Here is a 107,253-nt window from a genome sequence, read left to right as displayed (position 1 = left end):
TGGTATTTGTTAAGCGCTTACTATGTGCAGAGCACCGTTCTAAGCGCTGGAGTAGATACAGGGGAATCAGGTTGTCCCACGTGAGGCTCACAGTTAATCCCCATTTTACAGATGGGGTAACTGAGGCACCGAGAAGTGAAGTGACTTGCCCAAAGTCACACAGCTGACAAGTGGCTCAGCCGGGATTCGAACCCATGACTTCTGACTCCCAAGTCCGGGCTCTTTTCACCAAGCCACGCTGCTTCTCTACCATGGCTTGATTGACTGAAGGATTCTCCTCACCACAAATGGCTTAACGTACAAAAAAGATACCCTTAAAAACCGCCTGCCCGCCTGCCCGCCTGCCCGCCTGCCCGCCTGCCCCTCTCGGCCCTGGCTCTCCGGGGAGCTTGGGCAGGTCTACTGCCCTCTCGTGGTGAAGAAATCCAACAGCAGTAAGGCGACAAACCCCCACGCCGACCACGACCTCCTAGGCCATCGGGCCACTCAGTCTGTGACGGTGACCAACAGCCACCGGCCTCTAAGAAGCACCGCTTTGATGGGGATGGCACTTGCCCGGTCGGGAGTCGCTATCATGCAGTCTGAGGCCCAGGCGGCGGAGCGATGGACGGAGCACAGAGATGGGCGCCGAGAGGCCTTATCCTGGAGAGGGCCGCTTCAGAATGTAAGATTTTCCATCTCACACCTGTCTGTTCCGCCACTTGTTTGCTGTGTGACCTTGGGCAAGTCACTACGTTTCTCTTTGCCTCCTTATCTCATCTGTAAAATGGGGATTAAAACTGAGCTCCATGTGAAACACGGATTGGGTCCAAGCTAATCAGGTAGCAGGTAGCAGCGTGGCCTAAAGGAAAGAGTGCGGGCCTGAGAGTCAGGGACCTTGGGTTCTAATCCTGGCCCTGCCACGTTTCCACTCGGTGACCTTGGGCAAGTCACTTCTCTGTGCCTCAGTTACCTCATCTGTAAAATGAGGATTAAATCCTACTTCTTCTTACATAATAATAATAATAATGTTGGTATTTGTTAAGTGCTTACTGTGTGCCAAGCACTGTTCTAAGTGCTGGGGGAGATGCAGGGTGAGATGTGAGGCTCACAGTCTTAATCCCCATTTTACAGATGAGGTAACTGAGGCACCGGGAAGTTAAGTGACTTGCCCTAAGTCCCACAGCTGACAGGTGGTGGAGCCAGGATTAGAACCCATGACCTCTGACTCCTACGCCCATGCTCTTTCCACTGAGCCATACTGCTTCTCAGTGTATTGCTTTAATGATGGTATTTGTTAAGCGCTTTCTATGTGCCAAGCACTGTTCTAAGCACTGGGGGGGATACAAAGTGATCAGGTTCTCCCACGTGGGGCTCACAGACTTAATCCCCATTTTACAGATGAGGTAACTGAGGCCCATAGAAATTAAGTGATTTGCCCAAGATTACACAGGTGACAAGCGGCGGAGTCGGGATTAGAACCCATGACCTCTGACTCCCAAGCCCCAGCTTTTCTTAGACTATGAGCCCCATGTGAGACCAGAAAATCATGGGTAATCAGGGGTAGATCTGCCCAGAGATCTAAGAGATCAACTGATGGTGCCATAGAGTTCTCTGACCGTCGCGGCCCCCACGCCCCCGCCCAGACCAACAGCGATGAAGGAAATGGACATTTCTCCCGGGATTTAAGGCAAACTCACAGCCGGTCTGCCGACATCAGGCAATTATAATGGGCGACTTGAAGGCTAGACTTGGTAGCAGGCAATCGGGCCCTTGTCCCAGCAAACCTAAGAGCAATGACCTACTCTTGCCGAGCCAATGTGCCAAACACCACCTCACGGTCACAAATACTGAGAAACGGCATGTTCTAGTAGATAGAGCACGGGCCTGAGACTCAGAAGGACCTGGGTTCTGTGTCCGGCTCAGCAGTGTGACCTTGGGCAAGTCACTTCAACTTCTCTGGGCTTCAGTTCTCTCATCTAAGACTGGGACCTCAGGTGGGACACGGACTGCGTCCATCCTGATTAGCTTATATCTACCCCAGTTCTCAGCCCAGTATGTAGTAAGCACTTAACAAATACCATAAAAAAAAATAAGAAAACAACACCATCTTCCGACTGCCAGCAGAAAGCAAGTCTTCTCAAACGTCCCCCAGTCCCGATAGCGGTATTTCATCAACTATGTCCTAGTGAGGCAGAGGGACCCAAGGATGGCAGATCTAGACTGTAAGCTCTCTGCTATAAAAGTTCATTATGGGCAGGAAACATGTCTGCTAATTCTGCTGGTGTTGTACTCTCTCAAGTGCTTAGTACAGTGCTCTGCACATAGGAAGTGCTCAATAAATGCCACTGACTGTCTGGGAGGATCCCAGCAGCCCTGTGTAGAACAGAGGGCTGGATGGGGTGTTGTCCGGCTACACCCCCGACCTCAGGTGCCAACACAACTGTTACATCAGCAGACTCCAAACCACCAAGAGGGCCCAGGAGAATGAAAGCTTGCACAGAGAGCACTCCGGAGCCATTTTACCACACCCCATCAGCCCAGGAAACCCCAGCCACCTTCTTCAACGTGAACGGCAATACCGATACTGCAAACCACACGCCATTAGACGTGAGCCATTGAGACATCAGGCCCGGCCTGGTCAAGTCCCCCAGATTGGTCCAGTGCAAGTGAGTCAGAGATTCAAAAGTCTATTTGGGGCAAAACCACTACCTCTTCTAATACCACCTTGCTGCACCTTATGACAGAGAAAAATGAGACCTGTAGACACCTGGGTCACAAATCACCTGACAGATGGATCCCAGCGTGGGAGAAATCCAAGGCCAACCAGATGGCCACCAAACCAGGAACTTGCATCTAGGGTGAAGGAGAGTACACGGTCCTGTCCTTGCCCTCACCGCCTCTCTGAAGCAGGAAGAGGACTCAGCTCCCACCCCAGACAAGGGAGGAGTCCCGGGGAGAAGGCGACAACATTTGAATATTCTCTCCAGCTCTTCCACTCATCTCCTGTGTGACCTTGGGCAAGTCACTTCTCTTCTCTGGGCCTCAGTTAACTCATCTGAAAAATGGGGATCAAGACTGGAGCTCCATGTGGGACAGGGACAGTGTTCAACCTGATAAACTTGTATCTGCCCCCGTGCTGAGAACAGTGAGCCCGTTGTTGGGTAGGGATTGTCTCTGTTGCCAGATTGTACTTTCCAAGTGCTTAGTACAGTGCTCTGCACACAGAAAGCGCTCAATAAATACGATTGAACGAATGAATAAACAGTCCTTGACATAGTAAGTGCTTAACAAATAACATAAAAAAAGCATCAAGAACAAGGGAATAACAAAATCAGATTTGGAGCAGAAAAATTATTATTCAGGGAAATTGTGGAAAAGTAGCGGATTCAGGGGGAGGGACCACTCAGAAGGGGAGATTACAGAAAACTTACACAGTCTGGTGAAGGAAGGTCTAAGAAGGGGCCTGGAAGATGGCATGTCACTGGAAATGAAAGGTAAGCAAAAATGGGGATCATCTTTCTCTTCTCAACATTAAGATGTAGATGAAGCCCCATTTTAAGGATGAAGAAACTGAGGCATGAAGAAGTGAAGTGACTTGCCCAAGGTTACAGAGCATGTAAGCAGCAGAGCTGGGATTAGAACACAGGTCCCCTGACTCCTGGGCCCCTGCTCGTTCTACTAGGCCAGGCTGCTTTCCATAAAGAAACAGAAATGTAGGAATACCTTTCTAATCAGTATTTTTGAGAAGGGGTCTTAGACCGCCACCCAGAGTTGGAGGTTTTAATGTGTGAAGAAAGGGTATTCAGTGTTTTTAAGACTAGGTTCTAGGCACTGATTGTGTGCAGAGCACACAGTGTGCCGTGCTTGGTGAGCACGGCAGAAGTAGAAGACTCGATCCCTGCCCCCAAGGACCTTAATTATACTTGACTCCTTCTGGGGATTAGCCGTTTATGGGAGAGTCGGGGTGAGGAGCTGTTTAGAGGCAGGCCAAAGGAGGGAATTGGAATGACTCGCCCAAGATCTCACAGAAGTCCAGGGGTACAGGTGGAATTAGAACCCAGGTCCTCTGGCCCTTAGGACAGCACTCTGCATATAGTGGATGCTCATTAAATACTGAGGACGATGATGATGATGACGATGAAGAGGCTTCTAATCCTTCAAATAAAATTTCAGGAAGATCTGAGCTGCTTAGAGTTTTTTCTGCCAAATGCTAACTGTCCTGCGTGCCAAAGGAAAACTGTGCTCTGCATTGAGTAAGCTGCTCAATAAATGCCACTGATTGAGCACTGACTAACCAGAGCAAGCTCGAGGGGTGGCAGGGGCAGAGCGCCTCAGGATGGATATGATCCGGGAAGATCGGCTGGGTCAAGAGTGTCAGTTGGGCACGGGATTCTGCTGGAGTGCCGGGGGTCTGAGTCGAAGCTCGGCTAGCCGCCCTTCGATTGGAGCGGGGAGGGGGTGGAGGTGGGAGGGCCGAGACGTCTTGGCTCCCCTCTGTGGTGGTTGCAGCCCGTGGCCTGCACTGACGGCCGGTGGAAAATCCGGGGCAGGGTGGAGGGGGAGACGTCCCTCCTCTGTGGTGGGCAATGACCCTGGCCAGAGTAGTAAATCTGACCACCTGCCCTAAGACTGGGCCTGCTTCCCGGTGGCCTGGCCGGCCCGGTCGGAACACGGGGTGCCCTGTCCGACCCGTCCTCTGGTGCCCACTGGCTGAAGCTGGGGTGTGGAGTGGCCCGGTCCCGTTCCATTTCACCCCTGCAGCTGGGCCGGAGGATGAGACAAAACACCCGGTAGTGGTGGGGGGATGGGGGCGGCAGCGGGTAGGATACACTCGGCCCCCTGCCTCTCTGGGAAACACATCCGACTCATCAGACCTCAAATAACATCTCAAGTCTACAACTGCTGTGCACAGGTGATTGACCTTAATGCTGCCCTACACGTCTGCCATCAGGGCAGGATGTCTTTTTTTTTTTTCTTGATGGCATTTGTTAGGTGCTTATTCTGCACAGGCAACTGTACTAACTGCTGGGGGAGATTCAAAATAAATCAGGTTGGACACAGTCCGTGTCCCTTGTGGGGCTCACAGTCTTAATTCACATTTTACAGGTGAGGACACTGAGGTACAGAAAAGCCAAGCAACTTGGCTAAGGTTTCTCAGCAGACGAGTGGCAGAGCCGGGATTAGAACCCAGGTCCCTGGCAATGATAGATCGCTGTCCCATGAAGATCAGCTCGATACCTGTCAGACACAGAGTCCACATAGACACCACAGTCGACTGCTTGAGCAGTTCCATCAGCATCGCTTACTGGCAGAAGTAGCGTGGTCTAGTGGAATAAGCATGGGTCTGGGAGTCACAAGGACCTGGGTTCTAGTCTGTTTCACCACTCTGTCCGGGTGTAACCTGAGGTGCTTCTTTGTGCTTCAGTTACCTCATCTGTAAAACTGGAATTGAGACTGTGAGCTCCATGTAGGACGTGGACTGTGTCCAACCTGATTAGCTTTTAGCTACCCCCGAGCTTAGTACAATGCCTGGCACATAGTAAGTACTTATTACCATAAACGGGCAGGAAACGTATCTGCTAACTGTTGTACTCTTCCAAGCGCTTAGTGCAGTGCTCTGCACACAGTAAGCGCTCAATAAATTCGATTGAATGAATAGTCTGCACATAGTAAGTGCTCAATAGATACTAATGATGGATTAAAAAAAAAAGCAAATGGATCACGGAGTTTTAGACTGAAGCCAGTCTCTTAGCAATCAATCCTATTTATTGAGTGCTTACTGTGTACAGAACACTGTACTAGTTCTGAAGCTGGGTTGGCTAGGTGGAATGTGCGAGAAGGATGGATATCCAAACATGTACTGCATGGCGAGCTGAAACGGGGAACCTGAAAGCCAGGAGAGCAGAGGAGACGTTTGAAGAATGAGGTTGAAGAACAGGTAAGACAAAGCCTCAGTCAATGCTGCCTTCCAGGGCGTGCTGTGTTCAAGAAAGGAGCGGTCTGTCGGGAGCACAGGTTTCACTAGGATGGCTATGAGGAAGCAAAAGTGAAAACAGCTCGAGGCACTACCAGCAACCATGACAGCACAACAAAAGACGGTCTGTGTAAATGCATGGTGCGGTCGGGCACTTTTATCTGCCTCTCTCCCCACCTCCACCCTCCACCTCCCCCACTCCCCAACCCTGCATGAAGTTAATTTCACCATCAGTGGTGATTTCTTGGCGCACAAAGGACAGTCAGATAAACATCAGGGCAGCTGATTTGATAAATGACGTTTTATTCTTCAATTAATTTAAAAGCAGGAATCTATTATGCCGGTAAGAATCTTTTCCAGTTTAATCCTTTTCAGGAGGATATCAGATCTAAGGAGGGAGGAATCAGTTTTAACCTTTGTATTCCGATTCTCAGACATCTTAATTAAAAATAATTCAGAACTGAGTCAAGGATAAGAAAAAGTCTGTACCTGGAACAGCAAACGGGTCTCCCAAATGGATTTCCTTTGCTACATTTCTTCTTGTTTATCTAGCTGCCCAAAACCTTACTAATCCATCCATGTTAAATGCCTCATTTCATTATGGTAATTGCTTTTTGTTTCTTAATCGCATTGTTAAGCACTTACTATGTGCCAGGCACTGTATTAAGAGCAGGGGTACAAACTAATCAGGTTGGACATATCCTTTCCCGCAAAGGACTCACACACAATCCCCATTTTACAGGAGAATAGAGGTACATAGAAGTGAAGCGACTTTCCCAGGGTCACAGAGCAGGCAAGTGGTAGAGCTGGGATCAGAACCCAGGTCCTTCTGACTCCCAGGCCCATGCATTATTCACTAGGCCATACTGCTCCTCAATCCCATTACCGATGGATTTTTTTATAATAATAATAATTATGGTATTTAAATGCTTACTATGTGCCAAGCACTAATAATAATAATGTTGGTATTTGTTAAGCGCTTACTATGTGCCGAGCACTGTTCTAAGCGCTGGGGTAGACATAAGGGAATCAGGTTGTCCCACGTGGGGCTCTCAGTCTTAATCCCCATTTTACAGATGAGGGAACTGAGGCACAGAGAAGTTAAGTGACTTGCCCACAGTCACACAGCCGACAAGTGGCAGAGCTGGGATTCGAACTCATGAGCCCTGACTCCAAAGCCCGTGCTCTTTCCACTGAGCCACGCTGCTTCTCTATTTAGAAGCACTATTTAGAAGCACTGTTCTAAACACTGGGGTAGATACTAGGTAATCAGGTTGTCCCACGTGGGACTCAGTCTTCACCCCCATTTTACAGATGAGGGCTTGCCCAAGGTCACACAGCAGACAAGTGGCGGAACCGGGATTCCGCCCATGCTCTTGCCACTAAGCCATGCTGCTTCTTTTATGGATTATTTTCTCCCTAAAAATAGGGAGGATTGCTGTGGTTGGAGCCTCGGGGATATTGGCTGCGCGCCCCCTTGCCCAACCCAACCTGGTCCTTTTCATTCAGGGAAATCAAGGGAAGGGCAAGCAGGAAGAAGACCCCCTCACCCCAAACCTTCTCCCCAACACCCTCCGCCCCAATTCCAAGCTCTCCATCTGCTTTTTTCATACCCAGAGATCCGTCAGCCTCGAGATTGCTCAAGTTGCGGAATGAGATCAGTAGAGATCAACATTTGGCTCTGCTAGCTCACTCTACTGGTTTCTGCGCCATCTAAATCATTAAAAACACTTTTCTAGTGCCTTTTATTGAACTGATGGCTCTGGAAACTTTCACCCACTCACTGGGAGATTGTAAAGAGCCCCCTGCTCCGGCAGGCAGCCAGCCAACTCTATTGGCCCATACATGTCGAGTCCCAGTGCTGTGCCCCGCCCCGCCCCGTTTCCACCGGATCCCTCCCTGAGCTGTTTCGGGGCTCCAGGCTAATGGGGGCAAGAATAGAGAGAGGGCTACCTCCTTGAGACCGGGCTGGCCCTGGGAGAGGCTCTAATTGTGGCAATTTCAGGGTACAATTCCTAGCCAGTTCCCTCCTATTCGCCTGCCCCAGAGACCAAGTCTGGGCCAGGGGAACTGTGTGGAGGCCATCCCAACCGGACCCCCCTCCTTAGAAACCCAAACCATTACTGCTCCCCCCCCCAAAAAAAACCTCAGTCTGTTAAATGTGCACACGCAATCATTTCTCCAAAACGGTCTTTGGCTTTGAAAGCCAAGTCAACTGTACTCACCACTCACAGCTTTCTTTCATGGGTTTCTTAGGGAAGTCACGCTTGGCAGGTTGAGATCCACTGGACTCCAATCTTGAGCTGACGGAACATGGGTTGGCATATTCTCCTATCAGCGAGCGTGGTCTTGAGCGGCATTATGGTTTGGGCCCTGAAGCCCCCCATCTTCAACTCCCACGGAGCCAGGGGAGACATAGGCAGACATAGGCAGCAAGGGAGTCACAGAACCTTTCGTCCCTCCCGGACTGCTCACCTCTCCAACTCTCTCTGCTGAGATTTCCTCCCAGGTTCTCCACCCCCACCGCTTCACTGCTGCTGGACAGTGCCCTCTCCCAGCCTGCCACCCCTACCCCACCCCCGTTTCTCAGCTGGCGAGGAATCACGTGGAGGGGCGGAGGATGAGGAACTCTTAAGCAGAGGTCTGCCTTCTCCTCCTCTCTCCTGCCCCCTCTCCCGCCCCCTCCCACCTGGGCACTGAAGGGAAGTTTGATTCCCCCAGTGTCTAAATCCCACAAAGGCCTTCCAGAGTCTGGCTGAGTGACGGTCACTCGTTCTCACCTCCAGAGAAAGATGAAACGTTGGAAGCTTCCCAAAAGAGAGAGACTCTACAGGCAACATTGTTACTGTAAACAACGTGTGATACTGAGTGGGCCAGCGGCAGGGAAGGCCACACCAGGGAAGAGGATGTGCCCAGGAGCCCAGAGCTATGAGCTTTTGTTACTAGTCTGGGCAGATTACCACCTCTCTGGTTTATTGCCTGCCTCTCCTTGCATCTGAGCAAAAATGATGATTGTCATATCTGCTAAGCAGTAGGGTGGGAACAGAGCATAACTATGACCACTTGGGGAAATGAAAATATCAATAATATATTATCGCCCTGCTCCTTGTGTTTGAACAATGGACTTGATTCCTTTTTCAGGTTTTTCAGTGGTCTGACCAAGTCATCATTATCAGTGATGTTTACTAAGCACTTAATGCAAGTGAAGCACTTAGTACATGGCAGTTTTGGACAATATCTGATTGGGATGGGGCACAGAGGCCCCCTCCTCCCCCCGCCACAGTAGGATGCAAGCCCTGGAAAGTAGGAAGGGGATGGGAGGAGGGGAGGGAGACTACACCTTAAAGATGGATCAACGTAATTTCTAAATCGTGCAAGAAAGTTCTAACGTTTAGATTTCTAAAACTGTTCTTGCTTCGCTGCCGCCTCACTCTCGCCAACCTGGAAACATCCTGGGAGATCTAAGTCACGAAAAACTATCCAAACACGGTTGTTCAATTTTTTAGAAAATATTTAATTTCTTCCAAAACACAAGCTAATCCAGTCACATACATATCTTCAGTTCCAGGTGAGCTGCTGAAGAGCAGCAGGAGACCCACTCTGGGGGCATGACTGAGAATAACCTAGATTCTGCAATGCCCAGGAAAGACTCATCTTATGTGACGGCAGAGCTGAATACTCGCAGCTGCTCTGTTTTAGAAGGTTCTTTCCGGTCCTGCAGTGTGGCTGGCACCCGTGCCCCAAGTTCCAACACCACCTTGATTTTTTTTTTCTTTCTCCCTTTCATCCCCCAAGAGAAGTCCCTGACAGCAACCCCCCTCCTTTTGGCCCAAGGATGGGTACCTTTCCACTTTCTAGGAAGGTGCTTCTTACATCCCGGCCACCACACCCTCCAGCTCCACCAGCAAGGCGTGTTTTCACCCCTCCTGTGAGGCAACAAGGCGCCAGGACAAGGGGCAATGGTGGGAGAAAACCTCCTTGCGCCTGAGCCGTGGGGTCAGTCCAGTTGCACGATTTCGACGCCATTCTTCTCGGATGAGACCCGCGGCCTCTGCCTTTCGGGAGGACCGAGCGTACCGATTTGCGGTCGTGTCCATTGCTGTATGGATGTTTCTTTAGCGGCCCGAGGGGAGAATATTCAAAAGAAGCCCCTCTCATACATGGCAGGCAGGCTGGCCAGGAGCTCAAGAGGGACACCCCGAAAAGCAAGAGTCCTGGAACCACCCACGGGTGCCAGAACTTTCAGCTTTGGGAACCATTCACAGTTCCAACTTGGATTCCCATTGAGCAATGAATGATCAGTGCATTCATTAATATAAGAATGATTAGTTGACACCACCCTACTAATAGCCAGGGTTTTGGAATTGCTCTATTTTTGGATGGAGTCCAAATGTAAATACTGGTTACGGGTTATTTGCTGTAGTGATTCTTTATGAGCAAATAGAAAATTAGTTTTTGTGTGTGGAAAATGGGCACTAGTACAGCTGAAATGAGGATTACTCCATCCATTCACAGGTCTATTTAAAAAAAAAAAAAAAAAGACAGCATTAGCAGGCAATGAGATTCCACAAAAGTCTGGCCGGAGACCCCAGACTTGGATGTGGAGGGGGTGAGGGGAGAACAGCGGGGAGAAGACCCTGTCCAGAGCACTTTCTCCACCGCCTCCCCTCGCTCCATCTCAGCAATGCTGCCGGCCAGCTGGGTGGAATGTGTCACCATTCTGAGGCTCTGGGCAGATACGTGTCTCAGAACTGCCATCCACACCCCTGCCTTCCGCCCATATCCTGTTGCCCCTCAACCGCCCCCGGAAGCCTGGGACCGTGAATGCGGACCCCCGCGAGCCACGGTAACTTCTGACCTTCCGCCTCTCGCCATTCTTCACCCAGCTGTGGAGCCATCTGGGGTCCGGCCCCTTAGCCCACCTCCTCCTCGCGCTTGGGTAGAAGTGCGGAGGTCAGGGAGATGGGGCAGAGAAAGGAGATAGGCGGGTGCGCCAGATGACCAAGTCCTAGAGCGGGCTCCACTTCATCTGTGGTCGCCGGCCCTGGCCAAGACCCCCTTCCGAGAGCAGAGCAGAGGCAGAGGGCCACGTTGGATCGGACCTAAGCTTACCTGTTAAGGCACTTACTTTCCCACCCCACGGTAGTTCTCACGTAAAACCCTCTGTTTCGTTCGAATGGTGTGTCCCTCTACTATCTGATGGGGAAGGAAAAGAAGATAACAGTGACCGTTACTGTGTGTTTTTTTTTTTTTTTTTTTTTTTATAAAACTGTTGCATCAAGAGAAAGGTTGTGTTTATTTTCTGAAATGAGCACAAAGTACACCTCCACAATAACACTGAAAGCAGGTGCAAGGACTGACAGTGACCTTTGCTGCGTAAAAAGAAAAATACCAAATAAATCAGTGCCCTTTCTGATTGGTGTAAAACTTTTTTTTCTTTACATAAAAGTTGGTCCAAACTTACAAAAAAAAGCACAAATGTGCATAGTTCAGAAGATCTCTGCTAGAGGGGCATAAAAAGCTCCCGTCCCTCCGTTTAGCATCCACTTAAATCTGCCAAATACAAAATTAAATTGATAAGTAGGATTTGTGAAGATGTACGGTCGGTAGGTCTGATTGCTCGGAACAGCATGGATTTTAAGCAAAGGTGGTGGTTGGTTGGGTTGAAACTATTGTATGCGAGACCCTTTTCCACATAAAAATAAAGCTGTTGTCAAATTAATATTATTCAAGTCTGTCGGACGGCTGCTTTAAACTGCAGCTAGAAAACATCTTTCCAGATAAAAACAATGTGCCTGAGGAAAAACCGAGACTCAGTACGGCAGTCCTCTGCCTCGTCCCCGGCCGGCCGACGCGCCGACGTGTCCCCGGTAGCCCTGGGGGTAGGCGGCGCCCTGGGTGCCTGCCGTCCAAGACTGGCCGTGGAGGAGGCCGGGCCGCCCGGGGCTCTCCTGGACGCTCCCGCTGTAGCTGTAACTGTGCATCTTTGCTGGCAAAGAGTGGGTGCCCTCGGGCCCGGGCGGGGGGTCGTTGCTGTTGGCCAGCACGGCGATGGGGCCGTGGCTGTACTCGAATCGGTGGTCCTTATCGCCGCTGAACAGCATGGGGCCGCTGCTGAGGTAAACGTCTCCATACCCGGCTGCCGTGCCGGGGAACGACTCGGAGAAGGTGGGGGGCGGGGGCGGGGGTGGGGGCGGGCCGCCCGAATGAGATGAAGCGGAACTGTAGCTTTCCAAGGGCTGGATGTCGGTGTTCCCGAGGAAGCTTCGCCTCTCTAGCGAGGCGGCGCACCCCCCTCCGAGCCCATCGTTCCGCACGTAAGGTGCCGAGGAGAAGGAAGAGGGTCCGAAACGATCTTTGTAGTCTGTGGCGCTGGGGCCGTAGGGGTCGCCCGCCGGGTAATCCGCCCCCGGCTCCGCCTTGGCGTCCTCCTGGCCCTGGTGATGGGCCAACAGCTGCAACAGGGCCGCTTTCACCCCCGCGTGTGGGTCTGGCGGCGGAGGGCCTGCGCTGGCTCCGTGGGGGTTCTCCGTCCGATAATCCAGGTCTTCTTCGGAGGACGGGGGCGGCTCGGGCGGCTCAGGGGGCCGCTGATCTGGAGGCAGGATGCGAGGGCGCTCCGGCTCCGGGCTCTGCTCCAAAACCCTCCTCTCCCGCATGTGGTCCTCTTGCCCTGCCGGGACCAAAGACATACAAGTCACAGCGACACACGACCGAGGAGCATCGGGACAGCCGCTGAGGGCCTGCTGCAGACAAGACCCCAAAGTCCCCCGAGGCTGGGATCAGAGAAGGCAGAGCATCCCATGTTTCTCAAACACACTGTGACAGCCCATGTGCAAAACCTCAAAATCTCCTCCACCCAGAGACAGGGAGACTGGTTATGGGCCAGAAGAGGGCAAGACCCAAATGTGGGGACAGAAGGGGAAGAGAAAATTAACGTGCAAGGAATGAAGGTGGAGGAAAAATAGAAAGAGAAAGGGAGAGAAAATGAATAGCCCATGGAAGTCCACAGAAAATATATTGCTAACATACCAAAAGATGAGATAAAAATCTAATTACGGGTTCAACAAAGACAAATTCACCTGGCATAAAGACTACTAAGTAGAGTAATTGGACACCTGTTGATTCTTCCATTTGTTATCTTCCAAAGCTTTCTTGAAGAAAACAAAAGTTTTCAAAGCAGATGAAATGAAAATTCAATAGGGTGAGAATGGCGAATGGCATTCAAAACTCCCAGAATGAACTAGAAGCAGGGGCTCGCTCTCAGTGTCCTGTGGTCACCGATTCCAGGTACAGCGACCCACCAGTGGTCCTCCGACTTACAGTGTGAGCCCCAAGTGGCACAGGGACTGCGCCTGACCTGATTAGCTTATCTCTACCCCTGCACTGGCAAAGTGTAAGTGCTGAACAAATATCCACAATCGACGTTATTACTATCACTGTTAGCAGGAGAAAGGGAGGTTTGTTCAGTGGGGCCCCACTCCTCTTAGTCCAGTTACTGCTCCCTGCCTCCGCCCTCAACCTGGCAGCAGTTGTCCAGAGGAGCAGCGTGACCTCGTGGAAAGAGCCCAGGCCTGGGAATCGGAGGACCTGAGTTCTAATCCCAATCCCACCATGCACCTGTTTTGTGACTCTGGGCAAGCACATAACTTCTCTGGGTCTCAGTTACCTCCTCTGGGGAATCGATATCTGTTCTCCCTCCTACTTAAAACTGTGAGCTCTGGGTGAGCCAGGGGCTGTGTCTGACCTGATTATCTTGTATCTTCCTCAGTGTCTGACACAAAGGAAGTGTTCAGCAAATACCATTACTGCTATTACTCCCAGACCCAAGCCCCAGAGCCTGGGAGAGAAGCTTGGAGGGTGGGGAGGAGGCGAGGGGTATCTGGATGAAGGCTGTGTGGGAAAGGCTGGAGGTAAAGGAAGGAATAAGATAGAGGGATATGAAGTGGGGGTGAAGGGTGTGGATCCTTCCACTGGGTCTGTGTCTCTAAATTGTCTTCTTCCCTTACTTACCTTCCCCTCTTCCCAGCTTCCCAGCCCCACATTCATCCAATACTCAGCCCACTGCCAGGGAGCGAGTTAAGGTACAGGGCCGGAGGAGATGGGGCAAAGGCAGAGAAGGTCTCTGAGAGATCAATCAATGGTATTTATTGAGCACCTACTGTGTGCTTGGCACTGTACTAAGCACTTGCGAGAGTCCAACAGAAAAGAATTGGTAGACGTGTTCCCTGCCCATAGCAAGCCTACAGAGAAGCAGCATGGCTCAATGGAAAGAGCACGGGCTTTGGAGTCAGAGGTCATGGGTTTGAATCCCAGCTCTGCCACTTGTCAGCTGTGTGACTGTGGGCAAGTCACTTCACTTCTCTGTGCCTCAGTTACCTCATCTGTAAAATGGGGATTAAGACTGTGAGCCCCACGTGGGACAACCTGATTCCCGTGTGTCTACCCCAGCGCTTAGAACAGTGCTCTGCACATAGTAAGCGCTTAACAAATACCAACATTATTATTATTATTGTTACTAGAGGACTGTCTAGGGATAAAGGGGAAAAAATGTCGAGGCCCCTAAGATTTGGGAATCCGAAAGTGAAGCTAGGATTAGTTGCTGCTAGCTGTTTTCAGGTTAAGACAGAATTAACAGACGCATCAGTGACCCGGGAAAGACTCCCATTGTTTAGCCTGGACTCCTTCAGAAACAGGATTCTTTTCTTACATAAAATGGGACACTGTCAAGGTTGGGCCATTCATCACATTTGCTTCCTAAAGAACATTCTGGTATTTCAACTCCTCAAAATTACAACAGATCCCATCTCTGGAAACAATGTAGCACGACTCCCCATCACAGTTACCAGCTGGTACCCTTGAACCGTCAAAGCTCACTTTTCCAGGTCTTAAAAAATGATAGGTGCTTTTCAGTTGCAGTGGAGACTGATTCTGAAAATCTCATCTCTCAAAAATCTGAAGCTAAAAAGACAAAAAATTAAGCCCAGAACCTCATAAGAAGCCTACTGAATGGAGCTAGATATCAACTATGTCCTTTCACGAATTCCTGGGCATCCTTTGGATGCTACAGACACAGTGCTTAATGGAGAATGGAAGAATCAAAGTTGAATCAAAAATCCATTAACTACGCCCTGAAATTAGTGCCTTTCTTTCGGTCCTTCGTCCTAACCCTCAAGACGAAAGCCAATCTCCATGGGCCAGTCCCGGTGTCCACCAGGCTTCCGTCCACGACGGTGGCAGTGGAGGCACCAACTCCAATGACTCCTCTCCCTTTCTCCTGCTGCTGCAGTTCTGCAGGGCTCCCCGGAGTCACTTTGTTGGCTGGGAGTTTGGCAGGGTCAGCATCAGGAAACCCAGCCAATGCCGTATCTGTGAGGACTGCCGGGGCCTGGGTTTTGGGTTCTAACTCTCACGCTGACTCCGGGGAGCAGGTGGGCCTCCTATTACCTCTGCCTATTTCTTCCTAAACCCCAGGGCCACCCCATCTAGGGAAAAAGGGAGTCAGGGCACTGCCCCTGTCTCTAGAAAGCCCTCAGAGCAGATGGATGCTCAAGCCCTGGTCACCCGGCCCCCTGCCCGGCAGTGTGGCCTAGTGGAAAGAGCCCCGGCTTGGGAGTCAGAGGACGTGGGTTCTAATCCCAGCTCTGCCACTTGTCTGCTGTGTGACCTTGAGCGAGCATCAACTTCTCTGGGCCTCAGTTCCCTCACCTGGAAAATGGGGATGAAGACTGTGAGCCCCATATGGGAGAACCTCATTATCTGGTATCTACCCCAGCGCTTAGAACAGTGCTTGGCCCATAGTAAGCGTTTGACAAATACCAGCATTATTATTACCTGCCCTGGGCCCAGTCTGTCCGTCTGCCCCGTCCCTCACCTGGAGTCAGAGCGCAAGGTTCCGGGGGCTGCTTGGGCAGCCCCGTTCCATCGAGTCCTCCTCCGTTCTCCTTCTCCTCCAGGGCCACGTCCTTCTGCTTCGACTGTTGGGCCTTGATCAGCTGCGACAGCAACACGGCAAACGCGCTCTGCACGGCGGCCTGGGCAGCATCCGTGTCCGCTTTGGGTGGTGGGGGCTGGCTGGGGGGCTGCACGCCCCCCAGCTGTCTGGAAGCCTCCTGTTGAGGGGTTGGTGGATCCAGCTGCTTTTCACCTGGTGTCAAAATTCCAGCAGGAAGGTTTCGTTTATTCGGCGGCCGCCTGGACTCGGCGTTCACCGCAACGTTTGGCTCAGGAGTGGAGTAGGCCACCTGAGCCCGCATGGGGGACTGGAGGAGTGTGAGCATAATTTTTTCTATTTTTTAATGGTATCCGTTACACGCTTACTCTGTGCTAGGCATTGCACTAAGTGCCGAGATAGATACAAGGTTGGACACAATCTATGTCCCATGTGAGGCTCACAGTCTTAATCCCCATTTTTACAGATGAAGAAACTGAGGCCCAGAGAAGGTAAGTGACTTGCCCAAGGTCATGCAGCAAACAGGCCGTGGAGCCGGGATTAGAACCCAGGTCCTCCTGAGTCCCAGACCCATGCTCTATCCAGTTGGGAGCTTAATTCTGGTATCCTAAAGAACAGAAACTTGCCTTTAAAAAGCTTTACTATGACATCAGAAAACTCAGGATGAGGAACCTCATCTTTTGGGATAAAAATTTAATCCCCTAGACACTGACTTCACCCTAAGACTGCAAAATCTCTGTGACCTTGGGTGAGTCATTTTGCTTCTCTGCGCCTCATGTACCTCATCTATAAAATGGACTTAAGCCTGTGAGCCCCATGTGGGACATGAATTCTACAACCTGGTTAGCCTGCATTAATCCCAGAGCTTAATACAGTGCCTGGTACATAATAAGCACTTAAATTCCGTAACAAAAAAAAAAAAAAAGCTGAAATACTGGTAAGAAACTCTCAAAGAACACCCATCCCAACTCTCCAACCGCTTTCCCTGTTCTTCAAAGGAAAAATGAAGGGGAACAAAACAAAGTACTGACCAAGTGCTACACTAGAGTTGCCCTGAGATTTGAGTTGGGAAGAAGTTTGTATTCCTTGGGGGGTGCTGGTTCTGCTGTCATCCATGCCCACCGACAGATCCTTCCGGGGAATTTTTGCACTTGACGTGTCATCAGCCATACCCATCTGCTTCTGTCTTCGGCGCTTTTTACTCCATAGCTCGTGGCAATCTTGCCACAAAGGAAGACTAGAAAAGAAGCATGGCAAACATTCATTATTCTTTTGCAGGCAGCATTTCTTAATGCTAACCCCATGAGGTACTGCAGATCCATTGATCAATGGCATGTTCTAAGCTCTTACAGGGTGCCAAGCTCTGTACTAAGCATTTGGGAGAGGATGAGACAGTGGAGTTAATAGACATGCTCCTTGTCCACAATGAGCTTTATTGAAATGTGTATGTAAAAATCCAGCACTCTGCACTGAGAGACAGCTTAAGGACCAGAATGGTTTGATTTCAGAGGACAGCCTCAGGGAGAAAACAAAAATAATCCCCTTATCCTAGTCACTGAGAAGCTACCATCTTAAAAACTCCGCTGTGATGTTCAACTCCGGTTTGTTTAGTTTATATATTTCTATAAAATGACGAGAATCTAAAAAAATTGGCAGTCTGAAAGTACGTTAAATAAGATCGCCACCCATGTGACAGGGCAATATAAATGTAGGCCTCTTTTCTAAGAATGGAGCACTGAAGATTAAGATTATTAGAGAGAAAAGTCGTGGGGAGAGGATGGGAGTCCATAAAAGGCAACACCTCACTGCTCCTCCAAGCATCTGTCAGTGATCCAATGGTTAGGCTTAGGCTTTACTCTCTTAAACATACATTATCTTATCCCACACGTAGAAATTGCACTAGCAACTCCTCTATGACATTTCATCCCTTATTTCCAAATTCTTCTAAAAAATATCTTCCCAGTGTCAATTGGATCACTTCATATTAATGTGCTTAATGCTACCCTTTTTAAGCAATGAGGTGGATGATATCTGAATCCAAATGGCACAGGGTAGTAATTACAATAAGCCGTGGGTTTCCTGGGGAACTGTGAAGGAAGTGAGTTACTTAAGACAAAAGCTTAAGACGCTTCATCAGCTCTCTCCCTCCTACTTAACCACTCTTCTCCCACTTCAGCTCAGCTTACACACTTTAATTCCGGCAACTCCATTCACTCTTGTTCTCGTCTCTCCTGCCACTGGCCTCTTCTTCATGCCTCTCTCCTTGCCTGGAATCCTCTCTCACCTTCATATCCAAACCACTGCTCTCCCCAACCTCTGACCCCTTCTGAAACCACCTCTCCACCAGAACCCCTTCCCTGATTCATGTCTCACCTATCCACTGTGGATTTCTGCAACTGCCATTTCAGTGCTATAGCACTTAGGTACATATCTGATATAATAATTCTGATAATAATAATGACAGTAACGATGATGGAATTCGTTAAGCGTTAAAAATGCGCCAATCACTGTACAGAGTGCAGGGGTAGATACAAGATAATCAGGTCAATGTCCCTATCCCACTTGGAGTTCACAAGTCTAACTAGAAGGGAGTAGGAGTGAACCCCATTTTACATATGAGGAGACTGAGGCCCGGAGAGTGAGGTAACTTGCCCAAGGTTACACACTAGGCAAGCGGCAGAGCCAGGATTAGAAGTAATCACTCTGGCTCCCCAGCTACAGCGTCAGCTCCTTCCAGGCAGGGATCATGCCTACTAATTCTGCAGAACTCTCCCAAGTGCTTAATGCAAAGCTCTGCATAAAGGGGGCTGTCAATACACACTACTGATGATTGAAGAAAAGGTGCTCGTATAATCTCTGTCTGGCTGCTTTTACAGCCCAGTTTTAAATCTTCCAAACACCACAGACACATATCCTCACAATCCAGTGAGGTTTTACCTCACCTACACTGGAGGTGGAGGGGAAGTGGGAAAGTCAGGTAACAAAAGGATTCAGAGGTAGGTACTATTTCAAGAGAAGCCATGTGGCTTAGTGGAAAAAGTATGGCCTGCGAGGTCAAAAGACCTGGGTTCTACATCCAGCTCTGCCAGTTGTCTGCTGGGTGACCTTGGGCAGGCCACTGAACTTCTCTGTGCCACAGTTTCTTCATTTGTAAAATGGGGAATGAATCCTACTCCCTCCTACCTGGACTGTGAGCCCCATGTGGTACAGGGACGTGACCAAACTGATCATCTTGTATCTACCACAGTGCTTAGCACAGTGCTTGACATGAACACTTAAGATAGTAATAACAACAATAATGATGATAACAATAACCTCTCAGGATTTTGAAAAGCATCCAATAACTATCAAGTCAATTCTAAATATTATACTTGAGGTGAGGGAACGTGTCTAAAACTGCACTCACCCAAGCACTTAGTCCAGTGCTCCGCATGTAGTAAGTACTCCATAAATATCACTGATATTGATTGATTATATTCTTTTAGTATAGGTGAGATTCTCAAAGAGATGGCACCTCACACCAACAGATACCTAAAGGACTTTCTGTTATTCCTGCAAGTACTTGGCCGTTTTTGTGGTGGTGAAAACCCACATCCAGTCCATTTCAAAGAGGTCCCAGGTCAAAATATCTAAGTGCACTGGAAATTCTCATAATAAATGAGTTACTCAAAACACCTTGGACAATCTCTCCTGCTTCAACGGGGCAAGAGGTAGTCACTTACTCTGGTGGAGGCATTTTCGAGGGTTCGACGTCCCGCAGGAACTCACACTGAAGAGCCTGTTCGGCTGTGCATCGCTTGCTAGGATCCAAGGCCAGCATGTAGTCGAACAAATCTAATGCAGCTGGAGGAATACTGGCAGAAAGAGAAAATAAGGATATTTTCAATGGCATTTCTAATCTGAGCAACTGGGATTCTTTTCTAACTTATTTTAACCCATTTTATTCCTCCTGATGAGCCCACAACACTTTACCCCGATGAAGGGCTCTTTTGATAGCTAGTGCTCTTTAACGACAAACACATTGTATCTGATAAATTTGGGAATCTGGCACTCAAGCGATTCTTCAGACTGATCTAGAGAACTAATGCTGGTGCTTTAGTGCATTACAGGCACCTTGCACTGACAAGGACATGTCTAAAACAGGTCGAGGGAGAGAGGAAAAGGGGGAGTCCCACAGTCTTGTCTGCTCCTGACTCCTCAACCTCTGTGAGCAGCCCAGCTTCTGCTCTGGATTGGAAGTGTGGCGGCTTCTGCTTCACTCCGCAAGCAGTTCCCCACCATCTACAGCTGTACTAATGGCCCTCCGGTCCAGACCTAGGACATAGGCTGCTGGCGGGAATGGGGTGGTCTTTGCTGTTTATGTGTCTGTCCCCCAACTCTCCTGCTGCAGCTTCATATTGGAACGGAGGAGCCTGTTGGTAAGAGTTTGTGCACGAGAGGGTGTCTATGTTATGTTACGTTCTCTGGAAGTGCACGTAATAATTGTACAAAGGAGCATGCAAATGCTTGGGCAAGAGAGAACATGAAGGGGGGAGAGAGAAATTGAGATTTTCTACTGGTCTTTCTCTTTCCTGTTTTTTCCTCCTCTCTAGTCTTGGATCACTGTATATCTACAGGACTCCCAAAGAGACTATCCCACCACCTTCATTTCCTTTTGCTCTAATTGAAAATAACATATCGAGTGGTGAATAATTTTACAAAGACATTATTACTGATATAAAGGGTTTTAAAAGTGCAGCTCCCAAATAAATGCATGACAAGCTAAATGGACTAACCACAGGAATGCATTTGACACGCCTGTACTATTAAAAAAAAAAAGCACTGCCATTTCTGCCATTTTGAAAATAGCCTCACTAAAGCACTTGGACAATTATTTAATAATGCACAACTGAAAAATGTCCCGCTCACATAAAAAAGGCCTCCCTACAGCTCAAAATCACAATTGAAAATTTCAAATTCAAGTAGGTAAAACATTTAAAATACAACAGAGCTGTAAAGAGTTTGCTTCCCTTACAAAACAAATTCTTCTCTCAGCTTGCGTCGATATTGCTTCTTTGGCTTCATAGTGTTGAAATAGGGAAGTTTTATGACATCAGGCCACACTGCAGGACATGGGCTTCCACATATGCGGCTGAATAGCACAGAAAATTTGAGTCATTATAAAGGCATACTGAACCAAAATATAATTGTGTCCCATGCACACATAAAACACATGCGAGATAGGCAGCTCCCTTAAATGTAGCTCAAATGGACAGAGCACGGGCCTGGGGGTCAGAAGGACCTGGGTTCTAATCCTGGCTCCACCACTTATCTGTTGTGCGACCTTGGACAAGTCACTTCACTTCTCTGCTGTTACTTCATCTGCAAAATGGGGATTAAGACTGTGAACCCCCTTTGGGAAAAGGGCCATGTCCAACCTGATTACCTTATATCTGCCCCAGAGCTTAGAAAAGTGGTTGGCAAACAGTAAGCACTTAACAAATACAATCACTATTATTATTAATAAATATTCCTGAACCCGGTGAGAGCTGCACTTCCTTTGGGCAGGAGATGCACTCTAAGTGAATGGCTCAGGCCATCCTTTACACATGGTCACTGGCCTCTGACCACAGACCCTTCATTAATTAGAAGGCAGGCCCCGGGCCCCAGAACTGCAGACCACTTGAGTCCTCGGGAAGCTTCAGAATGCCAGTAATAATATGCGACCCAGGACTTCCCTGAGTTACTTGCATATCTTTGGCAACTCTCCCGCCACCTTTTGTCGAGGAGACACTCGACCTTTTGTCGAGGAGACACTGCAGTGAAGTGAGAAGAGCAAGGGGCGAGGACACCATGTTTTTTTTTTCCTTTATGGTATGTTACGTTCTTACTATGTGACAGGTGCTGTACCAAGTGCTGGGGTAGATATAACCTTCCCATTTACAGATGAGGGAACTGGGGCCCAGAAAGTTAAGTGATCCGGCCCAGGTCACCCAGCAGACAAGCAAAGGAGCTGGGATTAGAACTCAGGTTCTTCCAACTTCTGGGCCTGTGCTTTATCCATTAGGACACACTGCTTCTTGGCTTCCAGAATCTCAACCAGCTCTCTCGTCCTTACACATCTGTTCTCTTCACTTACTGCCTGCCCCAGCTCACTCTTTGCTCCTCCCACATGAAATTCACTACTGTTCTTCTTTCTTGACTCTCCAGCTACTGACCCACTGACCAGGCCTCTCTCTCTGCCTGGAACTCCCTCCCCTAAGAATCTGCCAGAAAACTGTCCTCCCTGACTCCAAGACCACCTGGAAGCTACCTCGTGCCCCGCTGGCCATATCAAACCCTCATCCTCAGAGTCACATCAACTTAGCCACCTGTAAGCACTTTATTCATACGGTGATTAATAACCTCCATTTCAGTAACACATTTACTCATTCTTCCAAACTCTTGCTATGACCCATCATATTGATAGATTTCTTCCCGTTCCCACCATATATTTACTACCTATGTCTGCCCAGCTCCCCTGTTAGACTGTAGCCACCTCGACAGGGGACAACATGTTTTTGACTTATCATGCTCAAGTGCCTCGCATTGTGTTCTGCCCAGAATAAGCATTCCATCAATACTGTACACTGAATATGTTTTTGTGAGAACCTGTGTGTACAAAACTCAAAAAAAAAAAATAAAGACCATATTGCCATCCCCATGGATTTTCAGTGGCTAAGATTTAAAGAGTTCTTAAAATTGATTTTATGGGGCTTCTATTTTATTTACAAAGTTTGTGGTACCCCAAAACATTACTGGTCTAAGGTTTCAAACCTTTCAGGCCACTGTAGTTTTCATTGGAGACAGCACAGAAAACACACAGGTTACTGCAGTCCCCAGTGTCTAAAAAAACTGGACTCAGCTGGGAAATTTTAGTCAGTAGACTGGTGAAATTGCTTCATTTTCCTCCAATTTAAATTGTCGAGACCATTATCAAATATGAGAGAGTTGTAAAGAGCATTATAAATCAGCATTTACTGAGTGACTACAGATTAGACACAGTCCTGGGTTTCACAGTGCAATCAATTAATGGAATTTACTGAGCACCTACTGTGTGCAGAGCACTGTCCTAAGTGTTTGGGAGTGTACAATACAACATAGCTGGCAGACACAATCCCTGCCCACGGGAGCTTACAATCTAGAGAGCGGGGACAAACACTAAAATCAATTAAGCATATGGATATAAGTGTTGTGGGGTGAATATCGTATGTTTTAAGGATATAGATCCAAGTGCAAGGATGACAGAGAAGGGAGAGGGAGTAGGGGAAATGAGGCATTCACTGGGGAAGGCATTCTGGAGGAGACGTGACTTTAATAAGGCTTTGGGGGGTGGAGAGTGGTGGTCTGTCATATATAAAGGGGAAAGGAATACCAGGACATTGGAAGGATGTTGGCAAGGGGTCGGTGGAAGGATGTTGGCAAGGGGTCAGTGGCAGGATGAGATTGAGGTTCAGTAAATTGGTTTTAGAGGAGTGGCTGTGCTGTAATAGGAAGGCAGTGAGGGAAGAGATAGGAGGGGGCAAAGTGATTGAGGGCTTTAAAGCCTATGGTAAAGAGCGTTTGTTTGAAGAGGAGGTGGATGGGCAACCACTGGAGGTTCTTGAGCGGGGAAAACATGGACTGATCGCTTTTGTAGAAAAATGATCCAGGCAGCAGAGTGAAGAATAGACTGGAGTTGGGAGAGACAGGACGCAAGGAGATCAGTGAGGCGGCTGATACAATAGTCAAGGCATTGTAGCAGTTTGGATAGAGAGGAACAGGCAGATTTTAGTGATAATGTGAAGGCAGAACTGACAAGATCTGGTGAAAGACTGGATACCCGGGCTGCATGAGGGAGATGAGTCGAGAATAAAGCACCATCAGGATCGGTCAATCAATCTGTCCCTGTGAGATGGGAATACGGTGGGGCAAGTGATGGCAGCCCTGAGATACCAAGTGGCTTTGCTGGTGATGGGGCAGCTCTGCTCTTTCCGTTTCTGTCCAACCCCCTTGGGGGAGACCTAGAGAAGCAGGAGATAAATGCCTGACCCAGAAGGGAGGGAAAAGAGGAGTGTAAGGGTAAATAAGGGTAATCTGAAGCAGATTTTATGGGCCTCCTTTTACATCCAGAGAAGCAGCATGGCACAGTGGATAGCAGGGGCCTGGGAGTCAAAAGGACCTGGGTTCTAATCCCAGCTCCGTCACCTATCTGCTGTGTGACCTTGGGCAAGTCACTTCATTTCTCTGTGCCTCAGTTCCCTCATCTGTACAATGGGGATTAAGAGTGTGAGCCTCATGTGGGACAGGGACTGTATCCAACCTGATTAACTTGTATCTATCCCAGAGCTTAGAACAGTGTTTAGCACATAGTAAGGGCTTTACAAATACCATCCAGGGTTGTCTCTTTTCAAAGCAATACAGATTCTTCAACAGGAACTAAAAACCAAGACCTGACAAGGCTGAACGCTAATCTAGTGCCATCCAGTGGCTGCCAAATCTCTCCCTTGCTTGGGATGAGTTTTATTGTATTGGGGAATGAGACAACCAAAGAATAACAATACCAAAATATTTTAATTTTTCTAAAAAAAAGGGCAACTTTTTTTTTTTTTTTTTTTTTTTTTTTTTACAAGTACTGACTTTTTGGGGGGAGGAGGGAGAGAAAGTATTTCCCCAAGAAAATCTAGGAGGCAGAAGCCACATCCAGATTTGGTTTCTTCTCACAAAGACTATTATTTTTCTTCTTACTGTGGCATTTGTTCAACGCTTACTATGTGTTGAAGCACCTCTTTAAGTGCTGGGCAAGTTAATCATCCACAGTCGCTGTCCCACATGGGGCTCACGGTAGGAGAGAAATACTTTCCACAGCTTTCTCAACCTATTCAGAGAAACTGAGGATGGCTGTCCCTCAATGAGAAGCAGTGTGGCCTAGTAGATAAAGCATGGGCCTGGGAGTCAGAAGACCTGGGTCCTAATCCCAGCTCTGCCAGCTGTCTGTGCGACCTTGGGTAAATCACTGAACTTCTCTGTGCTTCAGTTTCCTCAACTGTAAAATGGGGATTCAATACCTACTATCTTCAATACCTACTTAGACTGTGAGCCCCATGTGGGGCAGGTGGGCCAGCCTGACTTACCTGAATTACTTCAGCACTTACAACTGTGCCAGATACATAACAAGTGCTTAATGTGAGGAAACTCCTACCACCCCACCACCACCACAGTCTCCTCATTGATTCACAGAAAACTACTAGTGATGAATGGCCGGGAGACCTGTACCCCAGAGGGACTCCTGTCCGCCTAGCCCTGAATCTAGGGGAACAGGGAGCTGCAGCCAACAGATCTGGAGGAACTGGTTCCCATTTAGGGTTGTAAGGGATAAATTATAGATGTCAGATCAGTCGATCAAATAATCAGTGGTATTTATGGGGCAATTTGGGTCCCCCTGGGCCAAACAGCGTGGAGGTGGCGGGGAGACGGCAAGCCAGACAGGGATAAGGGAATGGGGCTAGATGCGCTTCTGAAACATAAGGGGATTCTGCTGCCCTTTGCATTAATTCCACGGGTTGGGTGTCCTCAGGAAACCCGCCTACTGGGCTCTGGGGCAATTAGAAGGAATGTGTTTATTGAGCACATTTCTTCAGCACAAGGAGGAAAGGGGGTTGACACCAGGAGGCCCGCTAGACTGTAAGCTTGTTGTGGGCAGGTAATGTGTCTGCCTATTGTTTTGTACTCTCCTAAGCACTTAGTACAGTGCTCTGCACACAGTAAGTGCTCAATGAATACAACTGACTGAGTCAATACGACTGATTTACTGTGGGCGGAGCACTGTTAAGCACTTGAGAGAGTACAACACAAAAAGAGTTGGTAAGAATCAACTCTGTTCTATTGTTTGCTCCCAAGCACTTAATAGTGCTCTGCAAGCAGTACATGCTCAATAGATATGATTGACTCATCTTTTTAAACAATCAATGTGGAAAGGGAATTCCCCAAAATTATATTTCTTTTAAAATGTTACCTTATTAGTTCAAGCTGGGCCAGTTCCTGATTTGCTTGGAAAATGGGTTTTTTAGTGAAGAGTTCGCCAAGAATACACCTGCAAAATAAATTCTCATCAATACAAATAATTCTATTTTACGTCCAAAATCAACTTGGGGCAGGGATGGGGGGGTGTTGGCAGAACCCAGCAACTATCCCCTGCCAGCCTTTGGCCCTGCTGGGGCACTGCTTCCCTCTCTGGGTGGGCAGAACAGCTTCTGAGCCTCTGGCACTATTTTCCATTTGAAGTGCACCGTTTTGGAGAGCCACACCACCTATCAAAGGGACTTGTTTGGAGACACATGCGGTAGACCCAGAAGTGACAGAAGTGACCGGTTCCAGTTCAACTCTAACTACCCCCTCTGTACTAGTGACCCCCAAAATCTTCACACACACTCCCCCCCACATTCCCGGCCACCTGCCCGGACCCCTCCAGGAGCTACAGCTTCACATTCTACCTGTCTCCTGGACTACTCCACTTGGATGTTCCAGGACCAACCTCAAATTGAAAACATCCAAAACCAAATTCTCTGTCTTCCTTCTGAAACCCACCCCTCTTCTTCATTTTCCTCAGCCACCACTGTCCTCCATGCCCTGAATGCTTTCAACCGTGGAGCCATCTTTGACGCCTCCTACCTTCAACTGAGTCCGAGTCCGGTTGGATTTGATCTCCGGAATATGAATCAAAGGTATTTATTGAGCGCTTACTATGTGCAGAGCACTGTACTAAGCGCTTAGGAGAGTCCAATGCAAAGAATTAGCAGACACAATTCCCGCCCATACTGAGCTTACATTATGGAGACAGACAGGAATAAATAAGTCATTTATAATATATAATTTAAGAACATGTACACAAATGCTGTGGGGTTGGGGGTGCAGCAAATATCAAATGTTCAAAGATCACAGATCCAAGTGCAAAGACAACCCAATATTCTAGAGTCCCTCAATTTTTTCTTTTCTGCTCTCTCCCAGACGCTGCTCTAATAGTCTCAGCACCCCTTGCTGCAACACAAATATTGTTGGCCTTTCTGTTTTAAGTCTCTCTCTTCCCTAGTCTAACCTAAGTATGGCAGCAGGGACCATCTTTCCCACAGCTAACCAGATCATGTCCACCTCTTTTCAAATGCTTCCAGGGTTGCCCACCTTCCAGCCTCATCCCATATAAATTCTTGACCATCAGGTTCCAGTCTCTCCACCTTCTACAGCCAGCTCATGCCCCTTCATTATATCCCTTCACGCTTCCCAGCCTAACTACTCACCTTCACATCACTGGTCATAGTCTTCTACCAAGGGGTGACCCTTCCCTTCTCTACTTTATCAAATCACATTTCTCCACACCTTTCTCTAGCTCCTTGTTGCCCTGTTACTGCAGCAAGTAGATTCCTATAAAATTATGTGTATCTTTCCTGTTATGGAGTTGTCACCTTCTGTGCAAAGGCAGACACTCTTTTATTCTGGTAACACCCCCCGGTGCTGACTGCAGCCCTACTCCACCTTCTCTCCATGAAAGCCCAGCAGATGTCTTGGCAGTTCCCTCCTGTGGCTTCCCACAAAACTGCCCGGCTGAAGGCTGAGCTCAGACCTGCCCTTTTAAATCACATGGCTCGCTCCGTGACGCTTCTTACCCACAGCTCCAGACGTCGATAGCTGGCGTATATCGCTCCTCTCCAAGCAGCAGTTCTGGAGGCCGGTACCATAATGTGATCACTTTGTTAGTGTAGGGTCGACTGAAAAACACAGAAAATGCCCCTTAACTCTTATCTGTAGAAATCCAATCTTGCTGATTTTCATATTCTGCAATTGGGGACCATACTTTTCAGACCCGCCCCACAGCCCTCAAATTAAGTTACCAGCTTTCCCATGACGATATTTAACCAATATGAGCAACTGGAAAAAGAGGACATTCGGTGTCTTTCCAGAAGAAAAATTCCCTTGAACAAGAAAAAATTGAACAAATTGGCAGACAATCGCTGAGCAGATTGAATGCATCGTGGCTAATGTCTTCGGGCACAGATCCGCTTGACTACTCGGGGGCCAGAGACCCAGAATGGGCCATAAGCAAACTGGAAGAGCAGAAGAAATAGGGCGAATCCTTCACACTCAGACTACAGCCCTCAATCAATCATGTTTACTGAGTTCTTATTGTGTGCAGAGCACCTAAATTAAGAGTTTGGGAGAGTAAGACAACAGTGCAACAGACACATTCCCTGCCCACAACAAGCTTACAGGCCAAATGTTATTGGCCGGGGGGGGGGGGGGGGGGGGGAGAGGGGGAGAGAACCAGCATCATTTTTGAAAATGGGCAGCTCTATGTACTTGATGTCCTTGCTGGCTGGTGTAGGTTCTCACTGCTACTTAAACACAGTGAGAAGAGTCACAAACCAAATGGCTGACTGTTTGGGAGATCTTGCAAGAGGCCAGACCATGAGAAGGGCCATCCTTCTTGAGCATGGGCTCTGAGAAGGTCAGGATTGGGTGAGGCAGCCTTGAATAGATAGACAGGCTCTGGATGGGGTAAACCCTTCAGTGCTGCAAGGGGCTGTATACGTGTGCATGTGGGTGTCTGGAGAGGCTCTCACTCCCAGCAGCATCATCTTGGGAAATGAGGGTCAGCTAGAGATTGAGATGGGCTCTGAAGGGAGCTAACTGAGATTGGGGGAGAGTTAGACTAGGCTCTCTCCGCTGGTGTTCAGTTGCTGGAGCCCTGCTGCAAGGGATATCTGAAGGTCTGGACTACTGCATTCCGGAGCTGAACCTCTGGGGACCCTCCAGAACAGAGGGAATACTAATAATCAGTGGCTGAAGCTGAGAATACATTTACCCACACTTTAAAACAAATCATGGTATTTGTTAAGCACTTACTATGTTTTAGGCATTGTATTAAGTGCTGGGATACAAGCTAATCAGGTTGGATACAGTCCCTGTCTTACATGGGGCTCACTGTCTTAATCCCCATTTTACAGATAAGGTAACGGAGGCACAGAGAAGTGAAGCGACTTGCCCATGGTCACACAACAAACAAGTGACAGAGTTGAGATTAGAACCCAGGTCCTTCTGACTCTCAAGCCCACACTCTCTGCACTAGGCCAAGCTGCTTCTCTCCTCAGTGCTTAGCACAGTGCTCTGCACACAGTAAGTGCTCAACAAATATGACCGGCTGATTGATGACGAGAAAAAGGAGATGGAGGTCGGGTGGAGGTGGAAGACAGAGGGAGACCACAGAAGATGATATATATATATATATATATATATATATATATATATATATATATACACACACACACACATATACATAAATTTAGGGTTGGACTGTTTGGCAGGGCTGCAAATGAAAAGGTATCAAAGTGCCACTTCGAATCAACCCATCAATAGTATTTGAGTTCTTCCTGCATGCTGAATTCTGCTCTAAGCGCTAGGGAGAGTACAATAGAATTAGCAGGCACGTTCCCTGTCCATTACAAGCTTCCAGGAAGTCAAAGGAAGAACCTCAACAATTCCTAGCTAGCAAAACCGAGGATGTCCGACATCTTGGACCAGATCTTCTTGGGGGTCCTTGAGCCTTCCCTGGGGCGGGGGGGAGTAGGGGCTGAATGAGGCCCAGTGGATCTGATTCAGCTTGTGGGTCCCCCTTTCTAGCCTGCAGGGTTTTCGCTGCCGGACAAAAGGAAATCAAAGAGGTGGGGTGGGGTGGAGCCACCAACTAAGGCTGACAATTTTTATCCGCCTTGCTAGTCACATATTCCACATATCTGAGGAGAGAGGGGAGTTTTCTTAAGTTCCTTTTATAAAGTGATGGCTGCTTCTCAGGATTTCCCCAGGATGGCAGTACTCAGACTGTGAGCCCCACGTGGGACAGGGGATTATCTTGGATTTATTCCAACACTTAGTACAGTGCTTACTATATCATAAGTGCTTAATAGATATTATTATTAAGAAAAATGTGTTTTCATGTTAGAACAGAACCCACTGAAGCCTATGTCCTCACTCAGGGCTCGGGACCATGCAGGGAACATGGAGAAGAGGCATGCGTTCCACAGGCAAGAATCAGCGATGCAGGATTTGGAGTGGGGGGAGGGCATGGTGATCTGCAACAAATGACATACTCTCTTTGCTCCTTCTCAGAGTGTATTGCTTAGGTGGAGCTGAGAATAGTGCATGAAACTGGCCAGAATGTAGAGAAGGGATAGGTGAAATTATGAGGGGTGACTTTCTGAAAATGACTCCCATAGTTGCAGAAGCACATAGCTACCTGGATTGCATTTCAGGATGGCTACTAGATTTGAGATGAATGATATAATACCAAAAGTCACTGCATCCTGTTAATTTAAAAACTTTTGAAACATCAAAGTCATAATTACTCAAATGATGTCAGGGAATAAATCAGAAAATAGATATACAGTCTGCTGAGCTTCACAGGAGTGATGGCCTGTTTTGGGGTTCCTGAGGTTTGGGGCTTCTGTGGCCTTACCTTATTTTCTCAGGTTGAGTGAGTAACCCTATCAAGACTAGCTCACTGTTCTTTGGAATTTTTTTTTGGGGGGGGGGGGGGGGGGGAGAGGGTGGGGAGGAGGCCCTGGGAGCAGACATACTTGTTCACACTTGTCCTTCCACCCTTGTTCAACCCTTTTTGATGTACTATCACTCCTTGAAGAAACTCTTCCAAGAGATTAATAACACCATGAAAAGTCCTCATGCCAGGATTTCAGGGCCTACAGTATATACTTACTCTGCATTTTACCATTTCTTAGAAACTCCCCAAGGGCTGACTGTCCCACTGAGTCCTGGGAGGTATAAAAGATGGAAGGAGCGGGTGTCCCTTGGATGCCATGTCTCTCAAATTAATGTGTTATTTATCGAACGTTTACTGTGTGCAAGGCACCATATTTAGAGCTTGGGAAAGTACTGCACAACAGAGATGGAAGACGTGATACCAGCCTACAGAGAGTTTATAGTCTAAAGGAGGAGAGAGGCAGACAGTGGACTGGAAATAGGGAAATCTTGAGATTCCAGGGTCAAGGCTGTTTCAGTGCCGAGAGGGACAGGTTGGAGCTGTTGCAGGAAGAACTACTTCCAGGAATTGGTTGGGTTCTCACAGTAAGGCAACTCTGGCCCAACTGGTCACTTTGCTGTGGACGCCAATGGGTCATACATTGGGCAGTGGTGTAGATCTCTAGTGTGGGGCCGGGAGGCCCAGCGTGGCTTAGTGCATAGAGCGCAGGCCTGGGAATCAGAAGGCCCTGGGTTCTAATCACAGCTCTGCCACTTGTCTGCTGTGTGATCTTGGGCAAGTCCCTTCACTTCTCCGGGCCTCGGTTACTTCATCTGTAAAATGGGGATTAAGACAGTGAGCCTTATGTGGAACAGGGACTGTGTCCAACCTGATTAGCCTGTATTTACCCTAGCACTTAGTACAGTACCTAAGTACAGTACAGAGAAGCAGCGTGGCTCAGTGGAAAGAGCACGGGCTTTGGAGTCAGGGCTCATGAGTTCGAATCCCCGCTCTGCCACTTGTCGGCTGTGTGACTGTGGGCAAGTCACTTAACTTCTCTGTGCCTCAGTTCCCTCATCTGTAAAATGGGGATTAAGACTGTGAGCCCCACGTGGGACAACCTGATTCCCCTATGTCTACCCCAGCGCTTAGAACAGTGCTCGGCACATAGTAAGCGCTTAACAAATACCAACATTATTATTATTATTACCTGGCACATAGTAAGCACCTAAATACCACATTTGTTATCATTCCTAAATATAGAACATAAGCAACCTTCTACCTGGACAGTAAAATCTAACCAAATACGGGATTCTTGTCTGGTTTGCTTTGACACAGCTCACTTTACAGAACACCGGCACACCCCAAGTTCCACCCTTCCCTTGGGGATAGGGCCAGAATCTCTCCAAGAAGCAGCGTGGCTTAGTGGAAAGAGCACAGACCTGGGAGTCAGAGGACCTGGGTTCCAATCCTGGTACCGCTACCTACCTGCTGTGTGTGACTTTGGGCAAGTCGCTTCAGTTTTCTAGGCCTCACTTAACTCATCTGTAAAATGGGGATTCAATACTCGTCCTCCCTCTCACTTCGACCGTGAGCCTCTTGAGGGACAGACACTGTTCGACCCAACGATCTTCTATCTACCCCGTCACTTAGTACAGTGCTTAGCACAGAGTAAACCATCAAATACCGCGATTATCGCCATTAATGGTAGTTGTATTATCGACACCATACTCCAGGGTACACCCACCCCAATCAATGCAACCCCGGGCTCTAATCACCCTACAGACACAACCTATAGAATTTAATGTTGGACCCCAGGCAAAAGCCCAGTCAGTCTGATGAGAAGTAAAGAAATCCCTCCGCCTGGATGGAGAAACCTCAGCTGGCAATTTGTGTCTGACTTAAAGGGAGAAAGAGATGGCTGACCCATAAGCAGGCAATATGACAAATTGTTGTCTTGGGGAGGCAATTCTACTGAGGCAATGAATGATGAGGGTGTTGGTGAATTGATTTCATCTCATTCAGAACAATCATGGTCCAAAGAGATCCCTGCTCAGCTTCGATTACCCTGTTGCACCATTGCAAAATGTCAAAACGGGTGAAGTAGTGGTTGAGGTCCCTTCACTACCAGCTAAGATTTAAGGATCTAAGAAGTCTTGCATAAATTTTCAAGGTAGCAGATGCAACTGTGCAGGTGTTTGGAAAGAGTTCACCAATGAAAAAGTATTTTACGAAGAAGGCTGCTGGACACAAGTCGGAAAAATTCTGTACTCGATCATATCATCTCTCGGCATTTTTGTGACTAACAGAGCTGAAACAATAGTTTTATGTTTAGCATTACAGGATAGAGCCTGTAAAGGTAATTTCATATTTTTCTAGGTATTTGGAAACAGATCTCTGCTTTTGACTTGTAAGTTCTCCGGAAAGCGTAACACATTTACTGACTGTTACATCGTACTCTCCCAAGGGCTAAGTACAGTGCTTGGCACACAGGATGAGCTCAACAAATAGAAAGCATTCACGATACAACTGCACTGCCAAGAACATAACCTTGCTCTATCTTGAGCTAGGCTTGCATCTTTTTGCAGTCTGCAACACCGTGGTTTTTCTTTCTTGTGGTTGAAAAGGGCCAAATGCTATTTTTCCACAGAATGGCCCCTTTGCAAAACTAGCTCCACTACCCATTAGATCTAATCATCACTGAATTCTGCTTAAGGTCATTTTCCTTTCACATTAGTTTGGCAAAACTAGTTTCCCCACAATACAGTAGTTCCACAGAACATGACTAACTAGGGAAGGACCGAACCCCTCCTCTTTTTGGTTTGTTTTATGGAATTTGTGAAGCGCTTACTTTGCGTCAGGCACTGTACTAAACGCTGAGGTAAATATAAGCTAATCAGGTTAGACACAGCCCATGTCCCACATGGGGCTCACAGTCTCAATCCCCATTTTCCAGATATTAACAATTATGGTATTTGTTAAGCACTTACTGTGTTGTACCAAGCACTATTCTAAGCACTGGGGTAGATACAAGGTAAACAGGCTGTCCCACGTAGGGCTCACAGTCTTAATCCCCATTTTACAGATGAGTTAACTGAGGCAAAGAGAAGTGAAGTGGCTTGCCCAAGATCATGTAGCACACAAGTGGCAGAGCCAGGATTAGAACCCATGTCCTCTGACTCCCAAGCCTGTGCTCTTCCCATTAAGCCACGCCGCTTCTCTATGAGATTCATGAGGCAGAGAAATGACTTGCCCGAGCTCACATAGCTGACAAGTGGCGGAATTGAGATTAGAACTCAGGTCCTTCTGATATTCCCAGGGCTGTGCTCTATCCACTAGGCCACGCTGCTTCTCTGCTACTGCCATTCTTACTTGATCAATTTTGGCCGGCTATAGCAGTTTTCAGGAACATAATTCCTGCAATCAACTAGATTTGGATTGTACTCTTTCCACTTTATTTTCACAAGTAGATAATCTACCTCCCAGAGGCTGCCTGTCATATCAGAAAGAACCAAGTTGGCTCATGGCTTTTACCAGGAGAAAATGAAAGAATGGGTATGCAAAGCTTTCCCCAGATCCATCCTTCCAACTTTCCCTATCTGAAGAGAGGGATGCCCACATCCCCCGTCCCCCTCCCTGCCATCTCCTACTGCTACCTGGAGTTGGGACCAGCTTGTTTGGCCGGAAGCCCCTGACCTGCCATGTCTACATTCCAGGGTGACTAATATGCTGCTTTACATACAGAACGTGCCTAATGAATACCATAAATGAAAGTGAACTCATTGGGTGGCACCAACCTGAATCCCTGCATTCCAGGGTGCTTGGGGTGGGGAATGTGGGGGGGAACTGAGGAAACAAGACCACTCCCTCCTGTCTGGGAACACCCCACAACCACGTTACGGGCAGGGTATTCGTCTAATTCTGTTGTATTGCACTCTCCTCAGCGCTTGGTACAGTGCTCTGATCTGCACATAGTAAGCACTCAATACATACTATTGATTGACTGATTGATACACGAAAGAAGAGGAGAGGTGGATGGGTGAAGTGACTACAGGAAAACCCAGAACTCCCAGATGATCAACTCTCTTCCCCTCAATACTCCAGCTCTAATCATTCCTTGCAACATGATAAAATTTAACATTCCTGTTAGGGAAGGAGGTGGGGCATTACTATGCAGGGAGAAAAGTCAAAATAAAAAAAAGAGCAGCCTGGCCTAGTGGATAAAACACAGGCCTAGGAATCCGAGGACCTGGGTTCTAATCCCTGTCCTGCCACTTGCTTGCTGGGTGATCTTGGGCAAATCATTTAACTTCCTCCACTGTAAAATGAGGATTCAATACTTAGACTCTGAGTCCCACATGGGTCAAGGACTGTGTCTGACCTGATTACTTTATATCCACCTCAGTGCTTAGAATACTGCTTGACACAAAGTGCTTAACAAACGCTATTTAAAAAAAACCCATCCAAAACATCCCAAAGTTACTGAATCAGGAAAAGGGTATAATGCAGACCTTTGTTAGGAAAAACCCAAGAGAATCTGAAAACACAAACCATTTCCCAAACAACCACTGCAGTTCTTCCTTACCAATTATGCTCTTAAGTAATCACTCACCTACATAGCTACTTTCTGCTTAACCATCTGTAAATTATTTTTGGGTTTCCTCCACAAGATGGTAAATTCCCTGAGGGCACCCATTTTGTCTAACAGCTCTACTCTACCCTCCCAAGTGCTTAGTAAAGTGCCCTGCATACAGGTATGCACACAATATATTTATTAAGTGCTTACTATGTGCCAGGCACAATAAGGAGCAGGGTAAGTCGCTTCACTTCTCTGTGACTCAGTTACCTCACCTGTAAAATGGGAATTATGTACTCGTTCTCCCTCCCCTCTAGACTGTGAGCCTCGTGTGGGACAGGGACTGTGTCATACCTGATTTCATTATTATTATTATTCATTTATTCATTATTATTGCCTTATTATGGAGTTTTGTAAATACCTGGTTGGGAGAGTGTGGAGAGTCCTCATTTTATGCATCAACAACCAAGAACTAAACATTGAGCTATTTTAATGAAATCTTAAGCTTACGAATCTAAACACTCAAATTGAAAGAGATCAAAATTCATATTAAAATTCTGGATTACACACACATGTTGCAGAAGTTATTACTATTGTAATAGCATGAGTGTTTCCCAGATTCTTAAATATTCACATTCATGTATTTTAAATACCTCCTCCAAGGCATGCTTACAAGTTGAATGACCTCAATTACTGCTTTTGCAGCTTTTGAAAGCTTGTATGTAGAGGTGCACTAATAAAACTGTTCAATTTTGAGGTCTGTAGTGTTCAAGAAGTACAGGCATTCTAAATAGTCATTTCACAGTGCACAGCTATCTTTATTACTTTGAGGAAATCATAAGTAAGCTGAACTCACCGCAACTTAAAATGTTTTCCCTAACTGCCCCCCATATTAGAAAAAGTTGATAATCGACATTTATTCGAAGCAGTCTTACCTTTCCTCGGAGCTGTATAGTCGAGCAAGTCCAAAATCTGCAAGCTTTATCTGCCCTCTAGTGGAAAGAATAAGAAAGGGATAAGCAAACCTTGCTACAAGTGTTTTAAAGAACTAGACAATGTAGAAAACACTCAGTGCCAAAAGAAAAAAAATGCTTTTTCTTGTGACTAGCAGTGATGCACAAACAACTCATTAAAAATCAATCCCCTGAAATGTTAACCAGGCTATTCATGAACTACCAATTATTTCTCCTCTTCTACTAACTACAAAAGGAACCAGATATCATTAAGAAATTCTTTGAGTCTCTTTACCCACACATTCCTTCAAGGAACATAAAAAATGCCAACTGCAGAATGGATAGTAATAAATGTTAGCCAACACCAACAACGATCGTACAAGCCTTCAAAAGCTGATAGCAATCAAAGTCATCTATCCACAACTGGGTAGTTCTGCAGACAACTCTGTGCATCTAGTTAAGAGTTTTTACAAACTCTGTTTGAGGACAATCTTGAGCTATCCTTTCGGTCCCCAGAAGATGACTCTGATGCGTGCACCCACTGCACTGTGCCCACACAAAGACTGGCCTTTGTTGTGCTGTCTCTTTGTTCAGTTTGCCAATCCTGCACCGATGGATGACTTTCTTCCAAGAAAACAAAGGGCCCAGCTCTAACGCTACACCCCAGGTTTATCTCCTCAATTTGCAATGACTAGTGACCCCGAGACACTTTTTTAAACAAGGGAGGGAAGACGACAGATGGGAGGAAAACAGTTATGCATCTGTGTAATCTTGCATGTGATCAAAATGTATACAGAAGGTGTTTTACCCTTCCTCAATACAACTGCATTCTTGAACCCTGCATTAAGGAAAACTTCAGCTGCAGTAAGTGTGGCTTGCCTGTAGACCCTACGCGCCCGTCTAGACCACACGTTTCTTCAGGGTAATCCTTGGGTCTACCAACTCTACTGTACAGAGGGTGTGGGTTCTAATCCCGGCTCTGCCACTTATCAGCTGCGTGACTTTGGGCAAGCCACTTAACTTCTCTATGCCTCAGTTACCCCCTCTGTAAAATGGGGATTAAGACTAGGAGCCCCACACGGGACAATCTGATGACCTTGTATCTATCCTGGCGCTTAGAACAGTGTATGGCACATAGTAATTGCTTAACAAATACCATTATTATTATTGCTCTCCCAAGTACTTAGTACAATGCTCTGCACACAGTACATGCTCAATAAACACGATTGACTGACATCAACTCCACTGTATTGGTCTCTCCCAAGTGCTTATAAAAATGCTCTGCACACAATAAGTGCTCACTAAATACCACTGATTGTCACCACTTGCAAGCACAAAGACTTTTTTTTGGTGACACAGCACTCCAGTTTTACCAGCCCCCTGTTATCGGAAGAGCCGTCCCCTAACCATGTCCTCTCCAAATTGTTCAGTGAAAACACATGTAGTGGCAGAATGGAGTGGACTTTGAGCTGGGGGCCCCAATCAATCATTGGTCTTTACTGAACACTTACTGGATGCAAAGTACTGTACGAGCGCTCGGGAGAATACAACAGAACAGAGTTGAAAGACACGATCCCTGCCCACAACGAGCTTCCAGTCTAGAGGTTCCAATGCCTGCTCCACTGGGGACAAGTTGTTTGCCCGCCTCACTTCAGCCTTGGAGAGGATTGGGAAAGAGTCCGGTGTTGGGGTACCGAGACCACCCCAGCAGCTGTACGAGCCCCACTGGGATAGTCTGCCCAAGGGTTGTGCCGCTTCTGAGCCCAGAGGCATCATCCTCTGCCTCAGTGGCTACTCGACCAGCAATGATCCCTCTAGACTGTAAGCTCTTTGTGGGCAGGGAATGTCTGTTATATTGTACTCTCCTGAGCGCTTACAGCGCTCTGCAAATAGTAAGTGCTCAATAAATACAACTGACTGATCTTGGTTCAGTAGCTTGGCTGGTGGTGGCAGTTGTGGCACAGCTGGCAGAGAGGGTGGGGCAACAGAAGAGTAGGCATCCTCTTCCCTGGCTCTCCCTCTCCTACTCTTTTCTTCCCTCACCCCCGAGACTTCCAATGAAAACATCACAGTCCTATTTCCGCTAGCCAGTGGAGTCATCGATGCATAGCCAAATCCACGGGGTGTCTGCCCGGAATCCATTTGAGACATTTGATTAGTTTACTTGGTTTTTAGCTATCTAAATAAGATACGAAGAATTTAGCTGGTGGAAACCTAATAGGAATGGCCTCAGCATTTGAGAAGAGTTTTCTAGTTCTTATTATTCCATCACGGCAAGCAATATACAGACTTGATAAGACAGGAATCAGGAAGTGTTCTCCTACCATCACCTTGACCGAAATGAAGCCAACACACATTTTTCAGTGACCGCCCAATCCTCACTGAAGACTTCTAGGGACCCTCTTCTAAATATGCTGCAAATTCAATCGCAGTCGGACCGCGCCCGATCGCTTCTGCAATCTACCTTAACCGTGCCAAGTTAGCTGCCACTGTGCTCCCTTGGAAGACGGGAGAAATATATACAGGCACGCATTTGAAACACCTGAGAAATGGTTCCACTAGATTAGTTTTTCCACTGTCTCCATTTTTGAGAGACCGTTCACTTACAGTCCTCACTTACCTATGTGTCCACTACACATACTTTCTCAATTCAAGGCTTTTACACCATCAGTACTACGCAAATATTTGGCAAATGAATTTTGGGGACCTCTCATTTCCCTGATTCATTACAGTACTCAAAAATCTCGGCCGAGTTTATGGTCTTAAAATGGCATCACTGCAGAACCTTATTCTGATCCCCGGTGGTCGTTCCCCTGGGGCGATCTCACCAGCTTTCTAAGATGGACTGGCAAGCTTGTTTAGCCCTCATCTCTGCCAAGACCTAAGAATTTCCCATGAGGTTCGAAGAGACGCAAGATGGCGGCTTCCTGACCTACTAGCTCTGAGAAGCCCATCTCCTTCTGTATCTCCTCTTCCCACAATAAATCTCTGCCTCCTTTTCCCTCCTGTGCTTAAGATGATAAGATGTCTCCTCTGATTCTGATGCCTGCCTTCAAGAAAAAATGTAAAATCTATTCAGTAAGAGTCTCAAGAGGAAGGGCTTGCATTTCCAGGATAAATTATTCCCTGAATTCTCTTCTCTGAGAGAAGAGAGGGGGAGGGTAAGAGCAGGTCCTCCCTGCCTCCCACCCCCTCGTGGCAGGTTGTGCGCTGGGGTGCTGTGACAGTGGAGAGGAAGGATGAGTGAGTGCCCTTCCTAGGTACACTGTTGGGCTGATGATGCAATACTACTGATTAATAAATACGGCTGAATGACACTAATGTCAGGGCAGAGCAGCTAGGCTGACAATGTATGCATGATTTCCAAGGCACTTCTGAGATTAGTTAGAAAAAACAGGGCCTGGGGCAGCCAACAAGCCTTATCTGTCCCGAGGAGTGGGTAACTCTAAAAGCATCTGCCCTACGCATACTGTTCAGGGGAGTGTCTCAGGGGCTGACTGACACTCCAGAGAGGCTCCCCACAAATTAGAGAAGGGGCCCAGAGGCAGCCTGGATAACCACAAGGCACCTGTGCTCAGTTGCCCAGGTCTGGGGTGCTCCTGCCCAGCATATCTTTGTTCTTTGGAGAGAGAAATGAATGAATTCACTACATCCCGGGAGCACCCCTCTCCCCTGCGACTCCTTTCATATATCTTCAGAAAGCAACCTAGACCACTTATTTGCACGAGCACTATCTTTTATCTACTGGAAAAAAATTCAGTTGCAGAGACTTTACCTCCAATGTTGAACAGAAAGAGTCTGAGAGACCGTGGTAATTCAGGAGTACAATCCAAGGGTCGGTGGGGGGGAGGCAGTGAGAATTTGAGCCAACTTTAAAGTTTCATTACACTAAATTTATACATCAAGTTAATGTTCGTACCTGTTGTTTAGTAGGATATTTGAACACTTAATATCTCTATGCAAAAAGTTCTTCTTGTGGCAGTAATCCAAGCCCTCCATCAGCTGTCTCATGAATGACTTTATATGGTTTTCATTAAAGTGAACCAAGCCCGATTCTAGCAATCCCATCAGGTCATGGTCCATATATTCAAACACCAGATAGAATGCACCTATGAAAGGAAGAGAGTGAACAATTATTTTGACATAAATTTACCTTGATCTAAACTTCAGTCCGCACGATTTCAATCTGGGTGGTTTTCACCTGACTTGCTGAACATAGCTTCTCAGACTGTGAACCCCTGACCTTGTATATGCTCTCCCGGTGCTCGGTACAGTGCTCTGCACCCAATAAGCGATTCATAAGTACTATTATTATAGCCACATTAAAAGGTCACCAAGTCGGAACTTGGCTTGACTACACCCATCTTCACAATGGTATGCCTGGTGACACCCAACTTCATTTGGTTAGTCTGACTTTTGGATTGAAGTCCAGGACCATTTTAGAGCAAATATTCTAAAAAAATGCCTAACAGGGTCTACTCTTCAAAGGGGTTTAAGGGTAAACCCAAATAACAGCATATCTGCCCAGTGCAGCCACGAGAGATCACTCCTCTTTATTCAGAGTATATTCTACATTCTGGTTCTTCACTTTTTTTCCCTCATTCCCTATGAATAAAGAGTTGCCCAAGTTATTGAAAATAACAGTTGGGAGGTGAGGAGAATGGGTTTCAGGTTTCTTCCTCCCCTCAGGCTTCAAGCACTTTCGAGGGGAGCCAAGTGGATTGCACTCAACAGCCTTTGGGATACCCAGTATTGCCTCGAAACCTATCACGAGGTTCCCCTTCCCACCAAGATACCACAAGCAGTAGAAGAGGCTGCCATATCAACTGCCTTAGATCACTAAATGGATACTGCCTAAAACCAGATGTTAGTGATAACTGCCCAATTTAGCCCCCAAAATAGAGTATGCTCAATTTTCACTATTGGACGTGACAGTGTAGTCAGCATCTGTTGATGGAAGGCAAACAAGCCCTACATAATGCTTCCACTAAAAGTGTTAATGAATGAGACAGTAATCTCCGAGGGAAATGAACACACCTGGGCAAGTAGCTTTGGAGAACTCTGACTTACCCTCTCACTCAACACATCCTAGGTCCTGCCTAAACTTGAGAGGACAATTCTGGCCTGCGCATCAATGAGAAAGAAATGAGAAGCAGCGGGGCCTAGTGGAAAGAGCATGGGCCTAGGAGTCAGAAGGACCTGGGTTCTAATTCCGCTCTGCCACATGCCTATTGTGTGAGCCTGGGCAAGTCACTTCACTTATCTGTGCCCAAGTTACCTCATCTATAAAATGGGATTTAAGAACGTGAGCCCTGCGTGAGACAGGGACTATGTCCAACTGATTAGCTTGGATCTACTGCGGCACTCCATACAGCGCCTGGCACATGGTAAGCACTTAAATACCATAAAAAAAGTTCTGTACACAGTAGAGCCACGCACCCTCCCTGATCCAAACATTACCAGACTCCAAGGGAGGGGTGGGTAGCTACTTTCACTTGGGCAAGCTTGGTATTTTGATGGGCTCTGGAAGAAATACATATTTTTTCCCAAAAACTAACATGAAATATCTACATAAAAGGTCATGCCCATTATAGGAAAATCATAATAGCTTTGCATGCCAGGAGGAATGAATTTGACTTAAAGAGGTAAAAGACATTCTTAAACCACTCTTTCTGCAGAACTGGATCTGAAGCTTTATAAATATATACGTTACTGCATATGTAATGTGTATCTGTATAAATTGGGGTCATCATTCATCATAAATGAGAAGCAGCATAATCTACTGGAAAGGGCACAGGCCTAGGAATCGGGGAGGCAGATCAGCTCCAACACATCTGCCACGTGACCCTGGGTAAGTCAGTTAACTTCTCTGTGCCTCAGTTGCCTACTCTGTAAAAAAGGGGATTAAGACTGAGCCACATAGGGGACAGAGTCTGTGTTCAATCCAGCACTTAGTACAATGCCTGTCACACTTTAAGTACTTAAATACCACTTGAAAAAAAAATCAATCTAATTTTTAAGGTTGTCACCAAGGGAGTACAGGAGCCCATGATGAATGGAATTTGGTGCCAACCCTTCACACTTCACTGAAGGTTGCTAAAGGCGTGGCGGTGACTACTCTATGGCCAAGAGCCATGGGTCTCAGAAAGTGTACTGGGCTCTGAACACTTTCACCACTGCTTCCAAGGAAAACACACAATATCACAGGGCAAAATGGGACCACCAAAAATGAGATGCCAGAGGACAGCCAGCTCCTCAGCACCGAGCAATGTGCTCACGCCCTTGTAGCTTCGCTGGGAAGGGTAAGTTAAGAGAAGAGACGACAGGCAGCAAGATCCCCAAAACTGCTATGGTTTGGTGAAGAGAGAAAGGGCATGCACCAGCAGGGAGGGCAGAGCAAATGGCTTTCACGGAAGGATGAAAAATGAGGACAAATGATGTGGCACAGCAGTGGCCTGTTAGCAATAAACTGCAAGCACATAAAAACATGTATAATAAACCTGTAGCCTTATTAAAAGCACATCTCCTCCGAGACCTTCCTCAATTCTGTCTTTATTTTCCTCTTCTCCCCCTCCCTCTGCTTTGTCCTTGCACCTGCATCTTTTATACACCTCTCCCTCATCACCACAGCACTTCTGACCATATCTCTAATTTTAGTTATTTCTGTTAATGTCTGTCTCTCCCTCTAGACTGTGAGCTCATTGTGGGCATGGCACATGAATACCAAGTTGGTTATAGAGAAGCAGCATGGCAGAGTGAACAGAGCATGAGCCTGGGAGTCGGAAGGTCATGGGTTCTAATCCCAGCTCCACCACTTGTCTGCAGTGTGACTTTGGGCAAGTCTCTGGGCCTCAGTTTCCTCATCTGTAAAATAGGGATCGAAATTGTGAGCCCCACGTGGAACAGGGACCGTGTCCAACCTGATTTGCTTGTATTCAACCTAGTGTTGAGTACAGTGCCTGGCATATTTTAAGTGCTTAACAAATACCATAATTATTATTATACTGAACCTCTCCCAAGCGCTTAGTAAAATGCTCTGCACAAGTAACTGCTCAATAAGTACCACTGACTGACAGGTGTGTGCACTCCCAAATGTGTAGTTGGGAAGACTGGACTTCCAAGAAGTAGATCTGAAAATAGCCACGAGGGGCGAGTGGCAAATGTGTTGTGGGGCAGACATTTTATAAGGGCACAGTACTCCTAGCCCCTACAACTCGCAGATGTCTTTGCACCTAATTCACGCGCATAAATATGGTCTCACCCTCAGATTTGGCAACTCTAAATACAAAGAACAGCCATCTCCCCCTCCTCCCGCTCAGTAGTCAAACGCTCAGCTGCACCTTCAGAGAAAGGTCAAGAGGGTCCTACACAGCAATATACATGTGTCCTTTTGTGAATGGACTTCCATGTGGCTCACTTTTACTACTAACCCTGCTGGTACACAGGGGGTTGAGGGCCCCAGTCATGGGAGGATAATAATAACAATAAGCTAAGCACTCTACTAAGCACTGGAGCAGACACAATGTAAACAGACTGGACACACTTTCCCACATGTGGCTGACGGCCCAAGGAGGCGGGAGAAAAGTTATCTTACCCCCACTTTTTTAGATGAGGAGACTGAGGCAACCCAACAGGTCACCCAACAGGCAAACGGCAGAGCCAAGATCAGAACCCAGGTCTCTTGGGTTCCCAGGCCTGTGCTGTTTCCACTGGGTCACACTGATTTCCCAAATCCAACAAAAAGTTCCATCACATGTCTGTAATGCCTTCGATATATGAGGTAGCAATGGAGGAAAGATGAGTTCCTGAGGAATGACTGGGGTTTTGTAGTTGGGAAATATTGTCCTTGACTAGCAGTAAATCTCAGCCTGTGTTACTTCAACTTTTTTATTCCCCCTATAACTGGCTCAGGATTTCAGGACACCTGACAGATGACCCCCAAACTTGCTTCACTCACCTTTCCAACACCTATCTCACTATATAAATTTGGCACCACTATTTCTTTCCTTCCCACTTTGTTTTACAAATGAGAACCCGTGAGGTAACACTCCCTTCTTCACCTTCGACTTGCCACTTAGTGCTGGACTGCCATATGATTTTGCCATGTAAACCTGCCTTGCTCGTTTTTGTATAATGTTGTTAATAATAGGGAACAGGAATACCTTGAATTGCCATGAGACCTTTCTTCTGGGGAGCTCGGACACTTCTCCTCTTACTTTGTTTACTGCCACAACATCGCTCTGAGGCAGGTAATATTGAAAGACAGAGGTTAAGTGATTTGCCAAATCCAATGCTCATCATACTAGACTATTTTGGCTTCTAATAACAAATGCTGATCACCAGCACTTGGCAAAGAGAGCAGATTAAATAAGGAAAACGATAAAAGTTTTAAATCACAAGTTCAGGTGAAAAATTCACTTGAACCAGAAACCAACCCGTGACTACGAAGGCCGAGAAATGGGTGAGCCATGGGCAGATCCGGGCTCACCTTAGACACTATTATCATGGAACAGGAGGAAGGGGCAAATGAAACACCCCCAAACTCACACGGGAGACTATCCACTCTTGTACACATGCAGGGTTTTTCCAAAGCAAGGTCAAGAAGCCGCTGTGGCCTAGTGGCCAGAGAGTGGGAAGGACTTGGTTTCTAATCCCGGCTCTGCCACTCATCTGCTGTGACCTTGGGCAAGTCACTTTACTTCTCTGGGCCTCAGTTACCTCATCTGTTAAATGGGGATTAAGGCTGTCAGTCCCATGTGGGACAGGGGCAGTGTCCAACCTGATGGTCTTGTATCTGCCCCAGCGCTTAGAACAGTGCCTGGCATATAGTAAGTACTTAATAAATATCATTTGAAAAAAGGAATCCCTAGGGATTTACCAAGGCTCAGGCACTGGTTCAGAAAAACAGCGTCCTCCAGGAAAGGGGGGCAAAGACCCCCTTCAAGAACAAAGGCTCTGAGGAGCTGTATTCAGGAATAATCCTTTGCATACCTCAGCACCATTTGTACCATTCAAATAATCATATTATTGGGCTGCATTTACAGAACGTCAATTACTTATTTTTAGCTTAGACTTAACGTGTGGGCAGTAGCCCCTTGGAATTCTCAGGGCACAGATGGATGAAAACCCCCAAAATGAGTTGAAACCAGCAATACCACTGGCGGACAATGGCAGTGGCATTTAAAGCACTGGAAGGTTGATCCCGCAAATTGTGGCCACGTGAGCTTTTGACGGGGTGGGGAGTGGCTGACCAATCGCTGAGGAGGTGGGCCCGGCGACCAGCAGACCTGAGGGAAGACATGAGGGGCTGTGGGCGGGACCAGGGCCTGCCACGGACACCACTGAGAGTGCAAGTAGTCAATCAAGTACCACAATAATAATCAATATATCAACCAATCAATGGCATTTAATGAGTGAGTGTGCAGAGCAACACTTGGGGGAGTACTTGGGGAGATTTGGTAGACACAATCCCTGCCCTCGAAGAGCTTACATTCCAGGGGACTACGAATCCACTGGAAAAATAGGCAAAACCTAGAAGCATGGCCTAGTTGACAGAGTATGGTCTTGGGAGTCAGAGGACCTGGGTTCTAATCCTGTCTCTGCCATTTGTCTGCTGTGTGACTTGGGGCAAGTCACTTCATTTCTCTGTGCCTGAGTTTCCTCAGCTGTAAAATGAGGATTCAATACCTGCTCTCTTTCCCACTTAGACTGTGAGCCCCACTGCGGGACAGGGACTGTTTCCAACTTGATTAACTTGTATCTATCCCAGAACTTAGAATAGTGCTTGACAACAGTAAGTCCTTAGCGAATTTCATGATAAACTGTAACCAAAAAAAAAAAATTGGTGATTGCCAAAGGACTGTTTTCCTTTTTGTCTAGCACAGTTTTCTCCTTTACACCATCAGTGCGGTCAGTTCTTCACTATGGGAGATGAGTTGTTGAAGAAAACAACTCATGCTACTGTAGTCAGTTCTTGACTATGCCACGTGCATGAACTTAACCGTTCTTTCCGATACTGCAGCGTGTCGTAATCTAGACAGATATGCACTGCGGGAAGAACGTTCCCTATTCCCAGTGTTCTGTCCAAAACTCATTCTAGTAGAACTGACGTACCTAAGATGGGAACCAGGCCTGATGACAATGGCATTTGTGGAGCGCTTACTATGTGCTGAGAACTGTACTAAGCCCTGGGGTAGACACAAGACAATCAGCTGAGATACAGTCCCTGTCCCACAGGGGCTCAAAGTCTCAGTAAGCTCATTATAGGCAGGGAACGTGTTGGATAATTCTGGTGTATGGTTCTCTCTCCCGGGTGCATAGTACAGTGTTCTGCACATACTAAGTGCTAAATAAATATCACTGGTCAAGGGGGAGGGAGAACAGGGAGTGAATCCCCATTTTACAGATGAGGAAACAGAGGCATATAGAAGTGAGGTGACTTGCCCAAGGTCAAACACAGGCCAGTGGTAGAGCGAGGATTAGAACCTGACTGGATTACTGCATCAGCCCCCTCTCTGATCTCCCATCCTCCTGTCTCTCCCCGCTTCAGTCTATACTTCACTCCGCTGCCTGGATTATCTTTCTACAGAAATGCTCTGGGTATGTCACTCCCCTCCTCAAACATCTCCAGTGGTTGCCTAACAACCTTCGCATGAAGCAAAAACTCCTCACTCTTGGCTTCAAAGCTCTCCATCACCTGGCCCTGTCATCCCTTACCTCCCTTCTCTCCTTCTACAGCTCAGCCCACACACTCCACTCCTCTGCTGCCGCTCATCTCCTCACTGGGCCTCGTTCTCGCCTGTCCTGTTGTTGACCCTTGGCCCACGTCCTACCGCTGACCTGGAATGCCCTCCCTCCTCACATCTGCCAAACTAACTCTCTTCCCCTCTTCAGAGACCTCCTGAGAGCTCACCTCCACCAAGGGTCCTTCCCAGACTGAGCCTTCCCTTTCCCTCTGCCCCATCTTCCCTCCCCAATACCCCTACTTCTTCCCTCTGCTCTAACCCCTTCCCCTTGCCACAGCACTTGTGGATATTTGTATATATTTATTACTCTATTAATGATTTGTTTATATCTATAATTCTATTTATCTACTTTGATGGTATTGATGCCTGTCCACTTGTTTTGTTTTGCTGTCTGTCTCCCCCTTTTAGACCTTGAGCCTGCTGTTGGGCAGGGATTGTCTCTATCTGTTGACGAACTGTACATTCCAAGTGCTTAGTACAGTGCTCTGCACACAGTAAGCGCTAAATAAATGATTGAATGGATGAATAAATGAACCCATGTCTTGACTCCCAGTCCCCTGCTCCTTCCACTAGACCATGCTGCCTTTCTGATCTGTTTAATACAGTCCAAATTAGCCTCACATGTACTAACAGGCTTAATAGGTGCTGGTAATAAGGAAATTTGGGTTCAGAAATTTAAAAGGGTGGGCAAAATCCAGACTACTGTCAACTGAGTCCTGACAGAAGAGAACTGAGACAAATGCCAGAGCCCACTATTACAGAGATTGGCACTCTCTGGCCAATTTACTATTCAATTTACTAATCAGCCCATAACCTTTCCAGCATTGTTCCTACGATGAGATCCTTGGAGGACAGAGAGTCAACTTCCTAACTCGGGGAGTTTCAGAGAGCCAATGATTTTTAGGCCTCATCCCCCAAATTTCCTGTTCAATGGGTGAGGGACAGGTGGGCATCATCCTCGATTCACCTCTCATTCAACCTGCACATTCAGTCTGTCACCAAATTCTGTCAGTTCTACCTTCGTGACATCTCTAGAATCCACCTCTTCCTCACCATAAATTACTACCATGCTGATCCAAGCATTCATCATTTCCTACCTCGACTACTGCTTCAACATCCTCACCGACCTCCCTGCATCTTCTCTCTCCCCTTTCCTGCCCATACTTCACTCCACTGCACGGATCATTCAGTCCATATCTTCTCCACTCCTCAAAAGGCCTCTTGGAGGAGGTATGCTTTTAATGAGATTTTGATGGTGGGGAGAGTGATTGTTGGTCAGGTATTAAGAGGGAGGGTGTTCCAGGCCAAAGGTAATATGTGGGTGAGAGGTCGATGGCGAGAGATGTGTTTTGAGGTACAGTGAGTAGGTTGGCCTTTGAGGCGCAAAGTGTGCAGGCTGGGTTGTAGTAGAAGAGCAGCATGGTGAGGTAGGAGGGGCAAGGTGATTGAATGGTTTAAAGCCAGTGGTGAGGAGATTATTGGATGTGGAAGTGAATGGGCGACCACTGGTGGTTCTTGAGGAGTGGGGAAACATGGCCTGAATGCTTCTGTAGAAAAATGACCTGGGCAGCAAAGAGAGGTATGGACTAGAGTGGAGAGCGACAGGAGGTAGGGAGGTTAGTGAGGAGGCTGATAGAGTAATCAAGGTGAGATGGGATAAAGGCTTGGATTAATGTGATAGCGGTTTGGATGCAGAGGAAAGGGGGGAATGTTAGTGATGTTGTGAAGGGTTAATGCACAGGATTTGGTGAGAGACTGAATATGGGGGGGTGTTGAATGAGAGATGAGTTGAAGATAACGCCAAGGTTATGGGCTTGTGTGACAGAGAGGATGGTGCACTGTCTGCATGGATGGTTAACTCAGGGGGAGGATAGGGTTTCAGTGGAAAGATAAGTTTTGTTTTGGACTTTTTTTTTTAAATGGTACTTGTTACGCGCTATGTGCCAGGAACTCTTTCAAGCACTGGGGTATATACAAAGTAATCAGTTTAGACACAGTCCATATCCCACATGGGGCTTACAGTCTTAATCCCCATTTTACAGATGAGATAACTGAGGCACAGAAAAGTTATGGAACTTGTCCAAGGTCATAAAGCAGACCAGTGGTGAAGCCGAGATTAGGACTCAGGTCATTCTGGCTCCCAGGCCCGTGCTCAATCCATTAGGCCACCCCTCTTCTCATGTTAAGTTTGAGGTGTCAGGAGGACATCCAAGTAGAGTTGTCCTGAAGCCAAGAGGAAATGTGAGACTTCAGAGAAGAAGAGAGATGAGGGCTGGAGATGTAGATATGGGAATCATCCACATAGAGATGGTCGTTGAAGCCAAAAGAGCCAATGAGTCCCCCAAGAGAGTAGGTGTAGAAAGAGAATAAAAGGGGACCCAGAACTGTGCCTTGAGAGACCCCACAGTTTGGGGTTGGGAGGCAGAGGAGGAGCCCATGAAAGAGACTGAGAATGAGCGGCCAGAAGAAAAGGAGAACCAGGAGAGTATAATGTCAGTGAAGCCTAAGTAGGATGCTTCCAGAAGGGCCTGGTCGATAGTGTCGAAAGCAGCTGAGGGCTGAGGAGGATTTGGATGGAGTAGATCTAATACGCTGCAGATCCCGTAATGTGGGGGGCTCCTGAAGCCCAGAGGAAATATGGGTGGTACAGGACCCAAGGCCCTCACACTGGCCCTGTTCCACTCAGGGAGAAAGTTACCATCCCTTAGGGGAGGGGAACCCAGCACTCACCCTAGAGGCTCTGGTGGGCTTCGTAACCATTAAGCCAAGGGGAAGACTGGGGGGCTGGGGGACTGTGGGCAGGAGGTCAGACCCCTGCCAGGCAGTCCCAAGAAGCCCTCCCTAAGTCCCCACACTGGAGCAGGGCAACCAAAACCTGATCCTGTGCAGAGGGCAGGGAAGGCCAGGGTCCACTCCAAGCTGGGCAAAACAGAACTCATCTGCCTTCTCCCTGTAGCCCTTATTGGGGACAGGGAGAGGTTCCTGTCCTCTGCTTGGGAGGCTGAGTGGCGAGCAAGGCTCATGACACTGCTGCCCAGCTGTGGGGCACTGACCTCTTGCACCCCTGGGATGAGAGGAGAGGGGAAATCAATCGATGGTATTTACTGAGTCCCTAATATGCACAGAGCACTGTACTAAGAGCTTGGGAGAGTACAATACAACAGAATTAGCAGACACTTTCCCTGCCCGTAATGGGCTTACAGTCTAGAGTAGGAGAAGGAGAGAAGGGGGAAGTTGGTGCCCACCAAGCAGTGTGGCAAGACTGGGAGCCAGAAGGACCTGGGTTCTAGTCCTAGCTTCGCCACTTGTCTGCTGCATGACTTTGGGCAAGTCATTTCACTTCTGAGACTCAGTTACCTCATCTGTAAAATGGGGATTAAGACTGTGAGCCCTGTGTGGGACAGGGACTATGTCCAGCCTGATTAGTTTCTATCTGTCCCAGCGCTTACACCAGTGCCTGGTACATATTAAGCACTTAAATATTTTTTAAAAAAAAAGGCAAGGGGGAAAAAACCCCAAAACCCACCACAGGACACGTAAGGGGCTCCATAGTACCAAAAGGTCCTGGATCCCTCAGGTCTTATTCAACACTTACCCCCGTCTTTCTGTCCTTCCTGATGGCCATATTCATCTGCTCACTTTCCAACGGCTCCTTTCCCACTGCTTTTTGCCCACCCATGTATCCCCGATCCTAACAAAAAGCCTTCCTTGACCCTATAGCTTCCTCTACTTGTCATCCCATCTCATTCCTACCGTTCCCTTTCAAACTTCTGAGTTGTTCTTATCTGCTGCCTCCACTTCCTCTCCTTGACCTCCTATAACCTGCCCGCTTCATCCCATGGAAACTGCCCTCTCTAAGGTCACCAATGATCTCCTTCTTGCCAAATCCAATGGCTCTCTCCTCTATCCCAATCCCCCTCGACTTCTCAGCTGCCTTCAACAGAGTAAACCAGCTCTTCCTCTTGGAAACACGACAACCTTGGCATCACCGATACTGTTCTCTTCTGGATGTCCGATGGTCTTCTTATCCCTCTGGCCGCTCCTCAGCCTCTTTCACCGTCCCTTTCTCTGTCTCCCACACCCTAGCTGTCGGGATTCCAAAAGGTTCAGTTCTGGGCCCCTTTCTATTCTCCATCTACACCCACTCCTTTGGGAACTCATTTATTCCCAAATCTTCAACTACCAACCTCTAAGCAGATGAGTTCCAAATCTCTCTCTCTAGTCCCAACCTCTCTCCTGCTCAGCAGTCCTGCATTTCCTTCTACCTTTAGGACACTTAGATGTCCCACTATCCACTTATTCCCAAAACAAAACTCATGTTCCCACCCAAACCCACTCTTCCTGCAACTTTCCCATCACTGTTGATAACACCACCATCCTGCCTGTCTCACCTGCCTTCCACCTTTCCAGTTTCTTTGACTCATCTCTCTCATTAACCTGTAGTTTTAGGAGACATCAATCCATCAGTGGTGTTTATTGAACACTTACTGGGGGCAGAGCACTGTACTAAGCACTTGAGAAAGTACGATTCAAGAGAGTTGGCAGGCGTGATTCCCTGCCCTCGAGGAGCCTACAACCTTACCTAGCTGACCTCCTCTCCGGTTAAAAACACTAGGTCATGCCCTTCACTCCGCCTAACTTAACTGCCTCCCCATGCTTTGCAATGAGCACTAGCTTCTGGGTAACTCATCCATCTCCCCTCCATTGTCAAACTAATAATGGTGCTACCTGTTAAGTGCTTACTATGTGTCGTGCACTGTACTAGTGTTAGTGTAGTGCTGGACACTGATCAGGTCCCATCTGAGCCTCATAGTCTAAGTAGAAGGGAGAACAGGGACTCAGAGGAAACAGACACAGAAGTGAAGTCACTTATTCAAGGACACACAGCAGGCAAATGGTGGAGCCAGGATTAGAACCCAAGTCCTGTAACTCCTGGGCTGGGCTCTTTCCACTAGGTCAATGTAGATAGCTCCCTGCCTTCATATCCCCATTAAAACTCTCATGCTAACATGGCACTTTCCCCAACTGCCCTGGAAACCTGGTTCCTTGAGGGCAAGAATTTTTCTCGGGCTAAAACAGAGCATTATAGCGAACAGATGCATAATAAATACCGATGAAGGTGCGGATGAGGTGATTCTCTTGGGCACCAGTTTTTTTCTTCTCTCCCTCTATCAAGCCTCTGGCTGAGGGAGGAAGATAGGCAACCAGTTAGAGGAATAGGGCAGCCTCAGGGAATTCTTAAAAATCCACATAAAGCAGCAATGGTCTGGGGAGGGATGGGGCTCAAACCAAGTTCTAATCCCAGCTCTGTCACCTAACTGCTGTGTGACCTTGGACAAGTCACTTAACTAATTTGTACCTCTGTTTCCTCAACTGTAAAATGGTGATTAACTCCTACTCCCTCTTAGACTCTGAGCCCCATAAAGGATGGGAATTGTGTCCAACCTGATTATCTTGTTGTATCTACCCTAGCGCTTAGTATGGAGCTTGGCGGATAGTAAGAGGGTTAAATGAATACCACTACTACTATTATCATTAAAAGAATCTAAAGGGCAGGGATTGTGTGGACTATTATAATCGTCCAAGCACTTAGCAGAGTGCTCTGCACACAGTAAATGTTCAATAAATATCACTGATTGATTGATTGGCCGTGGGTGGGTGAGGGCAGAGTGGAGAGGATTAAGAGCACAGAGTGAAATGATTAACAGGGGATAACGGGCAGCCAGAGGAGATAGCTATGGTGCTATCCCCCCGTCATCTGCCCCCTCTCCTTCCCCACACACTCTCCATTTCCTGCCATTTTTCTCCCCTTTCCCTGCCCAGTCCGCATATACTCACACCTTTGAGTAGCAGAGGTATGAAGTGCTGACAAAGAGCCCAACCTGTGACTTCTCTGGGCCAGGACAGGTATGAATGAAGAATCCAGGCCCAGAAGCTTCAAGCCCAATTTTGAAGAAGGATCAGCTACAGAGAATCAAGAAGCCAAGAAACTGCACCTACCTTTGTCCTTCTTGAAATCTAATGCATCTTCCTTGTCTGTTACTATTTCCTTCATGTTGATAATACTTTGGTGGGTGAGTTGTCTAAGGATTTTAATTTCCCGAATAGCTGTGATTGGGAAGCCTTCCTTTTCATTATCCAGACGCACCTTTTTCAAGGCCACCATTTCTCCTGTGAGAAAATTGAAGGGGGAAAAAAGAAAAGTTAAGGTTAGCACTGTCCAAGTCGTGCATTTCTATCAAGCTCCATATTGTTTACGGTTCCTCAGCCACTACAGTCCAGTGACTGTTGACAGTGGAGATATCAATTCCAAGGACCCCCACCCCTACCCTGGTAATGGGATCACAGTCCCATGGTCCCCTCCCGGATAACCGGTACTCAAAAGAAATTGCCCGGAACCAAAATGGGATAACAACTGTCTGATCCAACTGGGTGAAGTGGAGGAAGACTGACACTTCACTTCCCCACGTCTGATCTCATGTCACTCACAGGCAACCAAGATTTAAGAAATCTGAATACGTCAACAACAGCCGGGATAGCAAAGAACACCTGGAACCAGTACCCTGGAACACTGCAAACTGAGGGCTCTCAACCAACCCCATAGCCGGAACGTTAATCTATTCTACATTAATCTCCAATGGAAAGACCAAAGAAAACCCCCAGAACTACACTCAGATCTTCCCTCACACCTGTTTTACGCTATCCATTTGAGAGGATGTTGTTGGGGAACTAGGAGAGGCTCTTCTGACAACTGATGCCTAACTGGGACAAACTCGATAGTGGAGGAACCTTCTTCTTTGGTATTTTTTGTGGTATTTGTTAAGCGCTTACTATGTGCTTAGTTCAGTGGCTGGCATAGAGTAAGCACTTAACTCTTAATCCTGGGTCCTAATCCTGGTATTTGTTAAGTGCTTACTCTGTGCCAGCCACTGAACTAAGCACATAGTAAGCGCTTAACAAATACCATAGAAATAAATAAAAGCCAAAAGCCTCTTCCTGTCCCACTCAGTGTTCACGGTCTTGTTTACTCAGAGCAAGTGACCCCTGCTGCTCTCCCTTTTGGCCACCCTACTCTCCAACTCCCAGAGTTGGAGGTGTGGCAGAGGTGGAGGAGCCAGCCTGCTTGCCCTGCAATGCCACTCTTGCCCCCCATTCCTCATTTTTGCAACCATCAATGTGCACATCACCCACCCTCCTCAGCTTCATGTTGTCCCCTGGTCTCACCTCTACACTTCTGAGGGATTTTCAAGCCTCCCTCTCCTTTGTAATCTTCTCACCTCTGTGGGTCCTCACTAAAGATGTTATTGGTCCCCTCGTTGCCTGCTTCCACTTACCGCCAGACATTTCACCCTTTCCTACTTCTTCAACTCTGAATCATCACCATGACCACAACCTAACTTGTATCTGTTTCCCTCCAGCACATGTGCGCCATCCCTCCGTCCATTCACCATTATTCCTTCCCCAATATTAGTCTTCTCCCCACAGAGACCACCACCATTCTAGACTTCTACACTCTCTCCACCTGTCCCAACCAACCCTGATGTCCTTCACTGCTAAAGTTCACACCCTTAGCATTACCTCACTCCCTCATCTCTCCCATTTTCTCTGTTGTGCTCACACCTCCAACCACCTGCCCTGAATCACCTGCACAGTCCAATGTCTTCAATCCTGCACGAGCACTGCGGGTAGAAATCCCAAATCCAGGCTGATCTCTACCACTTTAATTCACCTTTCCTCTGCAATAACTCTGTCCTCTCCTTTTCAGCAAATAGTATATCACCCCCTCCACTGGATTCTGGCATACACAGCTCACACCAACTATTGCACACTGTTGACTCGGTCTCAAAACTCCTAATGCAACCATGTTCCCAACTCCCAACTCCCAAGGTCCCCTGACCTTGTCAACGCCATTAGGCAGGAACTTCTCCGAGTGCCACTCTGGTATCAACGATACCCTCCTTCCCTGCCTCCACAATCTTTTCCTCCCCTGATTTTCTCTTAAGAGGTGGTCTTCCGCCTACCCTCATAAATCTACTTCGTTTACCTGGGCCTCAGATTTCATCCGCTCCCACACCCTCTCCTTTACCACCAAACCACCTCTCACTTTTCGATAGTTTCTTTACCTCTGCTTTCAAACTCACCTGAGTCTCCCCAAAAGCCTTCTGCCAATCTCAAGCCCCTATCATCTAACACTAGAATGTAAGTGCCTTATGGGTAGGAACGTGTCATGTGTCTCTGCTATTTCCATCAGTGTTTAGTACAGTGCTCTCCATAGGCATTCGATAAATGCCTTGACTGCTTTTAATGTTCTCAAGCCCCTCCGCTTCTCAAAGAGACTTCTCTGGATCCCACCGTTCCTCCAGAGAAGGTTATTATTCTCCCTACTCCTCCAATGGTGGTATATACCTGTGCCTTTGCTTTCTCACCATGTACTCTCCAAGGTCACCAATGACCCTCTCACCCCCAAATCTAAATGAGCCACATGGTCTAGTGGAAAGCATACAGACCTGGAAGTCAAAGGACCTGGGTCCTAACCCTGGCACCACCAATTACCTGCCGTGAGACACTGGCAATTTGCTTCCCTGTACTTCAGTTACCTCATCTATAAAATGGAGATTAAAGCCTCTCCATCCGAGAGACTGTGAGCCCCACGTAGGACAGGGAACGTTTCCAACCTAATTCACTTGTAGCTATGCCAGTGCTTAGAACAGTGCTTGACACATAGTAAGTGGTTATCAAATACGACGATAATGATAATAATAGTCTCTGCTTTATCCTAATCTTCCCTGACCTCTTGAATGCCTTCGATTCTGTGGACTACTTTCTCCTGGAAACGCTACCCACTCTTGTTTCACCAACACGGTATGCCCTGGTTCTCTTCCTACCTCTGACAATCAATCAATGGTATTTACTGAGCGCCTATAGAGTCCCATTTTAAACTCCTGAATCCAAAACGAGTTGGCAGACATGAGCCCTGCCCACCAGGGGGAGACAGACATTAAAATAAAGTGCTTGATCCCGTATATGAGAGAATTTAAGAATACATACAGAAATGCTATGGAGCTGAAGGGAGTACTCCAGCTTCAGGGGTATACAGCCAACAGCCCAGGCCATACAGAAAGGAAGGCGAAAAGGAGAAATGAGGGTTTAGTCAGAGATGACCACTCCTCATTCTTCCTGGCTTGCTTTTCTCCCTCCCCTCATCCCCTAACTCCGGTTGCTCCACGAGGCTCTGTCTCATTTTGTTTCTTTTTTTAATGATATTTGTTAAGCTCTTACTATGTGCTAGGCACCGTACAAAGTGCTGGGGTAGATACAGACTAATCAAGTTGGACACAATTCATGTCCCAGATGGGGCCTGCAGCCCTAATCTCATTTTCCCAATAAGGCAAGTCTCTTCACTGGCTCTCACTTTCCTAATATGTAAAGTGGGAATTAAGACATGGACTGTGTCCAACCTGATTAGTTTGTTTCTACCCCAACGCTTAGTACACAGCCTGGCACATAATAAGTCCTTAAAAAACAGATACAGACAGGAACGCTGCGGGGCTGGGGAAATAGGTGAATAAGGTCTTGGGGGAGTCCAACAAAAGCATGATATAAGCTTTGCACCCTCAAAAAATTTACAGTCTCATGTAGGAGACAGATTATTTATCCAAGAGTGGAGAAGGAAAAACTAGGATACAGCAAGCAGTGGAACAAATATTTCAGAATGAAATAGCTGATGCACTAACTCAATGGACATACATGGACGCGGCTTAAGACATTTGTACAGAAACGCCAAGGGAATCGATCTGCAGCCCACTTCCAACCTTTAGAATGTTCACTTGGTGGAAGTGATTTCCTGGAGAACTATTTGTCAGGAAGGGCCCAACACAGTTCGCTGTTAATATTTTGAATGATAAAATTTTAATCTATTTTGAAAACACTGAATGGGGCATATTCTTATCATATAGGTCTACTTTAGCCAACTGTGAGCACCTCTGAGCCAGAGACCCTGTCTTAATTGAGTATCGTGTAATTATCACGGTGCTTAGTATAATGCTTTGCCCATTACAGGGTATTTATTAAGCATTTCCTATGTGTTAGTCAATCAGTCAATCGTATTTCTTGAGCGCTTAGAGCTTACTGTGTGCAAAGCATTGCATTAAGCACTTGGAACAGTACGATATAACAATAAACACACATTCCCTGCCCACATGAACTTATATAGAGCTAATTTTTACACTTTAAAAAAATGGTATTTGTTAGGTGCTTACTATGTGCCAAGCACTGTATTAAGCACTGGGATAGACACAAGCAAATCAGGCTGGACAGAGTCCATGGCTCAAATCGGGTTTCACAGTCTTAATTCCCATTTCACAGATGAGGCAACTGAGGCACAGAGAAGTGAAGTGACTTGCCCAGGGTCACACAACAGACAAGTGGTAGAGCTGGAATAAGAATCCATATCCTTGTAACTCCTACCACGTGTGCCTGACCCACTAGGCCAGGCTGCTTCTCTATACTCCTTTCCAGAAATCTATTACCAACTTTAGCTTTGTGTCTGTCTCTGGTTAGATTATCAACTCCTCTGAGGAAGGCCCATGCCCCTTAATAAATGATACTCTCCCAAGCACTCAGTACGATTCTCTGCACATGACGAGCCCTCGGGAAAAAACCACCTCCTGACTGATTGACAAATGAAAAAAACCGAAAGTCCTATGAAAATTCACCTGGAACAAGCAGTAAGCATAAGCTTTTTGTGGGCAGGGAATGTGACTCTTCATTGCCGTACTGTACTCTCCCAATTGTAGTACAGTGCTAAAAGCTCAATAAATGCAACAATGAACAGGCAAGTTATTTTATGAAAGCTCTTTAAATATTACTGGAAAGGTGAGCAAACTGCATAAAATACCTGAATTGATATTTCAAAATCATGCCACACATTTTCCTTGATGAAGTCAAAGAGTGCTTAGCTCCACAGCATTTTCTGACAGTACTCTTAATTGGAGCCAAATTTTACTTGGCTTGAAATACTAGTATTTCCAATAAAAAAAAGACTCACTTTCCTGAAATGTCTAAATATTTGAGGAGAAATGTCTTTGGGAAACGTGAATAGTCTAAATAATGGCTTATGCACGTGGAGACATTAGTACACTAAAGATGTGTAGATGGAATCACGAAGTTTTTATTTGTGGATCCTGATATAGCATTTGCATATCTAAGCCTCAGGGAATGTTTGTCCACCTTGATTACCAGCTAGAATAGGAAACTGACCAAAATAATCTCCCTGAAATTCAATGAAGTTCTCACCAACTATGATCAAAGCCTGGTATACCAAATAAATTATTCTCTTGAAGTAGCAGAGGCAAAGCCGTAACTAATTCTGCAGAAATCTTCAATGTTAATGCATAAAATTAGCCCAATTTTAGATTTATAGTCAGTCGCCGAAAGAGTGACAAAACCGCTCTCATTTCATCATCTGTCTTTGAACGTGAGCTTCTCCACAGAGAATTGAGGCCTAATACGCTGTAAAGCAGTGGGGAGGGAACGCCCTGGTGAAATTCCAAAATTAAATGCCATACTGCCTATTTGCTGGGGTGACCAGAAGCATGTGTCAATAACCCTACAGTATTATGAAACTCATGTCACACTGCCAATGGACTCACATCCCTTCATGAAGACTTACCTGTATCTTTATCCCTGGCTTTATATACTTGTCCATACGTGCCTTCTCCAATGATTCCAATGATATCAAATTTATCCACACAGCGTTTTCCCCAGTCAATATCTTTTTCTTTAATTTCACCAAATCGGGGTCCGCATATTCTACGAAACACGATTTATAAGTTTTTATACAGTATCGAACCAATTTATTACGCTTTTTCTATAATTGACACCCTCCCCGCCCCCCAAGTTTCATCCTACCCTGCCACCCACACCACTCCACCATTACTACTGTAGAAACAACAAAGCCTGGGGGAACGAGGACACCTGAGTTCTAGTCCTGGTTCTGTCTGCCGGGGCTGGCCTTAGGGGGTTCTTTGATTAGAAGGCTTCATCCCCTACGGCACTTGTGCAAGGTGTCCCAGCCCAGGAAGAATCCTAGAAAAAACGCTGGTCAACATGGGCAGCAGAAGCCACCTGGATACCATGGCAATCAGTCACTTCCTCAGTCGTGGCACAGTGGCACAGTACTGGCTCTGTACTGTAGTCAGAAATGGGCAATGCCTTGTAGAAAAAAACGCAAAAACCTCAGCAGTGGGCTGCACCTATGTCTACCTACTTGCTTGTTGCACTCTGTACCCAAGTAAGAACGCAATTGGTACGGAATAAAGTGTGAGTGGAACTTTGCCAATCACCAGCCCCGTAATCAATTCTGAAGGTTCTCGGTCCTTAAGATTCAGGCCTGAGGCTCATCCGTCGTCCTAAAAAGGAGATTCCACTGGTGGTTATCGTAAACTAAGATATCCCCGGGATGTGATTTCTCAATCCGCAATCCTGTTTTAGGAGCATAAACTGACCTGGAGAAATGGTACGCGCTCAGTAGAGACTTCAGGAAATAGAATTGCTGATTTATTTATGATAGCAGCAAGACCTGAATCCATAGGAAATTGCCATGCTATCAGTCTAGACTTCCTAAAGGACTGTAAGTTCCTTTTGGGCAGGGAACGTACCTACCAACAGTTTAGTACTGTACTCTCCCCGGCACTCAGTAATATCAGCAATAATAATGGCATTTGTAAAGCGCCTATTAAGTGTCAAACACACTCTGCACATAGTAAGTGCTAAATAAACAACTGATTGATTGATTTACTTTTGAAGGACTCTCCAAAGCATTTTCTACAGTGCTGCCTTCAGAAGGTGTTTGACGCCACTGATACCGTCTAAAAAATGTCAAGTAAATGTATAACATGGCCGAAACACTAAGAAATCCATTAAAAATTTGTTTCTTATAATTTAAAAATTACTCTGGGCCTTTTGTAAGAAACTCACGCATTAGACAGTTAGCTCAGTGTACTGCACACAGTGGGTACCCAATTGATACCATTACTACTTAAGGGCAACTTTAGAGGGAGTATCGGGGGCCGAGGAGGAAAGGTGAAAGTGTAGATTTTGTTTCAGTTTAGTTCCTTGGACCCTCTGGCAAAAATTAAGTTGGTGTTTTGGGGGAGGGAAATGTTGAGGGGCTTAATGATACCCTACTTTTAGGTAGCCAGGGAAACATGGCTGAAGAAACCCCAAATTTTAAATATAGAGATATCCATTGTACCTAATGACAGATATAGGGAGCCATTAAAACTCTTGGTAAAGGGCTGTTTTCCCTGGAAATTCTTAAACATCTTATTTTAGTTTATTTTTATGCCTACAATTTAGCCAAGCACAAGTATTTCACTTCACTCCTTGCATGCTTTGGCACATCAAGTCATGTCTAAATTCTAAGTTTATATTTCTTACTGTCTCCAATTAAAAAACCATATTTGGTTCAATGTTACACACATGAATTTATGACAGTTCAAGCATATTTTCAATTTTCACATATTTCAGCTCTGATGGGAGTTTGTGTGCATGTCAGTCGCACTTTCGGCTGCTCTATGAAGGATGACAAGGGGTGAGGGAGGAGACCGGCTTTTCCCCCAAATAACTAAACCTCATTTTCCCCTTCAGTCTCCATCTCCTTGAGCTAAATAGTAGTATTTTCTTATAAAACTTTGGTGAAATTCCAAAATGGTTTTACACCTTCACCTTCTGCAACTATCAAACAATATTAGTCAATTAGTGGTATTTACAGGGTACTTATGTGCACAGCACTGTACTAAGTGCTTGGGAGAGTACAAATCCCATTAATAAGGAGCTTACTATCTAGAAGGGGAGATAGATTATGCAATAAATTACAAATGGAGTAAATGAAAGGGTATAAGGATAAGTTCACACATGCTGTGAGGCTGGGGATGGGATGGGGTGAATATCAAGTGCCTAAAGGGTATAAATCTAAGTGCATAAATGTTGCAGAATGGACAGTAGAGAAAATGAGGGCTTAGTCAGGGAAGGCGTCCTGGAGGAGCAGCGGAGAAGCAGCGGAGAAGCAGTGTGGCCCAGTGGATAGAGCTGGGAGTCAGAGAACCTGAGTTATAAATCCAGCTCCACCACTTCTCTGTTGTGTGACCTTGGGTAAGTCACTTAACTTCTCTGTGTCTCAGTTATCTCATCTGCAAAATGAGGATTCAATACCCCATGTGGGACCTGATTATCATGTATCTACCTCAGGACTTAGTACAATGCTTGACAATATGGTAAGTGCTTAACAAATACCACAATTATTATTATTGTTAGTACATGTGATTTTAGGATGGTTTTGAACCTGGGGAGAGGAACTATTACCGTGTGTCAAGCACCATACAAAGTGCTGGGGTAGGTAAAATATTAAGTGATCAGGCTGGACACACACTCTGTCCCATATACGGTTCACAGTTTAAGGAGGCAGAAGAGGTATCGAATCCCTATTTTACAGATGAGAAAACTGTGGCCAAGACAAGTGAAGTGACTTGCCTGAAGTCACACAGCAGACAAGTGGCATAGTCAGTATTAGAACCCAGGTCCTCTGACTCCCAACACCATGTTATAAGCAGGCTAGTGAAGACAAGCACATACCTAGGCCTCCTTTTACCATGAGGCTGTGTTGGAGTCTTCTTCTCCTCAGGACTTCTCGATAACTCATCTCCTCCTGGTAGCTCGGGTGGAAGTGGCAAGTCTGCAAGTAGACAGCGAAGTTTCTTCTCCACTTCTTTTTTTACTGCCTTGACTGAAATACTTGCTCGCAAGCTGTGAAGGAAACAATGCCACAGATTTATGAGAAACAAGAACATTCTTCACTTAGATGTTGTAACGTGTAGTGGCCCTTACTAGCCGTGACCGTGGACCTGAGGTGCACAGGGGTCGACTGGGCAGACCTCAGGGCCAAACCAAGTCCCTAGGAGTGGTCCACAAAATGGTGGCACCTGGCTTGGGTTGGCCTCAGGGGCTTCTCTAGATTGGGGACAGTGGATTTTGGCAAGCCTGGGAGTACTGGGCCTCCATTCATTACCCCCTGCCACCACCAAAATTCCCATCCAAGTGGGAATTCCTGTATGTTCACAGACTACCAGCCCCAACAGCTCAGAGACCATCGTCCAGGAATATCTTTACCCCACCTGCCAGTGAGGCTGGCTCCCTAAACATGTCTGTTTGAGGGTTGGGGTGGGATTACGCATTCTTAGGGCTTGACTTGGACCAGACTTCACCCAGAAAGACCTCTCATGCACAGGTCTGCAGTATTTTTAGGGGTTCCCTTAGAAACAAGACTCAAAACCTGCCCTTGAAGAAGTATTCATGGCCCAGGGGACCAAAACTGACATACATTATTTACTGTAAATGAGTGCATAAGGCCATAGCGCCACATTTGAGTGGGAGGAATGAAATCCGGATTGTGCGGCAACATGAGAATGGCTGAGGTTTATTAGGGAGTGTTTCCTTAAGAGGGCGGGCTTTGAGCTGTAATTTAAAGGGAGGGAGGAGGCGGGGAACTAGTCCATTCACAGGTAATAGCTTGACCAAAGGCTGAGAGTGGGGAGCGCACAAAGCTGCAGGAAGTCAAGCAATGTCACCCGAACTCAACCCTTAGGCTTCTTTATCTACAATGATTTTCACGGAGGTGCCAGAGATGTGACAGGACAGCAGCCATCAATTGGCACGTCGACTGAGCCGTAAAACTGAGCTCAGAGGGAACGCACCGCCTCAAACTTTTCTTCAAGGGTCAAGTATTAGCGAAAGACAGAATTATGTTCGATTCTGTCGGAAGCAGCTTGAGTACGAAGAAGAGAGATGGAATAAAGACATCACTTTTCCATCCATCTCTGAAGCAGCAACACCACAAACTTTTTTGGAAAAAATTGTTCCTTTTGACTGAATGCATTCAAGAGCTCTGCCACCCTGTGTGCCAGGGCCCAATTTTTCAAACCGATCAAACTTCCGAGAAGAGCAACTGCAGACCTCCTGGGGGACCAGATATAGTATTTGATATTTTAAATGGTATTGGTTAGGTGCTTAAAAGCAAAGTGACTTGCCCAAGGTCACACAGCAGACAAGGGGCAGATCCAGAATTAGAACCCAGGTCCTCGCTCTTTCCACTAATCCAAGTTGCTTCTCGATTAGCCCAAGCACTGGGCTAATTACTGGGGTAAAGATAATCAGATTAGGTGTAGTCCAGCTAACAAATACACTTGCATTAGAAATTTTAAACTCTGGCCAAATAAATTTTCCAGTTAATACATCAGCCCATCATCCTGTCGATGTTCCTGACATCTTCAGAGAGCGTGGATTTAAACAGAAACTCAAAGGATGTGTGATTTTTTAATTATAAAAAACATTTCTTGCCCACTCCTGTCACTAAAAATAAGGCAGTTTTACATTTGAGAATCGATTTTGGCAAAGACCACATGTTTGGAAAATTGCTTTGGAAAAACAAGAGCCAGTTTTCTACTACTGAGTTCGAATCTGATCCTCACGTGTAAAGTTGAACCTTGGAAAGGGCAAATTTACCCAGCAAAATTGAAACCAACCATGACTGCTAGTTACATCCCTCAATTTTGTTGGAAACATGGCAATTCCATTTACAAGAAGTAGGTCTTCAAGCCTGCCCGGCCCTCTCTGAAGAAAGACAGGTCTTCAAGCAGCGTGGCCTAATGGAAAGAACCCAGGCCTAGACACCGGAGCACCTGGGTTCTAATCCCAGTTCTGCCTCTTGTCTGCTATGTAACCTTGGGCAAGTCACTTTACTTCACCGTACCTCACCTGATTAATGGGGATTAATGATGATGGTATTTGTTAAGCGCTTACTATGTGCCAAGCACTGTTCTAAGCACTGGGGGGGAAGGGGGGTGATATAAGGTCATCAGGTTGTCCCCACGTGGGGCTCACAGTCTCCATCCCCATTTTACAGATGAGGGAACTGAGGCCCAGAGAAGTGAAGTGACTGGCCCAAAGTCACTCAGCTGACAAATGGCAGAGTTGGGATTAGAACCCACAACCTCTGACTCCCAAGCCTGGGCTCTTGCCATTGAGCCACGCTGCCAATGTTGGACAGGAACCGTGTCCAACCCAATTATCTTGTATCTTGTATCTCTTAGTACAGTGCCTGATACATACTAAGTGTCTAACCAATACCACTGGTGGGGGAGGGGGCTTTCAATCACTCTTGGAAGCTACATTTGTGGGCTCAGGGTACCTACATACACTTTCTGGGCATGAGGGGGAGTAATAATAACAGTAATAATTGTAACAACACTGCTGGGTTAGGCGCTTACTATATGCCAAGCACTGAACTGCATAAGCACTGGGGTAGATTAACAGCGACTGTAAAGGACAATATAGCAATAAAGAGAGACAATCCCTGTCCACAATGGGCTCACAGTCTGGGGGGTGGAGAATACCCCCAGACTCTTGGGGTTTATGTTCCCTATTCTGAGCTCCACAGTGGTTTAGCTTCATTACTTCTTTTTACATTTCTTATAACATTTGTTAAGCACTTACTATGTGCCAGGCACTGTACGAAGTGCTGGGGGTAGAGGACAAGCTATTCTGGTTGGACAAAGTCCATGTTCCTTATGGGGCTCCCAGTCTTAATCCCCATTTTACAGATGAGATAACTGAAGCACAGAGAAGTGAAGTGACTTGCCCAAGGTCACACAGAGGACAAGTGGTGGAGCTGGGAATAGATCCCAGGACCTTCTGACTCCCAGGCCCATGTTCTATCAACTAGGCGACACTACTTCTCAGTTCTTGCCATAGCTTACTTTGGAAGGTTTTAACCACTTCTGGAAGATTTAACCTATAATCTTAAACTTCATCCCATTCCAACTTTATTTGAAGAGTCAAAAGTCTCATTAATATTAGCTTTGGAAAAGACAAAAACATTCTTCAGTAAAAATAACAAGGAGATGAAAAGTTCAGAAGCCATTTTAAAATTAGTTTCCTCAGATGTTCTAGAAATTCTCATTCATTCATTGTCAGTCATACTTATTGAGCGCTTACTGTGTGCAGATCACTAAGTGCTTGAAAAGTACATTACAGCAATAAAGAGAGACAATCCCTACCCATCATGGGATTCTCTTAAAGAGTAAGGCCCGCCAGATTAGAAAGAGACAAAAAGACTTCCACACTCCCTTCTACAAGCAGATACTGCAAAACCCTCTGGGGCTGGTCCAGTTAAGTGACTTGCCCATGGTTGCAAACCTGGGATTAAAACCAGAGAGCTTCTCACTCCCAGGCCCATGCTCTATCCAACAGGCCATACTGTCGACAGAGCCCCAAGAGGAACAGCATCACTTTAATAAGTACAGGAAATTCGCCTGTTGCCTGCAGGATAGATGGAAGGAAAATTATGGTCCACCTTGGGAGAAATTCCATTCAGGAATTGGCTGAGTGACTTTGGGCAAGTCGTGACTTCCCGGTGCTGCTATTTTCTCTTCTGTGTCTCAATCTCCTCATCCAGAAAATAAGGATTAAGTACCTACTCTTCCTCCTAGTTAAGACTGCTAGCCCCACGTGGAACAGGGACTGTATCTGACCTGATTAACTTGTATCTACCCCAGCACTTAGAATAGTCCTTGACATGAAGTGCTTAATAAATGCCGTAATTATTACTATTATTATGTAGGACCGACAGAACTCCAGGATAAGGAAAGCTTAAATTCTTCCATCTGCCCCCTCCCCCAATGCCACTGGAGGGAGTCTTAGCAGGAGTCATGGTTATTTACTGAGTACCTACCAAGTGCTGTGCTCTATACTCAGTGTTTGCACACTATGTATATGAAGTCTCAGGGAATGTGTCTGTTTATTACTGCAGTGTACTATCCCAAGCGCTCAGTACAGTGCTCTGCACACAGTAAGCACTCGATAACAGTGAATGACTGACAGATTGTACATCACCCACCATTTTGGGTGGCTCCACCTCACTCACGCTGAATTACAATGAGGAAGTGCAAATTTACTCTGTCCCCTCTTTCCCCTTAATTCCTTTCTTTGCTGTGAGTCCTGAAGACAGAGGTTCCTTCTGATAATGATAAATGTGGTACTTCTTAAGCGCTTACTATTTGCCAAGTGCAGTACTAAGCACTGGGGCTAGATATAAGATAATCAGGTTAGACACAGCCCTAGTCCTACATGGGGCTCTTGGTCTAAGCAGGAGGCAGAACAGGTACTGAACCTTTATTTTACAGGTGAGGAAACTGAGGTCCAGAGAAGTGAAATGACTTGCCCAAGGTCACAAAGCAGACAAGTGGAAGAGCTGGCATTAGAGCTCAGGTCTCCTGACTTCCAGGCCCAGGATCTTTCCACTAGGCCATGCTGCTTCCCAGATGTCCTGAATCCACCGCAGGGAGAGTAAACTGAGGGGGGTCAGCTCCGCCCAGTCACAAAGGATTGGCCCAGCTGAGGTAGGGGGGGGAGGCCAGGGGTTGAAACTAGTTTCCTGTCTGCAAGTAAGCCAGCCAGAAGCCACCGGGAAGAGCTACCTGGGAAAGAAGGGCAAAATGGAGATCTCTACAACTTTCCTGATGCGAGTTGCCTCTAGACTCTATGCTCCTTGTGGGCAGGGAACATGTCTACCGACTCTCCCAGGCACTTGGTACAGTGCTCGGCACACAGTAAGCGCCACTGACTGAATAAATGTAGTCTTCTTCATATGCTGTACTTGGGGAAAAGAACTAAGTTTGTGAATGAACCATCTTGAACTTTACCAGGTGGGTAAGGTTAGATCATTTCTAAAGTGTAAAGGAACTATTTTTTGTCTAGGTATTTGGAAAAAAAAAATCCTTCTATTTTGCAGACAAGTCATATGTAACAAAAGGCATTCAGATATAAAACATTTGGGCACAAATCTCTGAATTATGAGAGTTCCTGTAAAAATATAAGCAAGTATAAAAATGATCTTTTAAATGACCCTGCTTAATTAGACGAGGTTCAATTACAGCACGAAGAGAAAAGGAAGTGAGACCCGGAGGTTCAAGGCAAAAGAGAATCTGCTTCAGGGAGCTTCAAGTCAAGCAGACAGAGTACTAACGAAAGATGTCATGCAAGGGAAGAGGTGCACCCTTAGAGAAAGAAGTGGCTTTTCTGCCTTTGGACATCTGAAAGATAAATGACGATGGTATTTACGCAGTTACTATGTGCCAAGCACTGTTCTAAGTGCTGGGGTAGATAGAAGGTATTCGGTTGGTCCCACATGGAGCTCACTTGACATTGCTTGTATTACCAAAACGCTCAGTCCTATTTCAGAGCAATCCTCAGGTTTCTTCTCTCAGCAAATACAATAAACTTTGGAACACCTCTACCCAAAGACTAAATAGGTTAATAAAAATAATTGCAGTATTTGTTAAACGCTTAATATGCATCAAACACTGTTTTAAGTGCTGGGGTAGGTATAAGATAATCAGGTAGGACACAGTCCCCGTCCCAAGTGTGGTTCATAATCTAGGGGGAGGGGCAACATGTTTTTAATCCCGAATTTGAAGATGAGGAAATTGAGGCAGAGAAAGCTAAGTGATTTGCCCAAGGTCACCCAGCAGGCAAATGATGAAGCCGGGATTAGAGGTTTAGAACTCTCAGGGCCATGTTCTTTCCACTAGACCATGCTGTTTCTCAAACTTAGAAGTGCAAGTAAAAATGACTCTTTCTCCAACATTGAGATAATTTAAAGCAAACCCAGATAGATTCTGGGACTGAAGGGACTGTCTTTTTGGGTGCAAAATGTAGACAAGATGGTGGGTCCCTAAAGGCCTTTTCAGTCACACATTCACTCATACTTGAATCACTCCAACAGCAGCGTCTTAGAATGCGAAGGACGAGTGTGTGCGTGAGCATTCCCACATGTGTGTACATATGCATACGTATAAAAATGTAAGCAGAGTGTCTTTAAGAGGAAAATGACTGCACTAGAGCACAGTTATTTTGCAGAACTATATATGTACATTTGCACGACACCTGGTGTTTGAATTTGGGGGAAGGGAGGTTTTTTGTGAGAGGGAGGAGGAAAGGAGAGGAAGAGTGGTAAGGAGAAGAGTGGAAATTGGAATGGAGGAGATCTGGTAAATTCAGAGTTTTTTTTTTTTAATAAAGCCCCAATGGTGCTAAAACACAACGATCATTGGAGAAAAATCTACCGACCCTTTACCTTACCTGGTGTCAGCCGCTGGGTTTGGGAATGTGGCAGGACTGTCATCAGGAGAATGGAAAAAAAGCAGTAGAAAGTAACACCGTTCCTTCACCACTCTTAATCTCCTGCCCCAGAAGAGCTGAGGACCCTCACCTGGAGCCTTTCACCAGTTATGCACTCTCACTGACAATATTTTCTCTCAGATCACTTTCACCTCCCCCATTCACCTCCTCCAGAATATGCCTTTTTTTTTTTGTCACAGCATCGTTGCAAAATCATATGACAATGCAGAACAAATTCTTTTTCTAGTTAACTAGAAAAGCTCAGTGACTTCTGTCTCAAGATTAACAGAACTAAGATAACGGGGACAGCCACGGGCAGGCCCTGGAGAACACCTTCCCCTCTGCCCCTAACCCCCTCCTCCTCGCTTCCTGCAACCACATCTACCTGCCGCTCACCTCCAGAGCCCGCCCCATTTCCCGGTATTGGTTCCAGCTCTCCGGTGGCTGGCACTCACCTGTCTGCGTCCTTATCTTCGGGCAGCATGGGAGGAAAAGGTAGAGGGGGCAACGTCGAGGTGACTAACGCCAAATGGGGATCTTTCTCTTTGACTCCCACGCTCGGAGTCCGCGGTTTGCTTTTCTCCTTGGCGGGGACGGGTTCCTCTTTAAGGCCAGCCGGTTTACTCTCTTTGACGGCTACCGCCCCTTTCTTGGCAGCTTTGTCTACGGTCACGTTGTTCTCCACCTTGGCTGCTTGAGCCAGGGGCGTCTTGGCTTTCGCCTTGTCGGTCTTCGGTGGGCCGCCAGCGGTGGGAGAAGGGGTGTGCTCCGTTTTAAGCTTCTTCAGGTCCTTCACGTGGTTCGTTTGGGCTGTGCCGGCCCCCGCGTCGGGATTCCCCTTTGTGGGCGTGGAGGCGTTGGACGCTTTCGCCTGAGCTTTGGCTGCCTCGGCGGCTCTGGCTTTTTTATTTTTGTTCAGTTCGGCCGCCAGGCTGCTTTTCAGGGTCAGGGTGCTTGGGGAGATGCTCGAATGCCGGCTTCGCGACCGGGACAGTCTGTGTCTGCTGCGGGACCGCGAGTGCCGACACGAATAAGGGCTCCTGCTCCGAGACTTGGCTGTTCTCCTGCTTCCAAAAAAATAAGGAATTGGTTATTGGCCTGGCTGGGATGACTGGACTCCCTGGGCCAGCTGCCTCCCTTCCCACCATGCCTTTTTATCATCAAGGATCATCAAAGTCTAATTGCGGGGCTCTGCCTTCTCTAGGTGTCACAAGACTGCCCAGAAGGGCTCAGGATCCCCAAGCTGCCCCAGGGGGCTGGAAAAGGAGACCCTCCAATGAAAATGCCAAAGTATAGACGGGTTCTTTAGCGCCCTCCAGTTTGGTACCCCTAAGCTGGCCTCTGGAGAGAGTAGGGGAAGTGCGGGAAACAACAACAAATAAGACAAAGGTATTATAATGCCAAAGACTAGCCTGCCTTTAATCTTTCAGATTTGAAAAGTCTTCAATAGGTTTTTTTTTCTTCTGAGGTACTTAAAGAGCTTACTATATGCCAGGCACTGTACTAAGTGCTGGGGTACATACAAGCTAATCAGGTCACACACAGTCCATGTCGTACACGGGGCTAATGGTTTTAATCCTTATTTTATGGGAGAGGGAACTGAGGCACAGAAGTTCAGCGACTTGCCCAGCAGACAAGCGATGGAATCAAGATCAGAACCCAGGTCCTTCTGACTCCCAAGCCTGGGCACTATCCACCAGGCCATACTGCTTCTCTACTTTTTAAGGCATTAATAGCTCCAGATAAACTGAGCGATTCCAATACTGCTCCCATAACACACTACCTGCTTTCTGGGGGCCAACGCTACAACAGAGCTAGGGAACTTTAGTCCAACAATGCATCCCCGGAGACCGTGTTGGGGTGTCCTAAAAAATGGTTGTGTGCAGACAACCGGTGTCGGTCAAGGCGTGAGTACAGTTGAGCAGGTTTTCCAAAACACAAATACAACATTAGAACCAAGTACAGTGTTAGCTAGAGTCAGTTGACTATAGTATTAACGAAAAAAGGCGGCTTTGGAAGAAATATATAAGAATTCTAAGCATGCACCATTCTTTTCACTACTACTGTCGCTATGACATTTAAGCGCTTATGTGCCGAGCACTGTTTTAAGTCCCGGGGTAGAAAATGAGTTAATCAGGTCGGACACAGCCCCTGTCCCACATGGGGCTAAGTGTAAGCAGGATTCAAATGGCATCAAATCCCCATTTTACCGATGAAGAAACAGGTAAAAAAAAATGAAGTGGGAAGCAACATGGCCTAGTGGAAAGATGACAGGCCTGGCAGTCAGAAGACTTGGGGTCTATCTTAGCACCACCACATGTGTGATCTTGGGCAAGTCATTTCACTTCTCTATGCCTCAGTTCCCACATCTGTAAAATGGGGATTAAGACTGTGAGGTCCAGGTGAGACATGGACTGTGTCCAACCTGATCAGCTTGTATCTACCCTCGCACTTAGTATACAGTGCCTGTCCTCTAAGCACTTTAATACATTAAAAAAGAAAAAAAGTGATTTGTCTGAAATCACACAGCAGACAACTGGCAGAGCCGGATTTAGATTAGAACCCAAGTCCACTGACTCCCAGAGCCGTACTCCTTCCACTACATCAAGCTGATCCTTTTCATGATAATTCCTTTCCATTGGCTCAGTGAACCTTCACAGCATGAATGAATGCCATTTCAAAATCATATCTATTCAAGTCCTGGAGGGAAATGAAAATTTATCACACTTAATTCTGAGAAGCGGCTAGGATCTGGAGCAACAACTACACGACGGAGAGTAACGCTGCAAACTCCCAGCTCGATGAAGTGTAACATCCTTCTTTGGAGGAGGGCAAAAGCGCCCCAACAAGACAACTTTAGAAAAGGGAGTCATCAAAAAATTAAAATAGGCCGTAACTAGGAAGAAGCTGAAGGGGGTAGCTAAAAACAGCGACTTACTAGAAAGCTGGAAGCTGGTAAAAGAAAACCGTCTTAGGAGCCGGCTGTCACAGAATGCAAAACCAGGCCACCAGGGAACACTACCCGACTAACCGGAGTTAAGAGAAAAGAGGCAACGGAGAGGGAAAAGGCAAGATAAAAGAGGCAATAGGGAGGGAAAAGGCAACCTTTTAAAGATGGGAGCTCAACTGACCAAAAGGAGGAAAATCCACAGAGCAGCGGCAGAGGTGTGGCGAGGAAATGAGACGGGTCCAAAGGGAACCTGAAGAGCCCCCTGCAAGGGAGGCCAAAGCGAACAACTAGATTCTTTCAATTTCTTTCAATACATCGAAAGCCCGAAGTCTGCTGGGGATTGGTGGAGAAGCTGGTGACCATCCTCTCGGGGAAGAAAAGACAATAGCTGAAAAAAAATCACATTCTTCCCTGAGGAAGGTGTTGAGAGAGCTGTCTGCACCCAAAATGCTGCTTGTCTTTACAGAGCAGAAAGCAGTATTCCCGGGGGGGGGGGGGGGGGGTGGGGGGGGCTGGGGGGGGGGGCGGGGGGGGGGGGGGGGGGGGAAAGGGAGGTGTTTTTTCCCACCCAACAGATAAACTAGAGGTCAACACAACAACAGGTGGGATGGCATCTGCTAATCAGAGGGCAAGTTCCACAAGTCTGGGAAACTGGCTGATACCAATTCTGGCTAACTCTCAACTCTAGAAGGATTTTGGAGGTGAACCTGGGAATCATGGCCCCTGGCATGAACAACTTCGATGTGTGGCAGATTAGGAGCAGGGATAATTACTGAAGGATCACAGAGCACTTAAAAGACCTAACCTGAGAAGCAACGTGGTCTAGTGGAAAGAGCACAGACTTGGGAGTCAGAAGGACCTGGGTTCTAATCCCACCTCCACCTTGGGCAAGTCACTTCACTTCCCTGTGCCTCAGTTCCCTCATCTGGAATATGGGGAGGGAAGACTATGAGCCAGTGTAGGGCAAAGTCTGTGTTCAAACTGATCAGTTTGATCTACCCCTCACACTTAGCACAGAGCCTGGCACACCAGTACTTAAATACTATAAAAGAGACTACTGGGGAAATAAATAGCTTCTGAATGGTGAAATCATGTTTACTCATCAGTGGTATTATTGAGCGCTTACTGTGTGCAGAGTCCTGAACAAAGCACTTGGGAGAGCACCATACAACAGAATTAGCTAGTCTGCAAGAGTTCCTAACAAGGGATTAGTAAGAATGTGGCTGGGAGTGGGCAAAATGTATTTATATCTTCAAAAGGCCTTTAAACCAGGTTCTATGCCGAAGGCTTGAAAACACCAAATAATTGACTGTTCACTCCTAGTGGGTAGGGATTATAGCTACTCGACCCTACTGCAATCCCTCCCAATCCATCAATGGTATTTACTGATCACTTATTGTATGCAGAACACTGTACTATGTGCTTGGGCAAGTACAATATAATAGACGATGAGGTGATAGTCTAGAGGGGGAGCATTTAGCACAGTGATCTGCACAGAGTAAGAGCTCAATGAACACTCTTGGTTGGTGGGATTCAAGGGAATTTTCTGTCGTTGATAAATAACTGCCTGATAACTAGGAATCAAAGGGGAGGAATGGATGGGTGCTAAGTGGAAATAATCGAGTCCACCAGAGTCTGACGGGTTTTGCTTAACACCTCTGGAAGTGATCTGGAAGAGGGAATGGACAGTGAAATTGCTGAGTCTGTGGATGACAACTATCTCTTCTGAGAGGCTGAATGCCATAAGTGTGAGGAGAGAGGAATCATATCGCTAAAATCTGCCCTTTCCTCTCCATCCAAACTGCAATTCCACTGATCTGGGCACTCATCCCATCCTACCTTGACTACTGCATCAGCCTTCTCTCTGGCGACTTACCTGCCTCCCTGCCTTCCCTGCCTCCTCTATCTCCCCCAATCCATTCCACACTTCACTTGGCTGCCCAGATCATTTTTCTACAAAAACATTCCGTCCAGGCTTCCCCACTCAAGAACCTCCATCCCATGCCCATCCACTTTACAAACATAAACTCCTTATCATTGCCTTTAAAGCCAACAATCACCTCAGCCCCTCCTATCTTACCTTACTGCCTTCCCACTACAACGCGGCCGGCTCACTTTACTTCTCTAAAGCCAACCTACTCACTGTACCTCGATTTCATCCATCTCACCACCGACCCCTCACCCAATGTCTCCCTCTGGCTTAGAACTCCCCCGCCCTTCATATCTGACAGACCGTCACTCTCCCAACCTTCTAGGTCTTCTTAAAAATCACATCTCCTCATGGAAGTTTTTCCCGACTAAGGCCTCACTTCCCCCACTCCCTCCCCCTTCAGCATTATGCTGGCATTTGACTTTGTACCCTTTATTATTTGCCCCACTCAGCTCCATAATTCATTTTTATGTCTGTTTCCACCTCTGGATTGTAAGCTCCTTGTGGGCAGGGCACGTTTCTACCGACTCATATTGTATTCTCCCAAGTGCTTAGTACAGTGCTCTCTGCCCACAGGAAGCCCTCTATAAATACCACAAATTGACAGGAAGACCTCATAGCTGAATGGGCTGAGAAACGGCAGAGGAATTTCAAGGGGAACAAAAATGCAAGAAGATGCCCCTGAAGGAAAAATATTTCAAAAATAACATATTTCAATGTGTGGCAGTAGCCCAAGAGGCTAATGGAATTCTGAGCATCATCAAGAAGGGGATACAAAACTAAAGCCACCAAAACAAACAGCAGTGAGCCAGCCAGCACGTGCAACACTGTGTGCAGTTCCTCTCACTGCAACTTAAGAATAGAAGAGTAGGGGATTGGATGGTGTGGAAAGGAAAACCAAGATGACTGGGAGATGGGTCAGCCTCTGTTTGAAGGGAGACTAAGATAAGAAAGAGGAAAGTGCCTCTGGAAAGAGGCACTTTGAGCGGTCAATTAGAGTTTGCAAAAATCACTAAAGATGGGGCATGAGTACATATGGGCTTATGGCTCACTAATGTTCCAACTCCATTACTAGTGAACAACTCATTAAGGGTAAGGTCAGAACAAAATCTTTCTTCATCCTCTACACTGTATTGTGCATAGGGAACATGTCTATCACCTCTGTTATACTATACTCTGCCAAGTGCTTAGTGCAGTGCTCTGCACACAGTAAGCACTCAATAAACATGATTGACTGATTCACCCACACTATAAACAAATGGGAATTTTTTTTATTCACAGTATTTGTTAAGTGCTTACAGTGTGGCAGACACTGTACTAAATGCTGAGACAGACAAGATAATCAGTAAGTCAACTATATTTATTGAACGCTTACTTTGTGCGGAGCTCTGTACTAAGCATGTGGGAGAGGACACTAACAATATAACCAACACATTCCCTGCCCCCAACAAGCTTAGAATCTAGAAGTTGAACTTACAATTTAGATTGTAACTAGACCTGACTGGGTCAGGTTGGACGCAGTCCACATCCAACGTGGGGCTCACAGTCATTCTCCATTTTACAGATAAGGTAACTGAGGCAAAGAGAAGTGAAGCAGCTTGCTAGATCACACAGCAGACATGCAGCAGACCCATAATTGATGGCATTTACTGAGCACTTACTATGGACGGAGCACTGTACTAAAGGCTTGGCAGGGTATAATATAACAGAGATGGCACTGGCTTCCTGGAGGGCGGGGATCACATCAATTACTTGGCTTCTGATCCCAGTTCTGCCAAAAGGAGCAGATCATCATCCCCTCAGCCTAACTCTCCCCCTAAAGAGGGTCCTCCTCTACGAAGGAGGGATGGAAGGGGAACAGACCAGATAAACCGGTGGGCAATGAAGGGGCCAGATGTGACGAAGATGAGAAATTGTCCCCCCAAAGAGCTCTCGAGACTGGGTCTCGATGAGCCGCCTCCCCACGGCGGGTGTGGCTCTGGGACCCTGCTCTCCGCTGTGAAGGCGGTCCCTGGTTGTGGATGGCTGAGTTGGTGGAGTTCTGGAGTGCCCATACTGCGGTGGAGCAGTGGAGCGCGTTCATTCATTGAGTCAATCATATTTATCAAGCACTTACTGTGTGCAGAGCACTGTACTAAATGCTTGGAAGAGTACAATATAACAATAAGCAGACACATTCTCTGCCCACAGCAAGCTGAGGTGGGCAAGCCGTCTCCCACAGTCAGAGGGGTCTGTGGGAGGACATTCCCAAAGAAGGTTGCCCCTTAATGATGACTGGAGATTTCTGACATTCCCCCAGGGCGGTGGGGTCACCTACTGTCCAACACTGCACTCTCCCAGCCAGGCCAAGCACTCTGGTACCCAAAGCCTGGGCCGGGCTAGGGCAAATTCAGAAGGTGGATGTCTATCAGAGCATCAAAGGTCGGGGGGAGGAGGAGGAGGAGGCTGGATTTCCATCCTCCAACAGTCCCACCCGGGGCCCCTAGGACAGATCACAAATATATTTGTTAAGCCCAGGCGTAATGAACAGAAACAACAGCAGGAGGAAGAGAGGCCATGAGAAAATACCAAGTCAAGAAAGTAGCTGAGGCAAACCCAGGGTGAGCCTAAGCACATCTGACGAGAGATCACCCTGGTAAACTAAGACAACATTTGTCTGAACCCTGGTCCTGGGGTAAGGGACACAATAGTGAAAGATAAGGCTCAAAGGAAGGAAAGACAGTAGAGGGTTCCCAACTAAGGGAGCCAGTTAAGCTTTAGTCAGAGGACCTGGGTTCTAATTCTGATTCTGACACTGGTCCGCTGTGTGATCTTGAGAAAGTCACTTAACTTCTCTGGGCCACAATTACCTCATCTGTAACATGGGGAGCAAGTGTGAGCCCCATGTGGGACAGAGATTGCGTCCAACCTGCATATCTTCTGTCTACCATAGTGAATAAGCTCCTTGTGGGCAGGGAATGTGTCTACCAACTCTGTTATACTGTCCTCTCCCAAGTACTTAGTACAGTGCTCAGCACACAGTAAACCCTCAATAAATAGGACTGATTGATTAGTAGTTAGTAATCATTCAAATATCACCAATATTTAAGGGCAGAATGGACAGCTGTCACTAGCCTGTCTTACCTCCTGGAGCCAGGTGAGGATATGATCTGTTATACTGGATTCTCCCAAGCATTTAGTACACTGATTGATAGAAGAAACAGAAGTGGAAACAAGCTGGTTTCATTTTTTGCCTGCTGCCGGCATTGGAAGTGTGTTTCAGTTGGGGGGAGCGGATGGGGACCAATCAGTGGTATTTACTGTATGTAAAGCACTGTACTAAGCACTTGGGAGAACACAGTATGAGTTGACTGATGTGATCCCTGCACTCAGAGATCTAAGAGTCAAGTGAAGGAATCAGTCCCTACAATAAATGCTAGCCAGGGCAAGTGGAAGAGCATAAGGCTAAGGACAGAGGTGCTGTGGGGCTGGGGCGAGTGCCCAGGTTTTTAAGGGGTGCATGGCCAAGTGCATAGGCAATACAGTGGGGAGGGCGGTTCGGGTGGGGGAAATGGCAGGTTAGGTGGGAAAGGCTTCCAGGAGGAGCTGTGATTTTAATAATGCTTTGCAGTTGGAGAGAACTGTGGTCTGAGCCATCCCAGCAGGAGGAGGCTCGAGGGACCAGGAGGGTGCTCGGCTTTGGGTCCTACGTTGCGGCGGCTGTGTGCATCCCATAGGGCCATTTGTGAGCTGCCACGTGGCTGCCGGTCAGCTCAGCTGGCCTTGCTTAAGTCAGGCCTGGTGGCCAAAAGCTGCCAGCGGCTGATGGCAGCAGAGATCAGAGGAAAGGGCTGGGTACCCTCTGCCCTGCCCTCCCTGCTTCCCCGAGCCCCGACTAGAAGGCGAGCAGGAGGGGCTGCCCCCCCAGAAACCATGTCCCCCCTCATCGACGCCCTTTCAAAGTTCTGCTGCAAACTGAGCCCCGTTCTTCAAATGACTTTGCCTCTTTTTCATGTGGATGCTCTAAGGCTTGTCAAAAATGAAGAAAAATTTGAAGCCAGAATCTGACTCCGAATTTTACGTTCATTCGGTGGTTCAGAAAAATCAGCTTCATAAGTCAAGGCAATGTCCAAGGACCCTGCTCTAGGGAGCTTTACCATTCGGTGTCTGACCACGCAAGGGCAGCGTCCACTGGGAGGAAGAACCACGGGGAACAAGACCAACGATAAGAGACGAAAGACAGCAACGTTTCTAAGCCAAGCAAGGGACACCAGAGCAAGCAGGGGAACTGGATGTCGGGGTCAATCCAGCAGAGGCCGGAGCAGGTGATGGAAGAGCCCAGTGTTAAGGGACCTAGAGCAGAGCACCGGGACTCGCAGGGCAAAGCACTGGGACTCGCAGGGGAGCCGGGGAAGACAAACTCCCAAGAGGCAGAAGGCCCACTGGCCAATGACAAGCTGGACTTGGAGAGGAAACTGGGTCCCTGGCCTCAACCATCCTGAGGGAAGGGGAGTAGGGGTTGGGGGGTGGGGAGGTGAAGAGGAAGGGCCAGGCCTCCCCCTCTTAGTCGGGCTCTAGGGGGAAAAGCAGGATAAAGATACTCAAGTATCTAGGGAAGCAGTATGGCTTAGTGCAGATAGCACAGGCCTGGGAGACAGAAGGTCATGAGTTCTAATCCCAGTTCTGCCACTTGTCTGCTATGTGATCTTAGGCAAGTTACTTCACTTCTCTGGGCCTCAGTTCCCTCATCTGTCAAATGGGGATTGAGACTGTGAGCCCCATGTGGGACAGCGGCTGTGTCCAACCCGATTTGCTTGTATCCACCCCAGCGCTTAGTACAGTGCCTGGCACAGAGTAAGCGCTTAACAAATACTATTTTTTAAAAAAGTGACCTACATTGCTTCGGGACAATGCAGCCTAGAAGGCTAATGAGGAATTGGTGTTCAGTCAGAGACGGGGAGGAGTAACCAGGGATGATGAATCAATCAATCCATGGCACTGTTTGAGCGCTTACTGTGAGCAGAGCACTGTGCTAAGCGCTTGAGAAAGTACAATACAACAGAGTTGGTATACACATTTCCCACCCACAAGGAGCTCACAGTCTAGAGGGGGAAATGGACATTAAGAGAAATAATTTATTATATATACTTTAAGATAATGTACCTAAGTGCTATGGGGTTAAGGGAGGGGAGGATATCAAAAGCCCAAAGGTCACAGATCCAAGCACACAAACAACAAGGGAGAGGGAGCTAGGGAAAAAAAGGAGGGCTGAATTGGGAAGGGCCTCTTGGAGGAAGTGTGGCCCTAGGAGATGTGGACCATCGACCAACTCAGTTATAGTGTACTCTCCCAAGAGCTTAGTACAGTGCTCTGCACATACGCACACAGTAAGCACTCCATAAATACCAGTGACTGCCTGACTGGAAAACAGAGGGGCAGGAAGGACACGAGGAACGGGCCCTCTTCCCTGATTGGGGAGTTTCCTGCTTTACCGGCCGAGGGCAGGAGAGGGGCAGGGCGGGGACTAGAAGCTGGGTCTGAGCCCATCTCTCTAGCTGAACCAGTGGCTACCCATTTGGGGAGGAAAAAGTGGTGGCAAACCCAAGCTTAGGCTAGGACCTAAACCCATCTGGCCCACTTTGTGGGGACCGAAACTTGCTATCAAGATTTTAGAGACTAATTGGAAAGATAGATTTTCTGTGGCATTTGTTAAGCGCTTATGGGCCAGGCACTGTCCTAAGCACTGGGGTAGATGCAAGCTAATCAGGTTGGACACAGTCCATGTCCCACATGGGGCTCACAGTCTTCATCCCCCATTTTCTAGATGAGCTAACTAAAGTCTAGAAAGGTGAAGTGACTTGCCCAAGGTCCTCCAGCCAACAAGTGGCAGAGCGGGGAGGAGAACCCAGGACCTTCTGATTCCCAAAACTGCGCTCTATTCACTATCACGTGGACTGTGTGCTCCATATGTGACAGGGACCGTGCCCAGTATGATAAACTGGTATTTACCCCAACACTTAGAACAGGGCTTGATACACAGTAAGCGCTTAAATACCATAAAAAAAGTGTATAACGGTTGCTTCTCAATATTTCTCTATTTAATATCTCCATTTTTAATCTGTCCATTTACAAAGGGTACACCCTGATCCCCGATTGAGACAGTCTCTCCTGGGGTCCATGTATTTGGCTAAAATGTGGGGGAACCACGGTCTCGTCCACGTGAGGACATACAAAGACTGCCTCTGACAGGATTGCTGGTTGTGGCACCTGGGGCCGCTTTGGCTTATGCATTCATACGTGATAACTGTGGTATCCGGTAAGCGCTTACTATGCGCCAAGCAGTGAACTAAGCACTACAATAGATATAAGCAAATCGTGTCGGACACGGTCCCTGTCCCACGTGGGGCTCACACTTTCGATCCCCATCTTATAGATGAGGTGATTGAGGCCCAGAGAAATGAAATGACTTGGGCAAAGGTCATACAGCAGATGAGTGGCAGAGCCTCTTTGCAGCAGGGGCAGTCCTCTGGGAGTGAGAGCACCTGGGTTCTAATTCTGGCTCTGTCAACTGTTTGCTGTGTGACTTTGGGTAAGTCACTTAACTTCTCTGTGCCTCAGTTTCCTTAACTGCAAAATGGGGAGTGTCCTATTTCCTCCTACTTAGACTGTGAATTCCATATGTGACAGGGACCGTGTCCAATAGGATCAACTTCTATCTACCCCAACACTTTAGAACAGCGCTTGATACACAGTAAGCGCATAACAAATACTATAAAAAAAACTTTATAACTGCATGCTGAGCAGGGATTGCCTCTATCTGTTGCCGAATTGTACATTCCATGCGCTCAATACAGTGCTCTGCACATAGTAAGTGCTCAATAAATATGATTGAATGAATTTATATACAATTACTTGGCAAAGCAGCTCTATAGATGGGTGCAATCTCTTTATTTAAATACCTGATTAAAAATATGGCATTTATAAGCGCTTCCTATGCGTTAAGCACAGTCCTAAGAGCTAGGGAAAGATACAAGATCTTCAGGACAGAGCTGAAAAGCATTAAGAGAGGAGAACATTTACTAAAATGAGAGAGGGTACAGTTAGAGAAAATAGTGAAGGGAAGCTGAGAAAAAACTAAATTTAGAAGAATTCTTTGATAGTATGATTCTGGAATCATCATCCAAGGAAAATGGCTGTCAAACCTAAAAACAGACTGGATTAGGTCCAGAAAGGAAGCAATTCCCTAGCAGAGGGAAGAACTGAGAACTTTACAAGCTAATGGCCCCACAATCCTCTGATTCAAAAGCAAAACAAAGCAGAGGATGGGACTCCAGCTATTCGCATCCGAAGAATTAGCCATACTAGACCAAGGTGCTAAGACAAAATATCAGTTTTGTTCACCTAGGTAGAGAGGATACAGATGGTGGTTAATTCCTTTCTCGCGCATATGTGAGAAATCTAAATTTTCAAAGGTCAGGGGAAAACTCTGCCTTTAACAAGTGTCTTTAAAAGAGATCTTTTATTCTGACTTCTGTGGCTATTTCATTTCCTCAACCAAATTAGACGACCCCCAATTTATACAAAATATATAAAGGATTAAAAAAAAACAAAAATTTGCTTTGCTGTAATAGATAATTATGGTATTTGTTAAGCGCTTACTATGTGCAGAGCACTGTTCTAAGCGCTGGGGTAGATAGATCAGTTCTCACTTTGAGCAGCAAGTGCAAAGTCTACTTCAGGTAAAAACGCTTCCTCTCTAGGCTGGGGAGTAGTTCTTTAACACAAGAGAGGTACTTTTGAAGAACCTCATGCTATGGGAAGATTCCATTACAGCAACCTCTGATTCAATGGGAATGGAGTGAGGGTAGACGGTTCAAAATACTATCCAGACTCATTTTTGTTTCCAATTCCCAAACCATTGTTAGGCCCATCACTGACACGACTACTTAAACCAGTGGCAGTGACTGTTATTTTATCCTATCAGCTACATCAAAGTTGCAAAAGAACAAACGACAACAACTGTGGTACTCTAAGTGCTTATTATGTGCCAGGTACTGTACTAACCCCTGGGACAAATACCAGAAAAGCAGACCAGACACAGTTCCTGCCCCACATGGGGCACAGCTCAAAGGGGAGGGAGAACAGGAATTGAGTCCCCATTTAGAAGATGAGGTAGCTGAGGCACGAACAAGTTACATAAATTGCCCAAAGTCACACAGCAGCCAAGTGGCAGAACTGAGGTTAGAACCCAGGTGCCCTGACCTCCAAGCTGGCTTCCCTCCCCTTCTCTCTACAGAAACCACCTTCTCAAAGGTCACCAATGAACTCGCTTTTGCTATATCCAACCGCCTTCTACGCCAACCTAATCCTCTTTGACCTCTCTGCCACTCTCCGCCCCCCTCCTGGAAACAGTGTGGCTTAGTGGAAAGAGCACCAGCTTGGGAGTCAGAGGTCATGGGTTCTAATTCCGCTCCACCACTTTGCTGTGGGACCTTGGGCAAGCCACTTAACTTCTCTGGGCCTCAGTTACCTCATCTGTAAAATGGGGATTAAGACTGTGAGCCCCATGGGGGACAACCTGCTGACCTTGTAGCTACCCCAGTGCTTAGAACAGTGCATGGCGCATAGTTAAGCGCTTAACAAATAGCATAATTATCATCATCATCCAACTTCGGCTTCTCTGACCGTCTCCTGGTTCTCCTCTAATCTCTCTGGCTGCTCATTCTCAGTCTCTTTCACAGGCTCCTCCTCTGCCTCCCACCCCATAACTGTAAGGGTCCCTCAAGGCTCAGTTCTGGGTCCCCTTCTACTCAACTGCACCCACTCCCTTAGAGAACTCATTCACTCCCCACGCTTCAACTACCATCTCTGTGTGGATGACTCCCAAATCTGCCTCACTAGCCCTGATGTCTCTCCTTCTCTAGAGCCTCTCATCTCCTCTTGCCTTCAGCATATCTCAACTTGGCTGTTCCAGTGGCACCTTTCATTCAATCGTATTGAATGAAACTAAACCTCAAACTAAACATGTCCAAAACTGAACTCTTCATTCCCACACAGATCCTGTCCACCCCAGGACTTTCCCATCACTGTGGACAGCTCCACCATCCCTCCTGTCTCCCAAGCCCCATAACCTTGGTGTTAAGCTCAACTCATCTCTCTTAATCAACCCACATATACAGTCTGCCACCAAATCCTGCCTGTTCAACCTTCACAGCATTGCTAAAATCCACACTTTCCTCTCCACCCAAACTGCTACTATATTGATCCAAGCACTTATCCTATCCCTCCTTGATTTCTGCATCAGCCTCCTCGGTGACCTCCCTTGCCTCCTGTCTCTCCCCACTCCAGTCCATACATCACTCTGCTTCAGTACATGTTTCCTCACTCCTCAAGAACATCTAGTGGTTGCCCGACCACTTCCAAATCCATGGGAAACTGCTTACTATTGGTTTTAAAGCACTCGATCACCTTGCCTCCTCCTACCTCACCTCTCTGCCACTTGTCAGCTGGGTGACTATGGGCAAGTCACTTAACTTCTCGGTGCCTCAGTTACCTCATCTGTAAAATGGGGATTAACTGTGAGCCTCACATGGGACAACATGATTACCCTGTATCTACCCCAGTGCTTAGAGCAGTGCTCCGCAAATAGTAAGCGCTTAACAAATACCAACATTATTATTACTACAACCCAGCCCACAGACTCTGCTCCTCTAATGTCAACCTACTCACTGTATCTCGATCTCATCTACCTCATCTTCGACTCCTCACCTACGTCCCACCTCTGGCTTGACCTCCCCCCGCCCCCATTGTATCCGACTGACAATTACTCTCCCCACCTCCAAAGTCTTACTAAAATTACATCTCCTGCAAGATGCCTTCCCTGATTAGGCCCTATTTCCTCTACTCTCTCGCCCTTCTGTACTGCCCTTGCATTTAGTCGCACCCTTTATTCACCTCCCCTCAGTCCCACGGTACTTATAGTTGTAATTTGTTAATTTCTATCTCCCCCTATTGAGTTTAAACTCTTTATGCCTACCATCTTTTTTTTTTTTACATGGCATTTAAGTGCTTACTAAGGGCCAGGTACTGCACCAAGCACTGGTGTTGATACAAGCTAATGAGGTTGGACACAGTCTGTGTGTCACATGGGGCTCGCACTCTTAAACGCCGTTTTATAGATGAGGGAACTGAGCCACAGAAAAGTTACATCATTTGCCCAAGATCAGACAGCAGACATATGGGGGGAGCTGGAATTGGATCCCAGGTCCTCTGACTCCCAAGTCCATGTTCTTTCCACTACACCACGCTGTTCTGTCATACTGCATTCTCCCAAGCGCTGAGCAAAGTGCTTTGCATCAGGTAGGTGCTCAATAAATATGATTGGTTGTTTATCAGAACTCTGTCTTGAATCTTAAAACACTGCAAAGATATCTTTCAAGACCACTAAGACCAACACATCTACTTCTCTAAACTGTCAGTGTACTAAACCACGCTGTTTTGTCATACTGCACTCACCCAAGCGCTCAGTATGGTGATCTGCACCAAGGAGGTACTCAATAAATATGACTGACCGTTTACCAGAACTCTACCTTAAATCTTAAAATGCTGCAAAGATATCTTCCAAGATCATTACGACCATCAGATCTGCTTCTCCTCTAGACTGTCAGTTCGTTGTGGGCAGGGACTGTATCTGTTTAATGTGGTACTGTACTCTCCCAAGTGCTTAGTACAGTGCTCTGCACATAGTAAGTGCTCAATAAATACAACTGAATGAACTGTGCCTGCCTCAATAATAACTGTGGTATTTATTAAGGGGTTACCACATGCCACCGCACTAGGCGCTGGAGAAGATCCAAGATAATCAGATTGGACACAGCCCTTGTCCCACACAGGGCTCACGGTCTGAGTACGCAAGAGAGCAGGTACTGAATCCACCTTTTACAGATGAGAAAACAGATGCACGGACAAGTGACTTGCCCTCGTTCACGCAGCAGGCATATGGCAGAGCTGGGATTAGAACCCAGGTCCTCTGACACCTGGGCCCGTGCTCTTTCCCCTAGGTGACGAGTTTTAAGGAGTTGAGCTCCTCTCACTATCACTCCTGGGTTCGCTAGTTTTGCCCCCTCAGCCGGTAAAGGCCTCCCTCCCCCTCCCCAGTGCAAGCATTTCTCCATCACCCACCTCCGAGGGCAGGTTCAGACAATACCCCACTGGCCCGTGGACCTGCATGGGGTCCAGCACAACCACAGTTAAAAGAGAGTTAAGTTAGTCCCGCGCTCTAGGCCACAGGAGGAGATAGCCACGGTTGTTTTCTCACGGGCTGTCAGTTAACAGCTTATGCCTTAACATAAATTATAACAAAGGGCTCAGTGTTTAGACTGTGGATTTTATGCTCGTGGTGGGCCAGGAACACGTATGCTGTCATACTATAGTCTCCCAAGGGCTTAGTACAGTGCTCGGCACATAGTAAGCGCTCAATAAATACCACTGATTGACTTAAGTCACATGCCTTCCTGGTGAATACACAGTCTAAAAATCTTGCATTTTTACCCTCAACGTACTGGATAAAAGAGCCCCAAACACTTTCTCTGAAGTTTCCTGAATTTCTGCCACATTCACCAAGAAGTGGCATTAAATTAAACTTGACATAAAGAGCGCCGCGAATGGCACGTGGAGTAGTATTTACAGCTAAAATATCGCATTAAAGAGTCTACAAAGAGCGGCATGTCCTATTCTTTTTGAACCGAGAAATACGTTTAGATAATTGGCTCTGAGACGCACAGCGACCTTTCATAAAGTTTCGGTTGTTCTTCGGTCAGTGAAATTTTCCATCAACATTTCTATGTGGAATACACCAGCAAAATTCCACCCCAATGCAAGATTCACCTCATCCCTCACCCAATATTGAATTTAACATCATTATTTTCCTCAATATCTTTTGAAGGCTGAAGATAATAGTCAAAAAAAAGTGTCAAGAAATTTAAACATATCTCCCAGCTGCCGCTTTAGTCCTACTCCAAAGGTTTTCCCCCAAGGGGGCACTTAGAAACGCATAGTTGAGTGAAGAGAGAGACAGACTACAGGTCACCTTTCAATAATTAGGAATAGTAGGAGAGTGAAAGCAAGACCCAGACCCCTCTGGAGAAGTTCATTTTATTGCCCAAATTGATTTAAGTACTTTTCCTCCAAGTGTTAGGCAGGAAGTCAAAATTTTAACTGCAAACTAAGTGCGTGTGACTGCTTCCTCCTTCCTTTTGAAATTTATTTTTTGTCCCAGGCATAGGACTGGAAATATACCGGTCGTTTGCCTTCTCTGGTGCCCTAGAGAATTCTCTGTCACTGCCCTCAGCCAAACCAACTCACCTGTCACATTCATCATTCAATTCCTTTCGCTTCCTCTTTTTGATCTGATTTTACTAAATCTTTAACTATTTTCATTTTAGTTTTTATCTGGATATGACTTATTTGCTGGACAATTCTTCGGGAAAACACACACTCACTGTAAGATGTGCCAGAGTTTGCACAGAGAGATAACCCTTGCAAATGATTTTCCAGCTCTGTGGGGGTGATAGGACCAGTGAAAGGAAGGAAGTGATCTTGAACTGGGTTCTGTAAACGCCACCCGCCTCAGACTGCTTCAGTGCACAGCACGAGGTCACTAAGGGGGTTTCAAAAGTCCTGTAGTGTACAGATTAGAGGGAAAGGGTCATTTCCCCTAACACATCCTAGTCAAAAGCAATTGCACAGATATGTACATATCTGCAATTTTATTTATTCATATGAATGTCTGTCCCCCTTTAGACTGTGAGCACATTGTGGTCAGGGAATGTGTCCTCATACTGTACTCGCCCAAAAGCTTAGTATGGTGCTCTGCGCACGGTAAGCACTCAATAAATACATCTGATTGGGAAAACCCAGATGTCTGTCCCAGCTCCTGTTAGGCTGGGAACTTACCTACCACCTCTGTCATGTTGTACTCTCCCTAAAGCTTAGTCTAGTGCTCCGCACACAAGTCAGCACTCAACAAATACCACTGGGGATGATGGTGATCAGTGCACACGAAATACAAGCAATTTATATTTGAAGTCAAGCCTCTGGGAGCTGTACAAATGACTGCCTGCATTCAGTGGCCACCCAATGGGACACTTGTGGATTCACCTCATCAGTGACTAAAATGCCAAGCTGCTATCTCATCACCTGCGATATATGTTGAGCACTTGGTGCAGAGGACCATACTAAACGCTTGGGAGAGTACCCTACAACTGAGTTAGCAGACGAGCTCCCTGTCCACAGCGAGCTCATGGCATGATCTTTTTCAAGTTCCTTTCTTCTTCTGAACAGGTTACCTGTGTTGTTCTAGGAAGGCTAGGGCAGGTTCCCTCAGACGCAGAGCACCACCAGTTGACTTACAGTTCGCTAGGACCACCAAAGACCCACCGCTGGCTGCCTCAGCATGTATGTGTGTGCTTGCGTGTATGGCCACAAACTGTTTGTTTTGTGTCTCACTTCAATTCTTTTCTACCTCCTGCTGCTATGCCTGCTCATTTGGCATAGAATTGCCCCTGCTATCTCAGTTTTCCCTTACTGAGAAAAAGAGATGTGCATAACTCTTTGAGCCCTGATGGAATGAATGGCTGTGGAATTTTAATGGGTGGTAAGCCATTTTTGTGGTACGGTTTGCCTGCCTCCATATCTGAAGATAAACATTACTAGAGAGAGTCTCCCTACAGAAGGGGTGCTGAATCAACCAATGCTATCCGTTCAGCACTTAGAGGGCAGAGCACAGGTCTAAGCACTTAGGAGGGCACCCGAAAACAGAGTGGGTAGACAAGTTCCCTGCCCACAAGGAGCTTAGGGTCCCGTCTGGTGGGAAAGACCTATGTGCAAAGGACATTCCATTCCACTGTGGCCATGTGACCACAGTCCTCTGACATTTGCTACTTGCAACACCTGCTGCTATTAGTATTATGGTATTTGTTAAGCACTGTTTTAAGCGCGGGGGTAATAATGTTGGTATTTGTTAAGCGTTTACTATGTGCAGAGCACTGTTCTAAGCGCTGGGGGAGATACAGGGTCATCAGGTTGTCCCAGGTGAGGCTCACAGTCTTAATCCCCATTTTACAGATGAGGGGACTGAGGCACAGAGAAGTTAAGTGACTTGCCCACAGTCACGCAGCTGATAAGGGGCAGAGTCGGGACTCAATACAAGATAATCAGGTCAGGCACAGTCTCTTGTCCCACATTGGCCTCACAGTCTAAGGACGAGGGAGTTCGGCGATTTAATTCCCATTTTACAGAGGAGGAAACTGAGGGGTAAAAAAATTAAGCGACTCATCCAGGGTGATAAAGCAGGCAACCAGCAGAGCGGGGATTCGAACCCAAGTCGTCTCCGAGGTCCGGGCTCTTTCCACTGGGTCAGACTGCTATCTGAATCCACTCCACCGTGGCTCGGTGGCAAGAGCCTGGGCTTGGGAGTCAGAGGTCATGGGTTGGAATCCCCACTCTGCCACTTATCAGCTGTGTGACTTTGGTCAAGTCACTTAACTTCTCTGGGCCTCAGTTTCCTCATCTGTAAACTGGGGATTCAGACTGTGAACCTCCCGTGGGACAACCTGATTACCTTGGACCTACCCAGTGCTTAGAACAATGCTTGGCACATGCTAAGTGCTTAACAGATACCAAAATGATTATTATTATTCCCAAATTTCTCTGCGAACTGGAAAACAAGCTTTGCCCGGCTTGCCTCTCTCGAGGTTGCTCGCTTCCCGGCACTTGTCTCCCGGTTGATCACTGCGGAATCCACAATTTGGAAATAGGCTCAAGTGTGGCTTCAGACCTATAACTTTTCCCTCCCAGTTTATCTGTGCCCCACTTCCCTCCAGAAAAGGTCCACCTGGGTATCCTCGGCTCAATCCTCTCCCTTCCCCGGGCTGCCCAGTGAAGCTGGCTGCCTTACGACGAGCTGCCTCCGCAGCGGAGAGTTGGCAAGATCCCTGAATCGTTCTCGCCACTTCTGCAGGATTCAGTCCTTTTCAGTCCTACGGGATGAGCCCCCCGCCCTCTGGACTTGGAAACTCGTTAAGGACAAGGAACGCATCTGCTAATTCTGTTGGCGTTGTATTCTCCCGGGCGCTCGGTAGAGTGCTCTGCACATAGTAAGCACTCAAAGACCACCACTGATTTAGTGGTGCTGGTGATAGGGAGGCCCGTCTCACACTCTTTCGCTACCTTTGAGAACTACTGCCTCGCTACCTTTCAGTTTCCTTAGCATTGCATTACAAGTAGTTGGGTCAGTCAATCAAATTTATTGAGCGCTTAACTGAATGCAGAGCACCGCGCTAGGTGCTTGGGAAAGTACACCAACAATAGAAGAGACACGCTGCCCGCCCACCACGCGATGACAGACTAGAGGGTGGCACCGTTCTTCAATTATCAACCCATCAGTGGTCTTTTACTGAGCGCTGACTGTGTGCAGAGCACTGTACCAAGCGCCTGGGAGAGGACGATACAACCGAGTTGGCAGACCCGTTCCTTACCACGATGAGCTAAGTAACGCAGGCTGAGATGGACAGTTCTAGATAACGAGGTCACGGCTGCAGAAAAAGGTTGCCAAAGGTTTTTTGCTATACGCACGGGAATAGGGACCACGTCACTCAGTTCCACGTCTCGGCAGTCAAGTCAGTCAGTTGTATTTACTGAGTGCTGACTGTGTCCAGAGCACTGTACTAAGCGCCGAGGAGACTATAGTATAACAACAGACACATCCCCTGCTCATGACAAGCTTGTCGTATGGGGGAGGGGGGCGGACAGACAATATAAATAAATTTACGGATCTGTACATGAGGGCTGCGGGGCTGAGAGGGGGAATGAATAAAGGGAGGTAGGGCAATGCAGAAAGAGTTGAAGAAAAGGACAAGAGGGCTTAAGTCAGGGAAGGAACTCTTGGAGATGTGCCTTCAGAAAGGCTTGGGGTGGGTGGGGGGGGAGACTCATTGTCTGTCGCCTATGAGGAGGGAGGGCATTCCAGGCCACAGGCAGGACGTGGGTGAGAGGTCGGCGACAAGGTAAATGAGATCGAGGTACAGTGAGAAGGATGGCATTAGAGGAGCGAAGCATGTGGGCTGGGTTATAGTAGGACAGTAGTGAGGTGAGATAGGAGGGGGCAAACTGACTGACTGCTTTAAAGCCAGTGGTGAGGAGTTTCTCAGCATCTTTATAAAATCCTATCAGCTAGGTTTCCTTTTCGGTGGGAACACTGTCTGCAACAAACGTTTTAGCAGCCAATCACTGACACTGGAAAAAAATTGTTTCAACTGATTTCACTCAAATGACCAAAATACTTAACCACAGATTTACGATAGTTCCCTTTAATAAGTTTTATCCCATTTTAAAGCTGCTTGAGTCCTTTAAAGTACTACAAATTAGCACCTCTGCGGGGCCCTAAAGAACCCGGCCGTTAACATTTCCCCAAGAGGCCCGACCTCCAAGACAGCTCCTTAGTGGGCAACCATTTTATCAGGACGATAACCAGGGACCATTCGGCCACCCTCACGGAAGGTTAGAGGGATCCACTCTTGGGTTTATGATCTCTCCAAACCTATCCGGAATGGAAGATGCCATCCCTGGGGGCGGATGACTCGTCCGCCCCCGTCTCCTTCCCCATGGCGGCAACCAAAGCTTAGAAGGCCACATTGCCCTGATCCCCATCCTCACCAGCCCTGACGTCTCTCTCTCATAGCCCAGTAGCCGAATGCCAGGTGCCCCTCCCTCCCAACACCCCTAACAATCCCTCTCAAACTACTGCAGTCCTACCCATCACTCAATTTCACCAGAACGCCTCGAACACAACCTCAGCGGCAGCGGGGCCTAGTGCAAAGTAGCACCGGACCGGGAGGCAGAGGCCTGGGTTCTAATCCCAGCTCCACCACCTGCCCATTGTGCGCCTGTGGGCAGATTGCTTGCCTTCTCGGGGCCCCGGTTTCCCCACCTGTAAAATGGGGATGAAATACCTGGTCTCCTTTCCCCTTAGACTGGGAGCCCTGCAGGGGACAGGGACTGGGTCTAATCTGATGGCACCTATCCCAGGGTGCAGGACGCACTCAACACCCTACAGAGCTTATCATTATTATTACGTTACATTACAATATCACTGAGGATGATGATGTTGCTATTCTGCTCCCACAATTTTCTGGGACAACAAATCCCATGTTTAAAAGACCACCAAGTGAAAACATTTCTCTTTTTCTTTGTTTGGAGCCGGCAACCCTCCAGCTTCATGGGTGTCCTTCCTCCCCGTACCCCCACCCCGGCAATGCGGGATTCAGGGAACCATCTCGCCTTCTGCCCTCCGTGGCTTTAGGTCTGGCTTCGCCAGACTGAAGACTACTAATCTGTTGCATCTCTTCCCAAATGAAGCGGCTGCACCACCCTCACTCCCCACCCTTCCCCCCAGCCCCCAGCCCCCACCCCTTGACCATTTTGCTTGCCTTTCTTTATAGCTTCTCTAGCTCTTTTACATTCTCCCTAAGACACGGCAAGTAGAGCTGCTCGCATCAGTCCAAGTGTGGACACACCACGGTTCACCCGTGTGGCCAATGTTTTTTTGTTGTTGCTGTTGTTGTTGTTGTTTGAGACCCTTGCTCATGATAGACGAGACCAAAAACACCCCAAAAAAACAAAAAAACCTTCAACAAAATGGCGGCTTTAAGGAAATCAGGGTATGGATTGCCCTTTAGTCATCCTGTTCCCCCCCATCCACCCTTTGGGGCTACTGTCAGAAACAGAACACTGGGCTGGATGTCTATCTGTTGCCGACTTGTTCATCCCAAGCGCTTAGTACAGTGCTCTGCACATAGTAAGTGCTCAATAAATACTACTGAATGAATGAATGAATGAATAATTGGTCTGACCCAGAATGGCACGATCTGTATGCTTACGCAACACTGGCGAGCAGGCTAAACACAGAGCGGTTATGTTCCGGACACACGTGCCTCGCGAGGTTCCCAAACAAAGACTTACAGAGACCCTACGAGCCCCCAGATACACCTTCCATCACGAACATACGACGCATGGTCCTACGCGCTTCAACCTACTTTTTACCCAACTTCAGGTCTCGGGGGCAGTTTTGCGAAGAAACCATCGGAGCAGATTGCCATCGGGCCTAACAAGTCATTATTCATACCCAAACAAGGCTCTGGCCTTCTCCGGGTCCAAACCCAGGAAGATAACTCTAAGACCCCCTTTTTTTTTCTTTAAACGTTATCTGTTAAGCACTTACTAACTATGCGACGGGCACTGTTCTAAGTCCTGAAGTAGATACGAGGTCAAGTTGGACCCCGTCTCTGTCCCGCACGGGGGTCTCAGTCTCTGCCCCCATTTTACAGACGAAGAAAACTGAGGCCCAGAGAAACCAAGTGAGGCCAAGCCCCAGGTCACAGAGCAGACAGGCGGTGGAGCCGGATTTAGAAGCCAGGTCCGTCTGGCTCCCGGGGCCGGGCTCTAGCCGCTAGGCCACGCCGCTGCCTTATCCTAAGGAAACTGGCAGAGCCAGACGGGGCACCATCACCCCCGGCCCCAACCCCGCTTCCGTTACCCCTGTTGCCCCCTGACCCTAGAACCGGCGGTTCTCTGAGGATGCAGGGGTCGGGGCCTCGATCATAGCTCTCGTTCAGCACCTTCTAGGTGCCAGGCCCTCAGTGCCGGGCCCCGTCCCACGTGGGGCTCACAGTCTGAGCAGGAGGAAGTAGGATTCAATCCCTGTGGGACAGACGCGGTCAGAGGTGAAGTGACTCGCCCAAGGCTGCAGAGGAGGGGCGAAGCCGGCATTAGAACTCAGGTCCTCTACTGACCTGGCATCTTAAAGGCAGAGAAGGAGGTTCCCCTAGCTCCCCAGGGGAGGAGTTCTTTCCGCAACAGGGGAACCCAGGGGAACAGGGGAAGGGAGGAGAAGGGGGAGGAGATTCCCCAGGGCATTTAGATCTGGGGAAGGGTGGGGAAAGGTGAAGCCAAAGGAGCGAGGGTGGGAACCACCTGCCCACTCGGAGATCAATCAATCAGTGGCATTTGTTGAGCGCTGCGTGGTACGCCCAGAGCGGGGCATTAAGTGCCTGGGAGGGGAAGGGTACAACGGAGTTGGTCGACAGGATCTCTGCCCTCAAGGAACCTAGAGTCTAGTGGATGGGGAGGAGAGGGTAACCGGGGTCAGCCTAGGACACAAACCCATGTCACAGCCCCGACCTTTAGAACGCACGACTGGTGGCCCCTCAACATCCGACGAAGCTGCTAGGCTATGGTACAGCCCTAAAGGGGTCAGTGCCGGGAGTTTCCCCTGCAACGCAGGGCGGTGTTCCCCGAGAACGCGGCATTACGAGAAGCGGCGCTCTCTAATGGGAATGAATGGGTTGGGCTTGGTGGAGCAACAATACCGCTTTTCGGCCTCTGGACTACAAGCTCGTTTTGGGCAGGGAATGCGCCTGCCAATTCGGTTACGTGTCCTCTCCCAAGCGCTCAGCACAGTGCTCCGCACCCCATCTGCACTCGGTAAATATCACCGACGGAGGGAGAGACGGTCCCTCTAGACCGGAAACCGGCTGTGGGCAGGGAACGAGTCGACCGACTCTGCTGTTCTAGGCGGGGAGCCCGTTGTTGGGTAGGGATTGTCTCCACCTGTTGACGAATTGTACTTCCCAAGCACTCAGGAGAGTGCTCTGCACCCAGTAAGCGCTCAATAAATACGGTTGAATGAATGAATGAATGAATGAATTCAAGGGCACAGAATAGGGATCCGTACGCAGTAAGCACACAGTGAATACCATGGACGAAGTGGATGCCAATTGCTCAATCGGGTTCGCCGCTAGCGGAATGCTTCCCATCTTTACACTATTGATACTCTACTGGAAGCCCCAGTTGCAAGAACCTAGGAAAACTAACCTACTCTACAGTCCGGGGCCGGCTTCACCCTTCACCCCTTGAATGGCGCCCAGGACCGCTCGCTTCCTCCTCCATCCCACCTGCTCACACTAACCTGGGGACCTCGTTCTGCCACAACGGGCTGGGGCTGTGGGAAGGAGGCTGGGGCGTTTTTCTTTTTTTAAAAAAAACAAAACAAAACACAAAACAGTACCTGTTGAGCGCTATGTCCCAGCCACCGTCCCAAGTGCTGAGCCAGATAAAAGTTAATCGGGTTGGGCACAGACCGGGTCCCACACGGGGCTCCCGATCTGAATCGCCACGTTACAGACGAGGGCACTGAGGCCTAGAGAAATCAAGACACCGGCCCAAGGGCACGCATGGCCCAAGGACACGGCCCAAGGATGGCGGAGCCGGGATGGGGACCCAGGTCCTTCTGACTTCCAGAACCTGGATCTGTCCCACTAGGCCCCCTCCCCTTCCCGTGCTGCACTCGCCACGTGCCGGGGCGGGATCCGAGCCTACCCCCAAGAGAAGCAGCGTGGCTTGGTGGCAAGAGCCCGGGCTTGGGAGTCAAGAGGATGTGGGTTCTAATCCCAGCTCCGCCACTCGTCTGCTGGGTGACCTTGGGCAAGTTGCTTCACTCCTCTGGGCCTCAATTCCCTCACCTGTAAAATGGGGATTCAGATTGCGAGACCCACGTGAGACAACCTGATTACCTCGGTATCGACGCCAGAGCTCCCAACGGTGCCTGGCCCGTAGTAGAGGCTTAACAGATACCATTTAAAAGAAAAAAAAAAAAGTTTAGCTGTTGCTCAATGAACGTGGTCTCCTTTCAGAAGCTCACGCGAAGGAGAACCCTTGAAGACCTGCGCCTGCCTTGCCCAACGCTGCCCGCGCGCACGCTGCGCTTTCTTCAGCGCCCATCTCCCTCCTCGACAAGGCCGCAGAGGCCACTCGGGCCTCGCCAGGGCAGACGCGCTTCAGTAGCCCGGCCCCCTCAGCGCTCTTCATCCTCAGTGCTACTTGCTGAGCACTTTCTGGGTGCGAAGCGCTAGGGCGAGCACAACGCCGGCGAGTCGGTAGTCAGATTTCCTAACCCCAAGGAGCTCACACCAGTTCACGCCAGGACATGGGGGCACACGCGAGCAGGCTCTAGACTCCACCCCGCCCCCCATGACGGGCAGGGAAAGGGTCGGCAACTGGCGTTGGGTTGTACGCCCCAGCACTCAGAAGAGTGCCGTGCCCACGCTAAGCGCTCAGTAAACACCGTCGCTTTACGGTACGTCCTCCGAGCCGTAACTGAAGCCGCCTCGGCCGCCCTCAAGGAGTCGACCACCTAGCCGGGATCAGGTGTCCTAGTTCCACGGGACCCTCCCGCCTAGTTCACTCGGTGCCCGGCCTGCGGCCTGCGGCCTGCAGCCTGCGCTGGGGAAGAGCTAGGGACTCGTAGAACTCCGTGTAGCCTTCCACCGGAGTACGCCCTGGCTACCCAAACCCGAGAACGAGCCCGACGGGCGGCCGCACGCGCGCGCTGCTCCAAGACGATCCCCAAATCCCCGGAAGTCGAGCGAAAACACGCATCACGGGAGAACCGATTCCGACAGACGCTAACTTCAGCCGCTTTCTCGGCGGGTCGGAAAGGACACCCGACGCGAGCGACAGGTGGGGGACTCGAAGAGAAGCGGAAGGAGAGCTAACGGGAAGCTTCTCCGCTTTGGCTAGATCTTCTCCGCTGAAAAACGAAAAGCCGCGGCACTCACCGGATCCGGCCGGGCCCGGTTCGGTTAGCCCGCCGAGAGCCGCCAACCCGTCAGAGGTGAGGATTTTGAGCCGACGGGGGTTGGCGGGGGCGGGGCAGCGGTGTGGGCGAAGTTCAGAGAAAAGGAACCGAACTCCAAGAGAGCCACCGGCCCGCCCTAGATGGGGATGACGACTTTGGGGGACAAGGACGAACCTCGGGGCCCCGATCCGCCCCCGCGAACGCTCCCGCTCGGAGGGTGGTGGGGACGGAAGGGCCGGGTTTCTCCAGGGGCCCTTTCCTCAGCCGCGGGTCCGGGCGGGCGCCCCGGCTCTTCAGGGGTCAAGACCCAAGGCGGGTGGGCCGGGGCGACGCGGACCTCCGGGGTCGCCCTCCGTGGCCTCGGCCCCCCCCGTCCGGCGGCGGGCCCGGAGGGGCTCGCCCCGCCTCTGGGGCGGGTGACCCGGGTGCGAGCACGGCCCCTTGCCCTCGGGGGGGGGGGGCGGGGGGCGGCCCCGGTTCGGAAGACGGGGCTCGGAGCGGGTGGTCTCCCCTCCTTCCCTCCCCGCCTCCCTCCCCGCCTCCCGGCCGGACCTCGAGGGTGGGCCAGCCGGGCGGCGGTGCCGGGTGCGGGGGTCCCCCCGGCCGCTCCCCGCCCTTACTGACCTGGGCCCGGGGCTGTAGGGGCTGCGGGAGCGTCGCCAGCTGCCGCCGCCGTAGGGTCCGGGGGAGGCGTCGCCGCCCCCTCCGCGCTCGTAGGAGCTGTGGCGGCTGTAGCTGGGCGAGCGGCGGCGGCCGTAGGGGCTGGGGGAGCGGGGCTGCGGCCTCCGCGAGTACGGGGGGCTGCCGCCGGGCCCGGAGCCCGAGCCCGAGCCCGAGGCGGGCGGGGAGCCGGGGGACTTGCGGCCCCGCGGGCCCTGCGCGGCGCGGTGGGGGCTGTGGCCGTGGCCGTGGCCGTCGTCGCGGGCCCCGGCCGGGCTGAGGGACCTCCGCGCCGGCTGGGACGACGACGACGACGACGACGACGAGGTGGCGGGCGGCGGCGGCGGCTGGCGGCGGCGGTAGGCCTTGGGCTCGGGCTTGTCATCGCGGTAGGCCTTGGGCGGCTCCTTGTAGGCGGCCGGCGGCTCCTTGGCCGACGACTTAGTCCGGCTGCGGCGGGGCTTGGAGTCCCGCTCCTTGCGGCCGCCGCTCCCGGCCGAGGCGCTCTTCCTGCGGGCGGCCGAGGAGGAGGAGGAGGAGCGGGCGGGCTCGCTGCGCTCGTCGCCGTCGGCGGCCGGGTGTCGGCCGCGGGCCTTGGACGAGTCCGAGCCCCCGCGCTGGCCGTCCCTGCGGCGGTGCTCGCGGTGGCGGTCCTTGCCGCGGCCGCCGGCGCTGCGATGGTCCCGGCGGGGCCGCCGCTCCGCCCCGTCCCCGCGTCGCTGGCCGCCCGACGACGAGGCGGGGCTGCCGGGCCCCGACCCGGCCCCGGACGGGGAAGCGGCAGCGGCGGCGGCGGCGGCGTCCTCGTAGCCGCCGGGAGGGCTGAGCCCGCCGCCGCTGCTCCCGGGGCCGCCGCCCCCTCCGCCCGCGCCGCCGCCCCCGCCGCCCCCGCCTCCGGCCTGCCGCCGCTGCTGCTGCTGCTTGGGCGGCGGCGGCGGCGGCGGGGGCGGGGGCGGGGGCGGGGGGGGCGGCGGCGGCGGCGGGGGGGGCGGCGGCGGCGGCAGCGAAAAGGCCCGGCGCTTGTCGGCCTCCTGCCCGGCGCGGGCCCCGCGGCGCCGCTTCTGCCGGCCCCCCGCGCGCCTCTTCCCCCTGGCCAGCCGCTTCACCTCCAGCGGGGGCCCGGGGCTGAAGCAGGAGGAGGAGGCGGCGGCGGCGGCGGCGGCTGCGGCGGCGGCGGCGGCCGCGCCGGGGGCCGTGAGGAACAGCAGCGGCGGCGGCGGCGGCGGAGGCCCACCCCCCCCTCCTCAACCCGCTCCCGCTCCCGCTCCTCCTCCGCCGCCGCCTCCGGGCGGAGGCCCCGCCACCCCCCCGCCCACCCCCGGGGGCGGCAGGAGCTGCGGCTGCAGGAGCGGCAGCAGGAGCGGCGGCTGCTGCGGGGAGAGGAAGCGCCTCCGCTTGCGGCGCTCCTCCAGCTTCTTCTCGGCCCAGCTCAGGCCCCCGCCCCCGCCCCCGCCCCCGCCCCCCCCCAGCGCGCTGTCCGAGCTGCTCGGCATCGGGGCGGTCGCCGGCGCCCGCCTCACAGCGGGGCCATGTCCTCCGCCCGGGACCGGCCGGGGCCCGCGCTCTCTCCTCCTCTTCAGTCCTCCTCCTCCTCCTCCTCTCCTCCTCCTCCTCCTCCTCCAGGCGACGATGGAGCCGGGCCGGGGCGGCGCACGGCGGCCTCTCTTCTCCCGCCGCCCGCGGCCTGTCCGGATCCGGGCGGGCCGACGCGGAAGCAGCGCCTCCTCCTCCTCCTCGTCGTCGTCGTCGTCGTCGTCGTTCCTTCTTCGCCCTTCTCCTCAGTCCGTGGCCCGGGCCTGACCTCCCCCGCCCTTCCCCCGCCGGCGGCCCGGGCCTAGCGGCTGAGGCGTCCGGACACGGACGGAGGGGGGAGGGGGGGATGGCGGCCTTCCTGACGCGATGGGTCGGGGCGGAGACGCTCCGGGCTGCCGCTGCCCCTTCCTCCTCCTCTGCCTCCTCCTCGTCGTCGGCGTCGTCGTCGTCTTCCTCCTGGGTCGGGTCCCGGTGCGGACGGTTCCCTGTGGTGGGCGCGGGCCCCGCCCTCGGCGGGGGGCGAGCGGGGGGCGGGAGGGAGGGAGGGCCGGGCCTCCCCGGTTGGCTCCCTGCCCCTTCGCCCTCACGCCCGCGGGGCCGCGCACGCTGGGCACGCTCAGGGCGACGACGTGGGGCGGGGCCGGGACGCGGGAGCGAGCACGGCCCCCCACGGCCTCTCTTGCAGGCGCCACGCCGGAAGTGACGTGGGCGCCTCCCCGGAAGTGGGGCTGAGAGGCCCAGCCGGTCCTCCGCCTCCTCTCCCCCCTCCCCTCCTTCCCCCTTTAATAAATGGCATTCAAGGGTGGTATTTGTTAAGCGCTTAGTGTGTGCTGAGCACTGTTCTAAGCGCTGGGGGAGACACGGGGGCAACAGGTCGTCCCCCGTGAGGCTCATTCATTCATTCATTCATTCATTCATAATAATAATAATGTTGGTATTTGTTAAGCGCTTACTATGTGCAAAGCCCTGTTCTAAGCGCTGGGGGAGATTCAGGGTCATCAGGTTGTCCCACGCGAGGCTCACAGTCTTAATCCCCATTTTACAGATGAGGGAACTGAGGCCCAGTGAAGTGACTTGCCCACAGTCACACAGCTGACAAGTGGCAGAGCTGGGATTCGAACTCATGACCTCTGACTCCAAAGCCCGTGCTCTCTCCACTGAGCCACGCTTCAATAGCATTTAATGAGCGCTTACTGTGTGCAGAGCACTGGACTAAGCGCTTGGAATGAACAAGTCGGCAACAGATAGAGACAGTCCCTGCCCTATGACGGGCTTACGGTCTAATCGGGGGGAGACGGAAAGACAAGAACGATGGCAATAAATAGAGTCTTCATCCCCATTTTACAGATGAGGGAACTGAGGCACAGGGAAGAAGAAGAATGGTGGGAGGTGTTAAGCGCTTCCTGGGTGCAGAGCACCGTTCTCAGCGCTGGGGCGGATACAGGGGAATGAGGTCGTCCCACGTGGGGCTCACAGCCTTCATCCCCGTTTTACAGGTGAGGGAACTGAGGCACAGAGAAGAAGAAGAATGTTGGGCTTTGTTAAGCGCTTACTGGGTGCAGGGCACTGTTCTAAGCGCTGGGGGAGATACAGGGTCACCAGGTTGTCCCACGTGAGGCTCACAGTCTTCATCCCCATTATCCACATAAGGGAACTGAGGCACAGAGAAGTGAAGTGACTTGCCCAAAGTCACACAGCTGACAAGTGGCGGAGCCAGGATTAGAACCCACAACCTCTGACTCCCCAGCCCGGGCCTTTTCCACCGAGCCGTCCATTGGGCGATCCCCGGGCAGTTGAGAAGCGGCCCCCTCCGGCCTCTTGGGTCCCCCGGGGCGGCCAGCCCCCATCAGGAACAGCGTCACTCGGTGGGGAGCGTGGGGTCCTGGGTGTCCAAGGACCTGGGTTCGACTCCCGCCTCTGCTCCTTGTCCGCTCTGTGACCTCGGGCAGGTCGCCTGCCTTCTCTGGGCCTCAGTTCCCTCCTCTGTGGAATGGGGATGAAGACTGGGAGCCCGCCCCGTGGGACCACCTCATGACCTTGTATCCACCCCAGCGCTTAGAACAGGGCTCGGCACATAGTAAGCGCTTAACAAATACCGTCATTATTATTATTTTCTTGTCAGCAGTCAGGCATCAATACCATCAAGATAAACAGAATCATAGCTGTACCTACACCTCATTAATAAAATAGAGAAATAAATAATATAGACAAATATGCACAAGTGCTGTGGGGAGGGCAAGTCACTTCACTAATCTGGGCCTCAGTTACCTCATCTGTGAAATGGGGATTCAATACCAATGTTCCCTCCTTTCATTCTATCAGTCATTCATTCATTCAATCATTCATTCATTCATTCAATCATATTAATGTTGGTAGATGTTAAGCGCTCACTAGGTGCCAAGCACTGTTCTAAGAGCTGGGTTACATACAAGGTAATCATTTTGGTATTTGTTAAGCACTTACGATGTCCCCAGCACTGTTCTAAGTGCTGGGTAGATACAAGGCAATCAGGTTGTCCCACGGGGTTTGGGGGGGGGGGCGGCCGCTAACAGTCTTGATCCCCATTTTTCAGGTGAGGGAACTGAGGCACATAAAAGTTAAGTGACTGGCCCAAAGTCACACGGCTGAGAAGTGGTGGAGCAGGGATTTGAACCCATGACCATTGACTCTCAAGCCCAGGCTCTTTCCACTAAACCACACTGGACACCCATATTTATTTCAATCGTATTTATTGAGCACTTACTGTGTGCAGAGCACTGTACTAAGCGCTGTATTCATAGAGTGCTGACTGTGTGCAGAGCACTGTACTAAGCGCTGTATTCATAGAGTGCTGTGTGCAGAGCACTGGACTAAGCACTTGGAAAGTATAGTTCGGCAACAAATACCCTGCTAGTCCCATGGGGGACCTGATGATCTTGTATCTACCCCAGTGCCTAGAGGGCACTTGATACATAGTAACCGCCTAACAAATACCACAGTTTTTTATCATCCCACACCTGACCCCTGGCCAGCTGAATAGTAGTTCCATTGGTCACCCTCACCCTGTATTGCTAACTCGGGAGCCCGAGAGAAGAAAAGGCCCACCTTCGGGGAGCTTCCAATCAATAAAGGACTCCTGGAAACAGGGATAACGAACGTCAAATTAGGCACCTCAAAATCAAGACTGTCTCTTACTGAGAGGCTCTACTTCCTTTAACCTGGCGCTGGAGAGCTCTGGGTAAACCAGACCCTCTTCGCAGTAGCAACAACTAGTTCCAAAGCTCCGTAAGGTGGAAACAGTGAAAGACACGGAAGAAGATGTAAAACTGATTTTAACCTAGCAACAGGAAGTCCATCGTGGACAGTACAGAATGGGAGATAATGCATCTTTCGATCTGCATTGATGCAGTAAAAAAAAAAATTAAAAATCCCACACTGGGAATTAAGTCAATGCAGCTTAATTATTGCTGATTCAGGGGTAACCAGCTGGAATAATTTCACATCTTGGGATGATTCGGCCCACAAAATAACCCCCAGGGCTGCTTCTTGGCAAGCCAGAACACCTGAGGCATGGCTATGCCATTGAAGGGTCTTAATCGAAGAAAATGAAAGCGTGTTTAAGGAGAGGTGATAGAAATTTTGTTTGACAGCTCGTCCCCAGTAGCCTCAGGCAGTCACTGCTACCGGGGCTCATTGCTGCTGATTGAAATATTTCCTGCTCTATCAATCAGTCAATCAGTTAGTGGTATCTTCTGAGCACCTACTGTGTGCAGAGCGCTGTCCTAAGTACTTGGGAGAGTACAATACAACAGAGTTAATAATAATAATGTTGGTATTTGTTAAGCGCTTACTATGTGCCGAGCACTGTTCTAAGAGCTGGGGTAGATACAGGGTAATCAGGTTGTCCCACGTGAGGCTCACAGTTAATCCCCATTTTACAGATGAGGTAACTGAGGCCCAGAGAAGTGAAGTGACTTGCCCACAGTCACACAGCTGACAAGAGGCAGAGCTGGGATTCAAACTCATGACCTCTGATTCCTAAGCCCAGGCTCTTTCCACTGAGCCACGCTGAGTTGCTCAACACATTCCCTGACCACCTTTCCCCTCTATTTGTACGTACTGTTCGTCCGTCTCCCTCCTTAAAAAGTTGGCTCCTTCTGGGCAAAGTGCAAGACATGTTTGCTCCTTGTGGGCAAGGAACGAGACATGTTTACTCCTTGTGGGAAGTGGCATGGCATCGTGAATAAAGCCCAGGCTTGGGAGTCAGAAGGTTATGAGTTCTAATCCCAGCTCTGTCACAGGTCTGCTGTGTGACCTTCACTTCACTTCTCTGTGCCTAAATTACCTCATCTGTAAAACGGCGGTTGAGATTGGGAGCCCCATGAGAGACAGGGACTGCGCCCAACCCGATTTGCTTGTATCCAACCCGGCGCTTCATACAGTGCCTGGCACACAGTAAGCACTTACCAAATACCACGGTTATTACCATTATTACACACACATGCCCATTCTAAGGGGGCTGAGGGGGGCACCTGCCCCACAACCTTTTAAGCTGGTTTCCCACGTCATTTACTATTATTACACACACATGCCCATTCTGAGGGGGCACTTGCCCCCACAACCTTTTGAGCTGGTTTCCCTCACTTGCTCACCTTTCTAGACTTTAAACTCCTTGTGGATAGGGAATGTCTCCACCATCTCTCTTGTATCGGTACAGTTCCCAGCACTTAGTATGGTGTTCTGCCCAGAGTAAGTACTCAATAAATACTAACGATCGAGTGATTGCTCGATCGATCCCAAATCTCTGACAACGCCCGAGAATTCGCAATCAAGGTTGGAAAGACCCAGAAAGGTGGCTTCCTGGCCTGTTAATGCTTTGAAGCAGTGTGGCTCGGTGGAAAGGGCCCAGGCTTGGGAGTCAGAGGATGTGGGTTCTAATCCCGGCTCTGCCGCCTGTCTGCTGTGTGACCTCGGGCAAGTCACTTAACTTCCCTGTGCCTCAGTTACTTCATCTGTAAAATGGGGAATTAAAAGTGTGAGCCCCACGTGGGACCACCTGATTACCCTGTATCCACCCCAGCGCTTAAAACAGTGCTTGGCACACAGTAAGCATTTACCAAGTAAGCATTTACCAGTAAGCAAATACCACAAGTATTATTATTATTATTATTAGTGACGCTTGCTGCCCCCTCTGAGTCCTCATCCCCCTTAAAATCCTTGACCCCTTTTCAACCTCTGCTCTTGTTCATTCATTCAATTGTATTTACTGAGCACTTACTATGTGCAGAGCACTGTACTAAGCGCTTGGAATGTACAATTCGACAACAGATAGAGACAATCCCTGCCCAGTGACGGGCTCACAGTCTAAACGGGGGAGACAGACAGCAAAACCAAACAAACAAAACAAAAGCAAAACATAACAAAACCAAAAGAAGACAATATCATCAAGATAAATAGCATCAAGGAGGTGTACATCTCATTAACAAAATAAGTAGGGTAATAAATAATATATATAAATGAGCACAGTGCTGGGGAGGGGGGAAGGGGGAAGAGCAGAGGGTCGGGGGAAGGGGAGGGGAGGGAGAGCAGAGGGAAAGGGGGCTTAGTCTGGGAAGGCCTCCTGGAGGAGGTGACCTCTCAAAAGGGCTTTGAAGAGGGGAAGAGAATTAGTTTGGCAGAGGTGAGGAGGGTGGTCGTTCCAGGACAGTGATAGGACTTGGGTCAGGGGTCGATGGTGGGATAGACATGAATGGGGGACGGTGAGGAGTTGAGTGGCAGAGGAGTGGAGCGTGCGGGGTGGGCAGTAGAAAGAGAGAAGGGAGGTGAGGTAGGAGGGGGCAAGGTGATGGAGAGCTTTGAAGCCAAGAGTGAGGAGTTTTTGTTTCTTGCGGAGGTTGATAGGCCACCACTGGAGTTTTTTGAGGACGGGAGTGACATGCTCAGGGCGTTTCTCTAGAAAGGTGATCTGGGCAGCGGAATGAAGAATAGACTGGAGTGGGGAGAGATGGGAGGAAGGGAGATCAGAGAGAAGGCTGACACAATAATCCAGCCGGGATATTATGAGAGCTTGTACCGGCACGATAGCCGTTTGGATGGAGAGGACAGGATGGATCTTGGCGATACTGTAAAGGGGAGCCCGGCAGGTGTTGGTGATGGATTGGATATGTGGGGTGAATGAGAGAGCTGAGTCAAAGATGACACCAAAGTTGTGGGTTTGTGAGACGGGAAGGATGGTCGTGCTGTCCACAGTGATAGAGAAGTCAGGGAGAGGACAGGATTTGGGAGGGAAGGTAAGGAGCTCAGTTTTAGACATGTTGAGTTTTAGGTGGCAGGCAGACATCCAAGTGGAGACCTCCTGGAGGCAGGAGGAGATACGAGCCTGGAGGGAGGAGGAGAGAACAGGGGAGGATGTGTAGATTCGGCTGTCATCTGCGTAGAGATGATAGTTGAAGCCGAGGGAGCAAATGAGTGCACCAAGGGAGTGAGTATAGATGGAGAACAATCAGCTGCTAAAAGCCTGCACATACACGCTCTGTAGCAGTAGCAGCTCTGCCTCCATATCCATTTCACGAGAAGCAAAGCCCCTAACTCTGGGTGTCCCTCAAAATTCGGTTCTGGGTCCCCTTCTATTATTCTCCATCTCCACCCACTCCCTTGGAGAATTCATTCCCTCCCATGGCTTCAGCTACCCCCTTATGCGGATGATACCCAAATCTACATCTCCAGCTCTGGTCTCGCTCCCTCTCTGCAGTTTCGCAGTTCCTCCTGCCTTCAAGACATCCCTACTCGTATGCCCCGCCGTCACCTCAAACATTACATGTCTGAAACAGAACTCCTTACTTTGCCACCCAACCTCTGTCCTTCCGCTGACTTTCCCAACACCGTAAAGCGACACCACCATCCTTCCGGTCTCAAGCCCCTAACCCTGGCTCCTCTCTCTCATTCTACCCACATATTCAATCCCTCACTAAATCCCGTCGGTTCGACCTTCACAGCATTGCTAAAATCCATCCTTTCCCCTCCATCCAAGCTGCTACCACGTTAATCCAGTCACCTTTCCTATCCCGCCTTGATTACTCTATCCTGCCTGACCTCCCAGCCTCCTGTCTCTTACCCCTTCAGTCCATACTTCACTCTGCTGCCCGGATCATTTTTCTACAAAAATGTTCAGCCCATGTTTCTCCATTCTTCAAGAACCTCCGGTGGTTTGCTCATCCAACTCCGTGTCCAACGGAAACTCCTCACCATTGGCTTTAAAGCAGTCAATCACCTTACCTCCTCCTACCTCACCTCACTACTCTCCCACTACAACCCAGCCCACACGCTTCTCTCCTCTAATGCTCACCTTCTCACTCTACCTCCATGTCGTCTATCTCACCGCCGACCCCTCACCCACGCCATCCCTCCTCAAACCTGACAGATAATGACTCTCCCCCAGCTTCAAAGCCTTATGGAAGGTAATCTCCTCCAAGAGACCTTCCCTAAGCCCCCCTTTGCTCTTCTTCCACTCCCCTGTGTCACCCTGACTTGCTCGCTTTCTTCTTCCTCCTTCCCAGCCCTACGGCATTTACCTTCACATCTGTCATTTATTTACGGATATTCATGTCTGTCTCCCCCTCTAGACTGTAAGGCCATTGTGGGGAGGGAATGTGTCTGTTTATTGTTCTATTGTACTCTCCCAAGCACTTGGTACAGGGCTCTGCACACAGTAAGCGCTCAATAAATACAATCGACTGACTGACTGGCCTAGTGGAAAGAGCACAGGCCTGGGGTCCAGAGGACCTGGGTTTTAAACCCAGCTCTGTCACTTGCCTGCTGGGTGACCTGGGGCAAGTCAGTTGACTTTTCTGGGCCTCAGCTGCAAAATAGGGATCTAATATCTGCTCTCCCTCTTATATAGACCGGGCACCATCTGGGACAGGGACTGTGTCCAACCGGATACATTTAGAATCGATCAATCAATCAGTGGAATTTATTGAAGGTATACTATGTGCAAAGCATTGTACTGAGCACTTGGGAGAGTATAAGGATGGTGCTCGACACCTAGCGAGAAATTTATAAGTAATTTATAAATCCCCCGTTCTCTCCAGATTATCTTGTAACTCTCATGTTACCCCAACTAAGAGTCTCAAATATAATTAACCATACATACATGTATGTAATAGGCAATTCTCAAAGAATTCCCAAATTATTATAATTGTTTGGGCTTTGACCATAACTTTTATTCAGATGGCTACCTTACTGCTACGGGTTCTCGTTATATCCCGGCTAGACTACTGTGTCAGCCTTCTCTCTGATCTCCCTTCCTCCTCTCTCGCCCCGCTCCAGTCTATTCTTCACTCCGCTGCCCAGCTCATCTTCCTGCAGAAACGATCTGGGCATGTCACTCCCCTTCTTAAACACCTCCAGTGGTTGCCTATCAACCTCCGCTCCAAACAAAAACTCCTCACTCTAGGCTTCAAGGCTCTACATCACCTTGCGCCTTCCTACCTCTCCTCCCTTCTCTCTTTCTACTGCCCACCCCGCACGCTCCGCTCCTCTGCCGCCCACCTCCTCACCATCCCTCGATCTTGCCTATCCTGCCGTCGACTCCCGGGCCACGTCCTCCCGCGGTCCTGGAATGCCCTCCCTCCTCACCTCCGCCAAACTAATTCTCTTCCCCTCTTCAAAACCCTACTTAAAACTCACCTCCTCCAAGAGGCCTTCCCAGACTGAGCTCCCCTTCTCCCTCTACTCCCTCTACCACCCCCCCTTCACCTCTCCGCAGCTTAACCCTCTTTTCCCCCCATTTCCCTCTGCTCCTCCCCCTCTCCCTTGCCATCCCCTCAACACTGTACTCGTCTGCTCAACTGTATATATTTTCATTACCCTATTTATTTTGTTAATTTTGTTAATGAAATGTACATCGCCTTGATTCTATTTAGTTGCCATTGTTTTTACGAGATATTTTTCCCCTTGACTCTATTTATTGCCATTGTTCTTGTCTGTCTGTCTCCCCCGATTAGACTGTAAGCCCGTCAAATGGCAGGGACTGTCTCTATCTGTTGCCGACTTGTTCATTCCAAGCGCTTAGTACAGTGCTCTGCACATAGTAAGCGCTCAATAAATACTATTGAATGAATGAATAAGGAAATGCAGGGACCTGCACATTTGAAAATTTGTACAGTCAGAACCAACTCATTCTGAGAACTACATAAACTTTATTTCTCACAGATGCCTTTGCATGATAGTATTGTTTACCAAAATTTGGCAGAAAATGACTAGAAATGTTACCCGATTGGTGAGCAGTGTATTTTACCATCTTACATAGTTAAGGGAGTCAGAATAATAATGATGATGATTATAACTGTGGTACTTGCTAAACATTTACTGTGTGCCCGTATCCCAACCAACGCCTGCCGGTCTCCCCTTTACAGTATCGCCAAGATCCATCCTGTCCTCTCCATCCAAACGGCTATCGTGCCGGTACAAGCTCTCATAATATCCCGGCTGGATTATTGTCAGCCTTCTCTCTGATCTCCCTTCCTCCTGTCTCTCCCCACTCCAGTCTATTCTTCATTCTGCTGCCTGGATCATCTCCCTACTCTGGGCATGTCACTCTGCTCCTTAAAAACCTCCAGTGGTTGTCCATCAACCTCCGCATGAAACAAAAACTTCTCACTCTGGGGTTTCGAGGCTCTCCATCACCTTGCCCCCTCCTACCTCACCTCCCTTCTCTCTTTCTACTGCCCACCCCGCACGGTCCGCTCCTCTGCCGCTCACCTCCTCACCGCCCCCCTGTTCATGCCTATCCCACCGTCGACCTCTGGCCCAAGTCCTACCGCTGTCTTGGAATGCCCTCCCTCCTCACCTCTGCCAAACTAACTCTCTTCCCCAGTTCAAAGCCCTATTGAGAGCTCACCTCCTCCAAGAGGCCTTCCCAAACTGAGTTTCCCCTTTTCCCTCTGTTCCCTCTGCTCCCTCTCTGCTCCCCCTCCTCCTTCCCCCCTTCACCTCCCCTCAGCTTAAGCCCCCTTTTCCCTCTGCTCCTCATCTCCTCCCCTCAACACTGTGTTCATTGGTATATGTTTTTATTAACCTGTATATTTTGTTAATAAGGTGAACATCCCCTTGATTCTATTTATCGTGATTATGTTGTCTTGTTTTTGTCCCTGTGTCTCCCCCGATTAGACTGTGAGCCCGTCATTGGGCAGAGATTGTCTCTATCTGTTGCCGAATTGTATATTCCAAGCGTTTAATACAGTGCTCTGCACATAGTAAGCGCTCAATAAATACTCTTGAATGAATGAATGAACCCCCATAGGTTCCTGTGGGAAGCAGCGTTTCCTTGTGCTGGTTTTGAAGCTGCTACCTTCCAGCTTCGATAGACAGAGAAGAACGGTGTGGCCTAGTGGAAAGAGCCTGGGCCCGGAAGTCAGAGGACGTGGGTTCTAATCCCTGGTCCACCACTTGTCTGTTTCGTGACCTGGGGCCAGCCACTTCACTTCTCTGTGCCTCAGTAACCTCATCTGTAAAATGCGGGTGAAAACTGGGAGCCCCATGTGGGACATGAACTGTGTCCAACCCGATTATCTTGTGTCTACCCCAGGGCTCA

At 48.5% G+C, this 107,253-nt stretch overlaps 1 protein-coding gene across 1 annotated transcript; it reads right to left on the bottom strand.

Annotated features, from left to right (window-relative positions):
- Nucleotides 1-9,449: 9,449 nt before the first annotated feature.
- Nucleotides 9,450-96,640, bottom strand: CDK13 (cyclin dependent kinase 13). Its single transcript, XM_039911966.1, has 16 exons — nt 96,460-96,640; nt 95,112-96,006; nt 68,393-69,001; nt 61,338-61,508; nt 58,375-58,514; nt 52,704-52,874; nt 51,815-51,886; nt 39,878-40,067; nt 35,941-35,997; nt 27,566-27,667; nt 25,921-25,998; nt 20,923-21,039; nt 19,631-19,762; nt 16,940-17,145; nt 15,831-16,103; nt 9,450-12,629 (listed from the first exon to the last, which is right to left on the bottom strand). Exons 1-16 carry the CDS (start codon nt 96,638-96,640, stop codon nt 11,770-11,772), a joined length of 4,254 nt encoding a protein of 1,417 aa, XP_039767900.1. The 3' UTR covers nt 9,450-11,769.
- Between the last annotated feature and the right edge of the window lie 10,613 nt (nt 96,641-107,253).

The sequence above is a fragment of the Ornithorhynchus anatinus genome, chromosome 4 (assembly GCF_004115215.2).
Source record: "Ornithorhynchus anatinus isolate Pmale09 chromosome 4, mOrnAna1.pri.v4, whole genome shotgun sequence".
Taxonomy (NCBI): Eukaryota; Metazoa; Chordata; class Mammalia; order Monotremata; family Ornithorhynchidae; genus Ornithorhynchus; species Ornithorhynchus anatinus.
The sequence above is the reverse complement of the archived record's forward strand: the minus strand, read 5'-3'. Positions and strand labels throughout refer to the sequence as shown.

Bases quoted from the DNA above. Each gene is read 5' to 3' on its own strand.
- CDK13 (XM_039911966.1), bottom strand. From the start codon at position 96,640: ATGCCGAGCAGCTCGGACAGCGCGCTGGGGGGGGGCGGGGGCGGGGGC. The intron at 40,068-51,814 runs GTATTTATTATG...TTCCTTTCATAG, and splicing joins CCTCATCCGCACCTTCATCG to GTGCATTCTATCTGGTGTTT. The intron at 35,998-39,877 runs GTACGAACATTA...TCTTTCCACTAG, and splicing joins AATATCCTACTAAACAACAG to AGGGCAGATAAAGCTTGCAG.